This window comes from Pyrus communis, chromosome 7, assembly GCF_041283825.1.
Source record: "Pyrus communis isolate YQ-2024b chromosome 7, ASM4128382v1, whole genome shotgun sequence".
Taxonomy (NCBI): domain Eukaryota; kingdom Viridiplantae; phylum Streptophyta; class Magnoliopsida; order Rosales; family Rosaceae; genus Pyrus; species Pyrus communis.
This window is the reverse complement of record NC_142571.1, coordinates 23,515,889-23,653,337: the sequence shown is the minus strand read 5'-3', so window position 1 is coordinate 23,653,337 and position 137,449 is coordinate 23,515,889. Positions and strand designations below refer to the sequence as shown.

The window sequence follows — 137,449 nt, the reverse complement described above, 5'->3', positions numbered from 1 at the left end:
CTATGACTGTCCCGAGAACCCCATTCCTTCCTCTTCCTTCGAAAACGTACGGACACACACACAAGCACACTAAATCTCCACAGATCGAAGGAACTGAGTACACATTCGAGCTCGTGAGGCTCGTGGGAGTCCAGTCGTACCATTTTCAGGTGAGAACTCCATCGTTTTCACGTCGATTCGACGATGTCCGATTGGGGGTACTATTCATGCACACGTGATTTCTCACGTTTTAGGGAAAATGAAGCTTGTAGGTAGCTTGGTGGAGTCCCAAGGAGTCTCGGAGTAGTTCGTTTAAAGGAATTGGACGTCGGGATCGCCGTATTCGAAGTTGGCCGGAATTGGAGTGTGGTGACAAGTGAGATCTCGTGGTTTTTAACCCTTAAAAGTGGTATATTCGTGTTCTCCTAGGTCTAAGCTTCAAATTGGTAGTATTTTTGTCAAATTTGGGTGAAAAACGAACGAGATATCAACGTTTGAAAATTTTCCAGTTTTTCGGCGCCGGCGACGGCGCCGAAGTCTCGCCGGAGAAGGAGACGGAATATTCCTAATGCCGTTAACGGAATCTGTCAAAACTGACGGAATATTCCTAACGGCGTCAGTTGACGCCGTCAGCGTGCCAGGCACGTGCCTGCGCGTGCGGCGGTGAAAAATTATTCTAAAAATTTGGGTGTGATCCTGAGGTTGTGTAGAGCACGTTGGTATATTCATTTGTCCAATTTGAGCAATGTATGAGAAGTTATTACGAGAAGTTGGTTATGTGCTTTAAAATTTACGTTTTTGTAGTTGTTTTGCATATAGGTGATACGTATCCCGAGGACGAGCGTGGTCATTCGAGGCAGGGGGGCTACAACCCTTCCACATACCAGTGAGTGGGCTTTTGGTTTTCCGTATATACCTATATACTATAATTGATTTAAATGTTTATTAGTTATATGTCATGCATTATATTATCGTTGGTTGTGCATTGTTAGTACATTATTAGTTGCATATATATATATACATACATATGCATATTGGGTGATGTGGACGCACAGGTAAGTGCCAGGTAAGTGTTATTCATGTTTATAATTCAGTAGTAGTTCGAGATGCTTAGAGAGCTCATAACCTGCACCCCCGGTGTTAGTGCTTCCGCCCAGAGTAGGGCACAGTCCTTCACGTGATGTTCACCTCTCACACCACACGCTCAGCTTGGATCCAAGTTAGGTGCACAGTCCTGTCATACAGACCACATTAGGTGGTTCCGACTCGTAGGTGACCCGCGATTATTCGCACAGCCTTCACGTGATCGTAGCACTAGAGCGTATATATGTATTACACCCAGGCCTGTCGTACAGACCACTTTAGGTGGTTCCGACTCGTGGGCAGGTTCAGTTATTGAGTTTGAGATTTGAGCTCTACATGCAGCCGTACAGGTCACGTTAGGTGACTCCGGCTGCCAGATTATATGTTATTGTTATGATTTATACCTGAGCACTTACATTTCATTCTGAGATTTCGACATGGCATATTTTTGAGCATGTTTGGCATATCTATACATACGTATATATGTCTATTTTCTGGGAAGTATACAGGTTTTACGGCGAGGGGTTAGAAAGTATTTATAAATGGTTTTCAAAAGCTTTGTTTTTGCCCACTCACGCTTTTGTTTTGCGCCCCTCCAGGTTCTAGTTGTCTAGCAGATAGCGGTGGTTTTCCCAAAGGGCTTTCTCGGCATTTCTGACAGACCTTCACCAGCGTAGGGCCACCTTCGGGTGTACTGTTGTCGTATCATTTCCATTTGGACTGCTTTAGGCTTGCTCTGAACTAGGTGTCGCACTTATTATTATTACTTATTGTAAAATCAGTTTTTATTTATTCGTATTACTTTTTCCACTATTATTTTATTAGCTTCCGCACTGTGCACATGGCTACGTCACTTCCACGTGACGGCCAGTACGTCCTGGTCTCGACCAGGGTGTGTCACGAATCGTACGCTACCAAGTGTAGTAATGAAATTAATTGAAATTTTTTCTCAAGTTTTTAACTAATTGTATTATTACATATGCAATAATGAGTTGTGTTTTCAATACATTGAAAATTTTCTCTAAACTTACGGGTACTTGCCTTTACATGTTTTACTAGTGAACCGGTCAAACAATGATATTGTCCAAGATTTGGAACAACTAATTGTTTACTCCAAGTTGGCAAGGAAAAAACAACCCAACGGCATGGTTCTATTTCAAATTCAGAAAAGTGAAAATGCAGTGTGTAAATGTTGGATACAAGTCAACAATCTGTGATAAAATTATATATGTTAATAAATAATAAATGTGAATAGGAAATTAATAGAGTATGAATAACGAAATAATATTGAACAAAAATATAGAAGATCGAGGCTTGCGTGCCGCAATGTCCTTGAAACAAAATTTTTGTCCCTACTCAGTGCTTGTAGTTCTACAGGATTCTACAATGAAATTTCTACTCAAAATTTCCAACAATACCCCACATTTGTGTTGAAATTTCATTCAAACTCCAACAACTACCCCACATTTGAATGCAAATGTATGACTAGGCTGCCTAAAACTGAGAGAGAATAGACATGAGATGCATCGGGTGAAGTGTCTTTTGGACTTGAACTTACCCTAGTGAAAACATATCGGGTTTACTTGGTGACGCAGTGGATGTGGAAGATCTTGAACTGTTCACCGCAATAGTAAACCGAGACAATATGCTACACACATATCATGTTTGCCACACGTCAATTCATACGGTTGTGTTCATTTCGGCCCTGAACAGATCCCGGATTTCGTAGGAGTTTTAGAGAATTTAACCATTTCAATTCTCATAAATGCGGCCCTATTTACTCCTATATAGGTGACATTAATTAAGAATAGTATGTCATATTACTCTTGATAACAAGATATTAATGTCAGTATAAAACATAACCCCTCAAACTCAACAGACAACACACATTTTATCATAAGAATGGGTAAGTTGTGTGTTCAACTTTTGAATCAAACTCAACTAGTTTGCCTATTGAACCTAGACCATAAGATCTCCAATCAGCTATGTTAGGTTTTTTGCCCAGTTCGATTCATTGAATTGGCTTGTGACCCATTCCCCTCGAGGTAAATAATATTTGCTCGCTTGGCAGGCCTTTTGTCAAAGGATCAGCTATATTTTCCTTTGACTTTACATAATCAATGGATATTATTCCATTGGAGAGCAACTTCTTAAGAGTATTATGTTGACGCCTGATGTGACATGACTTTCCATTGTATACATGATTTTTAGCCCTTGATTGCGCGGCCATACTGTCACAACGTATACATATAGCAGTCACAGGCTTTGGCCACACTGGAATATTCTCCAGAAAATGTTTGAGCCACTCGGCTTCATCTCCAGCCAAGTCTAAAGCTATAAACTCTGACTCCATGGTGGACCGAGCTATACATTTCTGTTTAGAGGATTTCCAAGATATTGCTGCACCTCCCAAGGTAAAAACATATCCACTTGTCAACTTGGATTCTGTAGTGTCAGAAATCCAATTGGCATCACTAAAGCCTTCTACAACAGGTGGATACTTTATGTAGTGTAATCCGTAGTTAAGTGTATTTTTCAAATACCTTAACACTCTTACTAAAGCATCCCAACTTACTGCATAAGCTAAGTCAGGCCTAGTCGAATTCATCAAGTACATTAGACTTCCAATTACTTGAGAATATTCAATTACTTTATTTTTCTCCAACTTGCATCCAGCATCAAAAGGAGTTGCAGCAGGTTTGTAGTCAAATTGACCAAACCTTCGTAATATTTTTTCTGCATAATGGGATTGTATCAGGACATACCCTTCACTATTTCTCTTAATTTGAATTCCTAAAATGACATCCGCTTAACCTAAGTCTTTCATGTCAAAACTTGAATTCAACATTTTCTTCGTTTTGTTTATTACATCTTTATCACTTCCCATTATGAGCATATCATCCACATACAAGCAGACAATAACGCAAACTTTATCATTACTCTTAATGTAGACACATTTATCAGATTCAGTTATTTTGAACCCATGTGTTAACAAAGTATGATCAAATTTCTCGTGCCATTGTTTTGGTGCTTGTTTAAGTCCATATAATTCTCGTGCCATTGTTTTGGTGCTTGTTTAGGTCCATATAATGACTTAACTAATTTGCACACTTTGCTTTCTTGTCCTTTAAGCACGAACCCTTCAGGTTGTTCCATGTATATTTCTTCATCAAGTTCTCCATTTAAAAATGTTGTTTTTACATCCATTTGATGTATATCAAAGTTGTATACAGCCGCAATCGCTATTAACGTCCTAATTGGCGTTATGCGAGAAACTGGAGAATAGGTGTCAAAATAATCCAACCCTTCCTTTTGGCGATAACCTTTGGCTACTAAACGTGCCTTGAACTTATCAATGGTTCCATCCGTTGTAAGTTTCTTCTTGAAAATCCATTTATGACCAATTGGTTTACCACCGGGAGGTAAATCAACCAATTCCCATGTGTTATTTTCCATAATGGATTCCATTTCACTTTTAATTGCTTCCTTCCATAAAGGAGCCTCGGAATAAGACATTGCTTCTTTAAAAGTTCTAGGTTCATTCTCGGACAAGAAAGCAATGAAATATGGTCCAAAGTGTTTAGAAACTTTGATTCTTTTTCCTCTTCTTGGTTCAACATCTTGGACACCAGAAGAAGAGGCTTCATCATGACTATGATCATGAACCCTCTTTGTATTAGAATCAGATTCCTTTTCTTTGTAAGGAAATATATCCTCAAAGAATTCTGCATCCGCAAATTCTAATATAGTGTTAACATGTATGTCAGAAATCGATGATTTTACAACAAGGAACCTATAAGCAACATTATTATTTGCATATCCAATGAATACGCAATCAATAGTTTTAGGTCCTAGTTTCGTTCTTTTTGGTAAAGGAACTTGCACCTTTGCTAAGCAACCCCACACTTTAAGGGTTTTATAAGTGGGTTTATGTCTTTTCCATAGTTCATAAGGTGACTCGTCAATCTTCTTTAGAGGAACCTTATTCAATATGGTATTTGCAATAAGTAAAGCTTCACCCCACAAACTGTGTGGAAGCCCTGAACTATTTAACATGGAATTAATCATATCTTTGAATGTTCTATTTTTTCTTTTGGCTACACCATTTTGTTGTGGTGTGTATGGAGCCGTTGTTTGATGTATAATTCCATGTTGTGCACAAAAATCTGAGAAGGCAGTAGACTCATACTCTCCTCCTCTATCGGATCTAAGTGCTTTGATTTTTCTCTCAAGTTGATTTTCAACTTTGGCTTTATATGTCTTAAACATATTCAAAGCTTCGTCCTTGCTATGAATCAAAAAAACATAGCAACACTTACTGCAATCATCAATAAAAGTGACATAATAATTCTTTCCTCCACGAGTTGGTGTGGATTTTAAGTCACAAAGATCACTATGAATTAATCCAAGTAATTCATTTGATCTTTCCAGAATTGACTTTCTCGTTTGCCTAGCAAATTTCGATTCAATACATGTTTTGCACTTATGATTAAAATCAATTTCGAATTTAGGTAATAATTCTAAATTAACCTTTCTTTGCATGGAACGAAAATTAACATGTCCTAATCTAGCATGTCAAATATTAGAAGACTCAACAATATAAGTAGAAGCATTTATTTTATTAGCATCATCAATGGCAATTACATTGAGTTTAACGAGGCCATCAGCCATATAACCCTTTCCAACAAACATCTCACCCTTGGTAAGTACAAATTTGTCGGATTCCATTACAAGTTTAAAGCCCTTAGCAATCAGAATATGTCCAGAAATCAAGTTCCTCCTCATTTCAGGAACATGCAGCACATTCAGCAAGGTAAGACTCTTTCCAGATGTGAATTTGAGTACCACTTTGCCTTTGCCCTCCACCGCAGATGAGGCAGAATTGCCCATATACAACTTTTCTCCATGGGCAGTAGGATAGTATTCAGTGAATAGATTTCTGTCAGCGCAGATGTGCTTGGTAGCACCAGTATCCATCAACCATTCACTCCCATTTGAGACCATGTTGACCTTGGACACAACAGCAGCTAATTCTTCATTGGTGGTTGTCATGTTAGCATGGTTGTTGTTATTTCCGTTGGCATGATTTCCATCCTTGCGATGATAACAATCTTGTGCCTTGTGACCAGATTTGCCACACACATAACGTGCGCCCTTAATCTTCTTTAGATTCTTGCCTTTTGGAGCAAGGGCAGATTGTACAAACTGCTTGGTTTTGGGAGCCGTATTCTTCTTCGGCTTGGCCTTGGAGTTTCCTCCCTCAACATAATTTGCATTGGCTTCAATGGCAGCAAATCCTCCAGAACGGTCTGCCTTTATGTGGTCTTCTTCCACTCGTAGCCTCAGAATCAAATCCTCAATATTCATCTCACGACGCTTGTGCTTGAGATAAATTTTGAAGTCATTCTAGGAAGTTGGCAACTTTTCGATTATCGCCCCAACTTGGAAATGCTCATTGATCTCGCATCCCTCGGAGTGTAGTTCATAGATTAATTTCTGAATTTCTTCGACCTGAGAGACAACAGATTTTGAATCTACCATTGTATATTTGAGAAACTTACGGATAACAAATTTCTTTGAACCGACATCATCAATCATATACTTTTTCTCCAAGGATTCCCACAACTCCTTCGCTATCTTGCACAGAGAATAAATATCGTAGAGATTGTCATCCAAACTATTCAAAATATAATTTCTGCAACAAAACTCAGAATGATTCCAAGCTTCAATTGCCATAACAGTCTCTTTCGTCATTGGATTCTCATTAGACTTCATAGCTTCTTCCTTGATAACATGAGCGAGATTCATGGAAAAACAACATCTTCTGTTGCCATCTCTTGAAGTCCAACCCTTTGAACTTCTCAAGCTTTTCAGAGTATTTTGGCACAGAGCCATTCACAGTCACAGATTGTTGATCCATTTTCTGTTTCAAGATTGTTAGATACAAGTCAACAATCTGTGATAAAATTATATATGCTAATAAATAATAAATGCGAATAAGAAATTAATAGAGTATGAATAACGAAATAATATTCAACAGAAATATAGAAGATCGAGGCTTGCGTACCGCAATGTCATTGAAACATAAATTTTGTCCCTATTCAGTGCTTGTAATTCTATGGACATCTGCTTCACTAGGACTCAACGATCAAGTCAAAATTCCAGCACCGGAAAAATTGACTTCTGGCGAATTTCTATATGGTTCTCTCAGTAAGGATGTTTTGGATTATAAAAGAAGAATTGTTTTTTCTGTATATTAAATAACATGCAGATGGATGTATATATAATATGATTATGCTTGTTCGCAACAGGTATGAGGAATGGATGCATCTGTTGGGAGACATCTTCTCATAGGGGTGTTTTCTTTCTGCGTTTTTTCACACTTCAGACTTCATCTGAAAAGATGAGTCTGTTGGTAAAAAATTAATTAATTAATTAAATTCGAAATTAATTAAAAATAATTATTTAAATCCGAAAATTATTAATTAATTTAATTATTAGAGCCCAAGGTCCATCTTTTGATAATTAATTATATATTAATTAGTACACCCCAAAACCCAACCTCAAGGGTGAGCCTAATTTTAGTCTCGAAAGCCTATCACTCCAATCACTTTCTACAAGGGACAAAGCCTTATAAAGTGAGGAAACCTTTTGGGAATGACCAACGTGGGACAATGAAATTTTTACTCAAAATTTCCAACCGTAAGCACACAAGGCAAACAAGGAAGAAAAGGAAAATGTATCTTACAAATACTTCATTATACACAAGTATTTGTGAGACCTCTATCCTCACACTCACAAGTCGTCACTTACAGGACTCTAATTTCACCTTTTGGGAGACGTCATTAGTAAAGTCGAGGTTTGTTGGACATATTTACCCCATTTTCCGTGTTTTAATTCGAGAAAGATTATTCACCTTGTTACTACACCTGTCATTCTCACTGTGCTTGTCTGCGGCCTTTTTCAACAGTACTGAGCCGGAGTGCCTTAACATGTTTTTGATGGCTTTCCAATTGGTCTTCGACTTCGTAGTAGTATATCCTGAAATGCAACGTGAATTTATGTAAGACACTGTCCAAGTCGGTAGCCATGAGAACTAGGGCTTCAACATCACCAACTGCAACTAGGGATTTGGTTGCCAAGAGCAGGCAGCCACGAGAGTATTTCCTTGACAGCCAAGGTGCGTATCAGTATTTGGCCATATAAATCTCCTCCAGTTAGTTGCGGATCACGGGTACATCTTCAATCTTTACAAGTCCATCCACGATCAACACCATCATTTCAAATGGTTTACCCGCTTCTCTAATAATATTGCCCTTTGTATACTTCCCGGGCTTAAATTGCTCACAGAGTGCTTTCAACACGAATTCATCCATGTTTTGAAGCATTCGAACCTGCAAAATAATTCAGAGATAAATTTAATTTAAAGAAAGGGTGAATTTGGACCATATTTAATGATTACGATGTTAATGGATTAAATAGCTAGTTGTTAGGAGGAGGGGAACTCGGAGGCATCATGGTACATAAGCATGATTGCTTTTTGCTGCTACGGTAAAGCATTATCTGACCATGTATGTGTATCTGTCTCGAGAAATAATTTCGTACACACTTATTTATTTATGTGAATTGAACAAGTGTGTGAGAATAGAATTAATTAATTCAAAATCCTCTCCTTGATTAATTTCCAATTGTAATTAGTGTAAGAGGGATTAATATAACTTTATATATATTGTAATATTTTCACACATCAATACAATGAATCATAGTTCTATAATAAATCAACGGAGAATCAAGATAGAGAAATAATAGGGGCGTACAAAATACATAAAGAAAAAAACGTGTGTGCAGAAGTAATAAAAGTTACGTAAGTGGATTTGCAAGAACTTAATTACCTTCTTCATCGTATTCAACGGCATACAACTTTGGATAAAAGTTTGCTGATCCAATGAAAGAGTATAGAAGAGACCATCCAGGTTACCTGCTTCGTCGTCTTCATGTTCTTGTTGCACCTTTTTAATGACATGCAACTTTATCCCTATATTCAGGGATACATTTTTTAGCCAACCACAATTCTTCCTCTCGAGTTTTCTCCTCCATCTTCTTTTCTTTCTTCAACTGCTTTCTAGGTTTCTCTCTTCTTCCAAGATCCAACAGTATATATGTCTATCCACAACACCTAGGTTACTTCATGAGTTCGTTAAAATATCTTACAAAGTTACAATCACTTGTCACACTATCGATTCTATGACAAACATAGTAAGGAAACTAATTTTATTTTTTTAATCGAGTGACCACTCAACATTTTTCTTATAAAACTCTGGTCTTGTTACCTGATCTAAGTTTTCTACTGAACGTATTTGGCTAGAATATAAAAAAGTTTAATGAGTTATTAATTAATTAGCAACTAATAATTTATCCTTCCCAGGGAGAAAAACCAACCAACAATATGCATACATATATACTACTCAAATTAGACACAAAGGACATAACAAATTTCCTTATAAGCTTAAAGAATGGGATTTTCTGTAAAGGTTTGCGTTACCAACCTGCAAATTTCCAATGAGATACAGAAACAGCAGCAAGCCAGTTATAGAAATAAAAGTTGCAAAAAGGTTTTCCCATCCGTCGATGCTGGGCTCAAGATTTGAACCTACTGAACTGCAAAAATGAAATGAAACAATACATTTGATACATATTTGCTGGCGCGACAAGGATGCACAAACCAAACCTTTTGAGATCCATTTCATGCGACCCAAAAAATTGGGGTAGGTGACATATTTCCAAAAAACGTTTAAGGTTTTAGTGGTTGACTGTAAATTTTTTTAAGTGGTGAATGCTAAAAAATGTAAATAGTCAAGTGCCATTTCTGTAAAAAACAAAAAAAAATTATTTTTAACAAATCATGGCTCTATATATATTTTTGAACGATAAAAAAAGATTTCAAATGTACAAACCTCAAATTTCGTAGGCCCCACCAAAAACAGTTCGAGAACTTCTGAAAGTAATTTGTCGACATTTGTATATCAGATTGAAGGAGACTAGTTTATATACCAAAGTCAAAGATCGTTGAATTTGGTGAATTTATAGGGCATAATTCATTTACAAATGTGATATTTCTCATTGTAATATGATCATGACAACCAAAGTTACTAGTGTCGCATCCATAGAAAAAGCAACATAGAGCTCCAAGTACCTAGAGGATCAACAAGTTTAATTAATTAAGATTTCTTTTCACGATATAGTCATAGCATAGAAGTTTTCAAATTCCTAAAAATTTAAAATACAACCTAAATGTTATATTTGATCTAAATTGTTTTTGGATCATGGAGCAAAAGTACCTGGCTTAGCATGAGCTTAAATAATTGTTTCTTAATTAACTATATTTTCTTTCGGAGTGAGAGTGATAACAATCTCTGCCACTTCGGAGTGAGAGTGAGAGTGAGCTTAAATAGTTGTTCAAATTTTATCAAGTAATAATTAATTATTCTGCATACACTATATATAAATTCATTCAATTTTTGCATACGCTATTTGGTCATACTTACTATCTCATCTACTCTCTTTGAATGTACATCGATCCAGTCAGTTGACTGCAGTATGTTTATTTTATTATATCGAGTTGAGTAAGACAATGAGATGTTGAATTGCAGCGAGTTAATTCATTTCAATGAACCAAACAGGCAAGTGAAGAGATGACCAAAACGATTCACATGGCAACCTCAGTTTGGTCGGTTGATTAGTCCCAAAAATATTCCCAATTTTTTAATGCAACTTCCATTAATTTAATTAAACCAAAGTCTCAAATGGCTTTGGATTGGCCTTCGTTTATTCCCATCGAGGACAAGATACGTTGCAACAATCTCTGCCACTTCGGAGTGAGAGTGATAACATGCAACCTTGTGGTAGATTCGAAGCCCCATAGCCTTAGCTGCATTCACATGGAAGATTGCAAGTGAGAGCCTTTTTTAACTAATTGTTTCTTAATTAACTATATTTTCTTTCGGGTGGTGGGAATTGATTTTCTTATAAACGTGCACCACGGGTTTGTGATTAGGAATCCACAAAAAAAATAAAAAATCATTTGAAGAATTGCCAACCTTTATAAACCAACACATAAGGGGCTGTTTGGTATCCTACCAAAGTTTGTTTGTATTATTTGAAAAAAAATATTTCTTAAAACCGTATCGCAGGAACAATTATATATAAAATTCAAAAACTTGTTTGGTTTGAATTTAAATCTTTAACAATTAATAAAAGACCTACCAACAATTCCAATTCCTTGATGGCCTGAGGAGAGAGGAAAGTGGTGATATCAGAAGAGAGACACGAGAGAGGAAGGAGAGATCAGAAGCGGGAGACAGAGAGATAGGAGAAATCTGGCGAGGTTGCAGAAATCCGGCGAGGCTTTTACCGGCGAACAACAAGAAAACATCATGACCAACCGCTCTCATTTCCTACGTACGTCTCGAGCCCAGGAACCAACCCGACCTTTCATCGAAGACAGAAGCACATCAGGCAGAGAGAGAATCTCACGGGAGATATGAGAGTGGAGAGAGAGGAAGAGAAAAGACAGAAATTAGAGAACTGAACAAAAAAACCCTAAAACCTGACTTTGGCAGTTCTCAAATAATACAGACTATTCTTAAAATTTTTATTTTTTATTTTAAATCCAATTTTACACAATGGGCTTACCAAACAGCTTTTTTCACCCTAAACTTAAGAATTGTTTTTGATTTGGACTCAAATCAGATGCAAATACCAAACGGGACCTTAGCTATTTAGAAAAGCTTGGAGGGTTAGACTTTGGGAAAATGGTTTCTCCAGCTAATAGCTTATATATAGAAGAATATGTACTTTAATGAACATGTCTTGCAGATTACAATAACCTATAGATATATACATGCAGGTTTACTGAAAACCTGATTGCAGGTTTAACAAACCTTGAACCTTTAGTTCCATTTGGACCTAATAATTGAGTATGCAAATGGATTAAATTATCTAATTATCTCATTTTAGTTTAACAAGTTATGGATTCAGTGTAATATGTTTCAACTTTAAATCATTATAGGGCCGTGAAGAAATTTAAGGTTTCGGCTAGCTTTGAGTTTATGAAATAAGAAGGAAATGGCTAAGTAGAGACTAGAGAGGTCAAACTTTCTCTCACGCGGGCGCATGGGTTGCGCATGACTTGGTTCAATCTAATGAGCCGTAACGACACTCCAACAACAGTCTACGATGCCACAACAACGCTATAACAATACTCCAACAATTCAACGACATTGTAACGACACTGCCATGGGTTGCACATGAATGTGTTCTCTTAATAATGTAGATGTTCACTTCGATAACACTTGAACATAGATTAGTGGTTAAGATAAACATGTTATACTATTTTTAGCCTATATATATATACACATTTGTTTAAAAAAAAAAAAAAGGTTCTCTAGTCAAATAATGTGACGATATATATACTTACTAGATTCTCAATTTAAATCATTACTTAATCATGATGTGAAAATATTTGAACATATTGTCATGATTCACCATATAAAATGTGACAAACAACATTTCATGTACCCACCAATAAATTGAATAACATTACTTGTTTGTTATTAAGCCTTAATTGAGATGATTGCTTTGTTCTACGTACTTTTCTTTTTTTTAATATTGGAGTTATCCCAATACACATTAATGACAAACTAATACTCGTTTTCTCATGTAGCCTTAGTACCATATGAGGCGGCAATGCACTTTTGGTTCTGAGTCAAATAGTAAATAGAGTCGGTAGCTGACGTCAGCTAGCCGTTGCATTTGAATTTTTTTTTTTATAGTTTTATTATTATTTTTTATTTACAAAATTTTTCCTATAACTTCTATTTTTAATATTTTTTTTTTAATTCTATTTTTTTCCTATAACTTTTATTTTACAAAATTTGTTTCATTTTTTTTTAAATTCCATTTTTTCCTATAACTTCTATTTCACAAAATTTGCTTTATTTTATTTTAAATTCTATTTTTATCCTATAACTTCTATTTCACAAAATTTGTTTCATATTTTTTTTAATTATATTTTTCCCTATAACTTCCTAAGCCATTATACAACATTAAATTAAATTAAGTAATATGAAACAACATTAAACAATATGAAATAACATTAGATAACATTAACCAACATACAAATTATACAGCATAAAAAAAAAATATTTAACAATATGAAACTTAAACAACATTTTAAAAAATTTTAACAACATAAAACTTAAACGCCTACTCCATGCTTCTTTTGGCCCAAAGATGTGCAACAAGATCCTGTTGTAGGTACTTGTCTGTGGCACGAGAACCTATCATTCTAGAGCGCCTCATGTACTCACTTATAGAGATACTGCCAGTTCTTGGATTGAAAGGCAAATTAGGCCCATCATATATTTTTGTACGAGCCTTTCTTGACCTATTTGGATCTTCTTAGTCGTCATCGGACTCTTCATCAATATACCCATATCGCTCATCCTCCACTATTATATTGTGTAGTATGATGCAAGACATCATGATGGAGTCCAAATTTTCTCGACTCCACCCTCTTGCCGGTTCGCTAATAATATTCCACCGTGCTTGTAGAATATCGAAAGCTCACTCAACATCTTTCCGGTATGCCTCTTGGTGTAAGGTAAACAACTTTTCTACGTCATTCCTAAGGTTTGGAATTGCTTGGACAAGTGTCGCCCACTTTGGGTAGATGCCATATGCCAAGTAATACCTCATATTGTATTGACGGTTGTTGATGTAGTAGTGAAGTTGAGGTGCTTTACCTTCCATCAAGTTATTGAAGAGGGGTGAACGCCCAAGAACTTTAATGTCATTTTGGGATCCAGGGACTCCAAAGAAAGCATGCCAAATCCATGTGTCATATGAGGCAACCGCCTCTAACACAACAGTTAGCTTTCTCAACCTTCCGCTAAAGCCTCATTGCCATCCGATGGGACAGTTCTTCCAATCCCAATGCATGCAGTCTAATGACCCTATCATGCCCGGAAACCCATGATCTATAGCTTTGCGAAGGAGCCGATTCAGATCTTCTTGATTTGGCTCGCGGAGGTACTCGTCTTTGTAAACCTGAACAATTGTGTCATAGAATTGTTCAAAAGTAACAAGGCATGTAGACTCAAACATACCATGGGTTTCATCCATCGAATCAGCTGAGGAGTCATAGGTCATCATTCGGAGTGCAACAGTAACCTTCTGATGAGGTGAGAAACCAGGACAGCCTGCTCTTTCCCGTTTCTGTCGAAAGTATGGATTGACCTGCTGGACATCACAAAGTAAATGCTCGAAGACATGACGCCTCATTCGGAAGCGAAGTCTGAAATCCTCTTCTGTGTACACCGAGTTGAGGTTGAAGTAGTTGTTCATAAGATTGGCATGCGACATTGCTCTGTTTCGTGGTTTGTAAGAGCAACCAGCAATAGAACCACCCTATGAGGTTATTCCTTAGTTGGCTGACACACCATGGCTGCATCCATGGCTGCTGCAATGTTTTTTTTGTTGCGCCTTACTTGAACTTCTTCATCAGACTCCTCATCTTCTCGTCTTATTTGCACCCATTTTGCTTCCAATTTGGAATTGGATGAGGACCCCCAGTTAGAATCCGAAGAGGATCCAAAGTTGGAATTCATTGCAAACTTGAACTGAAAAAGATTGAATTCAAAGTTGTGTGAATTATAGCCCAATGTCCACCCCATTTATAGCAAAAGAAAATTTCAAATCCAACGGCTAGCTGATGTCAGCTTCCTACGACTAGCTGACGTCAGCTTCCTACGACTAGCTGACGTCACTTAGTCGTTGGATTTGAATTTAAGTTGTAGTTTTTAAATAATAAATTATGTTTGGCCCTCAGTTGGAGATGGGTTTTTGTGACAGGGCTAAAACGAGCCATCTGGCCCTTGATTGGAGAAGGAGGCAAATATGGTCATGTACTGTTCATTAAAATATTAATATCTTGGAGGATCTTGGAGGGCCACAGGGCTAAAACGAGCTATCTGGCCAGCCCTAGGTTAGAGATGGCCTTAAGGTAACAGTTCATTGAGGTTTTTCATCAATCAGCAGTCAATTGCCACTGCTGCCAGTTGCAACCATGTTCATAAAAAATTATGAGAAATGCTAGGGGGAATTTTCCCCACCTTACAATTTAACGATAATTTATTTACCAACATTATAAAACATTGTACAACAAATATGAGATTATAGAGAGTTCACTTGGCATTTCTCAAAATTGAAAAGTACAATTATAGAGAAAAATATTACCAAAAAAAGGTAGAAAAGGCCCATGTCCTGAAAACTTGAAACGAGGCCATGCGGGTGAAGCTGCTCCACCATTCCAACTACCAATTGACCAAAAGGCCCAAAACAACCAATTGTTGACACCAAACTTTGGCCCATAACAATAGTAGAATTATAAAAAAAAAGTTGTAATTGGATTATTAATTTCTGTGATGATATGGTAGTCAGAAGATATCCCTTGTGATAAAAAATTTAGAATTTAAGCCTATGTGATGAAATCTATTAGGATTTAATCCTAAAATTGAAAATTTCATAACTCTTAATTCATAGTAGCATGTGAACCACAAATATAATGAGACTAAAACAAAATCATTCGTTAATTGTTAGCAGGTAAAACTTATATGCAAGGCTACTTATTTTTTTAGTCTCACATGTGAGTAATGTGCTAACAATTAACAAGAATTAAATAGATTTTCAATCTTGAATATAAATCCTAACATACTTCAAACCAATAATTAAATCTTAATTTTTTATTTTTTATCACATGAACTATATTCAAGCCACCCGATCACCATAAATACTATTAAACCAATCCATTCTATATTAAAAAACCAATCCATTCTATATTAAAAACCAATCCATTCTATATTAAAAAATAAAAAAATCAAAACACAAACAAATACGCTATAACCTATGTCCTTATAAAGTATTTCAAGCACATAAAAATTCTCTTTTTTTTTTATAGAAAAATATCTTAGAGAATACAAAACTTAGACGCTCCCTTCAATATTCAGCTACATATTAATACTACATATACGATTAACTTTAATCTTTACAACAGAACTAATTTAAGTTTATCTTCCAATATTTACAAAATTGGATTGAGAATCATATCTATCAAAACCAAACTTAAATAAATGAATAGATGTAATAAATTAAAAAAATAAAAGCACCGCAAACTCACAAAACAATTTTGGATCATACACCACCGTTTCATTCAACTTCATTCCAATTACAAACAAACATTGGAAACTTAGTCCGTAATCACTTTACACATAACAAGAACACTAACAATTGCTTAACCATCTAAACAAAGCAAAAACAACTAATCAATACGTAATTAACCACTAAACCAAACCCATTAACCCATTTCTTGACAGCAAGACTTGAAGAACCCCGAAAAACCCTAGCCACCAAACCCGTAGAGGGTCCTGCCCTGCCTTTTGAGCGCGTAGACCACATCCATGGCCGTCACGGTCTTCCGGCGAGCGTGCTCGGTGTACGTCACGGCGTCTCTGATGACGTTCTCCAAAAAGATCTTGAGCACTCCACGTGTCTCCTCGTAGATCAGACCGCTAATACGCTTCACGCCGCCCCTGCGAGCCAAACGGCGGATGGCCGGCTTTGTGATTCCCTGGATGTTGTCGCGGAGGACCTTACGGTGACGTTTTGCTCCTCCCTTTCCCAGACCCTTGCCTCCCTTTCCACGCCCAGTCATTTTGTTTCAAGCTTGGAAAATCTGTGGGGAAAAAAAAAAATTAAGCTCGTTGGGGATGAATGAAACCTTAATTTCACAATTTCAATTAGCAATACAGTTTAGAATCATGAATTAAAGAAAAGTTTTGGAAGATCTGAGCGGGTGAAGCGATGAGAAAGTTTTGTATGCTCAAAATTACAGAAGAAAACTACAGATTTTGAGACTTCGATTCTGGTCGCACATTTTCTCGGCAACCAAACAGACATTACAGATTCGGGTAGGAAAAATTACAGAGTGAAATAGAACCAAATGCTGTGAATTGAAAATAATCCTAACAAATAACCGAATTAAACAACCCGATTTTGAGAATCAAACTTTAATTTGATTAAAGGGTTCACAATTAACAATAAGAAATCACATGGAAAAACATAATTTGATTCCAATAAAGTCAATCGAAATCCCAAAATTTTCAAAAATCGAAACAAAAAAAGGTAAAAAGCTCTAAGAAAACGAAACGCCTGAGAAATTGAGACGAACACGAACCTAAATCGGAAACGAGTGTTCGACGAACTCGTGATCGATTGAACAAGAAGGTATACCCAGAGAGAGATTGGTTTGAAAGGAAAGGATCTGACGCTGGTACTTATATAGGATGCCTGATGAAGGCTACTCGGGGGTAAGGGGACAATCCGTGGCTTAGATCGTTGAGATTCACGGATCGGATGGCTGATGTTTTAAGTTGAAGTTCACTCGGATTGGTGACGTGGCAGCGTAAACGAGCGGGACTTTTATGTTGGTTTGGGAACGAAAATTTTTGCGCCTTATTTTTTTGTTATTTGCCGCTTTGCCCAAAACTTGATTTGGTTCAAAAGTCGTGCCATTTATGAATTACCGGGCAAATATTTCTCAATCTTTTTTACCCCGCTGTGCTCGGTTTTTTTTCACAAACACCACACGTATTATTTGGAGTGTGCAGTAATACCCACGATTTATGGTAAATACATATTAACTACGGCTTATCGTCAGAGAAGAAAATATATCTCACGGCTTGTCTTCATGTGGTAATTTAGTCATTCAACGTTAATTGTCTTTGTCGAAATAGTGGAACGTTATGGTCGAGAAACGTGCGAGGTGGTTAAAAAAAGTTATTGACGAGAGTTCATATTTTTTGCACTCAAATGTTTATGTGGTCCCTCTAAATATGCAAAATGTGTCCATCCACTCATTAATCTTAACTCTATTATTTTTTCTGTTATCCTTAAACTTCTGTTATCTACTAAATTTTTGGAAAAAGAAATTGCAAAAGGCATACAATGTTTGGACTCTACCAAATATCTCTCGGTCGCGCGACTCTCCTTCTTCCTCGTTGTGGCTTCCAAAGTTCTATGTTTCCATGTCCAAGCATTGAAACATGGAGTCAAAAATTCACATGTATAGAGTAGAGCACGACCCTGGAGAAGGAGCAACTATAAGTAAGATTTTTTCTTATTTTATTTGTGAACAAGACGTGTGAAGGGGTTGAGATAGATTAGTCAGTGGAGATGGCTGTTTGTTTTTCTACCATTGCTGTCATTTGCCCAGATTTTGGTATTTAATTCCATTTCAATTATGGTCTCGGAAGCATCACAATTAATTGTGGACAATCCTTCTTTTTACTTGCAGAATATGGACATCACAAAGAACTTTATGGAGTATCAAACTGAAGCACATCGTAAGCTGGATTTCGAAGGTGATATTTCCATGAATATTTTTGTTGAAGGCAAGTGTAGTGACAAAAAGTTAGAAGATATAACGGATGGTGAAAATATTGTTTTGATTCATTCCAAAATACAAAAAGAATTCATTTCAACAGTTGGCTTGGAGTTTGAAACAGAAGTTCAAGCGTATAATTTTTACTAGACTTATGCATATCATGTTGGTTATCGGCATTAGAATAAGTAATACACATAGAAGGGAAGACAGCACGTTCAAAGACAGGCTTTTTGTTTGCTATGCTCAAGGTTACCATGGACCTGATAAACGTGATGCTAATGTTCAACATCATCATCCTAAGACTAGATTTGGGTGCCAAGCAAGGTTGCAAATAAATTCTCTCATACCTGGTAAGTATCTTGTGGTTGACTTTGTTGCCGAGCATACACATGGGACAACAAGTCCGTCTAAGATTAGTGAATTGGTGGACACGTGTTGCATATTTAGAAGGGCCATAGGGGTATTTGGGTGTAGAAAATCTGGACTCTATGGACAATTCCGTTATTTTGGCTAAATTCAAATAGTTTTGAGTAATTGGTGTAAAAGTTGTCAACCGTACGTTCCACAACCACATCAATTCATACAATTGGTCCAATATTACAGGGTTGGCATGCTAGGTTAATTCCCTTGTCCAATATTACGGGGTTGGCATGCTAGGTTAATCTCTTCTTTATCAATCCATAATATTCACGACTAGTTACTTATAGTACTCAGAATCGTTATATGACTATCATATACATTTCTTGAATGTCATTACAACACATCTGGTTTCAGGACGTTCATGCGTAAAACTATATTGTGTGTATGTTTAAAGTTTAGTATCATCATCTCCATTCAGAATTTAATTACAGTTGGTTGCATGTAAATCATCATTATCTCCATTCAGAGTTTAATTATTGTTGGTTGCATGTAAATCAATGTCCCATTATCTTACTTAGACATGAGATGATTGTTAATCACATACCAGTCAGTAATGATGTCAATGGGTTCAACTCTTCAAGGGATTCTTTCCCCATCAACCAAGTTGTAGAGGTGCATTGTTCTTATCTCTTTTATTTCATCTTCTCTTTCCCCCTAATTTTGTTCCTTTGCCTACCTGATCATGCTTTATCCCCCCGTCTCTAGTGGTATTTCTTTTGGTCGATTTTCAGTTCTGTTTAGTTTACATATTTATCTACGTGATCTTGTGTTGAGAATGAGTTCCACATTGATGGAAGTAGGGACCTTGCATGAGTTTATAAGAAGTTGGACTACTCCCCATATGACCAATTGGTTTTATGGTGGAACCTCAACTTTTTCATGGTATCAGAGCAGATTGTCCCACGTGTGAAGCCAAATGGCCATGTGTGCTCCATGTCACCCCGTTGTGTTGTCCATGTGTTAGACTCGAAAATTCGCCACACTTAAGGGGGTGTGTTGAGAATGAGTCCTACATTGATGGAAGGAGGGATCTTGCATGGACTTATAAGAGGTTAGACTACTTCCCATATTGCCAATTGGTTTTATGGTGGAACATTAACTTTCTTCATCTTATGATGAAAATCTTTTACTGAATACAATAATCATATAATGACATAGAGAACTTAGGCCTGGTAGCTGGAAAGGGAAAGGATTTCCTCAATCACTACGTGCATTTGCTCGTGTTCGTGTTGCACTTCTCCTGAAGGTGCGTTACCCGTTACCTTACATCTGCAAACAGTTTTTTGATCGCTTGTGAATATTCAGAACTTAATAACCTTGCCAAGGAAGCTGCACAACATGATGGTCGATTGGCTCGATCGCCATCCCTTAACAAACAGCAGCAGAGAGATTGAAGAACATCATCTCTGATTTGCATATGTGCATCATGACTACACATGTAGTGACTTGTTTTTGTGCTTCTTGAATGCATGCATAGTCTTTGGGGTGCAGTTATCCCGTTGCTTGCGAAAGGCTTTCTATCCGGAGGCAAATGGCTCCGAATCTCCTCAATTGTGAACTTCTGGTGCTCAAATCTGCTTCTGCGTGGTTAAAATGCTACTGCACAACCTTGACCGCAACAGTGAACATACTGTCATATATGATGATATTGTTTATGCAAAACCACCAAGGACTCAAGAGAGGTAACATAATTGTGGGGCTATTTACGTGATCAAATACGAGTACAAGTTACGAATTTATATGAAATTGTACACGAGAAATCGAGATTCTAGAAGAGTACTGGGAGCAAATAAGATTACGCTAACATGAACGAACAACCACCAGCAAACGGCGTTGTAATGCAGTAGCGGATAACAATCATGCTTATGCACTCTGGTGCGAATTCAAATCTCACTGATTTCCCTTTCTCTAATAACTAATCATTAATTCACTAAAACTATGTTTGCCATAAAAAAAGGAACAACCACCAAACTGTTTCCCTTTCTCTAATAACTAATCATTAATTTACTAAAACTATCGTTTGCCATATAAAAAGGAACAACCACCAAACTGTCTCTTACCCTTTTGGAGCGGGCATGTGGGATTTCAGTGTACAAGTGAAACAAGAAAACACATTTTTGCTGGTTGAATTTGGATTTTCTATGTGAATGCTTTCTCAAGTGAATGGTGTTATATTAGTAAATTAATAATTTTTCATATTATCATCCACATCTTATGATAGTTACCGTTTGGTATTAATATCAAATATAAATGTAATTCGAGCTCCTTTTTTTTATTTTTTATATGTATTTACTTTGATATTTCCCTATGTATATGTATTTTATTGTTTTTAGACAAATGAAACTATGTACTTGATAAAAAAATTGTAATATCCATTTTGGTCAAGGAGGTCCTGAGTTGAACTATTATATTGAAAACAAAAAACGTAATGTTAGGAAAACTAAATTTAGAAACTAAATGATATGTCATCAATAGGAATGAACACGTTTAACAACGCTTAAACCAATTATCAACTTTCATGTGTTTTAGTTTTATAAATTTTGTCTACAAATTTAGTCAGCTTAACATTACCCTATCACTTTTATTTTTGACAAAAGGATAGCGTTAGTATGTTAAATTATTAAATATTATGGGAGAATGATCGATGAGATCAAACATGCATTAAGGTGCATAGGCATTATTATTTTTCGCCAATCCAGTAATGCGACATCTGCAAGAACATTGTAACATAGGGTTGATTACTCTTTGATTAAATTGTCTTCACCAACAGAAATGAGTTACCCTTTACACATTATGTTTTTTATTTTCCAACAAAAAAATGTTTTGCTTTTGGAAATCTTTCTCAAAATTATAAAAAAGAAAAAAAATCTGATATTCTGCAAACTAATTTTTATTTTATTTTCGTTTTCCTATATAAAAAAAAAAAAAAATAATTCCAGCGTGAGCGGTCATTATCATATCGGCACTCAACACGGCGAGGGTGGCTGAGTCAGCAGGGCGGGACTCGTAAATTAAATGAAATGCAGGGCTGTTATATATACGCCCCTTCTTTTGAAGATTATCCTGCGCTATAAATACAAAGAGAGAACATCTAGTCCCATCCTCTTGTCGAAACAAATCTAGGGTTGGATACTACTACTGCTACCCCTCGCCTTCTCCAGGTGCGCCTCTCTCTCTCTATTTCTCTACATCTATCTATATATATGTGTGTGTGTATATATATATATACACGTATATATATTCCGTGCAATAATTTAGGGATTTGTATTTCCAACCAATCCCAACCTTTTGTTTTTCAAATTGCTTTTGCTTATTGGGCTACAAAACAACCAATTTCTGATATATTTGTATGTATAGTTTTTTAATTGGGCATGAAAATTTATTTGTGTAAGCTTGAATTTTGCGTATAGATTGTTTGTTTAGGTTAATTTGGTGTGTGGAGCTGAAACTTTTTTCCCCTTGCTGCGATTTATCTGTTTAGGGTTTAGGGTTTAGCGAAAATGATAAATGACAGTATTCATTTTATTACCTGTATCTGAATTCTTTTATGTACAAATCTCTGCAATTGCTAGCGATTTGGTTATTTTTATTTCCGAGACAAGTTTTTTTATTTAGATGTATTTTCATACTATGATCTTCAAGGTGCGAGTTAATGGGTATGGTTGCGCTAAACGATGACTCACATATTTCTTGAAGGTACAATGCCTCGTCATGATGACCGCCATGGTGGTTCACGGCTCTATGTTGGCCGCTTGTCATCGAGGACAAGATCACGCGAACTTGAAGACGTATTCAGCAGATATGGAAGGTATGAGGAATGATTGTTATGAGTCATGGGATTCCAAGTGCTTTTTGGGTGGTTAGGTAAAACATTGCATAGGAAAATATTAGACATTTATTGATTGTTCTGTTTGGTTCAAGCTAGGTGCTTGTTTGACTGAGTTTTTACCGTTCAATAGAACATATGTGTTTCTATCGTTTCATTATTCTGTTCCTGTTTGCAATTCCATACCAGTGTTAACTTCATGTGCAAATCGTAAGGCTCATTGGGACTTCTGATTGCTTTAGATAAGGGAGAATCAATGAGAAAATTAGTTCGTGCATATATACCCATTAGTGCAAATCCCATATTTGTGTTCCAATTTTCTGCTATGGGTTTATGGTCTTTTACTTTCTGTTCTGGATTACTGGTCATTGGGGGCTGTCCATATTTAAGTATAAGGTTTTTGGGAGACAATGAACCCTTTGCCAAGCCATTATTTGTGCTTGAAAGTGTATATTTCTTCTATGTTTGTGAAAACGCTTCACCCCTCCATGTGTCCCTTTGGTTTAACTTCAATGATCTTGTTGAAGGTTCCTTGGCTCTTGCCAAACCTGGAGGTCTTGGTGAGAGGTCCAATTGGTGGATTTGGCGAGTCTTTCTATAATTTATTGCGTTTTTTTATGGAAATGGCAACAATCTCAAAGTGGTGTTTAGTTCATCTGTGAGGGGCGAAGTCTCATCTCTTTGATGCTTGTATCATGATGGCCTTACTGTTTATGGAACCCGTTTACGCAGAGTACGTGATGTGGATATGAAGCGCGACTTTGCCTTTGTTGTATGTTATTCTGTACCTTGCTCTCTCTCTCTCTCTCTCTCTCTCTCTCTCTCTCTAACACTTCTAACACGCACAATCACAAGCATGTGATCTTGCATTATTTCATTGATTATTATGGTGTTAACCTTTGTCTTGTCAATTTTTTTCCCTTACAAATTTTATCTTCTCTTTGTTCTTCATTCTGTAACTAACAACAGGAGTTTAGTGACCCCCGGGATGCTGATGATGCAAGATATAGCCTGAACGGTCGTGATGTTGATGGGAGCCGGATAATTGTGGAATTTGCCAGGGGGGTAAGTATTATGGGTTATATTGTTTAGAATCCTTCTCATATTTCAGCAATATATGTTACTAGTATGTTGTTAAGAACTGAACAATGTTCTGTTTGAATTTTTGTTGTCACTTGTCATATGGATTGCAGAGTTAACCTCTATAATTGTTTCTTGATTACATCACTTAACAAAGAGGGTGCACGGTTCACCCCCTGTATAGTCGTTTCTTGATTAAGTCATTTTGTTGTAGACTTTTTATGTCTTGCCTGATATCTATGTATCTCTATCCGTCTCTCTCCCCCCCCCCCCCCCTCCCTCCCTTGTTTCCCATGTTTTAAGCTCTCTCATTTTATTGGTCAATTGTCATGAAAATTTTGCTCAATGTCTGGCTTGCATTCAGGCACCACGTGGTCCTGGTGGATCTCGGGAGTATCTTGGGAGAGGACCTCCTCCGGGATCAGGGCGCTGTTTTAATTGTGGGCTGGATGGACACTGGGCTCGAGATTGCAAAGCTGGAGACTGGAAGAATAAGTGTTATCGTTGTGGGGAACGAGGCCACATTGAAAGAAATTGTCAGAATAGTCCGAAGAAAACAACTAAGTATGCACTCTCTCTGTCGTTCTCCCTCTGTGTTTTGGCATTATACGGCTCTGCTTATTGACTTTGCAAATTATTTCTTGTGTAGACATGGGCGTAGTCTCTCACGTTCACCAAGTCCAAGGCGGGGTAGAAGTCGAAGCCGTAGCTACAGCAGGGATCATAGTTACAGGTTTGTCATCATCTTTTCTCTTACAAGTTCTGCCTGAGTCTCATTTCTTGCCTCTACCTAATCGATGAAATTCATTTTAAGAGTGATTCCTTTGCGGGGAGCAGTGAATTTCCAAGTATTCATGTTACTTTTGATCTAGAAATGTGGTTATACTTCTCGGTAGATATGTTGTTGGAACTCGATTATTCTTTTCTAATGTGCAGTCGTTCCCGATCACCTGTGAGGGGAGAAAGGAGTTTGGAGAGAAGATCAAGGAGTCCTCATGACAGCCTGAGCCCTAAGCGTCGCAGGGCTTCACCACCACCCTCCAAGGGGAGGAAGCATGATAGAACTCCCGAAGGGAGGAGCCCACAAGATCGGGGTAGCCTCTCCCCGCAGGATCGCAGATCTGACGACAGTAGGAGTCCCAGGGCAAAGAGCAGAAGCCCTATAAATGATGTTGAAGGGGACAGCAATGGAGATAGGAAGCATAGAAGCCCTGTTGAAGAAAACAGCCGCAGCCGCAGCCCAAGCCCTGTCCGTAGGAGTGACAGGAGCCCTGTTGAAGATGATGGAGACATACCCGGTTCCCCGAGAGGCAGTGAATCACCAGCTTAAATGCACTGTTCTCCAAGGACATGCGGATTTTACATGAAAACTGTATCGCGACAATTTCTTTGCTTTAAATGGGTTTTGTTTATTGTTCTCTAGCTCCGAATTTTGAACTTCCCATTTTTTTTTTTCGGATTATGGATTTCTGTGGGCAATATATAAATTATGTTTGGGATCCAACAATTTTTAAGTTCTGACGCCAGTAGTTGATTATACGATCCGATTAGTGTATAGTTAACAGCATTAATATATTTCTGGGTCTGCCAATGCATAAGGATTTGAGGCTTGTTTAGGATTTGGCAGAAAAATTTGAAAGTTTTTTTACCGAAGCACTTGCCAAGTACTTTTTCTGGAAGCCCTTAAGTGGTTTTTCAAGAAGCATTGAGTTTATGTGTTTTTAATAAGGGAATTGTTACTGGCACTTTAAAGATCTTATTTTGCATTCTAAACTTTTTATAATTGAAAGAAATATACATATGTGAGTAGTGCAGATTGAGATTTTTGGAGTACTAATAACATTTTTTTTTTTAATAAAAGCATTGTTAGCTAAAAAGAAAACATAAGCAGAGAATTGAAAAAAGTAAAAGTCAGGCAAGTGGCTTTTTACCAAATTGGCCATTTACTACAGCAGTGAAATATGTTAAGTTTTTGTATTACAATGTTTGTTTAAATTTTGTTGATGTCTAATTTAACAAAATTTATTGTCTGACAAAAAAAAATGTAAAAAGTTAGAAGTAGGCCTCACAAGTACTCCAATGAGCAACTCCACATAACTAGCAAACACATAGGTCATAACTTTTTGATGGAAGTGACTCAAGCTCTATGACTACTTGCATGGAAGGCCTTTCTTCTCCTTTTAACCTCATACATCTTTTTGTTAGATCAATCACTTTCTCCAGCTTTTCTGTCTCTCCCTCTTAGTATATTTCAAAAGCAATCAATCCGTCCCATTGGCCGAGTCCTCTCTTTCCCTCCAAAGCAAGAAACATGCTTTTCGGGCAGGAATTTCGCTGGGAAGGGTCCCTGGCTCGAGCACACAGCTCCTCGAGGAGTTGACTGTCGAGCTGCAAGAAGAGGACATAGTTAGTTTTGAAAGGTGCCTTTGTCGGGTCTTAGATGTAGGCCGTGAGTCTCGAAATCAAAACAAACTAAGTGCTGAGGCATGCCACTGTCATCTCTGTATGGCAGATGTAGAATGAGTGTATTTAAGCCGATTACTTGCGCCCCAAGTTATTCTGACTTCTCATCATCAAAGGATTGTCATGGATGTGTTAAGTCCACATTAAGTTCTTTTCTATGCCTTGAGATCAAGGACTTTTGTTTATCTTGTATACTTTTAAAGGGGAGGGGTTCAGATCTGATCAAGGCATCATTTTCATTTACTTTTACGATAGTAAAAGTGCTAAGTAAACCAGATCTGAGAGTTAATAGAACTTAGGATCATCAGGAGATCGAAAATGACTTGCATATATACAGAGGGATACATTATAACACCAAATCTATTAATGGAAAGGCAAAAACAAAGAGAGTTGGGTAAGATTTCACCTTGTCGGGTAAGGTTAAAGCGTCTTGCAATCTCTTTTCTTTGCAGTTACAAAGGGTTGAGTAATAAAGAGGGATGAGGGATAAACGAGTTTACACAAAAAAATCGATACTACAACATTTGAGGAAGGTAACAAAGCTTTTAGATAGACAAAATATGTCTTTCTATGGGAAATCTAAGGTTGAAAGGGTGCAAAATTTGGACAAAGCACAGCTTTCTGAGTATTTGCTTGACTGAGAGACAAGTTGTATGTTTTTTTGTTTGATTGGTTGAGTGTTCTTGTCTCTGGGCCTTCTTTCTCTTTTTATAGACGAATTAACCTAACCGTGTTGTTTCTGTTCTTGCCCGAAAGTAACTGAAGGGTAATGAATTATCAGCATTTTTACATGTTAAGCCATCCAAAAGTAGGTGGGTTTCCATCGGTTGTCACTTCTCTTGTAAGCACCTAGTCTTTGCATTTAATGGGGCCGTCATTTTGTCTTGAGATGGATGACCTAGGCTTGACTCTAGGCTTCAGGTAGACCTTCTTTATTGAGCTCATTTGGGCTTCCTTCCCTTTGAAGCCCAAAGTTTAAATATTAACCCAAACACATGCCCGGGAGGCCACTAAAAGAATATGGCACTTCGTTCGTGAGTAGCTCCAGGAGGACAACTCCAAAGCTATAGACGTTGCTCTTTCTGTTAGCTTCCTTGTTTCAAGATATTCAGGGTCCATGAATCCAGTTTTACGTCGCACTAGCGTATATATTTGATCGGGATCTTCGTGAAGCAATCTAGTAGTTTCATAGTCTGACAATTTTTCGGTGGAATTCTCATCTAGCAAATGTTCATTGTCTTGACATCTTGGTGTACAATTGGCATGACATAATGGCAGTGTAAGTATGCTGGTGCTTCTGCAATTTCTGCTGCTACTTTAACCGTAACTTAAACGAAAGTGGTGGTCTTCCGGACCTTTGTAACAACGTTCTTTGAATGTGATCATAAAGAGTGCCGTTGTGGATGAACTCGTAAACTAGCAGCGGCGTTTTTCCCTCCACACAACCACCCAATAGCCTCTCCACATTTTTGTGGTTCATCTGAGAAAGAAGAGCTATCTTATTACTAAGAGCTTGAAAACTCTTGTACTTACCACCCATATTGTACTCCTTTATGCAAATCATTGTATTATCTCCTAGTCTTCCTTTGTAAACTGTTCCATACGGTCCTTTGCCAATGATTCCATCTGCACCGTAGTCGTTCGTGGCCTTCTCAAGTTCCTTGGCGGTAAAGATTTTGGTAGTGAAATGACTCCTATTTTCATTCTTACTTCACCGCTATAATCGACCCTCTTGAAGGTTTGATGGGATCAAATGTGGGATCAAATGTGATACAATGTGACTAACTTTAAAGACTAGTTTCCTCATTGTTTTTGTCAGTCCGCTGTGCTGTCTGACCCGAAGAATAGGTCATTCTACTGCAGTCGCTTCATTGTAGGTTCCTTACTTCATCGGTGGTGCCACCATTGCTCACGAGTACAAGGAAGTATGTCTTTTATTTGTTCTTCAAGTTGTGTGCACCTTTTACTTTTGTTCTGCAAGTTCTGTATTACCTATTATCAATTAAATGGTCCCGAAATCTTTCTTGCAGAAATTAACAGGATGGAAAGTGGTCTACAATAGGCAGAATACAAACTTTCATACGTGCAAGGTTTGCCTCTTACCGGGAAGATTAAGTGGTTTTTTTTATGGCATTTGAAGTTACTGCTATTGCTGAATTAATTTTTTTTCCCTTTTCATCCTCAGAATCGTTGCCAACCTTCAGGGAGTGAGGCATCACCGGAAGGAATTATTGCCAAAACATCGGACTTGGAACAGCTGCCTCTATGGGGTTCATCTGTGAAAAATGTATGCAAGGCTATGGCGAATTTTACATGAATACTAGATCCATTCCATTTATGAAACTAAAGAGTTCTTTCTTGTTAATTGATTAATGATAATGCATACTCATCCTTTGCATGAGAAGCGAGTTTCATGTTGCTAAGTGGTGTTTTATCCCATCTTCCGTGTGTCTTTCATTTCATGTTGCTAAGTGGTGTTTTATCCCATCTTCCGTGTGTCTTTTATGTATCATTTAACTAAGTCGAGAGCATATTAGTATGCTGGAAGTCCTGAACATTGTTTCATTATAAGTTTCATCGTCAATGCAATGCAGGTTTTTTTGTACAAAATGGCAGTTTCAAATGTAAAGACATAGCTCTATAATGAAATGAACTGATGCAAAGTCCCTTTTTTCTCTAGGATATTGGCGGGTGTATACTATCAACGTAATTATTTCTCATTCATTTTGGTAACGTACCTTGGTTTTAGATGCAAACTCTCATCATACCTTGCTTAGCAACCTCGGATAAAAAGGTCCCGCTTGATAATTATTCATATTTTTAGTTTTAGTTCTCACTTTCTGTGATTGAGATATGAGGAACGGATATGGGGAAATTGAGGGATGAAGAAGATTGATGGGATGAGAGGGAAAAAAACAGCAAGGCCTTGACAGTTTCAGTTGCCTTGGGTAGTACAGGCGATGAGCTCCACGACATTGCCCATGCTAGCATATTCTCTCCGCACAAGTTTCCAGCAGACAGTTGCAATTTACTCCAACTGTTTCTCTTTTTCATCCAAGTACTTAAGCAATGGCTTAGACTTTCGGTTCTTAGTTTTCATAAAAAAAGTGCAACGAAATATTTATTAAACGCCTCTTACCTGCTCTAACTTGGTCAAGGGCATAAAACTTTTGATACGGCATAAATCAGTTAGTACCCAGATGAAGGGCGATCATCCTCTCAAGTAAATGCACATCCATTTTCTTTTCGGCGTGCTGATTGCCAGCAAACTGTCATTCGTTTAACAGCGTAAAAATACCACACAACTTCGAGTACCTAAATTACCATTTTGAAACAACTCATTATTATCCAAAACTTTTAGGTACTAAAAAGAAGAAAATATTACTGTCATCTAAACAAAGAGATTCTAAAATAGATAGAAATGGATTTTTTTTTTTGAAAAGTCATATATTCCCCTCTTTTAAGGAGTGTTGTTATTTCCATTTCAGTGTCTTATTTATCTACCCATTTTTTTAATGAAAATTTTAATTATAAGTTTGTCCATTTGTAAAGTAACCAATAAAGACCTTAAAAGATATATAATAATAGTATGTTGGGCGGGGAATGGTAACAAGAGCCATAGACTTACACTTGGTTGTAAAATGAATAGACAATATGTAAGCCAAATTCGCAAAAAAGAAACAAAGAATGAGGATAGAAGAAATTATGGACCATGGATGCCCTTTCCAATTAAACGTAAGAAGCTAGCAACTAATGATAATTGGATATTGATGATAGTTATTGAAGTGCATAATCACACGTAGCAGAGCATTTGGAAGGTTATTCATTTGCTAGTAGATTATTGTCGGAGGAGGCTTCGTTGTTGGGGAAATAGCATTTCAATTTTTAGGAATAATAGTAGGTGGGGAAGTAGCATATTAGATATTATTTTAGGAATAATAGTGCGTGGGGAAGTAGCATGTTAGAGATCATTTTAGGGATAATAGTAGGCGGGGAAATAACATTTTGATTATTTTAATTTTTTTTGGTGATGAGATTACAAGGTGGATGGGAAAGTAGGACAATGAGATGGGTTTAGAAGTTCTCTTTTTAATTTGTCATATGAATTAAAATTTTAAACGATTTGCCATATCAAGTTTCGAAAATCATTCATTTGTCATTTCATTCTAACTCCGTTACGTTTTTTTTATCTAAAATAAGCCATGTGCAAGGTAAATAACTTATTTTCAAGGTTTTCGAATATTTCAACTCTCTACTCTGATCCTTCCAAGATTACTTGGGCATTTCAAGGTTATTTTGGACATTTTAACTCCCTTTTTGTTTAATGAATACGATTGACCACGTTGAATTCTCAAAACTTGTAATTAGTTAAACTCTATGGTTGTGGGCCTAATATAGTTAGTTCACCACAAGTTTATATCTGAAATGAACATGACTTTTTTTCATACCAAAAGATCAGTAAAGAACCTCTAAAAAGAAAGTCCAAAGTTGAAAACCAATTTATTGCCTAATGCTAGTGTACATATATATCTTTGTATAAAAATAATAAATAAACGAATAAACTATTGAAAAAAGGTCAAAAATCTAAATGACCTTTTTTGGATGAAAAAATTAACAGAATTAGAGTGAAATGACAAATTAATAATTTCAAAAATGCTTGTTTTATTAACACTCCGCATATTGTTGAATACACCCTACATACTTAATACACCCCACATTTTTTTTTCAATTAAAATTTATCTTAACACACCACACATACTTTCTCATGATACCCTTATATCCCATACTCTCAACTTACGGCCCACACTCCGTCAACCCAAGTAAGACTTCCAAAATAGTAACCAGTGTTCTTCTGGTGGATTGCGAAGAATGTGATTGTGAAAGTGAGACTATGGAGTTGAATACCAGAGCAGTCGGATTCACACGAACAATTGTATCGAATGGAGGTTCAATGGTAGCTTTGTAAGTGGACTCGGGCTCCAACATTTGTGACAGTTCATTTTATTGTGGTGGGATTTCTCAGACTATGTATGGTCACAGAAGGTACGTTAACGTCAAGAATAAAAGGCTTATTCATTGGACATGTTGGCCTCATTTGGTATGCCGTATAACTCACCGAATAGGACTAATAATACAAAGCATGATGTTTGATGTCTGTTTGTATTAAATAGCCATTGAATTAAAATATCCGGGCCCACCTATTTTATACGATAAACACCCGCTTGCTTATACCCTTCAAAACCACGGTACAATTTAGTTGGGTGAAATCTCTTGCTTTCTCTTTCCTCTCTAGACGGTCTCTCGATCTTCTCCAGACAGTATTTCTGCCTTTTGCGCTTGCTCTCTCGTTTGAATCCCAGGTTCGTCTTTTCTTATGATTTCTTCTTCTTCGTTTGAATTCCAGTTCATCTTCTCATTCTTCTTCTTCTTCCCAAGTTTCGGCCCCTCCCTCTACTCTTCCCTCCTCCTCCTATTTTTCTTGCAAGTTTCTTTCAATTGATTGTAGCTAGTTATTATTCTCTCAAATTATATAATTGATTATGTAATTTTGTGTTTTAATTAGAATTTTTGAATTTTGGGGCTTCTTGTTGGGGTTGCACCACACGTTTTCCAAGCCTTGCATCGGTGCACGCTTTGGCAATTGTTTGCTTCATTTCCAGATCCCTTTCTTCATCTTTTAGTTAGCCAATAACCATGTATACTTGTATTCTTATTGTATCATACTACTGCACATGTTTAATCTCGTTTGCATTTTTGCTTTAATTAGCCAATAATCATGTCTTCTTGTATCATTCTTTGTCAAAAATTTGTTTGGCTTTTTTCATTTTTTTTTTATCCAGTTTAGTACCAAACACAGTATAAATAATATGGTCATTAGTCTGATACTACACCAAATGCTCAATTAATTTAGTTAGTACTATCCGATTACTATTTATTCTATCCAATTGAAATAGTTAATACAATATGAGCTGTCAAACAAGACCGTTGTGTTTTGGCCTAGAAGCCGAGAGATGGCAGAGTTGTTGTACCCCCTTGCACAGAGTTATTCCATCTAGTTGGCTGCGCCCATGTCGTATACTAGTCCGGGTCTGTCGTGCCATTGGGATTCACAAGACCACCTCCATTACTTTCTGTCCAGACTTCAACCCAGAATAAGCAGGATAATGTTTCGAAACTTGAAAGATGCATATGCAAAAGAAAGGGACAACCTTTCTGAGCTCCTCTTTGCTTAAGATTCACTGGAAATAGTAGTTTTGATAGTTAAAAAAGATAAATAATTTTGGGATATACACCTTAAACCTGATTTGAAGTGTATTTAGATTTTTTTTTTTAACCTTATGAGGACGAAATTGTCATTGCATATAAAGCATATAAGTCATTTAATATTAGATTTTAATGTGGAGTATGTTCAATATTATACGAGCTGCTAATAAAAAAAACCTTTCAAAAACTTCATATGACAAATTGCTTAAAATTGTGTAAATCCTAACATATTTAGGATATCCTTATGTGATTCTACCATATCCATATCTTTTAGACTATATATTATCTTATTAGAGTTGTAATCCTATTAGGGTAAGGAGTTTACCTTTCTTACCACTATAAATAAAAGGAAAACTAATGAAAAAGACTTGAAAACTTTGAGTTTTAACGAAAATGACAAAAATGTGTAAGTAAATAGTACCATGATTGACTTTTTAGAGTAAAAATGTGGTTTTTCGTTAAAGTGAATAGTACCAGGAGTTTTTCGTTAAAGCTCCCATAAATAAAGGCATAATGAGGTGAGATAACACACCTCACAATTACACATCTCTCTCTTTCTCTCTACTATGCCGCACCCTCTCTCTATGTCTTATATAATTGTTCAGTAAATTATACCTATAACATATTATCAACATGCTCTTGAGTCTTGACAGGGCGCTAAGGAGAGTCTGAACTTCAATCATGAAGTATTACATTTTAATCATTTTTTTATAATTAATTTATTAAATTGATCTACATATTATTGATTCAATTTAATTTTTCTTTGTTGAACGTGATACAACGCATTGGAGATGCAATTCCGGCTTTCGAAGAAGGATCTTCTACAAATTCAAGGGCTCAATTATTTTCTGCTAATCAGGTTCTTTTAAAATAAATGAAGATATTTGAAACGACCATGAAACATGAAAACATTTCCCATTATGCATGAACTCCCTACATTTGCATTTATGTTTTGATATATATATATATATATATATATATATATATATTGTATATGTTTCATATATTTGTCAATATATATATAGATATATATATATATATATATATATATATGCATTACACAATTTTGCTATGTAGAATTTGTGAGTCAAAGAATCGAAAGAAATTAGAAGCCCCTACATTTGCATTTACGTTCTGATATATATATATATATATGCATTACACAATTTTACTATGTGGAATTTGTGAGTTAAAGAATCGAAAGAAATTAGAAGCAATTAGAGTTTTTCAAACCTTAGACATAAAAAAATAAAAATTCTGAAAATAAAGAAAAGAAGGGAAAACTCGGCTGAGTCATGCTGCCAATTAAAGCAACTGAATTCACATCTTTTATCAATCCACCTGACCTAACGTACACAAAAACCAATCTAAAAAAAGCTAGAGTTTAATATTACTCAAGTCTTCAGCCATGATAACAAGGGCTTCAACATCACCAATCGCCTTAACGGACTCTAAAGCTAACAAACTTGTGTCGTGCTGATCTCGAAATATACTTCCAACAAGAGCTTCTCCACATAAATCTCCTGCACCTCGTGGCTGATCATTACAAGTATCATCTGAATTTCTCTTTTCAATGCGTACAAGTCCATCCACAATGAAGACCATCATTTTGCGTGGTTCACCCCGTTCAATAATGATATCATTCTTCTTAAATTTCTTTGGCTTAAAATGCTGACAGATTTCTTGCAACACCTTTTCATCCAGCCATCCAAACTCCTGTGATTAGTACATAAGATGCATTTCAATGTGCAATGAGTGTAAATAAGAAACGGGATTTTACTTCTTAATATTAACAAAAGTAAATAAGATTTACCCTATGATTTATTTCTTCAAACTACATATAATAATTAAGATTGTATCAATATTATTATATAGCCTATATAGGCGTGGATCAAACTTAACTAAACTTTTGCAATTTTCAAATTTTGGCTTGGTTTTGGTTTTTAGTTTTCATTTTTTAAAAAGCTGAGTACCAAATAATAATGAAAACTAAAAACTAAAATGAATTATAAAACAGCCCCTAAAAGTTTGCGAAAACATGTTCAATAGAGAAATGCAAATTTGAGATGTAAATGTCACATTTACATTCTCAAAAAGTATAAAACTAGTCATATTCCATTGAGAGAAATGTAAATTTGAGATCTAATTTAATTTCATCTTTTTGAGTGGCAGTGTTCACCTCTAAAAAAATGTAAAAAACATAAAAAAGATGTAGAATTGGATATTTACATTTTTCGGCCAAAATGTGTATTTTACATTCTGTCCAGTAGAGTTTTCTCGCCAACCAAAATTTAAAATGGCCATTTTAAAACAATTGCATCTCCCATTAAACTAAGTCTTGTCATATATGGCAAAGCTACTGTTTAAACTAAAGTCGAAGGCTTTGATCGAGGAACTTACTTGCTTGAGCTTAGTCAAAGGTGCACAATTTTTTATACATCTTTGAAACTCAGGGGGAAGACTATGGATAATGCACTCCAAATTAACAGGCACATTCTTTTCACATGCTTCCGGTACCTTTTTCCTGACATGCATTTGCATCCTCCAGTGCCAATGAAACGATGACTGAACGCAATTTTCAGATAACCACGACACTATTTCTGGACGAAGCTGTACCATCGTTTGTTTCGCTAGCAACCTCTTCTCTACTCTTGCATTTGTTTTTGCAGCTTCAAATTGCAAATACATCTATCAACAGCAACCAAACCAACAAATAGGTTGTCAGTTCACTCTACTTTTTTGGAGATAGAAGTCTTCACAACTCGCCGTTTACGTGATTAATTAACAGTTAGTTATTTATCATTCCTAATTAAAAGTAAAACAAGCCAACGATATATCTATTTAGGAAAGAAGACAAAATTTAAGCATTAAAGATTCGGCACAAACCTGGATATTTCCAATGAGATATATGAACAGGAGCAAACCAATTATAGAAATAGAAGCGGCAAAGAAGTTTTCCCATTCATCTATACTGGGCTCAAGGTTTGAACCGAGGGAACTGCAAAAATTAAACGAAGTTATAATCTAATTTTTAATTTATTCCAAGCACGAAGTCTACAACCGTTTTTCTAGCATGGGAATTTCCGGAAGACAAAGAAACATGGTAATACATAGTAACTAAAGTCATTTCATGGAGATCCTCTTGGAATTACCAAACATATGAGTTGCATTGAGCAAAACATCCGAGCCCCTAAGAATTAATACTTAAGACCACATCACACACACACACACACACACACACAAATGCCTAACAAACAAGAGAGAAATGTACCAACCTCAAATTTCGTAAGCCCCACCAAAAACAGTTTGAGAACTTTTGAAAATAATTGGTTGATCCTGTTATGCCGGATTCAGGAACACTAGTAAAAATGCCAAGATCGAACATCTTTGGGTCTGACGGATTTATAGGGCATCAATTTTTTAGATTTGTGATGTTTCTAAATGTGTGATTGTCATGACAACCAAAACTACTCCTGTCACATCCATCTTCTTTTCGACATGCAAAACGCCAGCAATCCATCATTCGTTGAATGGCAAAAAAGTACCATAAGGCTCCGAATGCCTAAATGATCAAAAAGTTAATCAATTAATTAGATTAGACTCAAGAAAAGATTTAAAAAAATATATATTGGATAATGCTTAGGTACTCACTAGTGAGTACTTTGTATACTCACTTTTTGCTTTTGGCTCAATGATATTTTAACACATGTTTTATTGTTTTTTTTAATAGACAATTAGACATGTTTTTTATTTTTTATTTTATTTTTTGTATCAAACGATAAATTTTGTTAAATTAGATGTTAGATTAGTCATAGACAAGGTTTGAACCCATGCTATCATACAAGGCTTCAACTCCTTTCCACCAATGTGATAAATGGTCACTTGCCTTTTTTTCTTGAACTTTAAAAAACAAGAAACACATGACATCTTTTGATTGGGTCAAATAAAAAATGTTTGTAATAAGTTTTTATCAAACAATGAGACACCATGTAAATTTTTAATCCATCAAATGTTGACTTTTAAGCAAACTTTAATAAGAAAACTTAAGGGAGTCAGAATATATTGAGACTTACATGACTGGCAATGATGTACATGAAAAAATTCAGTGTAGCTTTAATCCATACGGGAATCTGCTCGGTCTCTCTAATAATCCATTTATATTGATAACATGAAAGGTAGATGTGAATAACTCGTGGCACATATTGCAATATGACAAAAAGGTTCATGATAAACATCCTTCCTGTAGTCAACGAACTCAAGTCCCTCACATTTGAAAAGAAAATGAGAATTACCACCTGGATAACATACATTGATTACCAACACTCAATATCTATTTATCATCAATAATAAACTTGTCAACCAATAATTAGGATATTGAGAATATCAATTCAGCCGTTTTAATTTCGTATATATACCAAGTTGAGAACCATAGTAACATAAAAAACTGACTACAGATATATTTTCATGAATAGAAAAAAAGAAAAGAAAAAGAAGATTGTCATGTCTTGTTGTAAAATAACAAATACAAACTCCTATAAATAAATAAATAAAAAAGAGTAAATTACACTTTCATACTTCAAGTTTGGGGTTTATTTCAATTCCTTACAACATCTTTAAAACATTTCACTTTCATACCTTAAGTACTATTTTATTTCAAAATAATACATCTGTTACATTTTTCATCCATTGATCTGTTAAATGCTGACGTGGCTGCCACATATATGCCACATGGCTGCCAAATGTTTGCCACGTGGCAAATAAAAATATTTTTTTAAATTAAAAAAAAAATCTGAATTTTCTCAAAAAAAAAAAAAAAAAAATTGAAATAGACCCCATCCCATCTCCCCGCAACCACCCCCCACAAACCCATAACCCTTTCTCCCCACCCACACCTGCCCAGCTCGTCTTCCCCCTTCTTCCCGGCGACCCACCTGAGCCAGAACCCGAACCCTTCTTCCGCCCACACCCCCCACGACGCGACCCACCTCGACGTCTTCCCCCCGGCGACCTAACGACCCCCACCTTCCTCTCATTTGCAACACCCACCCTCTTCTCCTTCCCCCATCCGTGCCCTGCTCGTCGGCAAGTCGGTCAGCTCCGACAACGAGGTATGCATTTAATTTTGTCCTTCAAATTTTGAATTTTTTTGGTGCTTGGTTGATGGTGGTCTGGATGGAGTTAGGTTTGCAAGGGTGGGTGGGGTTGCAGATGAGAGAATGGAGGGTGGGGGTGAAGAAGAGAAAGGGCTCGGGGAAGGTGGGGGTTTGCTGGGTTTCTTAATGGGAGGGGAGGTGAAGAGAGTGGAGGAGAGGGAGGTGGGTTGGGGTCGGGGTCGGGGCCGGGGGGGGGGGGGGGTGGGTGGGGAGAGGGTTGGGGTGGGGGGTTGTGGGGAGCTAGGTTTCAGTTTTTTTTTTTTTTTTTAAAGATTCAAGTGGTTTTTTTTTAATTAAAAAATTATTATTTTTGCCACGTGGTGTGCCACGTTGGTAGCTACGTCAGCACTTAACGGATCAATGGATAGAAAATGTAACGGAGGTATTATTTTGAAATAAAATAGTATTTAAGTTATGAAATTGAAATGTTTTGAAGATGTGTAAGGAATTGAAATAGACCCTAAACCTGAGGTATGAAAGTGTAATTTACCCAATAAAAACTAAAGCAAACCTTAATAGGCAAGAAATTCTAAATTTAATGGAAAAGAAATTCTAATGCTCTTCATCCAAGTAAATTAACAAAATTAATAATAAACTACATTTTCCAATAACGGGGACATTTCTGAACAAAAATACTTGTTATAAAATATGAGTAATGTTAGAAAGATTAAATTTGTCGATAAAATTTTGTAAACTAAATGATATAGAAGTTGATGATTGGATTATTACTTAAACATTGATAAATGTGTGGTAGAACATCATTTGACTTCTAAATTTTGTCTATAATTTTAGGGGTGTGCTATTCACACACCCCTTGTTAATTTTTGTCCATTGATCTTCTTCAATTCATCCGATCCGACGGTCGAAATCCAAAAATGTGTAAGAAAAATAAAAAGGGGTGTGTGAATATCATATCTCTAATTTTAATCTATGTAACATTACCCATAAAAGAAAGGGGGCTTTTCTTTCTCGGTCCAGTTCTAGCAAACTGCAGTTGTGTCTGGTCCTATCTAAATCAGTAGCCGTTGTTGACATTTGCCCCCAAGTGCCACAGATACGAAACGGTTTCTCTCACCTCTCTCTTCTTTTGAATGCCCATCGTCTTTAATTCCGGCTGCGACTTGGAATGTTACCATTTGGAATTAACTTGAAGATTTGATTTGTTAGAAATGCCAAATTTCAAAGTTTGGACCGGGTTTTTGTTTTTCATGTTGAATTTATAGAGTTATTGTGTAAATTAACCTGATTTGTATATTTGGTTTGTTAGTGAACTCTAATTTTGGGTTTGTCCTAGTTCCTTAACGGTTTGGTGTGTGGATCTTATTACAAAGTACAAGCTTAAAGGTATGATGACTCTTAGGTTCGATTCTCATAAAAAACAAATTTGAATCATACTATTGTTAGCCATTGTTAAGCTCAACCATTCATCCAGCCCCTTTAGACTATCTCCAACTCTTGGCCTAAAACAAAAAAATTTTAGCCCAAAAACAGCTTTTCTGCTCTAACCCTTGTGACCTAAATTTTTTAGCCCGAAATTATTAAAGAATAAATTTAGGCTAATTTTTTCTTTTAAGTAATTAAAAAAAAAATTATGCACACTATCCTAATTTAATTTTATGAACATTTTAACCTAAAAATATTTAGATTCCAATAAATATTGAAAAATTACTAAATTTGAGTGAGTTTTGAGTTAAATAATTTTTTAAATAATTTTAGCTGTTGGATTTAAATTTGGGCCATTATATATATTTTTTACCATTAGATCTCAACCGTTGGATTCAATAAATCCTAAGGAACATGCCCATGTGGGTGGGGTCTAGCTGGGGGTGGCCACACCATTTTCTGGGCTGAATCCTGGGCTATTTCTGGCTTTGTTTTTTGTTTTAGGTTTTAGGTCCAATTTTCCACTTGGGTTGGGTTGGATATTTTTTTGTTGGGAGGGGATGGAAGGGGAAAAATAGGTTATAGGCCAGGTTTGGAGATGGTCTTTGTGTAGATAATATTCTTTGTTAAAAAATAAGTGTGTAAATGAATTTAGATCTAATTATCTCTAAAATAAAAGTGTTTTTGAGACCACTTAGTACTACGATCCAGTGATATTCTTTTTTATTTGTAAGTGAGAAGTTTTAGGTTCGAATCTCGCCAAAGGCGAATTGAACCACATTATTACTAATTCATTGTGAGACTTAGCCAACTTCTCACCCTCTTAGTATAGAAAATATCGTTTGTTCAAAATGTGTTTTTGAGAGCCCCGTTCTTCACAAAAAAAAAATGGGTTGATTTTGGTTTGGATTAGCCCTGCACTAAAACGGCCCAGTCAGTTTAGATTATAGATCCGACGGACAAGGGTAAAAAGTGTGGGGTACTTTTGTCATTGCAGGTTTGGGAGGGGGTGTCTGCTTCGTCTCGATGAGATTGAGGGGGTGGGTGTTGATGGGTGCTGTTGCAGACAGAGATGCAACAAAGAGCGGCGTTATGGGCTGCAGTAAGAGAAGGAGAGAGAGGGATAGAGAGAGAGAGAGAGAGAGCTTGCAGAGAGAAGGATCACGAATGGGTGGGGATTTTGAACAGGGACCTTGCAGAGAGAGAGTGAGGCCATCATCATTTGTTCATTTCTTGCCTACATGACCTGATTGAAAAAGTCAGAAATATTTTTCAAATCTTTTCTGTGCAGGTCGGTTAGGTTGGAAACTTTTTGAAAGTCTATTTATTTGATAGAGGTTGAGAATTTGAAATTATTGTGGCATTCCACTTTGATAGAGGTTGAGAATTTGAATCTATCTCTCTCTATCTCTCTCCATATCTCACTGAGATAATTCTGGTCAGCAAGATTTCTAGGATTTGTGAAATTTATGCATAATTACAATTTCGCCATCCAATCCTGGGTAATTTTACTCTACCTCCTTGTCTGTTCAAATTCTTACTCTTATTTTCTCTAATTTTTTGCAGTTTATTTGAGTTAGTATCATTTTACTTGGACTCCCATGAGCTAATTTTTATTAAATCTGTAATGCTGTAGTCAAGATTTTCAAATAATGAGGTCATAAATCCTCTGAATGTATTTTGTATTCAACTTTCTTTATTATTTTGGAAGTGGTTCATTTTTTAAATTTACTTTTAATTTTTTTCTTTTTAGTGGGTTTAAGAAAATGAAACGAATTATAATTTGAGGTGGTGAAATTTTGTTGATTTTTGCATTCAGTGTTCTGAGTGCTCATCGAGCTGTGCTTAAAAGAGTTTTACTTGAGATGTTTTTTTGTAGCATAAGCCATCGATAACGGTAAGTACCTCAAAGTTAAAACGGCATGAACTATACATTCTAATTTTACTCTGAATTTTCTCTCTTGCAATCAGCAAGAGTGGAAAAAATCATTGCTAATTTTTGGTCTGTACTATGAACTATACATTCTTCAGATCCTTTTATAGTAGTTACACTCTTTAAAGCTGAATTTTCAGACGAAAACAATATAAATTAGAATATAATAGATTTTTAGCCAGCAAGATCAATATTCTAACTTGCAAATATAATTGGTTCTGTTTTCATTGCTTAAACAAAAGTCACACACACTTCGTAGTAAGTTAAAATTCGTAAGTTTATCAACCACGAGCTGATGGTCCAGTGGTAAAGAGCGGATTGCGAAGTTTTTTTTAAACTAAAAACTAGAGGTTTCGGGTTTGAAACCCGTTGCTGGCGTGGAAGTCAGACTTGTAGCCAAAGGGAGGCTGAAATGCCTCTATGAGTCTTTCCGGTCCCCAGAAATGATGAATAACTATGACTTGCCACCAGTTGTCCTCCTTTACAAAAAAATTCATAAGTTTTTCTTTTTTAATTTCTTTTTTTTTGTTCAAAAAAAAAATTTATAAGCATTCCTTTGATTTCCTAAGCAAATAGAAAACACTTCTATGATATTATAATTTATATTGTTTTTGATGGAAATTCTACTTTAAAATAGTCGATTTCGTTCACCTTATCCTAACAACTCTCTCATACTTTTGATCTGAATTAAGAATAAAATGAAAATATGAATTACAACTTTTCCTTACGTATTAGACTAATTTGGTTTGAGCATGATTGAGTTGATTGGTTTGAGTATCAATGGTTTTGATAACTTGGATTCAGATACGATTTAAGATTTAAACTTATTCATTAGTATTATCTGTAGTTCAAACCATATATATATATATATTTATATTTTTTTTCAGTGTTACTAAAACTATCACTTATCTGTAGTTCAAACCATACATTAACAACTCCCATTTTTTTTCAAATTGTAACAGAGAAATGAAAGCACCTGCAAATAAGAAAGAAGGAAGTTTTGAAATTCAATGAAAGATGATGTGAGGACTAGCGATAATGAAGTTGTATAGCTATTTTGCTACATATATAGAGAAGAGCAACCAAGGATGTGAGATCATATACTTTTGTACTCAAAACTAATTTTTGAAAAGTTGATTGGTCAACCAATCTGTTGTATAAATGTTGCTAGAATATTTTGGACAATAAGCAGTTAATGATGTGGATGAGAAAATTTAGATGATATTTGAACCTATTATTTTGGTTACGGCATACCCACAATCAAGTCCTTTTGTTCAAATGGTATGCGTGGCCAAATGCATTTAAGATTTCCTTCATTTATTTAAACATTTATATTTTGTGATCCTCAAATATACTTTGGATGATTTTTAGATTTTGATACGAATGCAAACAGATTTTAATATATTTCACATTGTTAATACAATTTTGAAACATGCAACGTTCAATTGCTAGTATATCCTAACATTAAGAAAATAATTTCTTGTCTAATATATATACGGAGAATATAATTTCTCATGCTTTAATAATGAAAATAATATCCTACCCCGCTCTGCAAGTAAACAAATAGAGAGATTAGGAAACCAATTAACTCCAACATGAGGGGAGGGGACTTCTCGTACCTGCGGAAGGGGAACAATGGCTAAACTGTCGATTAAGAAACCAATTGACCCCCGCATTGGCCCATCTATCATTCGCACGCAAAATCTCTCGATAAAATCGAAGTCGAGGCAACACGAATCCTCCAGAAATTCATAGATCCGAAGTACAATGCAATTCAAGTGGAAACACGAATCCTCCAGAAATTCATAGATCCGAAGTACAATTTTCAATATATAGAAAAGATCGGTGAATGATGGGTGATCTACTGAGAAGTTCTCGTGTGAGTTCCTAGAAACAAAACCATGAGAGCGTGGTCGGGGTCCAAAGCGGACAATATCGTGCTACGGTGGAGTCGAGCCTGGAATGTGGTGGGGGCCCGGGCCAGGATGTGACAGCCTCGCTAAAAGAAACCTAATGGATTGTACACCGTATAAGGTCGAGATTGAAGAAACAACGGAGATGAGTAAGGATAAATAAACGGTTTAATTATTTATGGCTAGGATTATTTAATATGTTAATTAATCAAACGAATAAGTTCATTTTAGCTTTTGAGTAATTACTGGACCTTAAGGCCCATTGGGCTTAAAACCGTCAAGCCTATTAACTTCAGTTGTATGACAACTTAATGACTAAAAACTCAAAAGGGACCAAACAACCCAAAGCCTTTAGAAGGCTGACCATATTAAATGAATGGGCTTTGATTCTTTTTGTTACTTAAATGAAGTGACTATATAAAGGACTTTATAGCCAAAAAGTTGATTAGGGTTTTCTAGAAAGAAAAGATGAGAACACAAAGCTCTATCTTCTCTTAGGAGGCTGGCCACCCTAGAGGAAAATAGCTAGCTATCTTTCTTCCTCTAGGTCACTCATCTCTTCCTCAATGCTCTTCTTGGTGTGGAGGCTTAAAGGTTCCCTATTTTGGGAACTTAGAGAATCCATTCCTTCATCCATCCAAAAAGTCATGGAGCCAAGAAGCAAAGTTCCTCCATCCACATCCATGGAGTCAAGGAGCAAGGAGACTAAGGAAAGAAGGCCCTCACATGGGTGAATATCCTTTGCTAAGCAAAGAGGCGCTTCAAAGGTATAAAAGTTTCTCAACTTTTTTCTTTAAGATTTGAGTTGAATCTTGGTTCACCACAATTACTAGGCCTTGAATTTCATGGGTAAAGTTTTATTTTGAGTGCATACAAGCATGATTCCGCATTTTAATTGTTAATTGCACGCATGGATGTTGCTCAAATGAACTAGTTTTCAAAAAATAATTCCTTCAGAGATATCAACAAATCATTCTGAAGAATCAAGCACCGAGAATAACATCCATAATGAAGAACAAGATTTCGTTGATTATGTAGAAAGACAAGATGAAGAAGTTGTGAATGATGATGTTCAAACACTAGAAGAGTGCATTGCCAAGAGGAAAGGAAAAAGAGAGATTGTGCTTCTTGCCAGATTCAAAGATTGCATTGCATGTATGGCATACACTTTACTAGTGATCGAAGTTGATATTCCTACAAGTTTTACTGAAGCAGTGAGTAGTGGAGAAGCAAAGCAATGACATGAAGCTATGGATGACAAGATGTTGTCACTCAAGAAGAATAAAACCTAGGAATTGGTGGAGTTGCCTAAGGGAAGAAAGGCTATTGGATGCAAGTGGATATATGCAAAGAAGGATGGAATAGATGATGCAAGTCAAGTGAGTTTCATAGCCAGACTAGTGGCTAAAGGATATGCTCAAAAAGATGCAATAGATTATAACGAAATCTTTTCTCTTATAGTGAAACACTCATCTATTCAAATTCTGCTTGCGCTAGTGGCACAATTTGATCTTGAATTAGTTCAGTTGGACGTAAAAACTGCATTCCTACATGGAAATTTGTCTGAAGAGATTTGCATAATGCAACCTGAAAGGTATGAAGAAAAAGGAAAAGAAGGTTTAGTCTGCAAGCTCAACAAGTCACTATATGGTTTAAAACAATCACCCATGCAGTGGTATTTAAGGTTTGATAAGTTTATGAAGGATCAAGGCTACACTAGAAGCCATTATGACCATTGTGTGTACCACAAGAAATTAAGTGGGGGCAGGGAGTACATATGGAGATGAAAGATCTTGGGGAAGCAAGGAAGATTTTGGGGATGGAGATCACAAGAAACAGGAAGGAGGGATTGGTCTATTTATCACATAAATAGTACTTGGAAAAATTGCTGCATAAGTTTGGCATTAATGGGGAAACCAAACCTGTAAGTACACCTCTTGCTCCTCATTCTAAATTGAGCACTCAACTATGCCCTAAAAATGATGAAGAAAAAGCCAAGATGAAAGATGTTCCTTATTCCAGTTTGGTTGGAGGGTTGATGTATGCTATGGTATGCACTCGCCCCGATATTGCCCATGCAGTTGGAATTGTTAGTAGGCTTATGCATAATCCTGGAAAAATACATTGGGATGCTGCTAAATGGATACTGAGATATTTTCATGGAACAAGAAATACAGGAATTTTTTTTGAAAGGATTGATGGAGAAATTGATAAGTTCTTAATTGGTTATGTGGACTCTGATTTTGCTAGTGACTTAGACAAAAGAAGGTCTACGACATAGTATGTATTTACTATGGCAAAAGGTCATGTATGTTGGAGATCAATATTACAACCAACCGTTGCTTTATCAACTACAGAAGCTGAATATTTGGCGATGGCTGAGGCTATTAAGGAAGCTATTTGGACACTTGGATTGATAGAAGATTTGGGTGTAAATCAACACAAGTTGGATGTGTATTGAGATAGTTAAAGTGCCATTTACTTGGCAAAGTATTAGATACATCATGTAAGGACCAAACATATAGAAGTGAGATATCATTTTGTTCAAGAGGTTATAGCTGAAGGTGAAATTCTAGTCAAGAAGATTGCTACGGCTAATAATCATGCTGATATGTTAATGAAGATAGTTGGTGTATCAAAGTTCAAGCATTGCTTGGATTTGGTGCACGTTAGACAAGTTTGAAAACTTGATAATGGTGGAGCAATGGAAACAGATGAAGGTCTTTGATGTGGATTTCTTACCAAGGTGGAGATTGTTGGAACTGGTATGAAATCAGGTTTGTATTCCTAACTAAGATAGGAATCCAAGTTGTAATGGGTGTAGGAGACTTGGACGCAAGTTTCCAAGTGGTTTTTGGATTCCAACTTAGTTTAGGATTAGGTTTGTAGCCAGGTTATCTACTATATATATAGGTAAGCCTTAGCATTAGGATGTGTGAATTCTGAGAGACTTGAGAGTTTATGAGTTCTTTTGTAATTGCTTTATTGATTAATAAAGCAAGCTTCTGTTGTTCATATTTGTGTGATTGTTCTTGGTTTAATTATCTTGATCGTGTTCCAACAAAAGCTCCACTTGTAATTTTAAAACATTAAAATTAAAAAATAAATAAACAAAAAACTCTTTGAATATCCCATCCAGAAACCCGACAAAGTCTCTCTCTTTTTGTTAAAATTGCCATTAACACTTGCAAATTCTAAAAGATACCCAGAAGACAGATTGAAAGCAATTGATGTCCTAGCGAATCTTATCGAAGGAAGACGATGGCGAATCTAGTAGGAGAAAAATGACATTGCGGCTGGTGGGGCGACGACACTGGCAAGGTGGGTGGGTGTTGGTCTCCGTCGCCGGGTTTGGGTGATGGGTGGCAGTGGCTGTTTGGTCGAAAGGGAGGGGAAGGACGGTGTACTTCTCAATTCTCAGGGTTGGATTAGGTTGAATATTTAATTAACTTTTTTTTTTAATTTTTCAAAGACATTTAATAATAAAGTTAACTCTAGTTAGTTAGTGGGACATGTGGCAAGCTATTAAGAAGAGGTGAACATCTACCATAATTAATGGTGATTTGAGCAAAAATGGTCTCGAACCGAATACAACAAACTAGCAGATTACATACATTATATACTCTTCTAAAAGCCGGCGGATGAGTATTGTTATTAACAGTGCCCATCCGGCCCTTATTCTCTTCATGTTTTTTTAGGCTTTAGTGGGGTTGTATGGTGAATTGGCCACTTTGCCCCTCTCCCATTTTTTTTCCCATGCGTGTGTGTTGTGTTTTCTAAGGGAGATGCTGGAAGCATCTTCCACTTTTCACTTTACTCTTCAATTCTTCTCTTTGTCTTTCCGTTTCTCTCTATTTCTCTGTCTGTCTTTCGGTTTTGATTCCGATTGGATCGTGTGGAAGGGTGTTTGGCCTGTTTTTCTCGCTGTTTTCCGCGGTTTAGGTGTGTTTGTTCATGGATTGCTTTATTTCCGTTTCTCTCTTTTGCTTTATTTTCCTCTCAGCATAAAATTAGTTTTCATGTCCTTAAACGCTAATCTTTCTCCTCTATCTTTAAAATCCATCTGAAAAAATGTATAATGGGTATTGTTTCTCTTTGCAGGTTACTCGGAGAAGTCTGTGAAGGGTCAATAGGACAAGGTGGATCAAAGTGCAAAAGATACAGGGCCTGCCTCTCTATGCATTTCCAATCTTCCAAAAATCGTGTTCGTGGAGACGATTTGAGATGGATTTGAAGCTCGTCTACAGAGATTTGATTCAAATTGGTAGATTTGGGTAAGAAACCAAGGAACCCTAATATTTTCTTTTGATTTTAAGAGAATTATCATAAAATCCCTCCGAAGTGTTTGTGATTCCAAATCTCATGAACTTTTCTTAAACTCATCCCTTTCCCATGTAGCAAATCACAGCTCTAAAATATTCCAATTAATTAATTAATTAGCATAAGCTTTTTTTAGAGTACTATTTCCATATTTGTTTGGTTGCAATGGATTTGAAGTTTCCTGGGCTTGGATTCTTGTAGTATTCCCTATTGTTCGCTGCTAAACAACTGCCTTCCTCAACATTCGAGCTTTGCATGCAAAAATTTGTTTCATGTTGTTTGGATCCAAATTTACACCATCGGCCCGTGTAATCAAGGCCATAACTTCACACTGTCATATGAAGAAATTAAGATAATTTTATTGTTAAGAGATAATATTATGATTTTTAATCATAATGATTGTTTTTTAATAGTGAATTATCTTGGTTTTTCTCTTGTTCCAGGATGCAAATAATATCTCTAACCTACAATTCAAATTAATTGGAGATATTCGGCATATGGCAGTGCATCTACTACTGGATTAATTTCATGCAATTAATCTTTGCATGGGATAAAGGTGAAATTATGAGATGGTGATGTGATTAGGATGACATCTAAACAAAAGAAAAGGCTTCAGCCTATGGGCGCATTGGAAAGAGTCCATTGGCACGAGGATAGTGACACGGTGATCTCTTGACCATGGATCACATAATGATAGGATAAAGCCATCATTGTTTGGTTAGATGTGGTCAATTAAAAAGAGATAATGGTAGGGATTCGGATGCATGCATTGGTAAAGATTATGAAGAAGCCTAGATAGGCTTGGTTTCTGATGTGATGTGATAAGCCTAATTTTTATTAAATTTAAAAAGTCAAGGAATAAATCCCACGGATCAGTTTGAAGGATATGCCTTTGCTTTTGATGCAGATCAAGTTTAGTTCCGCAAATTAGAATTGCAATTGGACTCTACAAAACTATCTGGTTGCGCCACACAACATTTGCCTATAAATACAGAGTCGCAGGCAACATGTGAAAGGTCTCCAATTCAACACACAAATTGCCCTGCGCAAACCTCTCAAACATCTTGAGATTTTCATTTTCTTTTTTCGCCAACACACCTTCAGTTTGGATAAACAACACTGTGAAGACAACTGGTGACATCTTCAGTTTGGATAAACAACACTGTTTCTCGGCCGACTGATTACCTATCCAAGTCTCAGTCAAGAAGGAATTTCGAATCCTTATTGGCAGAGTTCATCTCATTAGCCTTCTTGGCGAAGTGAGGTGTTACAGGTTACTACATTCGGTACATTGAAAGCCGAATTTGATTGAACTTCGCAGAACTAGCAGCCTTGTCTTCAGGCTCTAGAACCTGAAGGCCGAGACGTGTTCATTCCTTGGCAACAGTCGCAAGATCAAGAAGTCAGCAGCGTCCCAACGCGACATCAACACATTTTACTCTTCGGCCGAGCTCGGCCGACGAGTTGGCATGCTCTGCACACAACCGAATGACGTAGTTAGCTTATTAATTACTCGGCCTGCGCGCCACGTAGGTTTGGTAATTTTTAAGGTCAACACATGTATAAACAAATTTTTAAAATCAGGAAGTGTTGGGACTTTCTCGCTTCGATCGGTATGTTAAATAGCTTTGTCCAAGTTTGTATGAATAATTAGTGAATAATTTGTTGTTTTAGGTTTTTTTATTTGGATTTTTTGTGTGGGATTTGTTAGAATGTTTTGTTTCTTATTGTTCGTTTTTTTTTTTCCTTGGATTATTATTTTGATTTTGTGCATTTTTAGGTTAGTTGGTTGTGGGTTGTGATGTTTGTTTACAAATTTTTGAGTAATTTTTATTTTTGCGTACGATGTTTGTTTATAATGTTTTGGGTAATTTTAATTTCTTCGTTCTTTCTGATTCTGGAGGACCTATTTGTGAATTTTATCTTAATTGAATAATTTTTATCTGGGTTCACATTTACATCTGTGATTGTTGTTTACGTGGCGGAAAAATAGGATGGCTTTATATATTTTTTTATGAGACTTAATTTTTTTGTTTTGAATTTGAGTTCCTGCAAGAATGTCACTTAGTGTTTTGATTGTTTCATTTATACAGATGATGGAGGAGTGGAAGAGATTGGGAGGCAGATGAGTAAGACTTCTGATGGTTTCACAGAAATGAATGGTCTCTCACATCTTGAACCAAATTACTCCGAGTTTGACATGTATGTATGATTCCAGTTTTTCGAGGAACTATGCTTTCCATATCCATTAAAATATTATGTATGATTCCAGTCTTTAATGATTTCATATCAATCAAAATGTGTGTTGATTTGATTAGCAATTCAAGAAATGGATCCTCTCTTTTTCTCTCTTCCGCTCAGTCTCTATAGTCATATGTTATTTCAGAAATTTGGCAATCGGGACTTGCATTTGATTTTGATGAAGACCCACTATACCCTGCAGCAGAGCTCGGTACCAGTTTTGGATTAGTCTCAATTGCCCAATACACATAATTTGCTTCAATTTGTTCATCATTTTCCGGATTTTTGTGCAATTATTTGGAAACCTAAATGATTCGAAATTCAAATGTATGTGTAAATTGATAAATGTCGGTGTGGACACCCAATTAGTTGGAGGCTTTCAGATTTCTAAAGGCTAAAGCATCTTTCTTTTTCGAAATTGGGCCGTCTTAATTCGTAATTGAGCATAATTTAAAACTGGACCAAAACCAAGATTAATTTATCTTCGTGCATGGTACTCTTCCCCATGAATTTGCAGACGAAAAACGAGACCAAATTCAGTGAAGTATGGAGAGAATTTCAAATTTTCTCTTATTTCCAATATGGATGAGAGAATGAGAGCTCTCTGTTTTTGTCTCAATTATCAGACCAGACAAAGAAGAAGAATGAAGTGAGGTAAAGTCAAAAGTGGGACATTAATCTGTGGGAATGATCCATGTGGTTTCACCAATGAGCTCACATCCTTGGATGGCAAGAGGACTCAATAGAACTCAATATATAACTCAAAATCCAGTAAGCTCTTGAACGTATACTACTTGAAATCAATTAAAATCTTAGGATTAAAATACTCATGGAATTACCGTCTATGATATCATTTTCCATTTCATTGAAATATGGCGAAGATTGTCCATGCTCATTGCTCCTCTCCTCTGTACGCACGCTCCTTTTTTTTATTCTTACCATTTTTTTCTCTTTGAATTGTAATATTTTGTATGTCTTTTATAAATGCTTTCAACTTGGAATTTTAACAAGGAGAACTTGACCCCAATTGGCTCCAATCGACTCTTCCAAGTGACAAGAAGGATCTGATTATTGGGATTTCTTAGTAGGTAATAATGTTTTAATCTTAATCTATGATTGTGTTGAAGTAAAATATTGGATTTTATTAATGGGTTTTGGATTTTGATTTTGACCCAATCCACACATTGATACATAAAATCGAGCTGAATGAGAATATATGCTTTGATTGCACTTTTTAATGGCATACAATTGTACCTTTATGTTTGTAGATTACAATTTTTTCGTTTCACAGTAGGCTTATATCTTCTACACTCTTGTGCAAGAATATCAGATTGTAATATTGTATATATATTTTGACTTCACATTTGTTCGTTTGATTTCAGTAGTTTTATGGGTGATACGATTACGAAGGTACTGTAGGAAGTTACAGAATTTCATGAGAACTTTTAAGGTTCTCTCTCACTTTTTACTTGAATGTTGATCGGGCTTTAAGTATTGTTACTTAGTTATTTTACTTTGTTCTTTTTCTCAATCAAATTTTTTCACTGGAAAATTCATTTTATATTCATCAATAAATAAAAATAAGTTAATGTCAATGATGTGTCTTTCTATCTGTACGCTATCTCACTTAGTTTGGGGTTAACTAATAATTAGGACTCATAAGAAATTTATAATCCACTCATGGGAAAAGTTTTTCCTGCACTAATCACTACTATAGTTTTAACATCTAATTAGATTGGGAAGTCATTCAAAAATTCAGAACAGAAGTTCATTGTAATCTCTGTCTCTGTCTCTGTCTCTATCTCTCTCTCTCTCTCTGTCTCTCTCTCTCTCTCTCTCCCTCCCTCCCTCCCTCCTATTGCATTTAATTTTGGGTTTCCCATGTTTCTCTTTCTGTTGATCTAATTTGGGGTGAATTTGTTGAATTTTGGTTGAATTGGAATGTGGGTTTAATTGTGTTGAGTTTTTATTTAACTTTTGGAGTTAGTGGATTCACAATTAAGAAATAGTAATTGGTTGTAGTTAATCATATAAAAATTGTGTATGATTTTCATATTGCATGTGAGATGTTAAAATACAATAATTTTATTCTTAGTCTTGCTGTTAAAAGTTGTTTCTTTGGTGTATTTACACCCTTTTTTGTTGTGGATCAGCAGGTCCAGTTCAAGATATAGATAAAAGAATACAAGCTCTTACAAAAAAAGGTAAATTTATTAACCCTTTTGGCAGGTTAGGAATATGTACCCCTTTCCTTGCTTCGGTATGACTATAACAATTCTTTGGCAGGTTAGGAATATGTACCCCTTTCCTTGGGGTTTTCAGTGGTGTTTTTAATAGAATAACAGATTTGAGTGATGAGTTTTTTCAGTGGTGTTAATTTTTTAACAATTTCTGATGCTACTTGTAAAATTTAGTCAGAATTTTTATTAACAACTATTATATTGTTTTTTATTCCAATTCGTAATTACTTCTTTTGTTAAATTTAAGCTTGATTATTTTAGTAAATTTTTATACCTTATATCCAAATACATATACAATACTGTGTATGTATAGTTTTCATAATGTTGCTGAGCATTTTGATAGCATTTTTTGTGTAGAGTGAAGAATGTACTGTTCACAAAGGCAAAACAGGGAACTACTACTAGTTCATATGGGAAGAAGAGGTTAGTTTAATTGTAATTATTTTTTTTTATTTGATTAAATTTGAAGTTGGTTGGCTTGCATCTAATTTGATTGTTTGCTTGCACAGGTTGAAGTCACTAGTTTTATTAATGCTGGTGACCGAAATCAATCCAAGTTAATGTTAAAACGATATCATTATTTTTGTTATGGTGAGGACTGAGAACTGAGAACTTTTTTCTTTATATCTTTCTCAATTTTTAAATTAAGAAATTTTCTTTTTAATACCTCTTTTGTGATCATTTACTGAGAATTTGTTAATTGTTTTAATATGTATGAGGTAGGATTTCTTTGTTCATTTCTCATCTTTGGAGATTGCTGGATTTCAACATTCATTTCTCATCTTTAGGGATTGCTGGATTAAATATTATCGAATAGCTTATGAATTTTTTATATTAAGTGCGTTAATATGTTCTTACTTAAAACAACTCTTGCTTATATTGTTTATTTTAGATCATTATCAACTTTCTCCTGTCCATTCTGCTGCACAAAGAACGTTGAATCTTCCTTTTGAACAGATGTTATTTTCGCACCTCTAATCTACATGTATCGAACAATGTTTCTCTTATTTTTTTGGTATGTAAATAACTCTCTCTAATCTAGGTTAGACAATATTTTTTGCATGTACTAGCCTAGCAATTCTCATATTTTGTATCTAAATGCTGGTCCTGATCTGTTATCTAGGTTGAATAATATTTTTTGCATGAACATAGGCCGGCATTTTCTAATGCTCTCTGTCTAAATGCTGGCAAAAATTGTATAATCTAGGTTGACTAATATTTTATGCATGTACTTAGTCTAGCATTTTCAAATCTTTTGTGTACAAATGATGGTCCCAGTTGAAAATTGGGTGAAGATAATGAACCGCAGTGAATGATTACAGTGTTTTGTATATCTAAATTTATCTTCTTGTTTTCTTCAACTATCTCTGCATTTTTCAGGCATAGTGATCAACACAATTTTTAATCTCGCAGCAACACACGGGCAGCATTGCCTAGTATAGCACTAACATGACTCAAACCGAATACAACAAACTAACAGATTACATACACATAGCACTAACATGATTGGCTAATCTATATTAGAGGACTAACTAAATGTCATGAATTCGCTTCCGCTTTACTTTTTGACCTGTGCTCATATCTGATTTGTGATCATGAAAATAATGTTCATAAGCATCAATTTGCTCTCCAAATCTAAAGCGGATACCCTCCATATCTTCAGCCATGATAACAAGGGCTTCAACATCACTAAACGCCTTAGCATACTCCCCATTTGACCGAGATCCATATAGAAGAAGATCTTGTCCACATAATTCTCCTGCACCTCGTTGTGAATTACTACAAGAACCATCTGAATTTCTGTTTTCAATGTCTACAAGTCCATCCACAATGAAGACCATCACTTCGAGTGGTTTACCCCCTTCAATAATGATATGATTCTTCAGAAATTTTTTGGGTTCAAGATGCTGACAGATTTCTCTCAACACAATTTCATCCAGCCCACTAAACACTTGTGATTAGTACATAAGATGCATTTCAATGTGCATCGAGTGTAAATGAGAAATGGGATTTTACTTATTAATAGTAAGAAATGTAAATAAGATGGAGCTAGCTATATAATTAAGATTGTATCAATATTATTATATAGCCTATATAGGTGTGGATCAAACTTAACTAATTTTTTACGATTTTCAAATTTTGGATTGGTTTTGGTTTTTAGTTTTCACTTTTTGGGAAACTGGGTACCAAACAAAAATGAAAACTAAAAAATAAAATGTGATTATAAAACAACCCCTAAAGTTTGCAAAAGCATCTTCAATGTAAATATGCAAATTTGAGATGTCAAAGTCACATTTACATTCCATTTTACATTCTCGAAAAATATAATATTAGTCATATTTCAATGAGAGAGATAATTTTGAGATCTAGTTTAGTTTTATCTTTTTGACTGGTAGTGTTCATCTCTAAAAGATGTAAAAAAGATTTTTTTTTTTTAAATGCAAAATTTGCATATTAACATTTTTCGGCCACAATACGTATTTTAGATCCGTTCAATAGAGTTTTCTGGCAAACCAAAATGTAAAATGTCAATTTTAAAACATTTTGCATTTCCCATCAAAGATGCTTTGAATAAATCTTATCTCACATATGGCAAAGCTACTGCTTAAACTAAGTCCAAGGCTTGGATCGAGGAAACTTACTTGCTTGAGTTTAGTCAAAGGCGTATAAAAAAATGTACGCCCTTGAAAATCCGAGAGACGAATGTGGAGAACATCATCCAAATTAACATCCATGTTCGATTCAATTACTTTTTGTACGTTGCAACTTCATCTCCTTATGCGACCTTGTCGGAATGCCATTTGTAAGTAACAACTCTATTTCTCGACGGAGCTGTTCTGTCTTTCGTTTCTCTTGCAACTTGTGGATATGCTCTTCAAATCTAGAGCGTACATTCTCTATTTCTTCAGCCATGATAACTAGGGCTTCAACATCACCAAACGCCTTAGCATACTCCCCATTTGACCGAGATCCATATAGAAGAAGATCTTGTCCATATAATTCTCCTGCACCTCGTTGCGAATTATTACAAGAACCATTTGAATTTCTCTTTTCAATGTCTACATGTCCATCCACAATGAAGACCATCGCTTTGAGTGGTTTACCATCTTCAATAATGATATCATTCTTCTTAAATTTCTTAGGCTTAAGATGCTGATAGATTTCTTTCAACATAATTTCATCTAGCCCACTAAACACCTGTGATTAGTACATAAGATGCATTTCAATGTGCATCGAGTGTAAATAAGAAATGGGATTTCACTTATTAATAGTAAGAAATGTAAATAAGATGGAGTTAGCTATATAATTAAGATTGTATCAATAATATTATATAGCCTATATAGGTGTGGATCAAACTTAACTAATTTTTTGCAATTTTCAAATTTTGGCTTGGTTTTGGTTTTTAGTTTTCACTTTATGGGAAATTGAGTACCAAACAATAATGAACACTAAAAAAATAAAATGTGATTATAAAACAGCCCCTAAACTTTGCAAAAGCATCTTTAATGGAGATATGCAAATTTGAGATGTAAAAGTCACATTTACATTCTCAAAAAATATAATATTAATCATATTTCAATGAGAGAAATAATTTTGAGATCTAGTTTAGTTTTATCTTTTTGACTGGTAGTGTTCATCTCTAAAATATGTAAAAAAGATAAATAAATAAAAAATGTAAATTTGCATATTGACCTTTTTTAGCCAAAATGCGTATTTTACATCCGTTCAATAGAATTTTCTGGCAAACCAAAATGTAAAATGTCAATTTTAAAACTTTTGCATTGTTTACCAAAATAAAAAAATAAAAATAAAAGCATTTTGCAGTTCCCATCAAAGATGCTTTGAATAAATCTTGTCACATATGGCAAAGCTACAGCTTAAACTAAGGCCAAGGCTTGGATCGAGGAAACTTACTTGCTTGAGCTTAGTCACAGGCGTACATTTTTTTATACGGCTTTGGAACGCCGAGCGAAGAATGGGGATAACATCATCCAAATTAACATCCATGTTCCCTTCAATCGCTTGTTGTACCTTTTCACTGACCTGCGACTTCATCTCCTTATGCGACTTTGTCGGAATGCCATTTTTAAATAACCACAACTGTATTTCTCGACCAATCTGTTCCATCTTTTCTGTCACTCGCAACTTGCGGTTACGCTCCTCTCTTTTTGCATTCTCAAATTGCATATACATCTATCCACAGCAACCAAACCAACACATAGATGGTCAGTTCATTACTTCACAGCTCGCGTTTTACGTGATTAATTAACAGTTAGTTATTTATCAATCCTAATTAAAATTTAAAACTAACCAACGATCCATGTAATTAAGAAAAAAGACAAAATTATAACATTAAAGATTCGGCACAAACCTGCAAATTTCCAATGAGATATAAAAACAGGAGCAAACCAATTATAGAAATAGAAGTCGTAAAAAGGTTTTCCCATCCATTTATACTGGGTTCAAGGTTTGAACCGAGGGAACTGCAAAAATGAAATGAAGTTATAAATTAATTTTTAATTTATTCTAAGTAAGAAAGTCTGCAACCATTTTTCTAGCATGGGAATTCCGGAAGATAAAGAAACATGGTAATATATATAGATATAGTAATTAAAAGCAATTCATGAAGATCCTCTTGGAATTACGAAACATATGAGTTGCATTACAAAAAGAGCTCATTAAGCAAAACATATGAGCACCACATCCCCACATGTAAGACTTTCGTCAAAACTTGTGTATTTTTTGTTTTTTGTTTTTTTTTTTTTGTGGTGCCACGGTTCTGCTTTATATATATGCCTAAACAAACAAGAGAAAATGTTCCAACCTCAAATTTCGTAAGCCCCACCAGAAACAGTTTGAGAACTTTTGAAAATAATTGGTTGATCCTGTTATGCCGGATTCAAGAACACTAGTAAAAATGCCAAGATCAAACATTTTTGCGTCTGACGGATTTATAGGGCATAACTCATTTAGAATTTTGATCTTTCTAAATGTGCGATGGTCATGACAATCAAAACTACTTCTCTCACATCCATCTTCTTTTTGACATGCAGAATGCCAACAATCTATCATTCGTTGAATAGCAAAAAAGTACCATACGGCTCCGAATACCTAAATAATCAACAAGTTAATTAATTAGATCAAACTGTAGAAAAGATTTAAAAAATATATATATTCACAAAAATTAAATGCAACTTCACTTAAAGTAACAAATTAAATAACGTCTACAGGTCTTAAAAAAAGTAGTATTAATAAAGTTTACTAGATCGGATGAAAAAAATTATTTGTGTAACACTTGCTAACCACTTATTTGATAGAAGTATGTAGATTCCACTTATGTATGCGACATCCACGTATATTAGAAAAGTGGTCAAACAATATAAAATAAACAACAGACAAATTCACAACTGTTTTCCAACTGGGATTCATCTTCCCATTTAAGCAGATCCCATTAATGAATGAACAAGAACCTAAATGTTAATTTATTTAAGCAAACTTTGATAAAACTTTTAGGAGTTCAGTTAATAAAACTTTTAGGAGTTTAATATATAGTGAGACTTACATGACTGGCAATGATGTACATAGAGAAATTCAGTATAGCTTTAATCCATATGGGAGTCTGCTCAATCCCGTCTTTAGGAATCTTTTTCAGTTCACTGCATGAGAGGTAGATTCGAAGAACCCGTGGCACATATTGTAACAGAGTAAAAAGGTTCATGATAAACATCCTTGTAGTCAAAGATCTCAAGTCCCTCATATTTGAAAAGAATATGAGAATTACTACCTGGATAACGTACATTGATTACAAACACTCAAATCTAATTATCATCAATAATAAACTTGTAAATCAATAATTAAGATATTAAGCATATTGAGCCGTTTTAATTTCATATATATACCAAGTTGTGTTATGAATATTCTTAATTGTGGTTGTGTAAATGCATTCAACAATCTCTCTGGTCTCTCTCTTTGGCGTACCCTCTTTTGGTCCGCTTAAGGCCAGTCACGACCCAACCTTATTCTACACTTCAGTTGATACCTAGATACGAGCCTGGCATCTCGCATATCCACGTCTTTGGTTGTGCGGTCTATGTGTCGATTGCGCCGTCTATACCTACCAAAATGTGTCCTAAGAGAATAATGTGAATCTATGTTAGTCATGATTCTCCTTCAATTGTTCTTTACTTAAAGTCTTTGACAGACGATCTGTGTCTAGTGGCAAATTTTGAGTAGATGGTAGTGCCACGTAGCTATGTCTAGTGGCAAGTTAAGCCTTACATAAGTTTTTCTTTCAAGTGCCACTCTTATGAAACAGTTTCTCTCACCTTTCTCTTCTTTTGAATGCCCATCATCTTTAATTCAGGCTCCAACTTGGAATGTTACCATTTGGAATTAACTTGAAGATTTGATTTTTTTTTTTTTTGGTCAAACAATAGATTTGTCATATTAGATAGTCGACCGGGTTTGAACGCACGCCGGGTGCAAGGGCGACACTTTTCTCCACCACTGTGGTAGAGGGCCACTTGCTAAAGATTTGATTTGTTAGAAATGCCAAATTTCAAAGATTGGACTGGGTTTTATCACAAATGGTCCATGAAATTGACTCTCACTATCAAGATGGTCCTTGAAATTAAAAATCAATCAATGTAGTCCATGAAAATAGGTGTTGCAAATCAATGTGGTTCTTCCGTCACAATTCTGTTTAAATTTTCATTAAGTGCTGATGTAGCACATAAATGGGCCCCACAAGATTTACGGATTTTTATTACAAATGATCCCTGAAATTGACCCATATCATCAAGATGATCCCTGAAATTGACCCACACCATCAATATGGTCCTTGAAATTGAAAATCAATCAATGCAGTCAATGAAAATAGATGTCACAAATCAATATAATCCTTCCACCACAATTCTGTAAAAAAAATTTGTTATGTGCTGATATGGGTTTAATAATTAATTTAAAAAGTTGTCTAAATACCTTTTTGCACAATGGAATTTTCTTTTTCTTATAGTAGGACCTACTATGAAGATAGCTCCCTTCCATAAATTCTCAAAGGTACAAGACTTAACCAAGGCCTAAGAGGGGGTGTGGAAATAGTTTTCAACCAACAATGGAGGCATCTCGGTTATAACCTCATTATCTCAAGGCAAACCTTGTCATTCTTTGCATCACTAAACCACCAAGGAAGCGCCAAACAAGCTCTCTAAAATTAAGGTTGTGAAGATGTTGATCGCCTAAATGTTAACAATGATGTCCCAAAATTCATTGCCAATGGGCCAAGCAGTCACCAAATGTGATCTCGATCCAAATTCAATTCGGTAAAGGGTGTCGAAGTGTGTAAAGATGAGTGTATTGAGATTTTTTTTTTTTAAGAGAACAGAGAGTGAAGGCGGTATGTAAATGTGAACTGGGATCGGAGGTGATTGCAGGACTGGATTTTTGGTTGACAATTTTTTTATTAACTATTAAATTATTAAGCCTATTTGTAATTTTTTTTTTAAATTTAATTAGACTTGTGTCATTCATTTATGTGTCACATCAGTACATAACAGAATTTTTGACAGAATTGTGACAGAATGACTACATTGATTTGAGACACCTACTTAAGGGGCTACATTTATCAATTTTCAATTTCAGAGACCATTTTGATGTCGCGGGTCAATTTGAGGGACCATTTTGATGTCATGAGTCAATTTCAAATCCCATTTGTGAGGGAAAAAAAAATTTAAAAAAAAGGACTTATGGGGCTCATTTATGTACCATAACAGCACTTAACTGGTTTTTTTTTTTTTAACATAATTGTGACGGAAGGATCACGTTGATTTACGACACCTATTTTCAGATACTACATTGATTGATTTTCAATTTTAAGGACTATCTTGATGGTGAATGTCAATTTCAAGGACCATTTGTGATAAAAACCTTTTTTTGTTTTGCATATTGAATTTCTAGAGTTATTGTGTAAATTAACCTGATTTGTACATTTGGTTTGGTAGTGAACTCTAATTTTTTGTTTGTCCTAGTTCCTTAACGGTTATGATTTATGGGTCTTATTACAAAGCATAAGTTTAAAAATATAATGACTTTTTAGTCAGTAAATGGACTTACATCTAATTATATCTAGAATAAAAGTGTTTTTGAGAGAAGCATGACTGGCTATATATCCTAACATGGAGAAAATAATTTCTCATGCTTTAATAATGAAAAAAAGATGGTAACATGGAAACCCCGCCGCAAGTAAACAAATAGAGAGATTGGGAAATCAATTAACTCCAACATGAGGGGAGGGGGATTCGCATAGTTACCTGTGGAAGGGGGAGAATGGCTAAAATGTCGATTAAGATGTTCCATATCGTTGGCACACAAGATCTCCGGGTAAGTAATGAACGTAGAAACCTGCTTGGTTGCTTGATAAAACCCGAATAGTTCTCAAATCCATAAATCCGAAAGATAATGTCCAATATATAGAAAAGATCGGTGACTGATCTTAAAATTACGGCGGCTATCTCCAACTTCCGATCCAAAAACAGGCACTTTACATCATCTTTGATTATTGGAACGTAAAGGAATAATGGATCCACTAAAACACCACACAAACATGATGCTACAAATATCTTTTCCCAGTACTTTTTAAGGAAAGACTCCTTTTTAGGAATCTCGTCCACCTTCTCTGAGAATATGTTCCATTCATGGTTGTCTTCAGATTCTTCCTTCATGTCCTTGGAACTTGAATCAGGATTATTACTGGACAAAACACAAGGAAATATAAATAAATATGCTTAAACATATATATATATATATATATATATATTAATGTGTCTATCAGATAGCAGCTTTTATGTAATTAAATATGCTTAAACATGTGAAATTGGCCTATTGGATATTTAGATTTTTCATTGTTGGAATAATTACATGTTTAGATACAAAGTTTATTCAGCCCTGGTGATTTCTGAATACAATTCACATGTCAGACTCCAGAGATTTAAAAAACATCTAACCTTGTAACTTTCTCTTTCTGGTTCTGCATGTCTAAAGCTATTTCGGAGTTAGCTTTCTCTTTCGGGTTCTGCATGTCCATAGCTCAAACCTTTTTCCGTTTTTTGGGCAGAAACTGAATCTTGCAGCTACAACTCTGGAAATTTGCAAGTTCCCTTTGAAACCAAAAATTGAGATCTCAAATTTGTAGAACCCAATTGACGTTTAAGTAGAGAAGTTCTGCACGGTTTATATAATTCATTGACTTCAAATTTTATTTATTTTCTATTTCATTATCGCAAGTTAGTTTTAATTATAAATTATATGACTAGATAGCGAAAAAAAAAAAAAAATTATATACATGGACTTGGTGTTGTTGAGAATTGATTACCCAAATTTTTTTTTTCCTAAATTCATGGGCCAAGATCTGCTGTCCCCGGAATGGGTGTCTCCTTCCATGTTTCCTAGCTAATATTGCTACACGTGTCTTTACACCATCAGAGCATTCACACCGTTAAATCCTATATAAAAGTATAATTAAAAAAATAAAAAAAATAGAAAAGAAAAAGAAGAGATTAATTTCATAAAAGTCCTGCCTAGTAAAATGTAAACCCATTAATTTGATCGAGTAGTATCCTCCTTATATCTTCAGTCCGCGACGGTCTCGTCTTGATCCAAGCACTAGTTCCTGTGTTCTTCCTCAAAAGTGTTTCAATTTGCTTTTTAAGCATGTCTGCAAATCCTAACTCTCATGTTCTTATAAACTCAAATTCTTCAATTTTGAGAAGTTGGAACCTGTAAGTTTAGATTGAATCCAATAATTTGTCAAGAATGAATTTTATCTGCATCCGTTCACACCCAATCTCTAGAAATCTCTCGTTTGGGCCTTTCGGACAAATGGTGACCAAAGATAGAGAAGCTCGCAAGAGATTCAGAGCATAACACCCCGTATCAAGTCCGGCGATAGCTGACTTCTATGACGTTGCTAAAGCAATCGAGTCCAGGCTGTGTAATGAGACATGGAAAGGAGGTTCATTTTTTGGTAGTACGGCTGCGGTGGCGGCGGCAGACCGGAAAGACAGGGAGAGGAGATTGCTCGCTGAGATCAAGACGAGCGGCGGCGGAGGACTGAAGAAATAAGGAGGAAAACGACAGGGTGAAATTTAATGCCTTCAGACTTTTAAAGGCAGAAGGACTTTATCAAATTAATCTTCTATTTTATTTTTAATTATACTTTGATATAGTATTTAACGGAGTGAATACTCTGGACCTCTGGTTTCTGTAAAGACATGTGTAGTAATATTAGTTACGAGACATTCACTTCGGGACATTCACTTCGGGACAGCAAATCCTTGGGCAAATTCATGATGTAACAAACGATGCATATAATCAACATTTAATTAGATCCTTATTAATTGACAATTTGATATGAAATGTACATATCACTTATTACATCAAATAAGATATCAATGAGTAAAAAAATGTTTTTCTTCGAAAACTCTTTCTAATAAATAAATAAATTATTTTCCTTTCTCACCAATTGGGATTATTGTGGGACGGATCAGATCCAAAACAAGTGTGTGACATAGGAAATAAATTAAGAGTTCATTATGGCAATTAAGATTTCATAAAAGGATAATGTTAAGAAGATTAAATTTTGTAAACTAAATGACATAAAAGCTTATGATTAAATTATTATTTAAATGTTGATTAATGTGCTCATTTTTTCTTGATAACATGTCATTTACTTTGCAAATTTAGTCTATTTAAAAAAAAAAATTAAAGTCACTCTTCTAAATGCACGGTAAAAGTGCACACATGCAACATTTTTTTTTACAACCGATGTAATTTTTTTTATTTTTTATTTATTATTAAGGGGTTGAGACGGTTCAAAACTATTATAATAATTTGGACAATGAGTTTCAAACTCATAACGTATGTGAAGAAAGTCAACACCTTAATCATAGTCACAACTGATGTAATCCAAGTTTATTGTACAACACATATTCACACAACATCTATCTGTGCAGTAGTCCAAATTTTATATAACTGATTCTTAATACATTTATATTAAAGAAATAGGTTGGTTAAATAATACAATAAGTTAGTAATGATTTGGTATTAAATTTGCTATTTGCAAATCTTCAACTTTTGGGTTAAAACCTTAAATTTTTAACTTAGAAAATTGAGGTTTTAACCCAAAATTTATTTTTTTCTGATCCAACCCTTCTAGTTAAATTTTTAGCCCGAGATTATTAAGAAATGAATTTAGGCTAAATTATGTCCATTAACTAGTTTAAAAATAAAATTTACGTAAATTATCTTAATTTAATTTTTATGAACGTTTTAATCTAAAAACATTTAGATTTCGATATATAATGAAAAATCATTAAACCGACCATTTTCTCGAAAAAAAGCATTGCACTTAGTTGTTGATTTAATTTTAGATCATTATATTTTTATTTTTTTTTGTTAGATTTAATCATATTAGATCTCACGTATTGAATTTAATGTATTTATAAATTTAAAATTAAATACTTTTAAATCAAGACGGTTGGTAACTGTCCAATAATCTATGTCGTCGGATCAAAATAATGCAATTGGGATTGCACATGGGCGGCTGACAACCTCATAACTACTACTGACATGCCCATGTGGGTGGACCTAGGGCTGTATGTTTTGAGAAAGTGTGGGACCTTGGGCACGTCACTCCTTGCGTCTGGCCAAGTTTTTTTAGTGCGTCACTCATTGAGTCTAGTTAAGTTTTTGGGCACACTCACTCTTAGGCCATCTACAACTGAAGGGTCCAGAGGATCAGAGGGTTCATGGAATTTGAGAGAGTCTCACGGAATCTGAAAGGGCCAAAGGGATAGCCAGAAAAAATGAAAATCCTATCAGTTAAAACCGACATGAATGTTTTGATTTTTTTTTTTTTACAGTTTTATTATTTTTTTTTATTTACAAAATTTTTTTCTATAACTTCTAATTTTCATTTTTTTAAAATTCTATTTTTTTTCTATAACTTTTATTTTACAAAATTTGTTTCATTTTTTTTTAATTCCATTTTTCTTATAACTTCTATTTCATAAAATTTGTTTCATATTTTTTTTTAATTCTATTTTTTCCCTATAACTTCCTAAGCCATTATACAACATTAAATTAAATTAAGTACCATAAAACAACATTAAACAATATGAAACAAAATTAAATAACATTAACCAACATAAAAATTATACTACATAAAAAAACATTGAACAACATGAAACTTAAACAACATTTAAGTTGTAGTTTTTAAATAAATTATGTTTGGCCCTCAGTTGGAGACAGTTTTTTGTGACATGACTAAAACGAGTCATCTAACCCTTTGGCCATCGGTTGGAGACGAAGGCAAATATGATTCTATACTGTTCATTAAAATATTAATATCTTAGAAGACTAGAGAGCTACAACGAGTCATCTGGCCAACCCTCGGTTAGAGATGATCTTAGTGGACCAGCCCACTAACCCAATCTCAATTTGTAGCCAAAATTTGTCCTAAAAATGAGTTTTAACTCAAAATTCATTTTTGGCACATGAATTAGAATAAGTTAGAATAAATTTAACTCTAAAAGTTGGAGTATGTCTAAAACCACTTCTAGCAAGTTTTTTCTTTTTATAAATTTTAGTGGCTAGGGGTTATTTCTTTGATTTAAAGCGTTCGGTAGCATTGAATTTGAGGATCAGGTAGTATTGAATTTAAGGATGGATCCAGAATTCTATGTCTTTTCCCTAAATCTTTTTTTAATAATCTCTCAAACCAAAACAAATTTTAGGGCAAATGTTTTTTAAATGATTAAAAGCGTTTTTAGATAAAATATTTTTGAAACTAAATTTAGTAAAAACGTAAATTAATTCTAAAAAAACACTTGAAATGCTTCCAGCAAAAAGCTCATAACAAGTGCTTTAGCAGAAAACACTTCAAACGTTTTTTAAACTCAAAAACATTTTCTATTAAAACGATTTCGATCATTTAAATGTATTTACCAAATGAGCCTTTAGTTTTACTGCCAATAGATCAACTTAATTAACAAGTCTTCCAATAATCGGATGAGATCATACATGATGCATCAAAAGCAAATAAAGATTTCAATCCCTTATTTGCCGGTTGATTGTTGCTAGTTGACAAACCTCCAAAACGACAGGAAAGAAAGTAATAATAAAACTACCAATGTGTAATATGCAAATTGCTATTTAATTTGGACCTGTAGACAACTTCTTTCCAAGTCTTCGCTTGAAAGTAACATTCAATATTCACTGTTTGTCTCAGACAAGACCAATATATTAAGAAACTTGGAATTATTCAGGTAGATATGCTGTGATATAAAAAGGAAGACCAACCATCACGATAATTTATCACTTGTGTATGGTTTGCAGTTAAAACTTAAAAAGTAAAAACAACTTATCGTTTAAACATCTTAACGTGATCACATAAATATGTGACTTACCATCGTACATCTTGAAACAAGAATCATGCACTTACCATATTTTGTATACGATATATGTAACACTTCTTTAATAAAAATGAGACACACTTGTCTTAGCTAATCTTATTTCTATTAGAAGTGTTGCAAAGATGATAACTGTAAAATTACTCATCTTGAAATGACCTGCTTTTCAGTTCAATGAATGCCAAATAATTTAATTCACCATTAAGAAATTTAACATGAAAATAAAGTGTGAAACGTAATCTACGCTTATATGCATGTTTCAACTTTCGAGTGCCCAAGAGGAATACAAGAGTAAGAGTAGAGCATCGATCCCGGGGCATAGTTCTTATTAACCGAACTCAATATGGCAGGGGAGGATTTATGTACGGATAGCACAGGACATTATAACAGCTACAAATTCCCGTATAAATAGATAACAAACCAGAACGACTGAACAGGCCATGGTATGTAGATTTACGATATATATGCCTTCACCAGATCAGTGTAACTGCAGATCAAGCCTGTCTTTGGGCTAGTAATCTCACCATCATTCTTCCTTGCCGTTTCTTCAAGAGCCTGCCGCCAAAACATGTTAAAGAAGAATATTTCAAGACTAAATAGCCAAGAACATTAAGTACTTGCAAAATGCAAGCGAACCTTAGAGCTGTAGACATAACCGTTGGGCAAAACTTGCGGTGGGTTCTCTGTGTCCATTAGTTCCTTAGTTATGTAGCAAACAAGCTTCGAGTGAAGCTGCTTAGATGGTAAGGGCAGAGCTAGTTTCCGAAAATAGTGTCAGTTTTATAATGATTGAGTATTTATTGATTACATCCCTTAATGCATTTGTTAACAATATTTCATAAAATTTTGAAGTCACTCATTGAAACAGTGTAAAGATGCACACATGTTAGTTGTCAGTTGCAAAGTCAATGTGAGCTCTCTGGAAATCTGTAAAAGAAGATGCATGCGGCACGCCCCCTTTGAAACCAAATTAATCTGACAACTGATGTAATTCAAGTTTATTGTAAAACACATATTCACAGATGAGGATTTTCTCTGGAATTTCTTTGTAGGAATTATAGGGTTCTTCACATCCTAATCATTTATCGTATATCATTCGGCTATTTTCTTTAGGTACTATTTGTGTTCAATTTTAAATTAAAAAAATCAAAATGATTTCTGACAGTACAATGTACGATGAACAACTTAAATATTATGATCTCTAGGATCCCCATAATTTAAATCTGGATGGATCCAAATCCCATATTCACACAACATCTTTGTTTGCACTAGTTTATATTTATATAATTGATTGGTTAATCCTTATAATAGGCTATTAACAATTTAATATTTAATTCATTATTTACAAAAATTCAATTTAAGATCTCTCACTTATGTATAAAAGAGTAAATTGTCATTTGACCCCTTGAACTATTACTCAAGTTGAAATTGACCCCTTGAACTGTTTTTTGGTAAATTAACCCCCTAAACAATTTGAAATCAACCAATTGACCCCTAGTTAGTAGATTTCATCCACTATTTTGTCAAATTCAAAGGAAAATTAGCCTTTCCTTCATCAATTATTACTTGTTAATTATAATCACCAGTGAATTTATTACATTTGAAAATAGAATAATGTGTAATGACAATGTATCTCATTATAGCTGTGTCCATGTGTCAAAAATTTTATTGGTGATTATAGCTTATAAGTAACAATTGATAATGAAATGACTAATTTACACTTCAATTTGACATAATTGATTCGGCAATCTAACATCAAGGTGTTTAGTGACTTATTTTAAATAGTTCAGGGGGTTAATTTACCAAAAAATGGTTTAGAAGGTCAATTTCAACTAGGGTGATAATTTATAGGATCGCACCACAACGGTACCCTGTATAAAAATTATGCATCATTCTAGCAAGTTTGTTTTTATTTTATAAAATTTCAGTAGTAGCCAGTGGTTATTAAAAATAAAAACTTTTTATTCAGATTTAAAATGTTAGGTAGCATTGAATTTCAAGATAGATTAAGAGTTTTAAGAATTTTGTTGTACCGAATTACCTTGAATTCGATTAGCCATTTAACTTTTAAAACTTTTCAGAATATATATTTGTTTAGTGTGAACATATATCACATGCCACTTTTTCCGAACTTATCACAATAGTACATGATATATATTAGTAGGCCCCACATGTTAATAATTGAAATAAAAGTTTTCTTATCTTTTTCCCTTATTTTTTCTTTAGTGTACCACATTGACATGGACGACAGTGCCCACTCACTAATTTTTTCTTTGAACATGACTAACAAATTCATTTTTGTTTGGTTTTCATCATGAAAGAGCAAGTTGTCGTTTTCTTCCATAAAAAGAGGGCAGCATCCCCTTTTCTTCTCAGCCGTACGTGTGGCTAGTGGGACCCACTCTTTCCTTTTGTTTCTTCTTCCTTGGTTGATTGATTCTTCTTTTTCTTTTTCTTTTTTTTATTTTTTATTTATTTATAATTTTTGGGCTTTTTGGTCTGCCATGCACTTGTAAAAGGACAACATGACCTTTACCTATTTTGTTTCTTATGTTTATCCTGCTGCTGCAACTTTTGAGAAAAAGAAATGTTAAGAAACTCTTTTAAATTAGGATTTTTATAAATTTTTTGTCGTTTTAAGAATAAAATTTTCTCCGAATTCTTTTTATGAAGTTCTAAAGCATCAATTAATCGAGTTTGTTCATTGTTACGAAATTAAATTTTAAGGAAAATTCATTATAATGGTTTGAAAACTTTGAGTTTTAATCAAAAAGACAAAAATATGTTGCAAGTGAATAGTACTAAGAGTAACTTTTTAGAGCAAAAATGTCATTTTCATTAAAAGTAATAGTACCTGGAGTGTTTCATTAAAACTCCCTAAATTTTAATATTTGGTTACTGATATAAAATTATAAAATAGTAAATGTGAAAGTAATAATTTGAAGTGAGAAATTTATACTATGTTTTCTCGTTTTCTTAGTTTTTAGTTTTCAAAATTTTCAAGTGATCTGGATCAGATATCAACAGTTTTTCTTCCATGGTACGTATTATTAAGCGGTCTCGAAAATCAAAGAGATCGAATAGATATTTGCAATATTTAGATTTTACATAGAGTCCATGCCATTGAAACTATAGTTGATGATGTATGGGTGACACCCCTTATCACGCAAAAAATTCATCATGTAGAAGTATATGTTGCGAAGTTTATAGGTGGCAAAACCCATTCTTCGAAAATCCATGTTTTCTTGTAGCGTAAAAGGGCAAGACGTAATATGTTTGAGAGAATTTTTAATAGAGATCTTTGATGAAAAGAGCTTGAAATAAATTTATTTTAATCAAAAATCATCCTCATCAATCATCTTTAATCGTTAGATTTTTATCCAACGACTACAAATAAGAAAGTTCCTTTAAAGTTATAATAATTATAACCGTTGGATAAAAATCCTACGATTAATAATGATTAATAAGAATGAATCTCCATTAGCTAAGTAGAGGATACAAATCCGACTTGCATGAAGTTTATCAGGGCCACTCACCCATTAAATATTTGTTTGGTTGTGTCCGTGTCTTTGTCTGTCACATTTGTTTTCTTTTTCACGTGGGTCAAATCACCTTTGTTTTTTTGTTTTTTAGGGGTCAAATCACCTTTATTTTCTATATTTTATATGAGTTTGGACGTCTGTGCCCTCACCCTTTTGTCTCTTTTTGTATTTTCCTTATCAATACAATTGTTATTCTTGACCAAAAAAAAAATATATATCTAGGGAACAATATTGAGACTAATTCATAAACCCGAGAATATATTGTTCAAAAGGGACATGTCAATGGGATGTATGACTTGACTTGTGAAGTCGAGGCATGCTCAACCTATCACAATAATGCTAATTATCTGCCAATGAGATGATATTATCAGGAAAATAAGTAAAGTAGTTATGAAAAGTAAAGAAATAATTTAAAACTCGTTAGTGCTCTTCAAAATCCTTATCCAAACACAACGTAGTCAAAATCTTGGCTTATAAGATTGCAAATCTCTTAGTTTTAATACTCATTATTTTGGTTTAGTTTCAAAATATTTGTAATTTTGTTGCAATTTCAAAAATAATATGGGTTATTTTAGTTTTGTTTCAAAAATAATATTGGTTTTTTTTCGTTTTGTTTTAAAATAATGTGGGTTATTTTGTTGTAATTCCAAAAATAATGTTTATTTTGTTTCCTTCCAGAAATAATGTAGATTATTTTGGTTTAATTTTTAGAAATAGTGTGGGCTATTTGGGTTCAGTTTCAGAAATAGTGTGGCTTATTTTGTTGTAGTTCCAGAAATAATGTGGGTTATTTTGGTTCAATTTCAGAAATAGTGTGGTTATTTTGCTATAGTTTCATAAATAGTATGAGTTATTTTTCTGTAATTTCATAAATAGTGTGAATTATTTTGGTTTAGTTCCATAAATAGTGTGAGTTATTTTGCAGTAGTTTTAGATATAGTGTGGTTGTTTTACTATAGTTTCAGAAATAGTGTGAGTTATATTGGTTCAGTTTCAGAAATAATGTGGTTATTTTGCTATTATTCCAAAAATAATGTTTATTTTGTTCTATTACAGAAATATTGTGTGTTATTTTGATTTAGTTTTCAAAAGTGGTTACAATCAATAATACTAAAACCAATATAAGAAGCTATTTGGACCCGATTTTACATTTTCAGCACAAGCAATCGAGACCGTTGGATGATTATGAAGAATTCTAGATGTTGGAATGTGATCAACTTTGTACCCAATTAGGCTTGTTTCTAATATTCTTCTAGATATTACTATCGGATTATTGTAGTAATTATCTTGTGAAAATATTAAAATGAGCTTGAAGAGTGCAGATTGAAGTCAAGGACTTCTCTTCCTCCATAGGTCTGTTCTGGATTCTCGTGCTGGAGTTTTTTAAGCATATTGGGAGATTATCTTCCAATAATTCAAGCACGGAGGAGTTCAAACAACATGTGTAGATATGGAAGAATCACAGCCACCGAGTATCTTGGCAGGATGCCAAGTATTTTAATTAAATGGGGTTAATGAAATTGCATGCATTATCACATCCAGGAAAAGGTGGGATTGCATGCAAGATGCAGAGTTAAAGTCGGATTGCATCACGTGGATTTTGAATGATGGTGATGACGCAAATAGGATTGAATTGGAAGGTCAGGATGGAAAAGATGGGTTCAAGCTTTGGTTGAGGTGATAAGGTGTGGACTTATATGCATATGAGACAAAGTTTTCAGAGCTTTATTTAATTATAGTGATTATGCATGGTATAAGTGCGTGGTCAGCATCAACAAATAAAGACTCAGAGTCACAATGCAATTAGGATTGGTTTGTACGGCTTGGGTATTCAAGACTCTATAAATACAGTGCGACGAGCATCATTCAAATGACCTCGAATTCAACACACAACTGCCCTGCGCAAACCTCTCAAACATCTTGAGATTTTTTTTATTTTCTTTTTTCGCCAACACATCTTCAGTTTGGATAAACAGCACTGTGAAGGCAACCGGCGAACACTTGCAGTTTGGATAAGCAGCACTGTTGCCGTCGAATCAGCCGACCGAGGAGCACCTTCAGTTTGGATAAACAGCGCTGCGTCGAGGCCAACTAGTTACCTATCTAAGAATCGGTCGAGAAGGGTTTCCGAATCCTTATTGGTAGAGGTCATCTTATTAGTCTTTTCGGCAAAGTAAGATGTTATGAGTTACGACATTCGGCGCATTAAACGCCAAGTGGTTTTATGATTGGATACTCCCAAGTGAGTTTTAGTGTTCGGCATTCTGAGGGCTGAACCACATTTACCATTAAAACATACATTACCTTTGAATACTTGTGTCTATATAGTTTGGTGTTGATTCGACATGCTTATACTCTCACGAATATAATTACCGTGACCGAATCCGACGCTGACGATTCATGAAATTCGCAGAACTAGCAGCCTTGTCTTCAGGCTCGAGAATCTAAAGGCCAAGATTTGTTCCTTCCTCGGTCGCAATCGCAAGATAAAGAAGTCAGCAACGCGCTCAACACAACATCAACAAATTTTACTCCTCGGTCGAGCTCAGCCGATGAGTTGGCACGCCCTGCATTCGGTAGTTAGCCTATTAGTTATTCAGCTTGCGCGCCACGTAGGCTTTGTAATTTTTAGGGTCAACATTTTGGCATGCCCAGTGGGACCCAATGCTAAAACTACGAAGTTCATATAATATATCAAGATTCCAATATGGCTTAACGTAGCCAATTGTACAAGCTCCTAGAGGAATTGAAAAAACACAATGAGGAACAAAAAAGATCTTTGGAAGTAGAAAAAGTTCTTCGTGGTCATAAAGAGATGCAAAAGTCATTCGCTTACATGTTGAGAATAAAAGCTCCTGTTACCCTGCAAGAGCAATGAGTAAATGAAGACAAGGCTCGATTTAATGCCTGGCTAGATGGAGAATATTTTCCTTAAATTTTCGACTACAAATCGATTTCATTTGAGGAATGGTTGGTTGAAAAGACCGGGAGGCAATTTTCAACTCCGGCCGTAATCAGGCATCGGCCTAAGAAAATTGTTAATTGGGTCGAAGAACAAAGGCCACCTATTTTTTTGGTCGAGACTGAAAGTGTGGTAGGCCTAGAAGAAAATGTCCAAGTTTCTGAGCTAAAAATTAACTCAGAAAATGATTCGTCAAATGAGTGTTCCAATGACGAACAAGACCAATACACGACTTTATACCATAGAACCACATTAATTGATATGGTAATTGGAGACATGGTTTTAGATGCCGAAATTACGCCAATCAATATGATTATTGGTGATAAAGCCGATATGGAGAAATCCTGTTCGGCTAAGTTGTTCGAGTTGAAAGCTGAAATTGGCGAAGAAATTATGCCTGGGGGGCATAATAATTGTTCAACACATTCGGCGGCCAAAAATGAAAAATATTTCGCCCAGTAAAAAATATTTGGAGAAAATTATTTATTCGGCCTAGAGCGAAATCAATTTGAAAATTTTGTTATTACAAGATCTCAACTTGGAATAAAGCATCATTGGCCTTCTCCTGATTATGGTTCGGCCACTTTTCTGTTCGTTTGCTAAATATATATATATATATATATATATATATATATAATGAATAAATTATTTTCTTAAACATACGGTTGTACAAGCCGATGTAAAGAAAATGGGGGCAGACATTATAAGCTTACTCTCAATAAGCTCTCGGTGAAATTTAAGCGGTGGAGGCCTGATGCTCAGTGCAATATCCAATCGGTGGGAGCTAGGCCACGACATTTGGTAGGCTATGGCCGATTCTTGTGATGGTGGTTCCCCATATACTAAAGCTACGGCAGAAGAAAAAGAAGAGAAAAGGGATGAGGTATTAGGTGATAGGCCACCCATTTGTGGTAAGCCATCACGTGCCTAATCTTAGCAATTTGTGAGGGGTGCCATTCAATGGAATTGTCAACATGAAGATGTGCGCACCAAGACACGAATGCTTTGGTAATATCCACTCATTTGACCGACAGCAATTTGTCAGTTGAAGTAGCAGTAGGATCCGTTGGGGTTGAAAGTAAGGGTAGCATCATTTTTCGTTGTCAAGAAGAAGCCAACCGTGCACCCTATTTATTTCGCTATAAGCCGAGTTCGGTATCAACTCATTCGGCAACATCAATTTTGGTCATCAAAATCACTTACAGTCAACTTGAATTCCAAGCCTGGATTCAAGATTTAATTTGGTGTTTCTTCCAGTTCGATGATACACGACCATATCCAGTTCGGCAGTGGTTAAAACTGATTTTCGAATTTTGGTTGTGCTTCGTAAAGTTTGGTGGTGTGCTCATCCAATAACATCCCATCAAACGAGACAGAAAGAGAGATAGCATGCAAAAAGACAACGGCAAGTTCATGAGATTAATGGAAAAAGCCACCCATCTTAAGTGGTAGGCTTCCACGTGAGCTAGCCCTCTCATTCGGTGATGTAGTGATTCGGTGGAATTTGTCCAGGAACCTTGTTTCAAATACAAGTCCATCTGGGGACTCTTTAACAGCATCACATGTTATTCTTTGGCCGAGAAAGAACTTATGACTAGAGCAAATGGTCTTTGTTGCAAAACAAATGATAAGAGAAAATTCGACTGGGATCTCTACAATGGAGACTTAGCCGAATAAAAGAAAATTTGGCGAGCTCAGCAAGAAGCATTATGGGGCGTTTTTGTTGGCCGAAGTCGATTTGTCACGATTTGGGCCAGGCAGGCCAAGCTACCCCCTAGTTCTTCTCGACCTCAGTACAATTTACCCTCAGCTCTCCAAATTTTTCTCAACCTTGGCAGGCTAGAGCTGCGGCATTTCTCTCCGTTTCTGCTCTCCGCTCTCCACTGCAGCTTTTCGGCCATCACAAATGGGCTGCTGAAAACTAATGGTACCCATCCAAACCAAAGCCCACGGAATGAGCCGGAGGATTCTCCTACTTGGATTTTCCACCTTAACAGTAATTTGGACAGGTGGTTGCAGATTTTTTCAACAAAAGTGGTTTTACCATTTTCTTTTTTGCTACAAGTGAAAAGTTAGTAGGAGTTGCCTAGTTGTCTTCAGTGAGGAGGTGTTGGTAGTAATTCAAATTCAGGAGCAGCAAGGACGCCGAGTTCGACCTTAGTGATGCTCGACCAACTGCCGACTCCCCTTGTGTTCTCCGTTATCACTGGGGTGAGAGAAATGGTAGTCCTTGGCTCATTTTGCTTAAAGAATGAAACATCAACCAATATGTCGCAGTAAATCCGAGAGTTCATTGCCTTTACAAGCCATCTTGGGTGCTCCTTGAAGGATTCGTTCGGAAAAGTTGTTTTTGGCCGAGTTGGCGAGTTATGTGTGTACTCGGTGAACAAATATTATTTGCGTAGTTGGTGGGCAGGTTCAAGGACGTTATCAATTCAGCGGAAGTACTCAGTAATGGCCAAGTTCAACTGCAAAATGCTTAGTTTCCTTAACCATTCGGCTTACGAGCCAAAGCTTAAGAAAACTGGGGGGCAATGTTTGGACCCGATTTTACATTTTCGGCACAAGCAATCGAGACCGTCGGATGATTATGAAGAATTCTAGATGTTGGAATGTGATCAACTTTGTACCCAATTAGGCTTGTTTCTAATATTCTTCTAGATATTATAACTATCGGATTATTGTAGTAATTATCTTGTGAAAAATATTAAAATGAGCTTGAAGAGTGAAGATTGAAGTCAAGGACTTCTCTTCCTCCACGGATCTGTTCTGGATTCTCGTGCTAGAGTTTTTAAGCATATTGGGAGATTATCTTCTAATAATTCAAGCACGGAGGAGTTCAAACAACATGTGTAGATATGGAAGAATCATAGCCACCGAGTATCTTGGCAGGATGCCAAGTATTTTAATTAAATGGGGTTAATGAAATTGCATGCATTATCACATCCAGGAAAAGGTGGGATTGCATGCAAGATGTAGAGTTAAAGTGGGACTGCATCACGTGGATTTTGAATGATGGTGATGACGCAAATAGGATTGAATTGGAAGGTCAGGATGGAAAAGATGGGTTCAAGCTTTGGTTGAGGTGATAAGGCGTGGACTTATATGCATATGAGATAAAGTTTTCAGAGCTTTATTTAATTATAGTGATTATGCATGGGATAAGTGCGTGGTCATCATCAACAAATAAAGACTCAGAGTCACAATGCAATTAGGATTGGTTTGCACGGCTTGGGTATTCAAGACTCTATAAATACAGTGCAACGGGCATCATTCAAAGGACCTCGAATTCAGCACACAACTGCCCTGCGCAAACCTCTCAAACATCTTGAGATTTTTTTATTTTCTTTTTTCGCCAACACATCCTCAGTTTGGATAAACAACACTGTGAAGGCAACCGGCGAACACCTTCAGTTTGGATAAACAACAGTGTTGCCGTAGAATCAGCCGACCGATGAGCACCTTCAATTTGGATAAACAGCACTGCGTCGAGGCCGACTGGTTACCTATCCAAGTCTCGGTCGAGAAGGGTTTTTGAATCCTTGTTGGCAGAGGTCATCTTATTAGCCTTTTCGGCGAAGTAAGGTGTTACTAGTTACGACATTCGGCGCATTAAACGCCGAGTGGTTTTATGATTGGGACTCCCAAGTGAGTTTTAGAGTTCGGCATTCTAAGGGCCGAACCACATTTACCATCAAGACACACATTACCTTTGAATACTTGTGTCCATGTAATTTGGTGTCGATTCGACGTGCTTATACTCTCATGAATATAATTACCGTGATTGAATCCGATGTCGACGATTCGTGAGCTTCGCAGAACTAGCAGCCTTGTCTTCAGGCTTGAGAATCCAAAGGTCGAGATTTGTTCCTTCCTTGGCTGCAGTCACAAGATAAAGAAGTCAGCAACGCGCTCAACGCAACATCAACAAATTTTACTCCTCGGCCGAGCTCGACCGACGAGTTGGCATGCCCCGCATTCAACCGAATGACGTAATTAGCTTATTAGTTACTCAGCTAACGCGCCACGTAAGCTTTATAATTTTTAGAGTCAACAGAAGCGTATACATTACCTTATAGTTTTCACACCTTCCGGCCATGCATATTTGAATAAGTTTGGCACCGGTGGAACCTATTACATTTTTACACTATTTTTTTGGTATATAAAAAATGCATAAATAAAAAAACTGTGTCCCAACAGAAAAACAAAGTTTTTTCCTTCTAAAATTATTATTTTTTATTGTAAATCAAATCAATCACCTTATTAGACTACAATATTTTATTGAATCTACATTTTTAAAATAAGAAAACTACTCTCCATAACCCATGTGTTCTCTACATCCATCATCATTTTCTATCTTGGTCTTCTCTTTCTCTCTCTAGTCTTCTCCATCTAAGTTTCAACTTTCTACCGCTAATGGGCGGCATATTGCTGAAGCGCAGTAGCAAACCTTCTATAGATGACCACAATTCCTGCTAGAAACATCAGAAGGGCTTGTGCATTTTAAAAATAAATAAATAAACGCAGCGGCATTAACGCAGCGCTGCAAACCAAAAGCAAACCCAGATTCCGACAGGGTCGAAAGATCATAGGGGCGGAATCCTCACTCTCAATGGCAATTTCCGACGAGCAAAAGGGTGGCCGCCATTCCTCGTCCCTTTGCTCATTTCTCTTCGACAATGGAGGAACTGCTTTGTATATTTGCTTGGGCACCTCAAGGCTCAAACTGTAGCAGGGTACGAAAACGTAGATTGGGTAGAGATCGAGAGAGAGGGAGGGAGAGATTCGATCGATTCGATCGATTCAATTGCAAAATGGTGAAATTGGAATCAAATTGAGAATAAATACGATAGTAGAGATTAGACGAAGAGAATGAGGGTTGGTTTTGGTATTGCTGTTATTTGAAAAAAAATTGTTTTGGCAAGCAGCTGTGAAATAAAACAGCAGAGTGTTTGGTAAACTTTTTTGTAAATGTGCTTTTGAAAAAAAAAAAAAATATTATAGTGTTTGGTAAACTTTTATGTGAAACAAATGTGAAAAAAAGCCGATTTTTCAAAGCTAAGTTTTGCAGCTTCTTGTTTTTTGCTTTTTTTCACTCAAAACTATGAAAAAAAACTGAAGCTGAATGTTTACAAAATACAAAAACAGCTCCCAGCTTTTTTTTTATACCAGTTTTTTTCAAAATCACCTCAATACCAAACCAGGCCTGAGAAAGGTTGAGAATATTAAACGAGCAAAGACTAGAAGTCAAGGGTAAAATTGGAAACTAATTGCTTGAACCAATCTTATTAGGCTGGTTTAATGTTAGATTTGTACTAACCATTAAATAAACTTATAACATGATTTTTTTGTTAAAACTAAAAGTTTTCAAATTCTTTTAATTAGTTTTTTTTTAATATATTTATTTAGTGTTCTTGTTTTATATTTATAATGTTAATTTTATAATGATCGAGTATTTATTGATACTGTCCTTATAATGCATTTGTTAACAATATTTCATAAAATTTTAAAGTCACTCATTTAGGCCGGGTAAAAGTGCACACATGTTAGTTGTCGGATGTAAAGTGAAGGTGAAATTTGTAATTGAAGATGCATGCAATACTACCTATTTGAAAGGAATAGGATCCTATTCGGATCCTCTTTGTCAGGATCCCAGAGATCATTTCATCGCGTTCATTCATTTGTCATCCTGCGATTAAAAATCATTTTGAATTTTTTTATTTAAAATTCAACACAAACTGTACCTGATGAAAATTGACTGCATGATGTACGATGAATGGACATGATGAAGTGATATCTGAGATCCTCATAAAGAGGATTCGAATCCCCATCCGCATTTGAAACCAAATTAATCTGACAACTGATGTAATTCAAGTTTATTGTACAACACATATTCACACAACATCTTTGTGTAGTAGTCCACATTTAACCACATTTTATGTAATTAATTATATCATTAATTCACTTATATTAAAGGAAGGAGTTGGCTAAACTTTACAATAGGCTAACAAATATTTGGTATCAAATTCGATATTTGCAAAAGTTCAATCTAAGACCTCTCACTTAGGTCTTCCACAGTGGTTTAAGTGAGTGTGATTCCTATATATAGGAATCAAGCATCCTGAGTTTGATTTCTATAACCAGGGCCAGCCTAGGCCCAGTGGCAGTAGGACGATCGTCTGGGGCCTCAAAAAATCAGGGGCACCAAAAGTATTAGAGCGGTATATTGATATGTTTTTACAAGAGTATAAATTTATAAGATCTAGTTAAATGATCAAGAAGTTTAAGGTGGTTTCTTCTCCTTAATATTAAGCAGGAGGTCATGAGTTGAAAACCTTGTGTGTTTGTGTTTTTTTTTTAATTTTTAATTTTATTTAAACTTTCCAATTTTTATAAATTTCTTTCCATAATAGTATAAATTTACAAAAAATGATTAAATGATCGATAAGTTTAACTAGAAGCGGTGGTTTCTGCTATTTAGAATTAATGAGTAGGTCCATTGGTAAAATTTGCAATTTTTTTTAATAAACAATATTATCTACACTAAAGAGTAAGGGTGGGCTAAGCCCCACAATAGACTAGCCAATTTGCATTTTTGTTAATTACAAATGATATTTAGCACTAATCTACTACAGAACGGGCAGAGGGAACAATTTGAATCCAAGATGTAGTGATTTGAAGATGAAGGCTCTGACCACCACGACATCCATCTCTCATGTAAAGTGTGCAGTTAAGACAACTTGCCATTTGAACATCTCAACGTGATCACATATTATGTTACTTACCATATTTGTATCACCTCTCTAATAAAAATGAGACCTACTTGTATTGGTTGATCCTCTCTATTAGAGGTGATACAAATGTAGTAAGTGTAATATTACTCATCTTGAAATGACCTGGTTTTTTCAGCTTAAGGAATGCTATATTATTTACTACACCATTAAGAAATTTAACTTTGAAAATAAAAGGTGAAACGTAATCTAAGCATATATAAATGTTTCAAGTGCCCAAAGTTAGACTAATTCTAATACTGGGGCATAAAATTAGACTAATATCAAATTTCTCTAAAAATATTGAAGCAATCTAAAACTGTTGAAGCAATTTATACTTCCAACAACTTTGCATTGAGAAAGGAAAGGTGGAGTTGACAAAACCTGCACCAAGGAGGAGGTGGCCTTGAGGCCCAACAAAATCAAGTCACCCTCTCGCAATTCTGTCCTTGATGTGGTTGGAGGGCCTACCAACAATTTGTTATGACGTGGGAAGAACCCATTAGTAGTAATTTTATATATATTGGAATCTAATAACAATTTTTACCAAAAAAATAAAATTCATATGACCAGTAATTGATCTCTGATGTAGCTAGCAAATGGTTGTGCACCTAATTGATTTTTGAGTGATTGAAACAATTATATATGTATGAACAGTTGAGATCATAATCATTAAAATTATTTAACGCCAACTTTGAAAAGGTTAAATCAGCTAGTACATGCATGCAAACAAGAAAAAGTTATGTAACATTTTTTTTTTTTTTGTCAAATACATAACTTTATTTCATTAACGAAAAAAAAAAAAACCAAATACATAATTTTATCACCATGAACAAGTCGATTATAATTAAACAGCCTCTTCCCCAGCTGGGTTGTTTGCCATAATCTGCATTAATCCCTCAAGCTTCATGGCTACATTTTTCATGGAAGGTCTTTCCTTTCCTCTTAAACCTTAAACATCTTTTAACGAGACCAGCCACTTTCTCAGCTGTCTCAAAATTTCTCTCCTTTATTATTTCAGTATCAAGTATTTCATTCCACCGACACTGTTCACTGAAAGAACAAAGAGGGTTGCTAAGTGTCTCTCTCCCTTGGGCCCGTCATAAGAATATGCCACTTTGCTTGTTAGCAGCTCCGCTAGCAGAACTCCAAAGCTATAGACGTCGCTCTTCTCTGTTTGCATGTTTGTATAAAGATATTCAGGGTCCAAGTATCCGCGTTTATTTATCACTACAGCTGATACTTGGTCTTGATCTTCAGGAACCAAATCTGAAGTTGCAAAGCCCGACACCTTTGCCGTGTAATCCTCATCTAGTAGTATCTTAGTTGTCTTCAAATTCCTGTGCAGGATTGGCATTGACATGGAGTAATCCCATGGCAATCCTTTCGTACTATGAATGTGTTCATAAAGATTGCCGTTGGGGATGAACTCGTAAACCAGTAAAGGCACTTCTGTCTCTAACCAACAACCCACAAGTTTGACCAAATTTCTGTCATAGATTTGAGAAAGAACAATTATAATATTAGCAAACTCATGACCATGAGCCTCAGAGATAAATTTATACTTCTTTATGGCGACTATTTTACTATCATATGGTAGTACTCCTTTATAAACAGTTCCAGAGCCTCCAACAAGAATTCGACTTGCATTGTAATTTTTTGTGGCCTTACTAAACTCGTCTGAAGTAAAGATTCTGGATAGCGACTGATGTGATCCACAATAAGTAGCTAGTTTTTGCAGTAGAAGTGGACCACCATTTTGCTTAAAGTATCTCTCCGCTAGGTCTCTTCTCTTCATTCTGCAATGTAATGAAAAAGATTCCAACCGCTAAACAAAGAAAGCTTACCCTGATACCTGCACATGATTGAAAAATCACAACCGATTTGACAATATATACATAGCTAGAAGTACATACCGAATAAATTGTCAGGGAAGCAACTAGTGTTCTTCGATGAGAGATTGTATTTTTTTATGTAACCCGTGAAGCCCTCGTTTTTGTACCCTTTGTTATTATGACAATTAACAGAGGAAAACTGCAACCGCTACTTTTACCCTTAGTTATTTTTGGAGTGCTCTCATAATCTGTGACTTGACGTTATCCTTTGCGGTTTTTGGGATGAATATGAGATTCTCAGATAAGCACAATGATACCTCTGGACCTTTTTCTTCCACCTTCCGTTCAATTTTAATTTTAATTTTGCATGCAGCTTCTGATTGCATATATGTCTATTAATTTAAAACAGGTAGCTCGGGATCAGGTCGTTAGTTATCTATATGTAACAAACAAATTCATAATTGAATTGCAACGACATTTGAACTCATCAACGGAACTAGCTAGGCAAATTCATTTGCATGCATACTTACAAACCTCAAATTTCAAAGGCCCCACTAAAAACAGGTGGAGAATTTTTGCGGATGATCTGTTGACTCGGATATACCAGATTCAAGGACATCAACAAATATACCAAAATCAAAAACCGTTGCATTTGGTGGATTTAAAGGGCATAATTAAGCCGGTTAGAAATGTCGTATATATTTCTGAACTGGGTTATCAGAGCATATAAAAGTACCAGGTTCATTTTACCTCAAAAAACAAAAAAGTACTAGGTTCACATCCATTTTCAATTTGACATGCATCTTGCAAGCTGTCATTCGTTGAATAGCAAAAAAGTACCAAAAGGCTCCGATTACCCAATAAACAAACAAGTAAAATTTATCATACTTATTAACGAGAGACTGCGATATATATTTCATTTATTCACAAGGTTAAAAATGATGAGATTATTTTTGCAAGGATATAAACTAAGTATATGTTTGTAATTGTTGTCATAGTGTGTTAATTAAAATTTTGACTTAGAAAACCCTAAAGCGCTGACCTAAATCCAATTAAAGAATGGTACCTCAACTTGATGAGAAAAACTTACATGACTACCAAGGATGTACAAAAAGAAATTGAATACACATTTAACCCATAGTGCAATCTCTCCATCGGGACCCTCTTTGAGTTCCTTACACGAGAAGTAGATGCGAAGAACCCGTGGTACGTATTGCAATAGTGCAAAAATATTAATAGGCATATTGGTATTCAAAGCTCTCCAGCCTTCCACTTCTGCGAAAAATAGGAGAATTACTACCTGGACACGATACAATGTTTAAACCAGCAGTTAAATTGAAACCCTTATGACGTGCGTGAGAAGAATATCAAATCATCTATAATATATTAACTGGTGCTACAGCCCTGTTTTCAAATATATCGCGTTGTGTTGATGAATCTGATCTATATTGTTAACAGACACAAAACCTCAAGCATGAAGTGTAATTTGCACATAACTACAAGGAATTCTCCATGAGAGTAACAAAAAGAGAGATGAGAACAGTTAAAATATCGCTTGTGCCGTCGAGGTTTCTCCAAAAAAAAAAAAAAAAAAGAAAAGTGAACCTCCCCAGCAAAAGAAGTAAACAAAGAGAGAGATGAAAACAGTCAACTCCACAAAAAGGGCTTCTCTTTACCTGTGGAAGTGGAAGAATAGCTAAAATGTCAACCAGAATGTATGACCTCCAAATCGTCTCAACTATTTTGGTTGATCACCGGGAAAAAAGAAAAAAATACTATAAGAATTTAACTTTGAAGCAGTTTGTGAAACGAAATCATTTAATTCAGTGCGAAGAGTACTTGCGTACCTAGATAAAATTGAATAATAATGTCGACATGAGATTATGAATATCTTTTTCCACTTTGGAAGGATCCAGCGAAACAGCAAACCCGCAGGAACTACAAATCCTGCAAGTTCCCCCCCCCATCCAACCGCGAGCTCTCCACAAGTAGAGTTATTTCAGCATTTGCTTCGGGGTTCTCCACATCTAAAGTTACTTGGGAGTTAGCCATAAGTCGAACTTATTTGGATATATCCGAGCTGTGGACTATATTTATTTATAGCTAAACTGATTTGGTTTTTCGTGTGAACAAGTTCTTCAACGATGCATTCTACAGGGTGGAGCATGAGAGAGAAGGGGAACCTAATAACATGGGCAATAGTCTCCAATGAAGATGCAACCATTCCTCACTGTAAAACCAGATCTCAGAACCAAACGAGTCGGAGAGTAAAGTTGTCAGTTTGACAAAAAAAAGAGAGTGAAATAGTAGTTTCTGTTAACTTTGACTAACTGCAGGGAGGAGTACTTGAGTGGAATTTCAATGAACTAAGCGCTGTATAACTAGAATGAAAGTGCTATTTACATTTATTTTTACTTTTCACATGTTTTTATTAATTTTTTATCATTAATCTTTTTTAATTCATTTAATCTGACAACCAAAAATAAGTGCGTAAGAAATAAAAATAAATGTGTAAATAACATTACTCAACTAAAAGTAGAGTGCTCACGTTTTATCAACATGTGATAAGATTTTTAACCCCTGTAAAGTATGGATAAAACCACCTAAAAATACTTGTAAGAGTAAAAAGTAATTGTAGTATAAACAACTCATATTCGTTCTCCAAATAGATTTAATGAATTATTTGTCTTTAAAACCAAATCTAAATTAATTACTTAAAATAAAGTTTGGAAAAAGTTGATTTTAGAATTTAAAATAATAAAAACGAAAATAAAACAATTGAATTAAACTTTTAATGAAAATTGGCAATACAAAGAAAAGTAAATTGTTTTGGAAAAAACAAAGGTAAAAGGTAACAGCAAACAATCCTACGTGATTTTACCAATTACTTATGAATTACACATGCAACTTTAAATGTTAGGTTTTCCTTATGCATATTCTACTTGTGTCGTTCAAGCTATAACGTATATTCAACATGCAATCCGTCTTTGGCATTTAGATCAAATGTATACATGCATAACTCATTGTGCTTCGTGAAAATCCCTTGAAAAACCATGCAACCGTTAAGACGTGGCATTCACCCTAAGTGAACATACAATTATTAGCCATAAGAAGCATTCCTCAATTTCATAGTGACATTCCAACATAAATTGCATCCAATTATTTATCTAAACATCTTAATGATCACGAAGCATTAAGGCACAAAGATAGTTTAAGCACAATGATCAATAAAGCATTATTAAAACTATGATTCTAATGTCATGTTATTGTAATTTCAAAACATGTCTTGCACTGACCACCAGGGCAATTCATCACTCATGTAAAGTTCGCTGTTAAAACAACTTACTATTTGAACATCTCAACGTGATCACAAAATACGCAACTTATCATTCTATATCTTGAAACAAGAATTCCACACTTACCTCATTTTGTATAACATATTTGTACAACCTCTCTAATAGAAATGAGACCTACTTGTATTAGGTGATCCTATCTCTATTAGAGGTGATACAGAAATGGTAAATGTAAAATTCTGACTTGGTTTTTCAGATGAACGAATGCCAAATAACTTAATTCAGTGTTAAGAAATTTAACTTGTAAATAAAGGGTGAAACGTAATCTAAAGCATATATACATGTTTCAAGTGCCCAAGAGGACTACAGAGGAGTAGAGGTTTTATCACAGGGAAAAGTTCTTATTACCGGAACGCAATATGGCAAGGGAGGATTTATGTACAGATAGCACAGGACGTTACAACAGTTACAAATCCCGGTATAAATGGATAATAAACTTGAACGACTGAACAGATAACGGTATGTAGATTTACGATATATATGCCTTCACCAGATCTGTGTAATTGCAGATCAAGCCTGTCCTTGGACAAGTAATCTTACCGTCATTCTTCCTTGCCATTTCTTCAAGAGCCTGCCGCCAAAACACAAACCAATTTAAAGAAGAATATTTCAAGACTAAATAACCAAGAACATTAATTACTCGCAAAATGCACGCTAACCTTAGAGCTGTAGACATAGCCGTTGGGCAAGACTTGCGGTGGGTTCTCTGTGTCCATTAGTTCCTTAGTTATGTAGCAAACAAGCTTCGAGTGATGCTGCTTAGAATAAGGTAAGGGCAGGGCTAGTTTCCGGAAACCCTCCTGCGATAGTGGATCCTCCTTGGTGCAATCATCATCATAACAATATCTGAATCAGGTCAGGGCAAAACTACATATCTGAATGCAATTAGCAGCTATAAAGCATGCACTGAAGGTACTGAAGGTGATTGAGAATTGCTCAAAATTCATTAAAGGGAGCTACAGTGTTGGGTTGTAAACCACTGACCACCTAATGACTTACAACCCTCAAGTCAGCGAGACATGAAATAACGCGAGATCTTCACAATGGATTAAGTGCTTGTCAATGTCCTCCATTCTATGTATTCACAAGAATGAAAATGGCTAGTGAAGTAGAGTATATTTTGGTCGCTATTCTAATCAAATAACCATGTGCACAATGCTATAGCTGTTTCACCCTCCCCTTTAGAGTTTTGTTCTGCATAAGAAGTTTTGGGAGTTAACTCCATATAAATTTAACCTAACTGTACCAAGCCTACTACAATCCTGACTAAGAGGTAAATGTGGCAAGACTGAACAATGTATCAAATAAAAAATGAAAAAGGATACGGGGTTTTAAGAGCAGAAAGGCCTGCTTGCAGATAAATATTGAGCAAAGGCTCAAGTGTCATGCCATATAACTTGCAGAATTCCTGTTTAAATTGATCAACCAGGTAGTCCCATTGCTTTGGCTCAAATAACACCTGGAAAACATAACCACCCAAAGAAAAAATGAAATCACAGACCAGAGATTAACCTGCAATATACAGCTCTAAATATGTAATAAAAGCACCAAACCAAAACATTTCACTGAAATGTATAGTTCAACGCATATATCTCCCAAGGAGATGGCACAGATATTGAGTCATTTATTCTTTAAAACCTAGTCCTATATATCAACTGTTCACGAACTGATGACATCTTAGAATTCCTTAATATGTATGCTGAAGGCGGGATAACCAACAGATACAAAATTTAATCAGTGGAAACTATATCCCAAAGGGTACTACCATCACAAAGAGAAGAAGCAGGCAGATACATGCTAACTTGTAGTCAATAAGACAACATATTTTCTATACAGTAACTTCAACTAAACATGGGTATGATTCAGCACATTTTTCTATTCCAGAGCCAAGTTAGTCTAGTTCCCACAAAATAATATGGGAAAACTGAAAAGTGAAAACTGTATGTCTATTCCGACAAAATCTGTAGCGCAATTAAATTCAGAGAAGTAGAAACTGAAAATGCTACTAGAACATTATCAGAAAGAAAAGGATCACCTTGTATGTAGCACATTCAGTAGTACTCTTATAAGCTACCGTTACAAAGACCCGCTGCAATTCTTTCATATGAGTAGTTCCCCAGGGTGCAAGATATTTCCGAGCATATGTGATAGCGATGAAGTTATTTTCAGCTCGTACCAACTCTATAAACTCTTGAAGTCTCAGTTGAAACTCAAATTTACTCTGCCATCAATAAAGCATTCAGCATTAGACAAACTAATAACAAATTTTCGATGTGGTGCACTAAGTGCAATTCAATTGGTATAACTGTCAATAGGAACCTTTTTGACGAAGGAAGCAGTTCAAGCGTTCAAGATACCAACTACTACTAACTTAAATAAATCAATTTTAGGAACCATTTTATCAGTAATTCACAAGCAGTTAAAAGAAATGTAGCAGAAACAACATACATGTGGGAGCAATATCTTTTACCACCATAAAAGCAACAAATGACTTTGAAAATGACCTAGAATCTATGAAAGATAAGTCATCTCTTTTACGTTCATCTCCTACTATGTATTCCAACTATGGCGAAGCATAAGATAGAAACCCTAACTAGAACAAATAGTCCCTTGCAATTAGGATACCTAAAAAAAAAGTTGAAAAAAGATAATAATAAGTCAAGATTCAGATAAATAAAGGGTACCTAAACCCTTCGCAACGTTCTTCTGAACACAAGCAACAGAACAGATCATTTTAAAGACAGAATAGTAGTGTTAGCAAACTCGTCTAACCCACCAATTAAAAGCAAGATTCCCCTCCCCCCAAACCAAAGGGACTACAGACCTTGGATTTCTTTAACCTTGACTTGTTCTCAGCGCACCAGGCTAGGGCAGGACCCACGTCCTTATTCTGAAGGGCTTCAATAACCTTTTTCGCTTCTTGGAATACATCAATATCAACAAGATCCTGACACATAAGAAAGTAATCAAGTTGCCAACATGTACTAACAGAAAATATGGAAAACTTATGCAAACTGCAGTAGCAATAAGAGAGAAGGGATTCTAACAAGCAATGAATCTGGGAGAATAAAAGCTGTTATCCCCTATTTATTCTACTTACCTTCCTCACTTCCTAACTTCTATACTAGACCATAAAAGATCCAACCTATCAATTATGAAAGCAACAAGCTGCTTTCTTTCATTCACTTTCGACCAAAAAAAATACACTATAGTTTCACTCCTTTTTTCTTTCTGTACAGAACTCCCTTGGTCAAGCTATAGTTTAGTCGAATAATTCCTTCACTAATCTCAGTACGATATTTTCTTTCCATCGTTAGAAAATGTGAAGATGAATCTCGTTCAAATTGTAAAGTAGCGTAAGCAATTGGATAATGAGCATGAAGATAATAACAAAACCGTTTGCCAGATATATAATATTAACATTATAGTCACCCTTTCCAAATTCTTCAATCCCATTAATGCATTCAAACTACAATAACTCATGATATTCAAACCTTCCACGAATTCATAAACTTTGGAAAGAACAACACTTATGACAGAGCACACTGCATAAAGAGCCACAAACATGTAATGTAAACAAATATACGACAGGAAATCAAAACTACCTGAATATTTCTACTTTCCGCCAGCTTCACTGCGGTGTCATAATAAGACATCCGCAACATGTAGTCCACCAAGATCCGATTCACACGTGTGTTATTCCATTCCGCCAGACTCTCCACATCTGCCGATTCTAAATGATCAAGCCGAGCCCGGCACCTCTGCGCCTGCAAGTGCTCTGTCTTACTCCCCTCTTCCAACTTAATCACGAAAAACAAACACCAATCAGCATGAAAATTCCAATAGCCAAATCCAATCACTCAAAGCACAAATACAAACAAAAGATAATCTCTTCAATTCTTAAAGCACGAATATCCAATCTCGATTAGCTCAATGTCGATTAAGATCAATGAATTTCAACAGTTTAATAGTCAATGTCCACTCGAGCTGACAAATCCCGAATTAACCTCTGTTTGGTTGCCTCGAATTCATCGGATACTCGTTCTTTTTTATTCCCTCTCACTCCTCCCCCATTCAAACAGGACAAAACAATCCAATCTAGGGTTTACAAATGCAGTACCTTTCGTTTTAGCCCCTGCAGCCTGGAAACGAGGGAGCTGAGATGATTAACGGCGTCGTCAGTCGACATGTCGTTCTTGTCGGTGGCCTCGGAGACGCCGTTAATAACGGCGGATATCTCCTTCTCGACAACGCGGTGGTTGGCGCGGATCGTCTTCTTGTAGTACTCGAATGGGACTCTGAGGAACTGGTGCTCGAGCTTCAGGGAGTCGGCGAGTTGGCTCAGTTTCGAGGACGGAGGAGGACCTGCGGCGGTGGGGCCCGACCCTAGGGTCGGTCCCGGCGACGCGGCGGTGCCGTTGGGGAGGGAATCCATTTCCATTGAAGAAGGAGAAAGAGATGGATGGAGAGAGTGATTGGGAGATTTGAGTGTGGGAGTTTGATGAATGACAGAGAAAGAGTAGGGACAAAGGCATATAAGAAGACCTTAAACGACGGCGTAATTATTTCGTGGTTATTTCTAGAACGGTTCCAACTGTTTTTTCTTTTTTGGGTCAGAAAATGCTTCATCAGTGAAAGGCCCAATAAAAGCAAATATATGGTGAGGACTGGCCCAAAATAACACCTCTACCAGTCCAAACAAAAATCCCAAAACTAGAGCCCAAATAAAACGTTTACTTTATTTGACAATATATCGGCCCACCATTGTGCATCTAGAAGTGATCAGCTTAACCATACAAACGTTCTTCTTTTTTTTAACAACCGGTAACGTCAGTGAATTAAATTATTAATTGTTTGTGATTAACGTAACAATACAAATGTTGTTACCAAATCAACCAGTCATTTTCTCGATCATAAGTTAAAGATTAGAAAAAATTTATTTGAACCAGTTGCCTAATCTCTACACTGGTATTTTTTTTATAAATTTCATATTCCAATTATGCCCTAAATAAAAATGGGTGTGGTGATAAAATGTTGAATTACAAGCCAATTTGATTAATTTTTTTAATTTTTTTGCAGTTAGTGAGCTTTAAATGATAATTAAGCAAATAAATACTTATGATTTATGTACGATTAAAATACATCAATCACAATCGAGTGAATAAAGAAATGCTGATGTAGTGGACCAAAATATTTTTCTTATTTATGTGCAATATTGTTACGCTTATAAGAGAAAAAATTAATTGGTACGAATAAGAACGGTGACATGATAAAACTTTCTTTTTATAAAGTAATTTTTCCACAATTTTTGTCACTTGAGCAAACCCTAAGTTCATGATCACTAAAGATACAATGTTGCAATGTGAAAAAAGCTAAACGACCTATAATTGCTATTCATCATGACTTATACTCAACGACGGTACACGCCACATAATTTATAGGATGGATGAGGACCCATGTAGAAATTTCATAAGTCATAAGACCTATCAAAATTTAAATTTCAAATCGTGTATTTTAGTTCCAATGGGTTTTTTTGATATGTTATTTTCTTTGTAAATCCACTTTTTTTTTCCAACTAAACACTCGGAATTTAATTATTTGATCAAATCCCTATGTATTGTCGTCAAGGGGGTTGCTAGGTCTCGTGACATTTTTTTAATACATGTCAATGGTAAAATGTATTTGCCATATGCAATAACCCATTTTTCAATATAACGATATGTTTATACTAAGAGGCTGGGGATTTGAACTAAAACACACAATGAGCTAGCTAATTTCGTATTGAACTTGTTATCTACGTGAGTCCAACTCAAGACATTTCACTTATAAGTGTAAAGGAATACTACTAAACTGCAATGCCAAGTAGTAACAAAACGCTTTTAACTTCAAACGAAACAAAGTAACATCATGTAACAGAAGATTCTCTACGCTGCCAGATAAAATGTGATAATATTATGTTGTCAGACAATCTGACATTTTCTAGCATCACGTTTTTAATATATCCGCACAAGCAAACAAAAATTGCACCTGATTTACATGAAATTTTTTTTGCAACCCCCCAAAATTCCAACTAAATAGTAAATGATGGATTGTCATAATAGATAAAACATTCATCTTCAATCCACCCCGTCTCTAATTAAAACTCTCCCCTTATTATAGTTTAGCTTACAATATTACGTGTATCATTAGTATAATTTTTTATTTTTAAAGAAAAAACCTGTACACACCAGATTCCGGGCTCTATTAGACACCCGCTCCTCCCCCGCTCTTCCCGCAGACGACGACAACTTTCAAAACTTTCGATTTCTGACTAATTTACCCTCCCAATATATCACTAGCCCAAAATAACCCCAAAAATAAATAATTAATTAAAAATAAAAACCAAAAAAGCCTTCTAATTGGACCGGGCCATATCATCATCCATTGACTCATTCTCACTCCCGCTCTCACTCTCTATTTTCTTCCCGTCATCATTAAAAGAGCAGCCGCGCACCCAAAACTCGCCGTTTGGAGCTTAACGGTCGAAACGCCGGCCCCTAACGCCGTTTATGCAGCAAGACTCTATTTCCTCCTCTACGGCTCTACCTCTCTCCCGCCCGTTTAAATATCCGTTTCCCATAAAATTCGGGTTTCTTAGTTGGAACCCATTTTACCCAATTTATTCAACTTTTTTGAAATTTGAATTTCCAGTAGCAAAATTGCGTATCCAAAATCGGACCAGCATTTTTAAGTAAGTGAGTAACTCCTCAAGATTTACGGGATTTAATTTCCAGATTTCTTCATTTTTTTTTAATTTTCGGTATTTGAATCGCTGCTGGATTATCTGCTTGCTGACCGTTTGCAAAAGCAGAGTAAGGAATTTTCTTGACTCTTTTTCTTTTATTTTTCTTTTTTCGTTTTCGTTTTGCTGTTTGGTTGCCGAGAAAGTTGAGGAAACTGATGGGTGGAAGGGGAATTTTTGTTCGAGAGAGGTTTATCTTCTCCGATTTTCACTTTTTCCAGTGAAAGAAAATTTTGCAAGACGTAGATGATATGTTTCTTTGATTCTTGGTGATGAAATCGTTGGAAGTGTGAGTAACTCAATCGTTTGTGTTTTTCTTTTCTTGCGTTTTCTCAGCGGCCAAACAGGAAATAAGTTGATTGTTCGTAGAAGATTCTCGAACTGAAGAAGTAATCGTTTGTTACTTTTTCTTTCGCCTTCTTTCATTTTCTTAGTAGCCAAACAGGTACTAAGTTGATTACAGAAATTGTCAGCAGTCATATAGTTATAATTTTTTTTCTTCATTTTCTCGGTAACCAAACACTCGTCGTCTATTACTTGTATTTCATTGTAGATATCTGGATCTGGTTTTCTGTACAATCTTTTGTTTAACTGCAGAATTGATTTGTTTAGGATTAGGATCGTGATGAAATGCCTCGATTTCGTCGCGAAAAGTGTTTAATAATTTGATCCTTTTGTCGTCAGAGTGCACAGATAAAATGTCAGTTGTTTAATCTTAGGCACCAAATTGCCCTCCCTGTGTAGAGAAGATTAGGGTTTAAGGATGATGAAAATGATGAGGCTATTACTGTCTTTTCACTACATCTCTGGCTCAGCTGATAAAGCCCAGATTGAGATCGAATCAGACCTGCTGACACATATGTTTTGTTAATTACTTTATGTATTTCATGATTTTCAACGTGACCTCCTAATTTAAAATGCTACTATTTGTTTATTTAGTTTTTAATTTTTCTTCTGTTCTATTTTTTAACTCTGTGTGATGCATGAAGCTAGTTGCTATTGTTAGTATCAGGATGTTGATGCATTAGGCTCCAAAGTCCTCTGTAGTTAACTGAACTAATCTTCTTCTGTTTCCGGTTGCAGTTACGGGTTTAGCAATTTCATATATTGGTGTATCGTTACTTCAAAGATCGTAGTTACTGAAGATTCTGGTTTTCGAGAAAAAGGGTATGAATTCCATAAAGATTGAATTACAGTGTGTTTAGGCAAGCAATAGTGATAATCAACTATGGTTTTGGCAAATTTTTCGGTAGTAGAAACTTGAATGATTTTGGCCTTTGGGTCCTGGCATTCTTTTTTAATCAATATCCTTCACTTTCTCTGTTTTCTGTACTTATTTCAGCCAATTTTATTACTTTCCGGTTCATGTTTGTCTCATGATTATTTTGCCCTTTGCTACATAATGTCTTGGTTTCTTTTCTTCTGATGGGCATCTTAAATCTTATTACTTATATGTTGAGCATTTTGTAAGGTTGGCATTTCTGAATTGATTATCTGTACAATGATTCATTTGCTTTTCTGCCATCCCCACAAATTTTAATGGCAGTCTTATGTTTTCTGTTCTAAATTATTTTAGGTTCAGAGAAATCCTTTTGGACAGAATTTAATGTGCCGCGATTAGCATTTTCTGCCGAAGATTCAAACATGAAGAAGCTCTTCTTTTTCAGATCTTCTGCTTCTAGTAATAACAACAATGTTCCTCCACCAACTGATAAGCAGATATCTGATGCCGAGAACTCCAATAAAAGTCCGGCTCTTAGAAGGAGCCGGTCATTGTCATCAGCAGCATTTCTTGGAAGTGAGCCAACGCAAACAGATTTTTCTTCTTCGAAATATCAAAGCAGATCTCCTTGTAGTAGTAGTGCAAGGAGCTTTCCTCATCAGCAATGCGACCAACCATCTTGGTGAGGCTTTTGTATCAGTTTATTTGTTAATGTCATGAACTTGTTTACTAGAGCTCAAGTACAACATTTAGACTCCTGTTTAGTTAAAGTTTTCTTCATGAAGCTAATTTTACTGGTTTTGTGATATGTACCAGTTGTCGAACTCTTACTCCTGAGAGGCATAGGACTAAACATTTTGAAGTTCCATCTCTCCAAAACACACATGGATTGGAGAGGCCTGGTTCTGCTGGTTCTTCTAGAATGCGCCATGATTCGTCAGGGAGCTCTTCCACTTGCTCTAGTAATGTATCAGCCAAAGTCTTGGACCGTTACATTGACGGAGAGCAGGAGGAACTGAGCAGACAAAAGAACAGTTCTTCCCAGAGACACTTGACTGGGAATGGTGGTGGTGGATGGCGTCCACCGCGAACTCAGTTTACAGCACCCATTTCACCTAGGGCTCATTCATATAGAGAGACAAAAAGTTCTCGTCTTCGTTCATCATCCAAAGACGGGGCAGAAAATGGATTTGGGCATGAATCTCCCCGGAGGCTTGCAAAGAATGTCGTTGAGAGGCTCTCACAGTCTCACGTTATTCAACCAACACGTGAGAAGGAGTTTGACCATGATATTCCACTCACCATTGAGGATATTTATGGTAGATCAGATCTGATTGCCCAGAAAAATTATCCTGGAGATGACTACTCAAGCCTGCAGAAGTTGTTCTATGGTGAAAACTGTGATGGTATAAACACCGATGAGACTGAAGAGGACATGGATGTAGAATTACAAAGAAGATTGAGGGAAGCAGAGGAGAAGGTCATGCTACTTTCTGACGAACTTGAACAGGAAAGCTTTCTTAGAGATAGTGGGTACAATGTTCCATCACTGATTCAGACAATTAGAAACCTAACTGAGCAGAGGGTAAGCTTGGCACTTGAGGTTTCAAACCTCTTACAGTTGCGAATTGCTGAGAGGGCTTCTGCCAAGAAAGAACTCAGACTGGCAAACGGAGAACTGGAGTCGCGAACGAAAAAATTAGAGAAGGAGAAGAATGAGTTGCAGTCAGCATTGGAGAGGGAACTAGACAGAAGGTCGACTGACTGGTCACTTAAGCTTGAGAAGTATCAGTCAGAGGAGCAGAGGCTTCGTGAGCGAGTTAGAGAGCTTGCAGAGCAAAATGTCTCACTTCAAAGAGAAGTCTCTTCCTTTAATGTGAGGGAAACTGAGTATAGAAGTGTGGAAACAAAATCAGAGCAACAGCTTAACAGCCTTGTTACAAGGGTGGGGGAAATGAGAGAGGAGAATCAAGAACTGAAAAATAATCTCTCAGACTTGCAAGAGAAGTATAGAGCAGCAGAGGAAGACCGTGTTTGCATCCATAAAAATTTTGATGAGAAGGATAAGGAGTGCAAGGATCTGCATAAGTCCATTACAAGATTACTGAGAACCTGCAAAGAACAAGAGAAGACAATAGATGGCTTGCGTGAAAGTTTTAGCGAGGAATTTAGGAAGAACCAATCCGTGGAGAGGTTTGATAAGCACGTCACCAAATTGCAGATGGAGCAAATGAGGTTGACAGGAGTAGAACTGGCCTTGAGAAGGGAGTTGGAATCTCATAAGCTTGAAGTTGATTCTCTTCGGCATGAGAATATACACTTGTTAGACCGGTTGAGAGGAAGTGGGAAAGAAAATGGTGCCTTAACTTTCAAGCTAGATAAGGAAATGTCGGCACGAGTCTCCTACATGAAGAATCAAGGGCTATCAATTCTAAACGAGAGCTCCCAGTTATGTTCAAATTTACTAGAATTTGTTAAAGGGAAAGCAGGCCAACTTCCAGAAGCTAACCATGGCTTGGATGGGCAATTTTTTGTTGAATCTGAAATGAAAGTTCAGGGCATAAAGCGTGGAACTGAAAGCTTTGCAAGAAGTTTGCAGACAATGTCCACTTTGCTGCATGAAAAATCCAGTCTGTCCACTTCAAAATTAGCATCTAAGTGCACGAATGCTGATGGACCAGCACATCCAGATGATCAGGCTCCAGAGGTTAGTATTGTTATAAGAACACACTATATATGAATTTTTCAGTTTCTTATTATGTTAAACAAGTTCTTTTGTTTCCATTCTAAAAACGAACTGTTACGGATGCTGTCACTCTTACTTACGTAGGATGACATGAGATATGAGCTCAAAGCAGAAACTTTACTAACAAGTCTACTGAGAGAAAAGTTGTATTCAAAAGAGCTGGAAGTTGAGCAGTTGCAAGCCGAACTTGCAGCAGCTGTAAGAGGAAATGACATTCTCCGATGTGAAGTGCAAAATGCAATGGACAACCTTTCATGTCTCACCCACAAGTTGAAGGACCTTGAAATGCAGGTAACCGTTAGTATCACATATAAAATTCAATGTTAGTGATCATTATATATTTGGATCTGATGCGTTGTTTTTTATATGACGTACGTGATGAAATTCTGAGAATGATCTTTCAGTATTGTTGAATGATGAAGCATCTATTACAAAGATTAAGGCATGTAACTAATAACTATTTCCCTGCTTATTCCGTAATAACAGATGCTTAAGAAGGACGAGAACATAAACCAGCTTCAGAGTGACCTCCAGGCGTCAACGAAAGAATTAACAGTTACTCGGGGGATACTGCCTAAAATTTCAGAGGAGAGAGACATGATGTGGGAGGAGGTGAAGAAATACAACGAGAAGAACATGTTGCTGAACTCAGAGGTTAACATGTTGAAGAAGAAGATCGAAACCCTTGACGAGGACATACTTCTAAAGGAAGGTCAGATCACAATTCTGAAAGATACCATAGGGAACAAGCCTTTCGACCTTCTGTCCAGTCCCGATAGGCGAGAATTTTTGCTTCATTGATTGTCAAATGGCAGGGGTTTCTTATAGGGTGAGTAAATCACATTGTTCATAGCCCCATACTCCCCAAAGTCTAATAGCTTTTCTTTCTTATTTTCCATCTGTACACTTTTCCCTCCTTTTCGTCGATAGATAAAGAAGCGAGAAACATATCATTATTTGGTTGTAACCCGTCTTTATAGTTGTTCATAGTTGGTTTGGTTTCGCTTGTCGGCGTGATCAAGATATTCTCTATATCTTGACAAGCAAGTTAATGAATTTGTTTCACTCTAGAGATTTTCTGTGTGTTCTGTTTTCTGGTATGGTCGAACCCGATGAGGTTTTCAAAATTCATTAAACTGTTTGCCTTCGTTAAACCAAATCGAAAGACAGCAAAAACCCGGAAAAAAAAAAAAAAAAAAGAGAAGAAGGTTACTCATTAAAACTAACAACAGGGGGCACAAAACCACCACCTTTGGAGTGACAATAATCAAATCCATACCATACATTTTCTGGAACAAACGTTCTAAAATAGAATATGTAAGAACCCGGCACTACCACCCGGCCGCCATCCTGTCGATGAAGCACCTTCACCCAGCCAGGCCGCCAGTCATCCGACCCAACCTTCTTCAGGTACAGAGAGCACACCCTCCGGCTCATGCATTGTCCACTGGCCTCAAACATGTCTATGGCACATCGTCCAAAGCCGCCATACCCCCGACGTCTCACACCACCGTTTGCAGCATACAATGGCTTAGGGTTGTTCAGATGCTTCACTATGATCAAATTACCCTCGGAGACCCCGAACCTGACGCTGACATGGTCCGAGGTTGCGGCTGATCGTGCACATGTTGTCTCAATCTCGACGGAGTAGGAGCAGTTTGTGCTGGATCCTTGGACTGGCAGAGAAGTGATGAAGGCTATTGCAACGACAGTTAAGATGCTTAGTCTCTTCATTTTTGTGGTGAGAGGTGGTGAGTGAAAGTAAGAAACAACTGACTAGTATATAATGCAAGAGGTTTCTCTCTTTTGTTAGATTCTGTGAGTACTAATTAAGTAAAGGTAATACAGATGGACGTACTTTGAGAAAGAAGAGATTCCCCATTTCCCACTACGTCCACTCTCTTTTATTACTGTTACAGATTCTCATCCAACCTCTTTAAGAGTAACTCAACCCGTTTTAGAAGGGCAAGGCAGGGCAAGGGCAATAAAAGTGCACCGACTAATTACTCTGAATAGGAATTGTCTTTGTGCAAGTTCACTCATTTGTGAAGAGCAGGGACATCATTCATAAATATATATTTTATGCTTTGTAAGTTTGTTCCATGAGACTAAAATGATTGTCTAATTTCGATAATATATTTCAAATACAAGGAATGAAGATGGCGGTAGGGTCTTTATAGAAAAAATTTGGGTATTTTTTGGTATTTTTTACCGTTAAAATAATTATGATCTTTGAATTTCAAAATTATTTATGTTGGATGGTCCAGATTGCGCCACGTGGTAGTTGCAGAAAAAATTACAATTTTTTTATTATTGAAAATCCAATGGTCCAGATCATTTAATTGTTGAAAATACAACGGCTCAACTTGGAAGAACAAGGAGCCAATTGGCTTTGGGGTTGCGCACGTGGGTGGTCCCCGCTCGGTCCATTTTTTGTAGGAAAAGGATCCTTGTTGGATCCCTTCCTTCTAATCGACCAAGTCCAGGGATCCGGATCTTTAAAATTTGATCCAACGACTAAAGTTATTATAACTTTTAAAGTGGGCCCCTGTTTGTAGCCGTTGGATCAAATTTCAATGGCCCAGATCTTCGAACTTGGTGAATTATGAGGAAGGGATCCTATTTGATCCCTTTCGATTTTTTTAGGAATAGGATCCTCTCCGGATCCTATTTGTAGGGATCCAAATGATCAATTAATCATGTCCGTTCATCGTACATCATGCGGTTAGAAATTATTTTTAATTTTTAATTTAAAATTAAATATAAATAGTACTTAATGAAAATTGACCACACAATGTACAATAAACGGACATGATTTATTGATCATCCGGATCCCCACAAAAAGAATCTGGAGAGAGGATCCTTGTCCATTTTTGTAGGCAGCGGGCGCAAGCCCAGGTGATTCTTGCAAGGTCAGCTGAAAGGATAGAAGCCCTGGGCCTAATTGCCCAGTCAACCCAATTGCTAGGGCAAATGGGCGAGTGCTGGAGATGCTCTAACCAATGTAGTAGCAGAGAGAGATTATTGCCTCCGACGGTCGACTGGTTTGGTATTGCTGTGCTTTGAAAAAAAGCTGCTTCTGCTGTGCTGTGAGAATAAGCAGCTGTGAAATAAAGCAGCAGAGTGTTTGGTAAACTTTTTTGTAAAAGTTCTTTTGAAAAAAAAAAGCAGTATTAGAGTGTTTGGTAAACTTTTATGTAAAACAAATGTGAAAAAAAGCCGGTTTTTCAAAGCTAGGTTTTGCAGCTTCTTGTTTTTGGCTTTTTTTCATCCAAAACTGTGAAAAAAAGATGAAGCTGAGTGTTTACCAAACACAAAAACAACTCCCAGCTTTTTTTTATAGCAGCTTTTTTCAGAATCACCTCAGTACCAAACCAGGTCGAAACCACTCCCAACGGAGTGGGACTCTTACATTTGAGTTAACAAGAGTTTGTAACATGGGGCGAAACTGGCTCCTAAATATAGTGATTTCCGCACGCTCTTTTCTTTGCAAGTTAGAGAGTCCACCTGGTGACGAGGACTCGCAAACCTGTAGCCATCCAGCACATGAGGACAGATCGGTATTGACATTTTCCATGTCATATGATGTGAGTTGAGTCAGCTTTATCAACAGTAATTAAAGAAACGAAAGCTTTAATTTTAATACAAAGCCTGAAGCTACAAATCTTTAAACAGGCTTTATTAAGTGTAATGAGATTGAAGTTTGAATAAGAAAGCTATAATAAAAGTGTACACAGAATCAACTACAAAATAAGAAATAATCCCTTGTTTTGAGCTGCATCGACGCCCGTCATTCCTATAGTAACATCCTAAAGATTCGACTCGCTGCGTTATTCTTCATCTACAAGTACAGCAGAAGTTCCGAATGGCTCACAGGGAAAACCGTCCCAAAAATCAAAGGGATGCAGATTTCCAGAACTCGACAGGCTTCCGGTGCTGAAATAGGAAACGAATTAAAAGGACTTGGTTACAAGATAGGCATAATCATCAATGATCCAACATAATTCATCAACAGAACAAATATACACAACAGAGCAACGGTATATTAAATATACACACGACCCTAAGAATTAACGGGATCAAATAATTAATGCTGATTAACAACGGGGGAACCACAAGGGCCATTTATCCCATCATTTCAAAGTCAAACAAGTTTTCAAGCGACGTTCTGGTTTACATATTTCATTGTCCAAACTAGACAAGAAAGAACTTAACGTACCTTGGCAATTGGCATTTTTTCTCTCACTGAATCAATCAATGAGAAGTCGATATCGGCTATAGCAATCCCTGTTGACAGTCGATCTGAGAAAGAGAGCAAAAAGTTCAAATTATGTTACAGCAGTGGCTAGTATAAGTACTATGGGCATGAGTTTAAACAATTAGCCATGATTTAAAGCCACTCAAGCAGCTTGATGTGTAAGGTAATCAAGTCCTCACCGGGCAGTCGGCCAACAACTGTTCCCCAAGGATCAATAATTAAAGTTTCTCCGTGGCTTTCTCTATTATCATTATGCTGTCCAGCTTGTGCAGAAGCTATGACCTAATAATACATAAGTAACATAATCATCCCAACGTGACATTGTAAGAAAAATCGTTCCCTAGAAACAAATATGAAAAGGTTACGTTGATGGAGAAGAAAAAGGGATTCATACGTAGCATTGAGTCTCAATTGCACGAGCACGTAGAAGAATCTCCCAGTGCGCCTGCCCAGTTACTTTGGTGAAGGCTGAAGGTACCAAAAGAATCTGCGATCGTAATGCAAGATGTCAGTGCGAGATGCTAAATTACCATGTATAACTTTAAACCTTCTAAAAGAAAATGTAGTTTTACCTGTGCATCATGTTGGAACCTGAGCAGCTGGTAAATCTCCGGGAATCTCAGATCATAGCATACCGTCAAACCCAAACGGCCAATAGGGCTATCAACTGCCACAACATTCTCCCCTGAAAATGTGAACAAACTAAGTCTCTGACTATCTCACACCAAAAAGATAATCAACACCAACAATAGTAACAACATTTTGATTCATTAGCACAACCCCGTATTTTGAACATTTCACATACGGGCAAGAACTTACCAGGTTCGGTAAAGCTGCCTTCCTTGTACACCCTTCCACCAGGAATATCCACATCAAACCTTCCACAATCAACAACTTTTTCTAATCACATTTTTCACGAAATTTCGGGGTAGCGAAAATTGCATTGCATTGAACTTAAAACAGCCTACTTACAAGTGAATCTTTCTGTAAGTACTTCTGATGTTCCCAGCATCATCAACAACAACATGGGTGTTAGACAAATGTTCATCATCCGACCCCTTTTCTTGAAACCCTCCAAGTGACAACCAAATCCCAGATTCTCTACAATCCATTCACTCAAATGGGTCACTTCAATTTCCCCAAAAAATCAAATTTATGACACAAAGTTTCAATTTTTATTCTAATTTTTACCTTGCCAGGGAGCAGTACTTCTGCAAAATTGGACCCTCTAGAGGTTCTGCTATTTTCAGACTGTCACCATCTTTGGCACCAATAAATGAAAAGCTTTCCGGAAAGCAAATCAATTTTGCTCCGGCAGCAGCTGCTTCCTTCACATGATTTATAAATTAATTAATTATTAATTACATAATTAATATGATAATTACATAAAGTTTGGAAGGGGGAAAAAGAGAAGAAAAAGAAGTGAAAGATGGGTACTTTGACGAGGCGAGAGCAAGTGGCAAAATTGGCGGCGAGGTCGTTGATGGAGGTCATTTGGGCGGCGGCGACTCGGAGTGAATTGGCGGCCATGTTCGACTCTCCAGCGATAATAACGCGGGCGGACTGGGAACGGATCAGAGCGCCGTCTCGGAGGAGTGGGCTGACACGATAATTAGGTAGGGAAAGACAAAACGGCATCCTCGGTCTATGCCATCGAATAGTCAGCCGGAAATGTTTAGGCAATGGTCACGTCGGACAGTTTGTATTTTTCTGTTGTGACCACTTCAAAATATCATTTTATACTTTTATTCGTGAAACAAGTATGGTAACGTATACTTCACAAGGATGACCACAAGTTAACAAGGTTTTCAGTTTTGCATGTATTGGGGAGGAGAAACCTCTATCGTACATAGTTTTATTCTTATTTTGCAAAAAAATTATTTTCACGATCCGAACCTATGAGCTTTCAATCACAAATAAACAATACTTTTGTTGCGTCTAGCTCGCCCTCTACCTTACTTCATAAGGCATTGCTAAATATTTCAACTTTTATTTTCATTTGGCTTGATAAATGTGCATTCTCGAATTACACGACAAGTAGTAAAATTTCAATTCTCATAATAAATACCAAAGGTGTCAAATAAGAAACATAATCTTGTTTTTTGAATCAGAAATATAATATTTATTCCAACACAATAGACTAATGTAAATAATAAGAGTGTACAAGCGTTAAGTTAGTAACTTAATACGATGCTAATCACTCGTCGCACGTGTTCGATAAAGTAATGTATTGATCTCAACAATTCACTGTTTAAAACGTAACAATTGATTAATGTCGTATTAAGTTACTAACTGATTAACATTTAGGTGCTTTTGCATAAGTTGTTCACTTTGGACCAAGAAGAACATGAGATCAACAATACACTTATTCAAACACATCAAAATCTTATGTTGCTAAAACAAAACACACGCTTCGATTTTCACCAAGTACAACTAGAAGATAAATGTCTCATGTTCTTGGATGGAAGTGCTTGCCGTTACAAGTGATTGCCGAAATGCCGAATTCTTTTGTTTAGTAAAAGGGGTGCATATCGATGTAAACTATGTGTCTAATGTGAAAGAAAAATCATGAACGAGAATCATGTACCAAGTTGTTTGTTGACATTAACAATTCTAGTAGACGGCAACGGTAGTTCACCTGATCTCAACAGTTCACTTTAACACACAAAAAGATGTTCGATTTTCGCCAAGCGATAGAAAACTAAAAACTCCCCTTGTACTTGGAGCCTGGAAGGAATGATCCGAGTATATTTGCTCACCGTTATTAATTGATGATGAATATCATCATATTAGTTGTCAGTAAATGAGTTTAAGGTTCAAGACATCTGTCACATTTCTCGGAGCATAATTTTAGTGTACTTGAAACACCATCACGTGATGTTACTACTTTATTGCACTTATATCAACCATGACGTCCAGGCTTATTATAACATGTAAAATGACAAACTACGTAACTTGTATTCTTAATACCCATAAAAATAGAAGTGGTCCCTAAGTTTGTCAATCATTAATCATTTTGGTCATTATGTGGAAAAATCTATGTTAAACATGGACCAAAACGACAAAATATCTTCAATTTAATAAACAATGAGCCAAAATAATTTGACAAAAATTGGGACTATTTTTGTCATTTTATCCCTTATTTAATGGATATGGTTGATGATAGACAAACTCAGAGACCAGTTCTATCGATTTTAAATCTCATAGACCATTTTAGCTAAAAAGCCTTACATTAAATTTGTCTATACTATTGAAGTGGGGTTCAGACTTAAATATATTTATGTATCACACTGCTATAACTAACTTGACCAAATTTAAATTTAGACAACAAAATATGTTTTGATTAAGACCGATGCAACATGATACAATTATTTATTAATTATTATGTGGTAATAGATAGGGGCAACAAGTTGACAACTATATTCCCAAGAAATTCCCAATCACAGCACAAAATAATTGGCAAAGTGGGCAAAAATTCTTTTCTTTTGATGATTATTCTTGTTTAGAACAAGTTAATAGAAGGGAGTTGTTATGTTACTAAATAAAGGTTGGGGAAGGGGAAGATGAGCAAAAGTTGCCTAAAATGGTGGTTTGTTGGAGGTCAAAGTCAAAACCCCAACCCATAAATTAGAATACCAAAACTGAAAATCCAACCCAAAAGGCCTCAGCTCTCTCCCTAAACATGGTTTTTCAAGCCGAGGGCGAGGGGTTGGTTTCTTGTAATTGTATTCTTCCACCTCCATGCTTATTCATCTCTTTCCCTGCAAGAAACAAAGATTAAAACTTTGTTTTTAAATAATAAAGAGAACCAATTTATTGCTCCCAATCCCCCACCCCCTCTCTCTCTCCTCTCTTCTTTCTCTCTTCTTTCTCTCTCTACCCCTCTCTTTCTCTCTCTTCATTCTTTCGATCTAACCCTTTCCACGCTTCTGACAACCTTTTTTCTGTCAGAACATTCCAAATCTGTTTCATTGGTTCTCAGTCTAATCCAAATAAAAATGTTCTTCTGAGCTCTCGGATGGTAATTGAATTGTGGTGGTCTTATAGACAAAGGGCCAGAAGAATCCCCCTCCAAGGCTCCAACATATATTGAATACAAGGTAGGTTGCAGATTTTGTTTTTTCAATCCCAAAGACATGAACTTTTGTTGTTTGAGTTATGATTCGATGTTGTTTTTTCAAACCCCAGATGTTTGTTTGGTCTTAAATTTATGTTGGACGGTTGGATTTATGGTTTTGATGTTTTTTCATGACAAAGTTCATGTCTTTTCTGAAATACCTATTAGTTTTTAGTTTGCTTTTTAATTATCTGGGAATATTGTGCTTGTTTCTGGACATGAACATTTTATTTATTTGTGCCCCATTTCAATTAATTACCTGCAAGTTAATTACATCCTAAACTCATATTATCTGGTTTTGCACCCCTTTCAATTCGACTTTGGTTCTGTTTGCAATTTAATTTTTACTCTTAGTTTTGTAATTGTAGGGAAGCTAGAGGCGGCGCCAGGATTAGTTCTTGTTCACAATGACTCGTTGAATAATTTAATCCCGGGTCATTTGGTTGAGAATATGTAAGGGATGGTATCAGCTAAGTTAATGAGGCTTGTGTCACCTTGCTGGAAACCTTCTGTCGAGGGTGAAAATTCTAATAGGGGGGACGTGAGTGGTCGAATTGATGGTTTGTTGTGGCATAAAGATTCAGGACATCATGTTAATGGAGATTTCTCAATGGCAGTAATTCAAGCAAACAACTTGTTGGAAGACCATAGCCAACTAGAATCAGGGCCATTGAGCTCACTCGACTCGGGTCCTCATGGAACATTTGTTGGAATTTATGATGGACACGGAGGTCCAGAAACAGCCAGGTTTTTAAATGAACGTCTGTTCAATAACATCAAGAGTGCGTTGTTCTTTCCCCTAAATTCATCTTCTTCTTCTTTTTTATACATATATATCTGTTGAGAAATTTGGTAATTGCGATAACTAAACTAATGCTGCTATTATCAATAAACAACTGAGAAACTAGTATTTTCTTATGTCTTGCACCATATATAGTCGTTTTGGTGCGGTTTGCATGTTGCTACCTATATAATTATCAAGAGCTATTTCATATGCAGCCCAAATGTAACTTTTCGAAAAATTTGCAGAGACAGAAAACTCTTCTGTTTTTTTCTTTTTCTTTTTGAATCGTCTGGGAGCTTTATTGTCTAGGAATATATTTGTAGTGACAGTTTATTCATTTTGCAATGCTCGGCCGATGATGTTTGAGTTAAAATCATGATCAGTGGGGATAAGAATGGCGTTATTAATTAAATGGAAATTGTGAGGTTCCAGAGTGAGGTGTAAAACATGTGGTTTGGACAGGATTTCTTATCTGCTTTTACTAACAACCGCCTTGATCATGAATTATATATCATAATACTAATCATGAAAATTTACAAACAATTGAGGTTCTGGTCACGTAATAATCCCTATTAATATCAGTTTTTATGATATGATTGATATCGTATTTATGCAGGTACCACTTCCAGTTTTTAGATAGCTAATGCTTATATTTACTGACTTGACAGCTTTCCGTGGTGCAGAGTTCACATCAGAGAATCAGGGAATGTCAGCTGATGTTATCACGAAAGCATTTTTGGCGACCGAAGAGGAGTTCCTCTCTCTAGTAAAGAAGCAGTGGACAATCAAGCCACTGCTTGCTTCTGTCGGTGCATGTTGTTTGGTAGGCATAGTATGTAGTGGGCTGCTATACATAGCAAATGCGGGGGATTCTCGTGTGGTGCTAGGAAAACTGGAAAAGACCGTTAAACAGGTAAAAGCGGTTCAGCTATCGATTGAGCACAATGCAAGTTATGAATCTGTGAGAGAGGAGTTGCGTTCGTTGCATCCCGATGATCCACAGATTGTGTTATTAAAGCACAAAGTGTGGCGCGTGAAGGGTTTGATACAGGTGATTATTTTCTTATCTGTTCTTAATTTTGTGCATTATCTTCTGAGTCATTTTCTGTTACCCTATACACACTTACATAGTGATCGCTTTCCCCTTTGACTTGTGTGTGACTGAGTAATTTTCATCTTAAGACTTTAGTTTTCACAAATTTTCCATTTATTAAATTTCCTGAGTAGGGGCATGGTGCCATTATTATCAAATGGATTTAGGAACTAAACAGTTCTGATCACGGAGTTTCAAACAATTTTAGCGAATTTGCAGGAGGAATGCTTTTGTGAATTTTAGCAAATGATTTGAGATCTTTTGAACATTAATATTGATGAAAAGAAATGTTAATAGTCATTCGGTGAAAGTACATGTGATCATAGCGGTCTTCCTCTCTCTTAACGGATTTCTTTTACTTAAACTAGAACAGAGTTTCTTTAAGATAAACTATGAGACCTAGTTTAATTCACTCAATTTTTGCGTTTAAGTTTTAGGTAATTCTCATTCATTGAAATCTCTATGCTCGTGACCAAATTTGCATGTCCCCTTCACAAAGATGGCATGGGATGCACAATAGAACAGCACTCATCTTAGAGATGTTTGCTTGTCTTGCAGATTTCAAGATCCATCGGTGATGCCTACCTAAAGAGGCAAGAATTTAACAAAGAACCTCTATTGGCAAAGTTCAGATTATCACAACCCTTCAACAAGCCGATCCTTAAAGCTGAGCCAACAATATTAGTCCAAAAACTCTACCCCGAAGATCAGTTTCTCATATTTGCATCAGACGGCCTATGGGAGCAGTTAAGCAATCAGGAGGCAGTTGACATTGTCCAGAGTTATCCGCGTAATGTACGGTTCCTATGTCAAGTTTTGACTTTCTTTTATATTTACTCGATCATGTTCTGCATCATGGTCGATCTGTCTTGTTTTGCCTGTATGAGATCATAATTTCAGTAGCTCGGTTTGGAATTGTCTTTTATTGAAGTTGCTATTACACCTGCGATAATGTTCCCCATATTTGTGCAGGGTAGCGCAAGGAAACTTGTCAAAGCTGCACTTCGCGAAGCAGCGAAGAAGAGAGAAATGAGATATTCGGACTTAAAAAAGATAGACCGAGGGGTGAGGAGACATTTTCACGACGACATCACAGTGGTAGTTCTGTTCCTAGATTCGCATCTGGTCAGTCGTAGCTACTGCCACGGGCCTCTGCTATCGGTTAAGGCAGCTGGTGGTGTCCCTGCCGGCACCTAGATTTACGAGGTTCAAATGCATCTCTCTCTCAAACCCCCTGGTTTTCTTCACTTGTACTAAGAAACAAACGAAAGCTTTTGTTTTCTTTACAAAGAAGAGAGTTAAAGGCAGATTTTGGGTCTTTTTTTTTCCTTTTCTTTTCATTTTTCTTCTCTCTTCTGCTGATGTATAGCCGTGCTCTATGGATTTTTTTATTTTTATTTTTTATATTTTTAACTTTTACATTTAATGCCACATGAATTTTGAGTATAGATGGAAAGTGAATAGCTAGAGAACTGAGAGTGCCTCAGAAAAAATTTCTGCAGAAAGTTCCTAGCCATTGGATCGTGACACGATGATTATTGTTATTTTTATTATTTTCCGGAGCTACTATTTGCATGAATTGTATGTTTGCCTTGAAATATAAACTTGGAAGCGTTGTGTCAATCGAAATTTCCAATTCAACTTGCACCTCGACTCTGTACCAAGCAATACTTCATGCCTTTTCCTACTTCAAAAATGAAATGCTTAGGGGTAGGCAAGTTCTCGGAACACCAAGGATAAATTTAAAGCAGCATATTGCTCAACGTTATTAACTTTTGTTCTAACCAATGGATAATCCAAAAGTTATTGTATAAGAGCATCTCCACCCGTTGGTAATACCAAGCCAGTATAAACAAAATGGAAACCATATCGGTTTTCCTGCCGTACTCTTTTTCCTGAGTTACCAATATTGGATGGATATCGATTTTGTGGGAACCTCTTCATGTTTGCTTGTTTGACTGACGATATTTACTACATTGACGCTGATGGTAACTTGGGCTATGCATGTTCTCACCAGCAAGACCAAGTCCTTTAATCGTCGATGATTGTTATGAACAGGGATCGGGGGAAAAGATGCAATTGGTTCCTATTAATCTGCAGGACAGGCCTGCTTGGTACAAGGAGAAAGTCTACCCTGCTTACGAGGTGAACTTCTGTGACTAGAGCATATGCTACAAGGCTGATTTCATTTCTTTTGTGTGCATTACAACGAAATGCTCTCTCGTATCGTAAGGCATCTAAAATACCGTCCTGTGATGGAGTTCAGAAAAGCCTCACCGGTTAATTAGATGAAGGAGAGAAGACCATGACAATATTTGTTGAGAATGAGTCATGCGTTGATGGTATGAAGGATCTTGCATGGGCTTTTAAGTAAGTTGGACTACTCCCCATATTACCAGTTGGTTTTACGATGGAACCTCAACTTTTTTCACGGTATCAGGGCAGGTTATCCCACTTATCCCACATGTGAAGCCCAACGGTCATACGTGCTCCACATCATCCCGTTGTGTTGTCCACGTGTTATGCTTAAATATTCGCCACACGTGAGGGAGCGTGTTGAGGAGGGATCTTGCATGGGCTTATAAGTACTCCTCGTATTGCCAATTGGTTTTATGATGGAACCTCAACTTTTTTCATGGTATCAAGGCAGGTTGTCCCACTTATCCCACGTGTGAAGCCCAACGGCCATACGTGCTCCACATCATCTCTTGTCCACGTGTTAGGCTTACAAATTCTCTGGTAGTTGTCTCACTTGTCCCGCGTGTAAAGTTCAATGGTCATACGTGCTCCACATCACCCCGTTGTGTTGTCCACGTATTACGCTTGAAAATTCACCATACGTGAGGGAGCGTGTTGAGAAGGGATCTTATATGGGCTTATAAATACTCCTCATATTACCAATTGGTTTTATGGTGAAATCTCAAATATTTTAAGGCCATTTCTGCACAAAGTTTCTTTGTGATCCGTATGCTTAATTAACCGTTTTATTTTCTGTACGAGGTGTGTCTGACATGAAATTTGAACGCAGGTGCCACCACTCGAACACAATAACGAAGTAAAAGGAGAGAGTCTTGATTTGATCGGATACATTGACAGTCACTTTGAAGGGCCTTCACTGCTCCCTGATGTGAGATTTCGAGAATACTTGGTTAATGAATGTTGGCTTCTGTATGTTATACAAATGCTTACACTCTGCAGATTTAGGATCCTCGGAAGAAAGAGTTTGGAGACGAGTTGCTGTCCTACACGGACTCCTTCAATAGATCTGTGTTTTCGTCGGTTAAACAAGATGAAATCGAGTCAGATGGTGAGACGATCACTTGCTTCTTTCGATGTTATTTAAGTTGCGGTTAAGCGCGCGTAAGCAGATTGGACATTTGACTATATCAAAACTGCTCTTTCCAAATTTGAAGACGGACCTTTCTTTCTTGGCAAGTTTAGTCTGGTAGTATGGCTGCCATATCCGCTCTGTCAACTAGTAGTTCATATGAAGCTTTCGCCATGCTTCCGTGCAAATTTCTTATGAAGCTTTCACCATCATTTTGAAGATTGTTCTTAATTTTCAGGTGGATATAGCTTACGCTCCCTTCCTCGAAAGGTTTCAGCTTTCCTTGATGGACTTGAACAAGTATGACATCGCTGCAGGGAGACCTAAACTGGCAGCATGGATTGACGTACAAAACGATTGGATTCGGAATTTGATAGAAAAGGTTACTCATGTGAATTCATCACTTTTTTGTAGGAGATGAACAAAAAATGTAGCTTACAAACAAACCCCCCCAAAGAGCTTTTCGAACTTTATAGGAGACGCTTTTCGGTAATAATCTTCTTGCAGTGTGTTAGCAAGTCAATTATCGTCGTTGCCAAATGCTAATCTCTTATGCCTCGTTTACTAATCCGTATTCAGATTGAGAGGGGAATTGAATTAACGAGGGATTGAATTGAGGAGAAATTGGTTTACTAATTCTCCTTTCTTCTTCTTGTTCTAAATAACTAATTAATTCTTTAGGAAAACTAATGAAAATGACTTGAAAACTTTGAGTTTTAATGATAAGGACAAAATAAAGGGTAAAGTGAATAATATCATGATTGAATTTTTAGTGTAAAAATATGGTTTTTCATTAAAGTAAACAATATAGCAGACTTTTCGTTAAAACTCCCTAATTCTTTCTCTATTGTGTCTGCTGCTGCACTGGGTATTGATGTGAAACCTGAAGGCGCTGGATGTTTTGAACGGCACCGTATGGAAGAGAGAAGAAGATACAGGTATTTTGGGTAGAAAAAAACTGATTTCGGATGAAGGCTTTCTCCCGGAATCGAAATACCACTAATCTGATTTCGGGAAAATCAGGAATCTGATTCCTTATTTTAGGTGGGTCGCACCTATAATTTCATTCCCCAATGTTGGTAAACGCTTGAAGCGCTTAAAATAAGTGCAATACTCATTCCTCTCACTCCATTCCCCTTACGTAGAGACGCCCCTAATGCATTGGCACTGCAGATGTTCCGAATTTTGCTCGTATGCATTTCCATGCACTGATGGTTCAGACTTCAGAGATCCTCGAGAACCAAATCATAATTCTCCCAGAAACTGTGGTTGTAATTGTTGAAGCGAAACTTCATTTCTTGTATAATAAGTCAGCTGAATTGGTACTTTCCTAGTCTTTTACAACAAAAATAACCTTTGCACTTCAATTGCTGGGGGCATGTCTCAAAACTATCTTAGGCTTGTTTGGAATTTGCTTCTGGAAGGGCTAAAAGTGCTTCAAGTCAGTCATAGAAGTGTTTTCTAAAGAAGCGCCTATTAGATGGTTTTTCAAGAAGCACTTTAAAGTGGCTTTACATGAAGCACTTACATTTTTTAACAAAACACTTCGAACAATAGCAATTAAGAACATAAACACTTTATAAACACTTTAAGAAAGCTGCTTTATTTAAACCTGGATACTTTTGTTTACACTTTCTAAAATCAACAAACATATAAACCTTCTCCAACACCAAACCGCAGAAGCAACTTATTAACGCTACATCATCCATCCTAACCTCGCTTCAAAGAACCAGAATATTCCCGAATCAGTGAACAGGTAAAAATATTGAAAAACCGCCTTAAATACGATATGTAATGAGGAAATTTTGTTTCAACATCTCTATCCAGGTATTATCCCAACAAAATTAGATCAACCTGACATGACATCGGTGAGAATATAAAGTTGCCGAGGGCAGTAACTAGCCAAAATTAGACTACCCACCCAAAATATTAAAGCAAATTTTACTCAATACTGCAGGATTTTAGCAATAATGTGTTATCCCCTCCATCGATTATCAGCATCATGCTCCGTGTGAGATTGATCATTTCTGGGTTCATGTACAGAGCACTGACAATTACCTCTTTGCATTTGAAAGGGTCACTTGATCGAGAAGTATGTATATGAGTGAACACAGAGCAGTTGCACGCACACTACCTCAGCAGTACTTTCCATATCTTGCTCATATACACGATCAAAGACCACACAGCAAGCCCCGCTGAAACATAAAGCAAAAAAACACCAGAAGCTACGATAACATCTGGTCTTCCAAGACTGCACAAGTTGAACAAATTGGGGTCAGAAACTAAATTAATAAACTCTTTCAACTGTATTGGCTGAAGAAGAATAGCTGAAAAATCCAATAAAAAAAGACGATGCACCTGTTGTCTCGGGTTGCCAAGAGGATAGTCAGCGCTATCATCTGTGTGGCTGTTTTCCACTTTCCCAAGTTACTTACAGCTACAGCCTGAGAATATTTATCATTTGAATGAAAACTTATTTTACGATCAAGTTACAGCCGATATCTTCTATCGGTTCTGAATTGAGAAGGCAGTTGTTTGGAGGTATCATGGGGAAGGAAAACAAACCTCTAAAAGTTTAGTGTTCTGAGAAGCAGCCCATTCTCTGACTGCTGACATGGTTATCTAAAAATATGACGCAAAAGTGATTAGTGAGACAGTGGTATCAACACTAGGCATCCATAAAAGTACAGGATAAAATAATTGCATAACAAAAACGTTGGGTGGGGGAAGAGAGAGTAGTTGATAAGACAAGTACTCATTTGAGCAAATATAGGTTAAAAGGATTTGTTCATTGAGCCCAAAGCAGTAGAAGTTGGGAACTCACAACGCAGAATATGCACATCCATGCACAAAAAACGAATAAAAGGGGCACACTCAACCTAACATGGATGAAAAAAAACATGCCAATGTATTTGCAAATTGTAATTCAGCTGCTGTCTATATACGTGATATATGAACCCCAACATCTTTAGGAAGAGACCTTGTGCTTTCTACATGCAAGATCATGCCCAAACATTTTCACGTTAAATACAATCACACTTCATTTTTCTACTAACTATAACTTCCTAGTGAAAATACAATCAAATTTAATTTTGACAATTACTAATACACTAGTGAAATATTTTATTGGCCCACCAATACAAGACATACAAGAAAGCAAGCCCTAAATCGTTTAATTAATAACTAAGGAAATAGAGAAGACAGATGGAACAATATCATACCTCTCTACCAATTATGGCAATTGAAGGAACGACAAACAGCCATGGAACTTGCCCAAACATGGCAACGTCCAAAGGCCTAGAACACAATAAAACCAGTGTCGCTGCAACCATGAGCTGCATTCAGCAGGAATGACAATCAATTTAGAACTCTAGAACAGTTTTAGAGAAGAATTATAATAACCAAAGCACTCCTTTTTATTTTGATAAGCTGAAAGTGACAATAGAAGTGTTTAATTTTAACTTTAGTATGGAAGACAATACCTTATCAGCCACCGGATCCAAAAATGCACCAAAAGCAGATCCTAATTTCATCTGAAACACAAATAAACTCTTATAAAGTCAATAAACTTAACACGGATGAACAACCTCAAGCAATAAAATTCCCAAAATCAATTGAAAAGATAAAGAAAATAAGTTAACCTTCCGAGCAATATACCCATCGAGCCAATCAGTAATTGCTGCAGCAATGAAAATACTTGTTGTGGTAGTTGTTCCCCACCAACTATCGACATAGAAAGCTAGGCCAATGGAAGGGAAAAAACCAATGTTAGCCGAATCAAATGCAAAGGCATCATGCTTCCAAAAACAAAATCTGCAGAAACCGAAAATGCATACAAAACCAGATGTTTAAACATCTCAATTGCCAAAATATGACCACTCCAATTGTATTGGAGCTCCAACAGTGACATCAATGTCAAAAAGCAAACAAAACCCACATGGATAATTAAAAAAAATTGGCAAAATACAACATCCAAATCAACATCATTGCCAAAACATGAGTGCTCCAATTGCATTGGAACTCCCAAGAGAGACACCAACGCCCAAAAAAAAAAAAAAAATTACCCAGGCAACCTAAAATTTAGCTAGTTACACAATTGCAATCAATACAATTTGCAACGAAAACGAAAGATCAATCGAAAGTCATACTGCTAATGAGAACCGGCACGGCGGCGACGCGGCCGAGAGTTAGAATGGTGGGCAAGGTGAGGAATTTGGAGGAGGATTGGGATTGCTGCTGCTGTTGTTTTTGTTGATGTGTCAGAGGAGAAAGCAATTCGTCTTGGTTCGGGTACAATTGGCTGTCGTACCAATCGGTGCCCTTATGATTCTCCGAACCCATGTCGGCCATAAGACCACCAACACCACCTGGGCCGGACTCGGAGCCGGACCTACCAGAGGACTCTCCGCGATCTTCGAAGGAACCGCCACTAGCGTTGCTGCGGCTGCGGGAGGAGGAGGAGGCGGAGAAGCATTTAGGGAATCTGGGGGCTAGGTTTGGGGGAAGAGGGAGAATTGGGGGCGGGAGGGGTGCACAGGGGGTTATCCTGCACCCGGAGTATTTACGCGTGTGCGTTAATGCCTCGATGAAGTTTTTACCAATTGGGGGTGGAGAGGGACAGGAGGAGGACGGGGTGGAGGTGGAGGAGAAGATGGAATTGAAGAGAATTTGGTAGGGCTTTTTGGGGTATATACAGGAGGCTGCTGTGGTCATTTTGAGCACCAGGGGTGACATGGCTGCCAACCAAAGTACCAAACCGACTTCTACAAAAAGTGCTTTTTAAGTTTCAGCAGGACTCTCTCTTTCTCAGGGGAAACGGTTATAAAAACCAACGCAACTAAAAGCCGGTGAGCTCTGCGTTTGCTTATTTTAGCAGCTCTATTTCTTCTTCTGCTTCTGCTGATGATTTTATTCCGTTTGGGAGGACGGAAGTTCGGTTGCTTTGGTTTTGGATGGACATTTCCACAACGAATTTTCCCATGATTCCATTCCACTTGTTAGTCCTTTATTGTTTTCTAATAAAATAATAAAAAAATAAAAAAGAGAGAGCCATGTTGGAATTTTATTTTTTTTTGGGGTAAAAAAAAGTTTTTCGCTCATTTCCTTTGCACTTTCAATTTTGAATTTGTCTACGGTACTTACATGTATTTAATATAATTATTATTTTAATATTAAAATGATCATGCTATTATAATTTATATACATATATTCCACATGGATCATGTCTGAGGGATTTTTTTTTCCTGAAAGATCATATAAACTTATACACATTTTCAATTTGTCGTATGAACTAAAGTTTTAAGCGATTTGTCATATTAACTTTCTTAAATTGTTAATTAGTCATCTCACCCTAACTCTGTTATTTTTCATTCAAAATAAGTCACATGATTTGCGTTTAGGATTATTTTGGACATTTAAATATAAAGAATATCATCCAACTTTACCATACATTGGAGGGTCCCCAATGATTATATTTTTTAGTCATCGTCACTTCGAAACACATCGAATCGAGTGGGTGTCGTTCCTCTCTTTCGAACGAAAAATCCTTGTATACGTTATACTAGATCAACCATTTTTTTGTATCTTTTGAGAAACCCTATAATTATTTATGGGGAGTAAAATGTTGAAATGTCCGGAATAACCTTGAACGTAAGTCATGACTTATTTTGTATGCAAAACTTTACGTAGCTAGGGTGAGATGACAAATTAATGACTTCGAAAAGTTGGTATGACAATTTGCTTGAAGTTTTAGTTCATATGACAAATTGAAAAAGTGTATAAGTTCATATGACATAGACTTTGTGCTTCACTCCATTGTTTTATAGATATAATTATTCCTTAATTACAAATAGTGGATAGTCACGGTGATTAACGCATTCCTCTTCAAACTATTGCATTCCGGTTCAAAACATCCCCATACTCTTGGTTTAGATTTGTAATAAAAAATATTCCTTAATAAAAGTTGATATTGTTTTAATGTTTTTAGCTATTTTTCTTAAAGGAAATTGTTATTGGCACTCCAAAAATCTCATTCTACACTCCAAACTTTCTATATTTGGAAACAAAAATACGCTTGTGAGGAGTGTAGAATGAAATTTTTGTAGTGTCAATAACACTTCCATTTTTAAAAATGAAGGTATATATCTAAAAATATTAAAAACACAGATGTTCGGTTCCATCTTAGCTCATTGGGCCCCCCAAATCCCACTCATCTTGATTTTTAAAGCCCAATAGTTGTTGATCCTCTAACAAGAGAAAATTTAAATGATTAATAGCTTGATTGGATGTGCTTTTAAAATGACTGAAAGCGATTTTAGAAAAAATATTTTTGGGTTTCAAAAACACTTTAACTGCTTTTTAAGGATTTACTTGCATCTTTACTAATGATTGATTTTAAAAACATTTTTACCAAAAACTCTTTCAGTCCTTTCAAAAGCACATCCAAACGAGCTTTAACTTTAGGGAGGTGCTACCGGTATATTCTTTTTTATTTTGTTACACACATCTTTTAATTTTTACAGTCGATTAGAGGATAAAAATTAATAAGGGCATGAAAGATAAAAAGAGGTGTATAGATAATACTCCCGCAATTTAATTATCTTAAAAATATAATATTCTTCCACTATCATTTTAATCAAAAACGAGAAAATCTGATTCTATTCAGTGAGGATAAAAATTTCAAAGGCTATATTTGGTTTGGGGGACAGTGTTGCCTTATTTTTTTTTCATGGGAAAATAGGAGGAAAGTGAAGCCTCTATACTTATTACACTTTATATACTACATTTGTATCCTATCTCTAATAAATATAGTGTTATTACTTATTAGTAAGACGAGATTGTGACCAGCAACCGTCATTCATAGCATGGACAACAGAGGATCGTCACAGTAGTTAATATTCTATAATTAAAGAGAGGTGATATATACACGGTATGCAAAATGTAGTAAGAGTATGACATGATGCCAATATATTTCTCCCAATACAGTTTGACACAGTTGCTAATCTTAAGCCTTAAACACAGTTCATGTTTCGGTTAAGGGTCGATGTATGGACACCTCCATCATAACAGAATTTGATTAAGTTAGCTTCATTTGAAAGCAGAATAAATATTTAATTTCGCCTGGACTTTAAGCTTTATTAGAAAATAAATAAACAGATTTTCAGCTGGTTTTTGGTTGAAAACGGAACTCAAACAAAATCAAGCAACTATCAGTCGGACATGTCAAGGCTCAAGCCGATCTTCACAAACAAAATTATTCAAACAAAATTTAGAACTACTCCTACATGCGCTTAGCACCAATTTATATTTGACTGTCATACTTATTCCTGCTTAGTTGATTGACGGAAAACTTTTTAATCAAATTTAATGGTCAAATACGTGTTAATACTATATAGTTGTTAGTACTCCAAAAACCAACAGGATCCTCTCCGGATCCTTTTGGTGAAGATATTGTGGATCCGTGAATTGTGCGGTCAGTTTTTGTCAGGTATTGTTTGTATTTATTTTAAATAAAAATATTTAAAATAATTTATGACCTTACAATGTACGATGAAAGGACACGATTCACGATAAACGAACATAATTTATAGATCTCTGCAATCCTCACAAAGAGGATCCGAATTCCTCCCAGAAGTGATGAAAACTGGTTACTTCAAGATCATTGGAGTAGTTGCAAAAATATTACTACAACAAATATCTACATAAGAACAAAATGTTTCAAATTTCAGAGGTCCATGCATAAAGGGAACTCAATTTGTTGTCTTGCACCGACACAAACTCTGTTGATCAAATCAAAATAATAAGGGAAGTTTGGCATTTACGAGAAAAAGGTCCGTTAGACAGAAGGCTCACCTGCCGACAGGAGAAGCACACAGCCTCGCCAGTTAACTGAGTTAAAAATTTAAATCAAATTAATTACAAAAATCAAACAATTACACCCACTTTGCTAAATTGTGAGTGAGGTAAATAAATTAAGCCCTCAGATCCCTCAGATCCCTTTTTTGTAAAGGCAAAAAAGGGTAAATTTTGTTTTCGAGGAACAAAGGTAAAACTTTAGTTGAGATGCATACGCTACTCACATTGCATATGGATACGAAGTGCGAATGATGATATTGGGCCTCCATGTTTGGCGCCTTGGTGGTTTACTCATATTGTGCGCACCAATAATTTTTTTTTTTTTTTTTTTTACTTTTTTTTTTTTCATCTGACCCAAACGAAAAGGAAATAAGAGATTACTAGTTTTTGTTTGAGAATAAATTATTTAAGTTTCCACCACTCCGAATTATATGTGATGATGGTTGTGGCTACGATGGTGATGGAGGTGATGGAGGTGGCGTGGTGGAAATTGAAGGTGAAGTGGTGGAGTGGGGTGGATGATGTTATTTTTAAAACTAGTACGGTTATATTGCAAATTGAAAAATTATTATTAAAAACTTAGCTGAACTAACTCAGTTTTTCAGTGAAAAAAAAAAACACAATTAAATGGAATGAGTCTAAAGCTACAAGTCAACTAATTTGAAGAACCAATAAGGTAACAAAATAATTTTCCATTTTCTAAAACATGAACTTTTGAAACAAGGGAAACACATGGAATAATAAGGTAAGGGCTATCTCTAATGGAAATATGCAAAATTGAGATGTAAAAGTCACATTTGGATTACTCATTTACATTTTACGTTTTCAAGATTTGTAAATTTTAATTTAGTTTTACTGTAATGAGAGAGATGCAAATTTGTAATCTCATTTATCTTTTTCTCTTTAATTGGCTGGGTTTGCATCCAAAAAATGTAAAATTGCATTTTTATTTACGTTTTTAGGCCAAGATGAGTGTTTTACATCTCTCGAACTGAAGAGTTTTTCGGCCAACAAAAAATGTAAAATGCTCAGTTAAGGCATTTTGCACAATCCATTAGAGATGCTCTAAACAATCAAATTTCTTTACTGTTTCCTAGCATAACATCATACTTAATTTCTAGGATTAAATTTTTAAGAAAAACAAGAAAATTAGGTAAACAATTCAACACCATTTTCAAAACTGTTTTTAAACATTGATGTACATTAAAGAAGTGAATCCAATCATCCCAAATCCTTAATAAATTTATTCCTCTTTCTATTGAAGTCTTTAACCATGATGCTCCCACATTTACGTCAAGGTTTCAATAAATATTCTTTATTTTTTGAGTTATTTTTTTTTATATGATCGACATGTCAAATAACTTTATTGATCCACTCATGTTCTAACATGTGTATTTACATATGTATTCTCTCAAATGGTGAAAAACTTTTACTATACCACATATTCATGACATTATCAATCATGTTGTCCACACAATTTAACACATGGATTACTATACTAATGCAATGATGTTGACGACATTTGTGACGAAAAACAATTATATTTATGCATCGTGGTGTGCGTTTAATCTTCACCAATTTTTCTTTTTGTCATAACTAACTATTTAATTTTTTTAGACAAATAACTAACTATTTAATTCACTATTATAAAAATGCAATGGTGCCAACACACAAAAAAAAAAAGATTTATCAAATTTTTATTTCTCAATGAAAAGTCAAACCATTTCAATAAAAAATCCAACAAAAAAACCAACCATTTAGTAAAATAAAATTTGAATTTTCTATTTTACTCTTGCTTCCGCAGAAAATAAGATCGTCTCCCTCATCTCGAAGCGCGTGTTAGAGACATGGCGCACATATAATAAATGTGACGGCAATCTCGCCCCTCAGTGCATGTGCCCCTCTCTCTCTCTCTCTCTCTCTCTCTCTCTCTCTCTCTCTCTCTCCTCCCCACCTCTCTCTCTCTTTCTCTCTCTCTCCCACGCACGCACAGACGCTGAGTTGAAAATTCAGTTGCAGAAAATCCAGGGCCAGCCGCGGAGCCGAAACCCGATCTCTCCGCGCCGTCGGACCCGATCCAAATGAAATCCGCCACCAAAGTCTCGCTCAACCCGTTCGTCGCCTACGAGCACAAGAGGTAACGCTTCTTCTTCCGTGCTACCCCCTCCTTTCCCGCCACGCGTCCCCCTGGGTTTTTTGTAATCTTCATCATTTGCTTCCTTCGCGCTGAATTCGCAGAAATGAGTTGATTGTGATTTAAGATCCTAACCGTTGGATGTTGATTAGTGTGTGATTTGGTTGGATTTGTATGATTATATGACCGTGAATGTGCATTGAGGGGGTTGATTTTCGATTGTTTAGTGTGAAATGTGGTGTGATTTGTAGTATAATTTATTGCGACTGAGCTGAGGCAATGCCGAGTGCTCCGGGAACTAGAATTGTCGAGCCTGAGTCCGGGATCGAGACTCGAGGCGTAGCACATTCGTGCTCGGATTTTCTGGTGTTTTATGATTTGGATTGGAATGGTATTCATAATTGGGCTGTTTGCATTGCCATATGATTGTGAAGTGATTATTATGATCTTGTTATTGGAGCTGTTGTAATGTTTGAGGTTAGATAATTTTGTTGTTTGTAAAAGAAGATTTCTATATCGGTAGAGATTTCGAATGAACGGGCATTGGTGTTTGGACAGGGATGCTTATGGATTTGCTGTGAGACCTCAGCATGTACAACGATACCGAGAATATGCCAGTATCTACAAGGTTTTGTTCTTCTTTCGTTTTCTTCTATCTTAACATGTTTCGGTTTGGTTTCAATAAAGATTGATGGTCATGGAAAAGAGAACGAAAATCATATTTTACGATTTTGTTCTCTTAGTTTCTTGAACTCTTAAATGTTTAGCGAATAAAGTAAAAAGCATATGTTAGGCATTGCCCGCAAATACGTATTTAACAAAAATCACGAAAAAAAAATCAGTGTAGATGTAGATTCTAGCGTGTTCTAGAACATCATGAAAAATTATTTGTCCAAATGATGTTGTACTCTATGTAATATACTTGCGTTTCAGGAAGAAGAGGAGGAAAGATCAGAAAGGTGGAAGTCTTTCCTGGAACTACAAGCAGAGTCTACTGAATTGCCCGTTGATGGATTATCAAAGGGACAGGATAACCAGACCTCGCTTGTAGAAGCCTCAGAGAAAGAACTAGGCTCCAAATTGGAGAAGGGTGGTGATGACGATGATTTAAGTGCCCAGAAGACGGGTTCTGATTCTCCAACCAAAAACGATAATGACAAGGAGGAACTGGCAGATAACGACAAAAAAGCTCATGGGATTCAAATATGGAATGAGATTAGACCTTCCCTTCATGCCATTGAGAGTTTGATGAGTATTCGTGTAAAGAAGAAGAAGAGTATATCAAAGCATGAGCAGGACACAGGAACTGGGAAGCCACTTACTTCTATTGAAGAGGCTAGATCCCCAAAAGGAGCATCTGAGGAGGACTCTGAGGATGTGTTTTATGACGTGGAAAGGTCAGACCCAGTTCAAGATGTCCCTTCGAGTGACAGTCAGAGTGCGTCTGCAACCGGTGTTGCTTCTGACACGGTTGATTCTGAATCTTTATTTCCTTGGAAAGAAGAATTGGAGGTTCTTGTTCGTGGTGGAGTGCCAATGGCTCTCAGGGGAGAGGTGCATATCTATTTCTTTTATCTCTTTTTTATTTCACAAATTTCATTATAATGAGTAAACTTGATGATTGCTTACTTCAACTTTCAGCTTTGGCAAGCCTTTGTGGGTGTGAAGGCACGGCGTGTGGATAACTATTACCAGGATCTGCTAGCTTCTGAAACTAATGCTGGTAGTGATGTGGAAAAACATAGCTCGGAATTAGACAGTAATAGCAAATTGTCAGCAAGAGATCCTGTATCTGTACCTGAAAAATGGAAAGGGCAGATTGAGAAGGTTGTCCGCTACTTTATTTAAAAAGCTTCTGTCTTCAGTATGACTACACCTTTATTTAAAAAGAATAATCAAATGAAGTTGTTAACTTATTGGCAATGATCTTGTTTGCAGGATCTACCTCGAACATTTCCTGGTCACCCTGCTCTTGATGTAGATGGTAGAAATGCTTTGAGGCGTTTGCTTACCGCATATGCACGACACAATCCCACTGTTGGGTACTGTCAGGTAATTGGTTCCGGAACATGTTCTATGCTCAGGTAACTGCTAAGTTGTAAAGATACCATTACTGTAATTGGCTGTGAGATTTGAGGATGAAAATAGTAATTTTTTTTCCCAAGAACTGACACTTTTTGTGATTATTTATACAATTATACCGAGAATGTACTGCTCGTGAGTTTGATTTATGTATCTATGAATAACATCTTACGAATAGGTTATGTTTTTTTTATAAGTTTACAAGTTTATTGCAAAGGGAGTAGTTTTGATGAATACATGATCTGGCCGTTGTAGGCCTTAAAGGCTATAGTATTAATTTGTGATCCACATAGAACTTTAGCCATATATTGACTTCTAAATGTCTAGATTATTAGTCACATTAAGTCTGCATATTGCCGAGGGTTTTGGATGTGACTTAGATGGAGCTGTAACTGAACCCCTTCAATAATTTTGAGTGATTGTAATGCGTCAAATTAGCTTCTTGTGCTGCTCCTCTATAAACAATTTCAAATTTGTGTTTATTCGATCTTTTTAAATTTAGCCAATATTATCAATTATTTTCTTTGTTTCACGTCTAACCGACTTTAATGCTTGTTGGACTTAATTTACATGCAGGCCATGAATTTTTTTGCCGGCTTATTACTACTTCTCATGCCTGAAGAAAATGCCTTTTGGTAAGATCTGAAACTTGATTCACTGCTTGTTAACTTCCACATAAGGATAATCACCTTTATTTGTCACTACTTGACTTAATTTTGGAGGCCTAGCATGAAGAAAACAGAGATCAGTTTTGAAAGGAATAACAATTGTCCTTGAAATTTAGAAGTTTTTGTTGCCATTTGAAGTGATACACTTGTTTGGCTTTGTGTAATTACAAAATTGGAAAAACTTTCAGGGCTTTGATGGGACTCTTAGATGATTATTTTGATGGCTATTACTCAGAGGAAATGATAGAATCTCAGGTAAATTAACGAAACTGAGAAAACTATGTTGTTAATTTATAACTGCAGATGGTTGGCATTTAAACATGTTCTGAGGGTCTGTATTTTATCAGGTGGATCAGCTTGTTTTTGAGGAGTTGGTGCATGAGAGATTTCCTAAATTGGGTTTGTATATTATTATGTACACATTATATCTTCTCTTTGTTTGATATATTTGTTAGGTGATCACTTAATGTCACCTTTAATCACGTTGCAGTCAACCATCTAGATTACCTGGGAGTGCAGGTGGCATGGGTTACCGGACCATGGTTCCTTACCATTTTCATGAACATGCTTCCATGGGAAAGTGGTCAGGTTTTATATGTGTCTTTGTAATTAAAAGTAACATTTCTGTTATAGGTACTTCTTATAGCCTACCTCTAATATGATTGTTTTCTAATTCAGTTCTTCGAGTCTGGGACGTTCTTCTTTTTGAAGGGAACCGCGTGATGCTATTCAGGACAGCACTTGCTTTGATGGAGTTATATGGTACTGGGTAAATCAAATTTATTTTTCCTTTTATTTTTATTTTATTTTTTAATTTTATAAACATGAATGTAGTATTATGTGGCCTGTAGGCTTCTCTGGTTTATGAAACTTAATTTGGCTCAGTTACGTGTAGGCCCTGCGCTAGTTACTACCAAGGATGCTGGAGATGCAGTTACTCTTCTGCAATCACTTGCTGGCTCTACATTTGATAGCAGTCAACTGGTATTGACAGCTTGCATGGGTTACCAAAATGTAAATGAAACTAGATTACAAGAGTTGAGAAATAAACATCGGCCAGCTGTAATTGTCGCTATTGAAGAAAGATCGAAGGGACTTCGGGCTTGGAAAGATTCTCAGGGTCTAGCATCGAAGCTATATAATTTTAAGCAAGATCCTAAATCATTGATAATAGAGACAAAGAAAGCAGAGCGAAATACACAGACAAATGGTGATTTATCTCGTTCAGAGTCTGGGTTCTCTAATGCAGATGAAATTCTAATTAGCCTGACTGGAAATGGGGAAGTAGATTCTGTTCCAGATCCTCAAGAGCAGGTTGCTATTTTTTTTAAACCCCACCACACCCTCTTTACAATCTTCTTTTGTTTGGCATAGTAGTGTAGTGCATTTTGTTCTGCCATTTTTTCAGCTTATTTGTTTGACCTTTGTGCTGCTGATATCTACATCTTATGTCCATTGTTTAGACCTGTGTATGGGTTGTCACTTGATCTGCATTAAATACAAAAGAAAAGAACACATTCCTGCATAATTGTTGTGTTACTCATGTATTTCGTCTTTGTTCTTATAGTTTTTTTTGGCTATTTATTGAAATATTTTCCTCATAATCAAACTTTGAAATCTTTGTGCAGGTCGTATGGTTGAAGGTTGAATTATGCAAGCTGCTGGAGGAGAAAAGATCTGCTGAACTCAGGTTCATATTCTCTTTATCTTGTTAGTGGTTATTGTTTGTTTTTTCCTTGTAAAACCTATATTCACTAAACAGAATATTTCTTTTTGATATGTTGGATGCCAATATAAGATGTCCTCGATGCATTGGTTACATACTTTAAAAAATAGCTCATTTTAAGCCAAGTAAATTTCGATAATAATTCAGCTTAATAATTATTTCATAGTAGGTATTAATGTTTACAGTTCAAGGCCAACTAGGATTTGGGGGTCAAACACTATACTATCATTCATTGTAGTGTTCAAGGCCAACCAGGGTATGATGGTTTCCGCAAACACTACTATGACCATTCATTGTAAGCCTTCTAGAGACCATCTGGGAAGAGTTGTGAGTTGAGCTGTGTTGTCCTGCATTATGAACAACAGGAGTTGATGTTCTGTCTTTCCTACCGTTTATTATTATTGTGAAGTGATGTTGATATTCTGTCTTTCCTAACTTTTTTCAGAGCTGAGGAGTTGGAGACAGCATTGATGGAGATGGTCAAGCAAGATAATCGTCGGCAATTGAGTGCCAAGGTACATCCAGGAAACTTGTATACATGCCAGCTTTGTTCAATGAAAGAGATGGTTTTGTAGTTACTATTTCTTTTGTGAATCTGGCTTATTCACTGTGGATCATCATTTCTTGAAAGTGGATGTTTTTCTATTTAGCTTTTTGATTTTCATTCTGTTATTGTTAGTTTGTAGTATCTTCTTTATCATGCATGCTTTCTTTCCTTCATATTTGTTTATATCTTTTCTGGTAGTTTTGAATTTTGATCTCATGCGTGTAGATGTACTCTTGCAGTTTCTGTGTGGATGTAAATAGAACATGCTCGAACCCACTTTCCTTGGTGAATAATTTTGGATATGTTACTGCAGAACTTGTTTATTTCTTGCTATATCTAATATTAGGGAAACAAATCATTTTAATTATGAGGATGAAATTGAGTAGCTAATATGATCTCAAATCAGGTCTTTCGCTTACTCTAGCATCAACTACACATTTTTGTTTCTAGTGTGGAATTCCCGTTTATTTGTCCTTGTACTTGAAAAGTTACCAGTAAATATACTTCACACAGTCTCTCTTGCTATGTCAGGTTGAGCAATTAGAGCAAGAGGTTGCTGAACTTCGCCGAGCCCTTTCTGATAAGCAGGAACAGGAGAGTGTCATGCTCCAGGTTTTTTCTTGTCATCCTTTGTCCTTCGGAGTTCTGTTTTTTCCATACTGGTTCTGGGTTTGTGAGCAAAATTGAAAGATCACTTGCTATCTTACAGGTCTTAATGCGAGTAGAACAAGAGCAGAGACTAACAGAAGATGCCCGCAGATTTTCTGAGCAAGATGCAGAAGCACAGAGATATGCTGCTCAAGTGCTTCAGGTTGCATAGATAAACTATATACGACTTGTTCTCTAATGTAATAATGAAAAACTATTATGTTAGAACCACATGTATGATTTTAGTTTGCTAATTTAACGCATGTAGTTTTACCAAACTTTTCTCCGACAGCAGAGTGAAAAATTTTCTGGTCAATATTTTTTGTTCTTATTTTATATGTTGTAAACACATTCTTGCAGGAGAAGTATGAAGAGGCTGCTGCTGCGCTTGCGGAAATGGAGAAGAGAGCTGTTATGGCAGAATCTATGTTGGAGGCTACTTTGCAATACCAATCTGGTCAAATTAAAACACAATCTCCACGGTAACAGTCTGTGCAGTCTTATTTATTCATTGTTGAAAGTTACTCGATCACCTTTTATTATTATTGGTTTCGTTATGTCCACCTTGATTTAGTCCTTCCTTTATTTGTGGCGGAGATAATAAGAAAGTTTTTATAAATTTCGGTAGTTGGAAATTGAAGTAAAAGGTTGTTGTGCAGATCTGTATCTTCACCAGTACAAAGCAATCAAGAGCCGACACAAGAAATTCCTGCTAGAAGGATTAGTTTGCTAGGTCGACCATTTGGCCTTGGTTGGCGCGACCGGAACAAGGTTAGTTCTACTTGTACCCTTGAAATCTAACTTTTGTGTGACAAAAAGTGGGAGAATACGATTGATAGGTCTTTGGAGTTTGGACTAAGATCATTGGTATGTTTCCATACCATATGCGGTTAATATCACCTATTGAATGCACCAGGGAAAACCTGCTAACAGTGAGGAGCCAAATGATGGCAAATCGACCGGTGAAGGACAGAGCCCCACCGCAGAAGCAGAAGTAAAAGAGACGAATGGCGTTAAAGCGGAAGATAAAGAATAGGGCTCAGAGCAGAGTCCGTACTGATATATCCCTATAGATTTCGCTGCCCGATAGTAATACTCAAATGTGCAAAGCCTTGGTAGTATGCTATTCTGTGTCCGTCGGTCCAGGGAGCTATAGTTTTGGTTTCCTTTTTCGTCTGTAATTTTTTGATAGACAACCAATTTTATCGATTCATTGTTTGATTGTTCATTAATTAGTGGTAATAATAATGTAAGGGAGGAGGAAGAAAATGTAAAAAATATGGATATATCGTTTAGTGTATGATTTTTGTGTCAACGGGGTCCTTGTATTGTATCTATATGAATTTTCGATTTTAAAATGTTATTTAAACCCAACAATTTTCTCTTCCGACCCAACGTTCTTTGGGTACACTAACACCACACCAAGTCGGGTCATTTTTCTCTTTGCTTTTGAGTTTGTCGAGTGGTTTCTGTGATAGCCAGTAGAAACACTTCCACTCAAGGCTCAAAGCTTTTAGATGAATGAAGGGAAAGTGATTTCCGCACTCTCTTTTTTCTTTTTCGCCTGTGCACTTTCTTTGTTTAGCCCTTGGGTTTGATAAATAAATAAAAATCGAGGAATAGGAACAAAGCGAGGAGTACAGAAGGAGACAACGGAAGTGAAAATCACTACCCGTGAATGATACATGCACTTGCATAGGATGAGGCTATGCACGCACAAAATCTGTAAAAATTCTATCAAATAATTTGGATATATTTCTATGATTCTATAGGGAGGCCAGTTTATATATAGGCTCAAAAATCTCAATGCGTACATCAAAGAATCTTGTATAAGTCGACTGAAAGAAAGGGGCGGAGGAGGAAGCAATGAAAAACAGGAAAAGCGGGAGCGACCACTGCACCTGCTACCGGAGTGAGCAAAATTCCGATAATCAGGCACCATTACATTTACAGCCAACAAATTACTGAGCTCCAAACAACTGACTTTGAATCAAAACTAAAACCCCTTATGGAAAGGAAAAAAAAAAACCGAAAGCAACGCGATGCCTATAGTCGTGACAACAATCTCGCTCTCATCACAAGCTTCCGAAGATGAAACTGTATCATAAAGTCTTCCCTTGTGAACTTAAAACTTCCCTCCTAGACCTAGGAGTGGACGATGCGGTGTGAGAGCTGTGTGATTGCCGTGCTTCAGGATCATACTTTTGGGAAGCAAGGTAATTAAGGGCTGTGACCACATCTGCTATGACAGGTCGCATATTAGGGTGTTCCTGGACACACATTGCAGCAACGGCAAGAGCTTGATACATTCCCCTCACCGGATACTGACCTTGGAGCATTGGATCAGCAATCTGCCAAAATTTCCTCCGATCTCTAAACAAGGGGCGGGCCTGCGACAAAGAGTTTATGAGCAGAAAGTTCACAAGAGTTGAGACTGACATTTAGCAAGAACTAGATTGTCCTTCCTATTGTTGATTTCTCTCGTAAAATAGTGCAACTGTTACTTGCAAGTATTACCTCATACCAAACTCATTTGAGTGTTTCGAGCAACCCTCATACATTTCTATATAAGCAGAGAATAAAATGTACCAAAGCAAAGAAGAAGACACAACTCTCTTACCCATGTGACCAAATTGTGTTCCCCAGCAGCCCTGGAATTGTCAATTGCCTTTCTTCCGGTAATGATTTCCAGAAGAACAACCCCAAAGCTGTATACATCTGATTTCAATGTGAGCTGACCAGTCATTGCATATTCAGGGGCACAATATCCATAGGTTCCCATCACCCTAGTGGAAACATGAGTATTATCTCCCACAGGACCCAACTTTGCCAAGCCAAAATCCGATAGCTTAGGATGGTACCCTTCCCCAAGTAAAATGTTTGAGCATTTAAGATCACGATAAATAACAGGAGGGTTTGCTTTCACGTGCAAATGCTCCAAGCCTTTTGCAGCACCAGCAGCTATTTTCATTCTCGTGTTCCAGTCAAGATGTTTTCCATCTGGCGGTAGATCTGGCATATGGCGATAGATAAAATTAACAATGTTAAAAGATACCGAATAAAAGGTAGACAGAAAAAGAAAATGGGTGCTTAAGCACCGCACAATATGCCCTCTGACACATTGAACATGCCACAACATGGTAATAACTTGTGAGCTTGCAAGATTTCTATTTCTTAAATAGACCTAAAAATGTCAAATTGTACTGATTTCTATAGCATTGTATTGTTTCTATTGCAACATCCAGTTATATCATGTCATCATCCATTTATCAATAAGTACAGAAAGAGTATCTAATGCAGCTACTGTTGTATATACCGTGCAGATGGTCTTCCAAAGATCCCAATGGCATGTACTCGTATACCAAAAGCCTCTGATCCCCATCAGCACAATAGCCTACTAAGTTCACAAGATTGGGATGGTGAAGTAGGCTCAACATTAATACTTCGACGAGGAATTCCCTGTTCCCTTGAAGCCCATTGGAATCAAGTTGCTTTATGGCCACTACCTACACCAAAAGAAACGAGGTTCAGCTCTTACCACAAGCCAAGTATGTGAAGTCAAAGATACAAGACAGACAGAAAAAATCCCAATGACAGTAGATACAAGTACACCCCTGCAATGATAGAAGTGAATTGAACCTCATTAAATTGGAGATCACCCCAGATTTAGGCTTAGCGCCACACGTAAAATTTTCCAGTTTTACATCAAATGATATTCTTTCACCAAACAATATAGATTCAGTCATCTTTTGCAACATTCTACTTTATCAAAGCATAAATATGGAAGTTCATAGATGGAATAAGTTTTAATTTCTAAGACTTAAAATTTACAATGCCAGAAAGAAATACAGTTTAGGTGAGGTTGAGAATGGGAAACGAAAGGCATAAAGAAAAGGAAAAACAGGTAGTTCAATTTTTCATGGAGTTGATGGTCAAAGCTTTGGAAAGAACCTGATTCGTGCTCTCCAAGCGCCCCTTATAAACTTGACCAAAACCTCCTTCACCTAAAATACAATCTGCTCGAAAGTTCTTTGTTGCCACTGCCAATTCTCGAAATGTAAATGTATGTGCTGCAATGTGACCAGAGCCTCCGTCCTTAGAAGCCTCCTTTACAGACAGTCCTGAATTTTCCTTCAGTTTTTCTAAGTAAAAGAACAAATGGGAAGGATATGTAAACAACAATACATAAACAGTTCACTGTGTTATTAAATTCAAACTAATAATAAATTCAAACGAAACTACAATTACATAATAATCCAAAAAGTTCCTATTACCTAGTACCCTCATTGAGAGTTTTGAAAGAGACAAACGAGTAACTGAGTGAACTTATCATAAATTCATACTCTCTCTCTCTCTCTCTCTCTACAGTTTTTCTTCCTGATCAAAACATAAACATTTAAGCCATTTCTCTAACTCTAAAAAAAAATGATTTGATTAAACAAAATGGTTTGGCACAAAACCGAGCGCATTGGCGTTCTAGGATTCATACAGCTGACCCCACTAGCAGGATAAGGCTTTGTTGTTCTTCTTGATGTTTAAACAAAATGGTTACCAACATTAGAAAACCCAGTGCAGTCAAGAACACAACTTTATAGTAAAAAATTGAAAGTAACTCTTACCCAATAACAGTGAACGCTAAATACAAAAGTAAATCAAACCCAGAATGCCAAATACCACATGACAACAAACCTACATTATTCCCAACAATGTCAACATTCCAAAGGGATCGCATACATTAAGATTCAACCAATTACAAACATGGGATTCCTGAATTCATCAACAGTAAATCAATGCAGTAAAAAAAATGCACACAATTGGTTCACAAAGCTCAAATCTTCAAACATCGAAACAGTAAAAAATTCTGAAAAATAATGTCTTTAAAAAATGTTTCCAGAAATGTTACCTGAAATTGATGAGATCTGATCTTCTGGCTTGTTCTTCTTGATCTTCTTCTTCTTTGCAGCTTTACTGCTTAACTCGCCGGAACACAGGAACCAACTCATGGCTTCTCTTCCACCTCTTAGTGAGTTTTTTACCTTTGTATTGCTTGAGAGGCAGAGTTGGTTAAATTCTGACAGACCCTGTTCATTCCCACTATATACTTTTCATTCACGAAAACCCTTTTTTTGCAATGGTGTCCTTATAGTCTTTTGAAATTTGTATGGTGTCCCACAGAGTCTCTGTATTTCCATTGTTTTACTTTGACTTAGCTCAAGTGATCACTTTGCTCCAAAACTTGATAACATTTGACAACTATGAAGATTAAAATTATAATTCTAATGTGATCCACTGGCAAACTAAATTAGTGATTTATATATTTTTTTAAATGATGAAATATAATTAAATTTATTTGAAATGTTGAGAGATTTGGATTTGGGTGTATAGTTATGTCTACGCCTGCAACTAGATTAACAATTTAAACGATTGTCTTAAAAAAAATTGCTTCACAATCTTATATACAAAAATACATTTATACGTATCTTGGAATAAGTCAGTATTGAATTTGTAATTTACTATATTTGAACTTAAAATTTAGAACTCACAAGTGAAAAAAATTACCATTAAATTTTAATACTTAGTAGTTAACACCTCATGATTAAATATAAAAAAAACCCAATAATTGGCTTTCACTTGAGAGGAAAAAAAAAAAAAAAAGAAGTACAAAGGACAGCTAGATATGAATGGCAATATACTATTAAATAAAAAAATATATTGAAACAAAATTACAAAAATGCAGAATAATTTCAGTTTCAAAAACATCATTTTCAACATGACTTTAGCGGCAGGACCAATGCTTTGGAAGAGCAATTTTTAAGTTCAAACATGTCGTAATTTGAAAGGAATAATACTTAATCAAATTTACCTTTTAATTATAATTTGTGTATATGTATTTTATAAAAATTAGTAAGAAAAGGTGAAAATTATCGTCTTATGTTTCGTACAAGGGTAATGTTAGGGAGACAATCAATTTGAATCATGTTTTGTAAATCATATAACGCAATTGGTAATGATTGAATTATTACTTAAGTATTAATTAACTTGTTTATTTTCTATTGATTAGGTATTATCCGTTGCTTTTTGGACCATAAGATGGTGTTGGCTATCTAGGCAGCCGGTGAGCCCTACTATTTACCCACTTTTTTCATCATGATTCATGATTTGAATAATATAAAATTTGATATGTTAAGGACCGATGCTATTTGTAGATGTAAATTAGATTAGTTGGTTAATGAGTTAAGAGTATGAAGTTATTATTCCATTGGAATTTAGATTCCTATAACGTAAATTTGAGTAATTTTCCCTAAATCAATGTTAAGAGATGAATAAATTATAAATTTGTAATTGGAGTGGTACCGTAAGCAAAAAAAGATTAAGATAAGTTAAACAAACAATTGCGACACGTAATTTTTAGCTACTTGCACTTGAAAATGAATGTTTATGTGATTGAATACAATTGTATTGGCTAAATAAGATGTTTGAGTTTGAATCTTTTATTTTTCGGATTAACTTTTTGTTTTTATATTTATTTACTATTTCTCTTTTATAAAGGGAAGTGTTATTAACACTTCAAAAATCTCATTCTACGTGTATTTTTTTCTCAATATAAAAAGTTTAGAGTGTAAAATGAGATTTTTTAAATGTCAATAACAATTCACTTTATAAATTATAGGTTTATTTATTTTTTGCTAAAAAAAAAGCGCGGGTGAAATGGCTAGTCACTGTTTGAGAAGGCCTAAAACCGTTGAAATCACAAATTCAGAAACCCTAAACCCTAAAAGCTCAGTGCTTTGAAGGAAAAGACGAAGATGGATCAAGGAGGAGGCTTATTGGACGAAGCGCTAGGAAATCTCAGTCGCCGCGTTGTGCTCCTCGAAGACTGCGTCGACACCAGCGCCGCTTTCGTCCTCCACCACATTCTCAAGCGCTCTCTCTCTCAGCCTCCCCACTCCACCTCCAACGCCGTCGTTTTTGTCGCCTTCGCCCACCCCTTCTCTCACTACGATCGCATCCTCCGAAGACTTGTAACTCTCTCTCTCTCTCTGAAAAAGATTAAACTTTAGTTTTTATTTTTAATTAATAGTTCATAGTATCATGTTTAGCTGCTAATTTATGTGTTAATTTACTCTCTTTTTTGGTTAAAATTGATTAGTAATTGTTAAATTATTTTCCATTACATAATAAAAATGGGGTTTGTGAATTTCGGATGTGTTTTTTGAAACAGGGTTGCAATTTGGCTGCACAGAGGGACAATGATAGATTCTTTTTTCTTGACATGCTTATGGACTGCCCAGGTGAGAAAATCAGGTATAAAATGGTTTTTCTAAGTTTGCCGGCTCACCCCGGGTTACTCTTAATTACTAATTAATTTTCCACCCAATGCTATCCCCGAAATGTTCTTATCGATCTACATGTCCTGAGTAGCTAAAATTTAGTTAATGATCCTCATATAAGAGACCTGCTGGTACATAAAAATCTTCTTTATGTTGCTGTATCAATGTAGTTTGAAACAATGTAGGATTTACTGCAGGACTGATGTTAACCATTGTTCCATTTTCGGCTAATAAATCTTTGTTTTGTTAAGAGAAAAGTGTAAGAATGTTAGTATTGGTTATCAGAAATTGCTGAATTACCAGGTTTCCTTGTGTCATTGAATTCATGACAAGAAAATCATCTCATTCGATTGTGATGCAGACGAAGGAAAAAACAGTGATTGTGGACTAATGTCTTTGTATGGGAAAATCCAAAAGATTATAAGTGCCTTAGCTCAAGAGAACATCTGTGTCACTGTTATGATTGACGATATTTCCCTCATGGAGGTGGCTGCTAAGGGATCTACAAATCTTGTGCTAGACTTTCTGCATTACTGCCATACTTTAATATCAGAATTCGTAAGACATTGGTTGCAACCGTCTCAGTTTCCTAGCTTTTCATGCTTCCATTCCTTTTGTTCCGTTATTTATGTTATTTCCCTTTTCTTGTCTCAGGGATGTTCCTTAGTCATGCTCAATCACAAGGATATCTATTCAAGCACGGCAAAGCCTACCCTTATTTTACAAATGGAGTATCTAGCAGACATTCTGATAACGGCAGAACCGTTGGCCACTGGTTTAGCCTCAGATGTGCACGGGCAGGTATTTGCTAGAACAAATGTTAAGTCGCTCTTTATAGGGAGTTCTAGGAATTATATCCTATCACATCATTCTTGTTTGGTCCCCTCTTCTCATTTGTGGTTGCTTGCTTGGGTCTTTGGTTGTTCTGAAAACAGATAATTTGCTTAGCTTTGTTAACCATGTTATGCTCATATATATGATAGTTGCTTGTGTCATGGTCCTTTTTGTTGAGATCCTTGTTCTCTGATCTTCACAAACCGGTGTTAACAATTGAAAAATTGTGAGAACTATTTCCGTTTGTATTGCTTACTACCTTGCTGCTTGTGACTTGCTAGTTACGGTTGTAGTCTTCTATTACTTCACAAAAGGTTCATCCTAATAGTTATCGATAATACCTACACTGCTGCACGGATACAGGAGTTATGACCGTGATTGTTGTACTTGGTTGCAGTTGACAGTTGAGAACAGGGGGATTTATGATGGGCATGAGGGATCGAGAAACAAAGTGGCTAATTTTCAATTCAAAGTGAAGGAAATTAGTGTCGAATATTTCTATCCCGGTAGCAGGACTTGAGGACCATATATGCTTTGAGGAATTTCAAATTAAGGGTGGGTGAATATAGCAATTGAGGATCCTTTGGGATGGGGCAAAGTAGGGGTTGTACTACTGTGGAGACTCTTGTAGCGACATGAATGCTGGAATTCTAATATCATAATGAAAATGCTAGATTTCTTATAAATTTTTTGTTTGCATCTTGACTTGTACTGAAACCGAAATAAAAAGGTAGTGAATGTGACTCTTATCATTAACTAGCACATGCTTAGGGAGCAATAGATACTGTCTCTACCGAACTTCTTTGAGGATTTGCACATTGTTTTCCATTGCATTGTTGGTGAATGCTGTAGCGAGGCTGTTTGACTGACAATGTCGATAGTCAGTAGCGTTCAGTTAGGCACCGAGCCACCATCAGAGCCATCCAATGTGTTTCTCTATGCATGTTCGGAATCAAATGAATCTGCTTCTCTCCTATCATCAGGAACCAATTTTGTTTTATTTTTTATCTTTTCTATAACTGAAGGACAGTCGGATCCCAACATTTCTTTTTCATAAACAAATACAGTCGCAATGTGATTTGAATTTACCTTCTAATTTTGCGGAGATATCAGAACGTTGATGAGTTTGCCCCTCCCCATTTTACGTATAAGAAGGAGACATGATTAAAAGAGAAACATGCCAATTTTTTTTCTGAAATATCCCGAACTACTATAATTTGTTTTATAATCCTCTTAAATTCTAGTTTGATTACACACCTAGTTCACTATTTTGAGAAATGGGGATGATTGTAAATGAAATTCTGTTGCATTTTTTGTTTGTGGGGTTTCTTGATTCTCATATAAGAATTCAAAGTTAATGTTTTTCGTTTGCAAATTTGGATTTTGCATGTAATTTGTCTGCATAGTCTTCCTCTTCTCTCGTGCTCACTTGAATCAGGGGTGGGAGGGAGAATAAATAAGGATATTTTGGATAGAAAAACCTGATTCTGGAGGTTTTCTCGCAAAATCCAAATATTATATATTATTTGGTAATCTGATTTTGGAAAAATCAGGTATATTATTTTTTATTTTAGATGCGTCCCATATGTATTTTTATTTCTCAAAAGTTGGTAAACACATTTGGAATGATTACAGTTTTCAGTTATGATTTAATTCTTTTTACACTTACGTAAACACATCATAAAAGACAAAACACATTAGTCTTTGTAAGGTTGACGGTGGAAATTAATGGCGATGAGTGAGTTTGAAGTCGAACTCATTAAGTTCTTGACAACCAGCAAACTCGAGTCAAAAGGGAGAAGAAACATGAAAAGCAGCAAACTCGAGTCAAAAGAAGAAGAAACATGAAATAAATGAAAGGAGGTAAATGGAAACTTATGTCATTTTCATGATGCATTTTGCCGAACTAGTCAAACAAATTTTCCCAACGAACAATTTTAGTTCACTCTAATATCTCACACCACAATTTAGTCGGCGATGGGTCGATAAATTCAATTTCTCAGACATCTTTACTGCCATTATACTAAAAACTATCAAATTTATATATGCTTTTCATTCCGTTGAAGTAAAACCATGAAAAATGAATGAAGCTGCTACTTCATATATTTCTACTTTCTTACCGCAAAATCATGAGCATCGTGTTTTGGACTCGAATGATTGGTTTGATCGCGATTTTAAATTTTTAATGAATTACAGTTCGTTCTGCATTAATTATTAATTGTTTATTTATTTCCACTGCATAAGCAAAAATGGGATTTATGAATTTTAGATGAGTTTTCGAAACAGGTTTGCAATTTGGCTTTGTATATATGTTTGACACTGCAGGATTCATTTGGAAGTATTTTTTTTAAAATCTGAAAACGTTTTTAGCGAAAATGTTTCAGAAACCAATTATTGATAAAAATCCAAGCTAATTATGAAAAAAATTTTATGTGCTTCATGTAACAGACACATATTTGATGTTTCTTCCCAAAAAAAAATACTATTTCCGTTTGTATTGCTTACTACCTTGCTGCTTGTGACTTGCTAGTTACGGTTGTAGTCTTCTATTACTTCACAAAAGGTTCATCCTAATAGTTATCGATAATACCTACACTGCTGCACGGATACAGGAGTTATGACCGTGATTGTTGTACTTGGTTGCAGTTGACAGTTGAGAACAGGGGGATTTATGATGGGCATGAGGGATCGAGAAACAAAGTGGCTAATTTTCAATTCAAAGTGAAGGAAATTAGTGTCGAATATTTCTATCCCGGTAGCAGGACTTGAGGACCATATATGCTTTGAGGAATTTCAAATTAAGGGTGGGTGAATATAGCAATTGAGGATCCTTTGGGATGGGGCAAAGTAGGGGTTGTACTACTGTGGAGACTCTTGTAGCGACATGAATGCTGGAATTCTCATATCATAATGAAAATGCTAGATTTCTTTTAAATGAATGGAAATGCTAGATTTCTTATAAATTTTTTGTTTGCATCTTGACTTGTACTGAAACCGAAATAAAAAGGTAGTGAATGTGACTCTTATCATTAACTAGCACATGCTTAGGGAGCAATAGATACTGTCTCTACCGAACTTCTTTGAGGATTTGCACATTGTTTTCCATTGCATTGTTGGTGAATGCTGTAGCGAGGCTGTTTGACTGACAATGTCGATGGTCAGTAGCGTTCAGTTAGGCACCGAGCCACCATCAGAGCCATCCAATGTGTTTCTCTATGCATGTTCGGAATTGCTCTTAGAATAGTATACAAGCGCTTTTCTAGAATCAAATGAATCTGCTTCTCTCCTATCATCAGGAACCAATTTTGTTTTATTTTTTATCTTTTCTATAACTGAAGGACAGTCGGATCCCAACATTTCTTTTTCATAAACAAATACAGTCGCAATGTGATTTGAATTTACCTTCTAATTTTGCGGAGATATCAGAACGTTGATGAGTTTGTCCCTCCCTATTTTACGTACAAGAAGGAGACATGATTAAAAGAGAAACATGCCAATTTTTTTCTGAAATATCCCGAACTACTATAATTTGTTTTAAAATCCTCTTAAATTCTAGTTTGATTACACACCTAGTTCACTATTTTGAGAAATGGGGATGATTGTAAATGAAATTCTGTTGCATTTTTTGTTTGTGGGGTTTCTTGATTCTCATATAAGAATTCAAAGTTAATGTTTTTCGTTTGCAAATTTGGATTTTGCATGTAATTTTTCTGCATAATCTTCCCCTTCTCTCGTGCTCACTTGAATCAGGGGTGGGAGGGAGAATAAATAAGGATATTTTGGATAGAAAAAGCTGATTCTGGAGGTTTTCTCGCAAAATCCAAATATTATATATTATTTGGTAATCTGATTTTGGAAAAATCAGGTATATTATTTTTTATTTTAGATGCGTCCCATATGTATTTTTATTTCTCAAAAGTTGGTAAACACATTTGGAATGATTGCAATTTTCAGTTATGATTTAATTCTGTTTACACTTACGTAAACACATCATAAAAGACAAAACACATTAGTCTTTGTAAGGTTGAAGGTGGAAATCAATGGCGATGAGTGAGTTTGAAGTCGAACTCATTAAGTTCTTGACAACCAGCAAACTCGAGTCAAAAGGGAGAAGAAACATGAAAAGCAGCAAACTCGAGTCAAAAGAAGAAGAAACATGAAATAAATGAAAGGAGGTAAATGGAAACTTATGTCATTTTCATGATGCATTTTGCCGAACTAGTCAAACAAATTTTCCCAAGGAACAATTTTAGTTCACTCTAATATCTCACACCACAATTTTAGTCGGCGATGGATCGATAAATTCATATTCTCAGACATCTTTACCGCCATTATACTAAAAACTATCAAATTTATATATGCTTTTCATTCCGTTGAAGTAAAACCATGAAAAATGAATGAAGCTGCTACTTCATATATTTCTACTTTCTTACCGCAAAATCATGAGCATCGTGTTTTGGACTCGAATGATTAGTTTGATCGCGATTTTAAATTTTTAATGAATTACAGTTCGTTCTGCATTAATTATTAATTGTTTATTTATTTCCACTGCATAAGCAAAAATGGGATTTATGAATTTTAGATGAGTTTTCGAAACAGGTTTGCAATTTGGCTTTGTATATATGTTTGACACTGCAGGATTCATTTGGAAGTATTTTTTTTAAAATCTGAAAACGTTTTTAGCGAAAATGTTTCAGAAACCAATTATTGATAAAAATCCAAGCTAATTATGAAAAAAATTTTATGTGCTTCATGTAACAGACACATATTTGATGTTTCTTCCCAAAAAAAAAAAAAAAACACTGTATTTTTGGCCCAAAAATCAATTTCACCCAAAACGTCTAAAGGAACTAAGTAGGAGGGCCGGAACGGAACTAGAGGACTCTGTGAGACCCCATTCATTTCCTGTCCACCTCTCTGAATCCTGAGTTTTCGGAGCAGTAGAGACTTGTGCTTTAGCCCTTCGTCTAAAATGACGGAGAGCTTACAGAAGTCACAGCACCAGAAAATGACAATAGGCAAATCAATAAAAAAACAAGAAAAAGAGGAAACTAAATATCAAGCCCTGTACAGTGGGACTCACCAAAAGCTTTTTTAGTCATTAAAAAAATATTTTCAAATGAGTGCGTAATTCTTAACATTCTTCTTCCTTGCTTGCATATTTAGAGTGACAATGTTGAACATGTATACGTACAAGAGTCCCATAACTCAAGCTAACTATTACAAGTCACATACATCACGTGAGATAATTACAAGAACAAAATCTACTTATCGACAGAAGCAAGCTGAGAAATAAATAATAATAATAACAATGAGAACATAAAAAATAAAAACCAGAAAGTGATTGAGGCAATAGAACTCGAACCATGAAAAACTAATCTCGTAGAGCTCCAATTTAGACGTTTATTTTTACCGTATAATAAAATATTTGCACCATGATTTTATGGTAAAAAAGATAACAATGTTGAGCATATATAAGTTGCAACATAAAAAGAATTGTGATTACTAATTAGTCTCTAATATAATGTGACTCGTAATAGTAATTTGATAATTCAAGCGGTTAAGAGTTC

The 137,449-nt window shown here is 36.0% G+C and overlaps 15 protein-coding genes, 2 long non-coding RNA genes and 2 pseudogenes across 32 annotated transcripts; 7 read left to right on the top strand and 12 right to left on the bottom strand.

Annotated features, from left to right (window-relative positions):
• Positions 1-14,019: 14,019 nt before the first annotated feature.
• On the bottom strand, positions 14,020-14,484 carry LOC137734416 (uncharacterized). Its single transcript, XM_068473690.1, has one exon. The coding sequence runs from the start codon at positions 14,482-14,484 to the stop codon at positions 14,020-14,022; it is 465 nt and encodes a 154-aa protein (XP_068329791.1).
• Positions 14,485-16,304: 1,820 nt separating this feature from the next.
• On the bottom strand, positions 16,305-17,493 carry LOC137734053 (histone H4). The gene is made up of 2 exons (XM_068473308.2): positions 17,354-17,493; positions 16,305-16,852 (listed from the first exon to the last, which is right to left on the bottom strand). Exon 2 carries the CDS (start codon positions 16,829-16,831, stop codon positions 16,520-16,522), a length of 312 nt encoding a protein of 103 aa, XP_068329409.1. The 5' UTR covers positions 16,832-16,852; positions 17,354-17,493; the 3' UTR covers positions 16,305-16,519.
• A 4,588-nt stretch (positions 17,494-22,081) lies between these two features.
• On the top strand, positions 22,082-25,395 carry LOC137733870 (serine/arginine-rich splicing factor RS2Z33). 2 transcript variants are annotated; one of them, XM_088696618.1, is made up of 7 exons: positions 22,082-22,143; positions 22,679-22,790; positions 23,336-23,580; positions 23,778-23,873; positions 24,253-24,452; positions 24,538-24,621; positions 24,825-25,395. In XM_088696618.1, the coding sequence occupies exons 3-7, from the start codon at positions 23,557-23,559 to the stop codon at positions 25,216-25,218; spliced, it is 798 nt and encodes a 265-aa protein (XP_088552744.1). In that variant the 5' UTR covers positions 22,082-22,143; positions 22,679-22,790; positions 23,336-23,556; the 3' UTR covers positions 25,219-25,395. The 2 variants fall into 2 exon arrangements, with proteins under 2 accessions (XP_088552744.1, XP_068329170.1); XM_068473069.2 differs by having other exon boundaries at positions 22,087-22,143; positions 23,541-23,580.
• Positions 25,396-33,796: 8,401 nt separating this feature from the next.
• Positions 33,797-36,964, bottom strand: LOC137733166 (cyclic nucleotide-gated ion channel 1-like). The gene is made up of 5 exons (XM_068472326.2): positions 36,689-36,964; positions 35,891-36,177; positions 35,502-35,613; positions 35,016-35,303; positions 33,797-34,331 (listed from the first exon to the last, which is right to left on the bottom strand). The coding sequence occupies exons 2-5, from the start codon at positions 35,998-36,000 to the stop codon at positions 33,993-33,995; spliced, it is 849 nt and encodes a 282-aa protein (XP_068328427.1). The 5' UTR covers positions 36,001-36,177; positions 36,689-36,964; the 3' UTR covers positions 33,797-33,992.
• A 9,669-nt stretch (positions 36,965-46,633) lies between these two features.
• Positions 46,634-49,904, top strand: LOC137733568 (uncharacterized). 3 transcript variants are annotated; one of them, XR_011068497.2, is made up of 5 exons: positions 46,634-46,939; positions 47,099-47,271; positions 47,761-48,930; positions 49,411-49,519; positions 49,704-49,904. It is a non-coding gene; the product is annotated as an uncharacterized LOC137733568 (long non-coding RNA). The 3 variants fall into 3 exon arrangements; XR_015964060.1 differs by having other exon boundaries at positions 46,636-46,939; positions 48,225-48,930; XR_011068498.2 differs by lacking the exon at positions 47,761-48,930 and having other exon boundaries at positions 46,657-46,939.
• A 3,292-nt stretch (positions 49,905-53,196) lies between these two features.
• On the bottom strand, positions 53,197-61,930 carry LOC137733567 (cyclic nucleotide-gated ion channel 1). Of its 3 annotated transcripts, none has more exons than XR_015964059.1 (8): positions 60,801-61,930; positions 60,108-60,546; positions 57,362-57,583; positions 56,624-56,910; positions 56,171-56,282; positions 55,714-55,992; positions 54,441-54,996; positions 53,197-53,742 (listed from the first exon to the last, which is right to left on the bottom strand). XR_015964059.1 is itself a non-coding variant. In XM_088696617.1 (7 exons), the coding sequence occupies exons 1-7, from the start codon at positions 60,878-60,880 to the stop codon at positions 54,541-54,543; spliced, it is 1,875 nt and encodes a 624-aa protein (XP_088552743.1). In that variant the 5' UTR covers positions 60,881-61,930; the 3' UTR covers positions 53,197-54,540. The 3 variants fall into 3 exon arrangements, 1 of the variants encoding a protein (XP_088552743.1); XR_011068496.2 differs by having other exon boundaries at positions 53,197-53,659; XM_088696617.1 differs by having other exon boundaries at positions 53,197-54,996.
• LOC137735779 (U4 spliceosomal RNA) lies at positions 58,827-58,956 on the bottom strand (annotated as a pseudogene).
• Positions 61,931-65,411: 3,481 nt separating the features above from the next.
• On the bottom strand, positions 65,412-66,206 carry LOC137733566 (uncharacterized). The gene is made up of 2 exons (XR_011068495.2): positions 65,901-66,206; positions 65,412-65,819 (listed from the first exon to the last, which is right to left on the bottom strand). It is a non-coding gene; the product is annotated as an uncharacterized LOC137733566 (long non-coding RNA).
• Positions 66,207-79,550: 13,344 nt separating this feature from the next.
• On the bottom strand, positions 79,551-80,336 carry LOC137734415 (putative wall-associated receptor kinase-like 16 pseudogene; annotated as a pseudogene).
• Positions 80,337-83,981: 3,645 nt separating this feature from the next.
• Positions 83,982-88,318, bottom strand: LOC137734667 (protein MAEA homolog). Its single transcript, XM_068473927.2, has 7 exons — positions 87,847-88,318; positions 87,332-87,526; positions 86,551-86,673; positions 85,762-85,947; positions 85,052-85,185; positions 84,386-84,572; positions 83,982-84,297 (listed from the first exon to the last, which is right to left on the bottom strand). Exons 1-7 carry the CDS (start codon positions 88,165-88,167, stop codon positions 84,196-84,198), a joined length of 1,248 nt encoding a protein of 415 aa, XP_068330028.1. The 5' UTR covers positions 88,168-88,318; the 3' UTR covers positions 83,982-84,195.
• A 1,813-nt stretch (positions 88,319-90,131) lies between these two features.
• On the top strand, positions 90,132-95,545 carry LOC137735078 (uncharacterized). Of its 7 annotated transcripts, none has more exons than XM_088696612.1 (7): positions 90,182-90,577; positions 90,844-90,896; positions 91,591-91,674; positions 92,084-92,411; positions 92,546-94,436; positions 94,560-94,766; positions 94,962-95,545. In XM_088696612.1, the coding sequence occupies exons 4-7, from the start codon at positions 92,152-92,154 to the stop codon at positions 95,274-95,276; spliced, it is 2,673 nt and encodes an 890-aa protein (XP_088552738.1). In that variant the 5' UTR covers positions 90,182-90,577; positions 90,844-90,896; positions 91,591-91,674; positions 92,084-92,151; the 3' UTR covers positions 95,277-95,545. The 7 variants fall into 7 exon arrangements, with proteins under 7 accessions (XP_088552739.1, XP_088552737.1, XP_088552738.1 ...); XM_068474451.2 differs by having other exon boundaries at positions 90,844-90,952; XM_088696613.1 differs by lacking the exon at positions 90,844-90,896 and having other exon boundaries at positions 90,132-90,456.
• Positions 95,546-95,674: 129 nt separating this feature from the next.
• On the bottom strand, positions 95,675-96,223 carry LOC137733508 (embryo-specific protein ATS3A). The gene has a single exon (XM_068472656.2). The coding sequence runs from the start codon at positions 96,207-96,209 to the stop codon at positions 95,685-95,687; it is 525 nt and encodes a 174-aa protein (XP_068328757.1). The 5' UTR covers positions 96,210-96,223; the 3' UTR covers positions 95,675-95,684.
• A 1,904-nt stretch (positions 96,224-98,127) lies between these two features.
• Positions 98,128-100,469, bottom strand: LOC137734982 (Nitrilase/cyanide hydratase and apolipoprotein N-acyltransferase family protein). The gene is made up of 9 exons (XM_068474329.2): positions 100,171-100,469; positions 99,925-100,061; positions 99,706-99,834; positions 99,553-99,611; positions 99,306-99,418; positions 99,128-99,220; positions 98,913-99,015; positions 98,695-98,777; positions 98,128-98,411 (listed from the first exon to the last, which is right to left on the bottom strand). Exons 1-9 carry the CDS (start codon positions 100,369-100,371, stop codon positions 98,370-98,372), a joined length of 960 nt encoding a protein of 319 aa, XP_068330430.1. The 5' UTR covers positions 100,372-100,469; the 3' UTR covers positions 98,128-98,369.
• A 1,783-nt stretch (positions 100,470-102,252) lies between these two features.
• LOC137734949 (putative protein phosphatase 2C 38) lies at positions 102,253-106,232 on the top strand. 3 transcript variants are annotated; one of them, XM_068474289.2, is made up of 5 exons: positions 102,253-102,833; positions 103,219-103,632; positions 104,303-104,685; positions 105,286-105,522; positions 105,700-106,232. In XM_068474289.2, the coding sequence occupies exons 2-5, from the start codon at positions 103,311-103,313 to the stop codon at positions 105,922-105,924; spliced, it is 1,167 nt and encodes a 388-aa protein (XP_068330390.1). In that variant the 5' UTR covers positions 102,253-102,833; positions 103,219-103,310; the 3' UTR covers positions 105,925-106,232. The 3 variants fall into 3 exon arrangements, with proteins under 3 accessions (XP_068330390.1, XP_068330393.1, XP_068330391.1); XM_068474292.2 differs by having other exon boundaries at positions 102,270-102,833; positions 104,318-104,685; XM_068474290.2 differs by having other exon boundaries at positions 102,274-102,833; positions 103,205-103,632.
• A 499-nt stretch (positions 106,233-106,731) lies between these two features.
• LOC137734414 (glutathione S-transferase L2, chloroplastic-like) lies at positions 106,732-108,667 on the top strand. The gene is made up of 7 exons (XM_088697431.1): positions 106,732-106,872; positions 107,756-107,854; positions 107,932-108,034; positions 108,096-108,172; positions 108,294-108,401; positions 108,470-108,544; positions 108,635-108,667. Exons 1-7 carry the CDS (start codon positions 106,732-106,734, stop codon positions 108,665-108,667), a joined length of 636 nt encoding a protein of 211 aa, XP_088553557.1.
• Positions 108,668-109,820: 1,153 nt separating this feature from the next.
• LOC137734716 (CDP-diacylglycerol--glycerol-3-phosphate 3-phosphatidyltransferase 2) lies at positions 109,821-113,054 on the bottom strand. The gene is made up of 7 exons (XM_068473983.2): positions 112,204-113,054; positions 111,697-111,794; positions 111,538-111,588; positions 111,277-111,390; positions 110,621-110,677; positions 110,414-110,499; positions 109,821-110,306 (listed from the first exon to the last, which is right to left on the bottom strand). Exons 1-7 carry the CDS (start codon positions 112,787-112,789, stop codon positions 110,186-110,188), a joined length of 1,113 nt encoding a protein of 370 aa, XP_068330084.1. The 5' UTR covers positions 112,790-113,054; the 3' UTR covers positions 109,821-110,185.
• Positions 113,055-117,820: 4,766 nt separating this feature from the next.
• LOC137735117 (uncharacterized) lies at positions 117,821-125,029 on the top strand. 2 transcript variants are annotated; one of them, XR_015964058.1, is made up of 18 exons: positions 117,821-118,046; positions 118,602-118,671; positions 118,977-119,597; positions 119,685-119,870; positions 119,982-120,095; positions 120,702-120,760; positions 120,982-121,048; positions 121,141-121,192; positions 121,284-121,376; positions 121,472-121,555; positions 121,689-122,107; positions 122,422-122,483; positions 122,705-123,034; positions 123,598-123,678; positions 123,776-123,877; positions 124,075-124,196; positions 124,374-124,485; positions 124,631-125,029. XR_015964058.1 is itself a non-coding variant. In XM_068474493.2 (18 exons), exons 1-18 carry the CDS (start codon positions 117,991-117,993, stop codon positions 124,748-124,750), a joined length of 2,490 nt encoding a protein of 829 aa, XP_068330594.1. In that variant the 5' UTR covers positions 117,821-117,990; the 3' UTR covers positions 124,751-125,029. The 2 variants fall into 2 exon arrangements, 1 of the variants encoding a protein (XP_068330594.1); XM_068474493.2 differs by having other exon boundaries at positions 122,965-123,034.
• Positions 125,030-125,446: 417 nt separating this feature from the next.
• On the bottom strand, positions 125,447-128,795 carry LOC137735022 (putative serine/threonine-protein kinase PBL7). The gene is made up of 5 exons (XM_068474379.2): positions 128,618-128,795; positions 127,666-127,856; positions 127,031-127,220; positions 126,335-126,726; positions 125,447-126,104 (listed from the first exon to the last, which is right to left on the bottom strand). The coding sequence occupies exons 1-5, from the start codon at positions 128,715-128,717 to the stop codon at positions 125,817-125,819; spliced, it is 1,161 nt and encodes a 386-aa protein (XP_068330480.1). The 5' UTR covers positions 128,718-128,795; the 3' UTR covers positions 125,447-125,816.
• A 1,632-nt stretch (positions 128,796-130,427) lies between these two features.
• LOC137735573 (elongator complex protein 6) lies at positions 130,428-132,565 on the top strand. Of its 2 annotated transcripts, none has more exons than XM_088696610.1 (5): positions 130,428-130,736; positions 130,937-131,006; positions 131,407-131,603; positions 131,700-131,846; positions 132,243-132,379. In XM_088696610.1, exons 1-5 carry the CDS (start codon positions 130,521-130,523, stop codon positions 132,249-132,251), a joined length of 639 nt encoding a protein of 212 aa, XP_088552736.1. In that variant the 5' UTR covers positions 130,428-130,520; the 3' UTR covers positions 132,252-132,379. The 2 variants fall into 2 exon arrangements, with proteins under 2 accessions (XP_088552736.1, XP_068331103.1); XM_068475002.2 differs by having other exon boundaries at positions 130,430-130,736; positions 132,277-132,565.
• Positions 132,566-137,449: the final 4,884 nt, after the last annotated feature.

Excerpts from the sequence above, each read along its gene's own strand:
- LOC137735117 (XM_068474493.2), top strand. The coding sequence starts at position 117,991 with ATGAAATCCGCCACCAAAGTCTCGCTCAACCCGTTCGTCGCCTACGAG. Across the intron at positions 121,556-121,688 it reads TGCTTTGATGGAGTTATATG|GCCCTGCGCTAGTTACTACC; the intron begins GTACTGGGTAAA and ends AGTTACGTGTAG. Across the intron at positions 122,484-122,964 it reads AAAAGATCTGCTGAACTCAG|AGCTGAGGAGTTGGAGACAG; the intron begins GTTCATATTCTC and ends AACTTTTTTCAG.
- LOC137733508 (XM_068472656.2), bottom strand. The coding sequence starts at position 96,209 with ATGAAGAGACTAAGCATCTTAACTGTCGTTGCAATAGCCTTCATCACT.
- LOC137734982 (XM_068474329.2), bottom strand. The coding sequence starts at position 100,371 with ATGCCGTTTTGTCTTTCCCTACCTAATTATCGTGTCAGCCCACTCCTC. Across the intron at positions 100,062-100,170 it reads CTTGCTCTCGCCTCGTCAAA|GAAGCAGCTGCTGCCGGAGC; the intron begins GTACCCATCTTT and ends AATCATGTGAAG. Across the intron at positions 99,419-99,552 it reads AGGCAGCTTTACCGAACCTG|GGGAGAATGTTGTGGCAGTT; the intron begins GTAAGTTCTTGC and ends TCACATTTTCAG.
- LOC137734053 (XM_068473308.2), bottom strand. The coding sequence starts at position 16,831 with ATGACTGGGCGTGGAAAGGGAGGCAAGGGTCTGGGAAAGGGAGGAGCA.
- LOC137734949 (XM_068474289.2), top strand. The coding sequence starts at position 103,311 with ATGGTATCAGCTAAGTTAATGAGGCTTGTGTCACCTTGCTGGAAACCT. Across the intron at positions 103,633-104,302 it reads TCTGTTCAATAACATCAAGA|CTTTCCGTGGTGCAGAGTTC; the intron begins GTGCGTTGTTCT and ends CTGACTTGACAG. Across the intron at positions 105,523-105,699 it reads TCCAGAGTTATCCGCGTAAT|GGTAGCGCAAGGAAACTTGT; the intron begins GTACGGTTCCTA and ends ATATTTGTGCAG.
- LOC137733870 (XM_068473069.2), top strand. The coding sequence starts at position 22,684 with ATGCCTCGTCATGATGACCGCCATGGTGGTTCACGGCTCTATGTTGGC. Across the intron at positions 22,791-23,540 it reads GTATTCAGCAGATATGGAAG|AGTACGTGATGTGGATATGA; the intron begins GTATGAGGAATG and ends CCGTTTACGCAG. Across the intron at positions 23,874-24,252 it reads TTGTGGAATTTGCCAGGGGG|GCACCACGTGGTCCTGGTGG; the intron begins GTAAGTATTATG and ends GCTTGCATTCAG.
- LOC137733567 (XM_088696617.1), bottom strand. The coding sequence starts at position 60,880 with ATGGACATGCAGAACCCGAAAGAGAAAGCTAACTCCGAAATAGCTTTA. Across the intron at positions 60,547-60,800 it reads CAGAAAGAGAAAGTTACAAG|TAATAATCCTGATTCAAGTT; the intron begins GTTAGATGTTTT and ends TGTTTTGTCCAG. Across the intron at positions 56,911-57,361 it reads TGTACATCATTGCCAGTCAT|GTATTCGGAGCCGTATGGTA; the intron begins GTAAGTCTCACT and ends TTGATTATTTAG.
- LOC137734716 (XM_068473983.2), bottom strand. The coding sequence starts at position 112,789 with ATGTCACCCCTGGTGCTCAAAATGACCACAGCAGCCTCCTGTATATAC. Across the intron at positions 111,795-112,203 it reads CGTGCCGGTTCTCATTAGCA|CTTTCTATGTCGATAGTTGG; the intron begins GTATGACTTTCG and ends CCATTGGCCTAG. Across the intron at positions 111,589-111,696 it reads ATGGGTATATTGCTCGGAAG|ATGAAATTAGGATCTGCTTT; the intron begins GTTAACTTATTT and ends TTTGTGTTTCAG.
- LOC137733166 (XM_068472326.2), bottom strand. The coding sequence starts at position 36,000 with ATGTTCGATCTTGGCATTTTTACTAGTGTTCCTGAATCCGGCATAACA. Across the intron at positions 35,614-35,890 it reads TGGGGCTTACGAAATTTGAG|TTCCCTCGGTTCAAACCTTG; the intron begins GTTGGTACATTT and ends TAATTTTTGCAG. Across the intron at positions 35,304-35,501 it reads ATCTCATTGGAAATATCCAG|ATGTATTTGCAATTTGAAGC; the intron begins GTTTGTGCCGAA and ends TGCTGTTGATAG.
- LOC137735078 (XM_088696613.1), top strand. The coding sequence starts at position 92,152 with ATGAAGAAGCTCTTCTTTTTCAGATCTTCTGCTTCTAGTAATAACAAC. Across the intron at positions 94,437-94,559 it reads CAGATGATCAGGCTCCAGAG|GATGACATGAGATATGAGCT; the intron begins GTTAGTATTGTT and ends TTACTTACGTAG. Across the intron at positions 94,767-94,961 it reads TGAAGGACCTTGAAATGCAG|ATGCTTAAGAAGGACGAGAA; the intron begins GTAACCGTTAGT and ends CCGTAATAACAG.
- LOC137734416 (XM_068473690.1), bottom strand. The coding sequence starts at position 14,484 with ATGTCGCATGCCAATCTTATGAACAACTACTTCAACCTCAACTCGGTG.
- LOC137734414 (XM_088697431.1), top strand. The coding sequence starts at position 106,732 with ATGTTCTCACCAGCAAGACCAAGTCCTTTAATCGTCGATGATTGTTAT. Across the intron at positions 107,855-107,931 it reads GGCCTTCACTGCTCCCTGAT|GATCCTCGGAAGAAAGAGTT; the intron begins GTGAGATTTCGA and ends CTGCAGATTTAG. Across the intron at positions 108,035-108,095 it reads AGATGAAATCGAGTCAGATG|ATTGGACATTTGACTATATC; the intron begins GTGAGACGATCA and ends GCGCGTAAGCAG.
- LOC137734667 (XM_068473927.2), bottom strand. The coding sequence starts at position 88,167 with ATGGAAATGGATTCCCTCCCCAACGGCACCGCCGCGTCGCCGGGACCG. Across the intron at positions 85,948-86,550 it reads CAAGGTTAAAGAAATCCAAG|AGTAAATTTGAGTTTCAACT; the intron begins GTCTGTAGTCCC and ends TATTGATGGCAG. Across the intron at positions 85,186-85,761 it reads CTGAATGTGCTACATACAAG|GTGTTATTTGAGCCAAAGCA; the intron begins GTGATCCTTTTC and ends TATGTTTTCCAG.
- LOC137735022 (XM_068474379.2), bottom strand. The coding sequence starts at position 128,717 with ATGAGTTGGTTCCTGTGTTCCGGCGAGTTAAGCAGTAAAGCTGCAAAG. Across the intron at positions 127,857-128,617 it reads TCAGATCTCATCAATTTCAG|AAAAACTGAAGGAAAATTCA; the intron begins GTAACATTTCTG and ends TCTTTTACTTAG. Across the intron at positions 126,105-126,334 it reads AACACAATTTGGTCACATGG|GCCCGCCCCTTGTTTAGAGA; the intron begins GTAAGAGAGTTG and ends TCTTTGTCGCAG.
- LOC137735573 (XM_068475002.2), top strand. The coding sequence starts at position 130,521 with ATGGATCAAGGAGGAGGCTTATTGGACGAAGCGCTAGGAAATCTCAGT. Across the intron at positions 131,007-131,406 it reads CATGCTTATGGACTGCCCAG|ACGAAGGAAAAAACAGTGAT; the intron begins GTGAGAAAATCA and ends ATTGTGATGCAG. Across the intron at positions 131,847-132,276 it reads CCTCAGATGTGCACGGGCAG|TTGACAGTTGAGAACAGGGG; the intron begins GTATTTGCTAGA and ends ACTTGGTTGCAG.